Below are 144,179 nucleotides of genomic sequence, written 5' to 3'. Positions count from 1 at the left end.
TGGGATGCAAAAATGATAAGGAGTGATACATTTTTCACTATGAGGGCTTCTTTATTCACTTATTTATTCATTTGCTTACAACGTCTAGTAGTGACGAGACGTGCAGTATACGTCTTGGGAGGAAAAATAAGAGAAACAATAAGAAAATGCAAATGCGAGGCAAAGAAAATGTGCAAAACGTGCTTATTACGAGAGAGAGAGAGAGAGAGAGAGAGAAACGGGGTCCATACATCTCATAAACGGCACAACGTCAAAAAATAAATGCTTGTAAAACAGGAGCAACAACATTTACAACGATACAATGTCCATTTTGACTTCGAGGAAATTTTCGTCCCGTAGCGAGAAGCAGGAAGGACAAGAAGGGAAGGGAAGGGAAGGGAAGGGAAGGGAAGGGAAGGGAAGGGAAGGGAAGCGAAGCGAAAAGCAGAGAAGGGAAGGGAAGGGAAGAGAAGGGAAGGGAAGGGAAGGGAAGGGAAAGGAGAACAAAGTGACAAGAGAATAGTAGACAGGAGAAGGGAATGAAGAGGAAAAGAGGGGAATACGAAAAGGGGTGAAATGAGAAAACAGTGTGAGAGATGAAAATGAAGGAGTACGAAAAGGGATTATTAAAATGACAAGATAGAAAGATAAAGAAAAGTGTGAAGACGATGAGGAGGAGGAGGAGGAGGAGGAAGAGGAACGATATCTATAGTGAGAGGAGAAAGAAGAGAATTACATAACAAGAGAAAATATACACAGAATGAAAGGTCAGCAGAGAGAGTGGGGACGTTGGGATGACAGGGCGAGAAGGCGTGGATCCTGGTGATGAGGAAAGGAAATGGGGAGGGAGAGAGAGAAATGAAGTGGAGAGAGAGAGAGAGAGAGAGAGAGAGAGAGAGAGAGAGAGAGAGAGAGAGAGAAACGGTCTATTATCTCTCAGGTGAAGTGGGAAATGATGTCGATGGATCAGTAATAAACAAGTCAAGTGTGAAACAGTCATAAAAGGCGGATAAATATAAGTCTAGGGTTAGTGCACTCCACGTTATAGATTAATAAAATTGTACTGAGTTAGACAGACAGACAAACAGAGATATAGTTAAAAAGGCAGATTTTAGTCAAAGATTCCGACTCTCCCTATTTATTTCTTTATACCTGTCTGTCTGTCTGTATGTTTGTTATATGAGCTTCTGTGTCTGCCTCCCCTCGTCATACCCCGTAATCACCATCATTTCTCTCTGTCTCTCTCTCTTCAGATTCGTTCATCTGTGTCTTCTATCCCGGCCTTTCAAGTGATATCTCTTCGTTCCCTCCGTCTCCGTCTACCATTTTTTTCCTTGCTATTAACAGGCATCTTTTCTTCACTTAAAACTGATTTTCCGAAGTGAAGAGACCAGATGCAGTATTCAATCACCCCACCAGTGAAGGAAAGATTATTTAAGTTAATCACAAGCGTCTGGAGAAACAAAAACAAAAAATAAATAAATAAAAAAGGAGGCCATTTCAGTTCTCAACCTCAATCTCATTTTCTGTTCTTCAAGCCTCCGCCCCTTTTCTCCCGTTTTCTCTAACCCACCTTCAGTGATATTTAGGGGTAACTTTTATATTCGCCTCCCATTCCTATTCCTTACCAGAACGCTTTCATCCCCTATATTTATGCCTACGTTAATGTCCTTCCCGCAATCTCCATAACATTTTTATCATCATTTAGGTCTTCTTACCCTTTTTCCTCCGTTCTCTCCCCGTACCCGGTTATTTTTGCAAACTAACTTCGAATTCTCATATTTTCTTTGATATCTCCCATTTAGAGTATTAATTCTTTTTCTATTCTCTCTCTCTCTCTCTCTCTCATATTTCTTGATCATACTGTATCCCACTTAGAGTATTCACTGACTTATCATTCTTTCTCATCTGCATGTTTTTCGCTACCCCCCCCCCCTCTCTCTCTCTCTCTCTTGCACCACACAAACACCCCATTTCTCTCCATTTATCTCTACTTCCCGACCTCCTACCCATTAATTTCCTTTCTTCTCCCCTTCCATCCCTTTCTTCAGTGCTTTTCCTCGCCATCATCACTCCTCTGCTTTTTCCTCTCCTTTATTACCCGTCGCTTCGCTGATTCTCGTTCGTTTTATGTCCACGTACGGTACTGTGAGCAAGACAATAATTTTTCATGGTTTTGCTCTGCTCTGCTCTGCTCTGCTCTGCTCTCTCTCTCTCTCTCTCTCCTGCATTCTCAACCCTCTCTCTCTACATCCTTTTCTTTCTTTTTTTTTTTCCCCTTTCCTTTGCCTCCTTGTCATCCTGTCTCACTCTCTTCCTTTCCCTACATTTAATTTCTTTTCCCTTCCTCCTATTCTGCTACTCGTTACTTTCTTCCTTGCACTCTCTCTCTCTCTCTCTCTCTCTCGACCAAACTAATCCCCGTGTTTATAAGGGGCGATGGCTTCAGTGTCGGATGACGCTGCTGACCCGCCATATTTGAAGACCCACCTCCCGACTTTCATCTCACCCACACCATCACCTCTCTCTCTCTCTCTCTCTCTCTCTCTCTCTCTCTCTCTCTCTCTCTCATTCACGAAGTTATTTGTAGATATTTGCTTCTCTTGCCTACGCATCTCTTCTACTTTCTTATTCTCTCAACAGCTATATTATTCTTTCTCTCTCCCTTCTTCGGTTCTCCTTCGTTGTTCCCTCTCCATTATCTTCCTGCCATCTTATCAGCCATTCACTCTGCTATCTTTTTCCCTAATACCATTCCATTTTCTCTCCTACACTTCTAGTTCCTATTTTTCCTCTTTTTTTTTTTGTTTCTCTTCCTCCGTCTTTCTTTTCTCTCTCTCTATTTCTCCTCATCATTTTCATTTTCGTCTCCGATTTCCTTTCTTTTTTTTCTAGTTTTATTTAATCATTTTCTTTTCATCATTTCTCCCGTAATCCTTCCTCTTTGTTCCCTTTTCTAAACTTTCTTTTATTAAGACTTTTCTGGTACTTCTCTCTTTTTCTCCTTCTTTCCACCATAATTCCTTTCCCTTCGATTTCCGCTTTTCCTGTCTTTCCCTTGTCGACCAACGTACCCTCTTTTTCCTCCTTCCTGTCCCTCTTTCTCTCTCCTCATCACTCTTTTTCCGATCAGTATTCTCTCCATTACTCTTTTCCATTTCCGCCCTCTCTCTCCTCCTCCTCTTCCAATTCCACTTCTCCAAGCTTTATCTTTTCGAGTTGCACTTCTTTTCTGTCACATTTTTCCTTCACCATCCCCATCCTCAATCCTCATGTTATTAGGCTTCTTCCAGTGCCATTCTTCTTCCTGTTTCTATTCCCTCTTTCCCTCCTCTTCCATCTCCTGCCCCATGATGCGTGCCAATCTCCCTGCCTGCCCCTCACTGCCCCATCTTCACGTGTCACTTACATCTTCCTCCCTCACATCTGTTCCTTCCACCCTCTGCTTTCCTTCGTTCCTCTGTCCATCACCCAATCTCTCTCTCTCTCTCTCTCTCTCTCTCTCTCTCTCCATTACCATCTTGTCCATTACCGACTGACCGTACCCCTTCATCCATTAACAGACATATATCCTCTTTTTATCCCTTTGAGAGAGGCAGTCTGAGGGGGTACCATTCTGTTTAGACCATTAGGCAGGGGGAGGGTCATGGAGGGAAGTGGTGGAGAAGGAAGTCATGGAGAAGGGAGTGATGGGGGAAGTGGCGAGAAGAAGGGGTGATGGGGGGAGTGATGGAGAAGGGGGTGGTGGGGGAAGTGGAAAGAAGGGGGTGATTGGGGAAGTGGTGATGACAGGGGTGAAGGGGAGGAGGACGAGTAAGGAGAGGATGAATAATGAGGATGAAGGGGGAGGGAGTGAAGGGCGACAGGGCAAAGGGATGGGAGGAAGGGGAACGCCGTAATGGGAGGGGTTGATGGGGGAGAGAGTGTAGGGGGAGAGTGTGAAATGGAGGAGGAGAAGGATGGAGAGTGAAATAGGAGAGTGGTGAGCCAGGAAGAGGTGAAAGGGGAGAGAGTGAAGTGAGAGAAGGGTGAAGAGGTAGGAGGGTGAAATGGTGAGGGAGGAGGGTGAAGGGGAAGGGTGGTGAGGGAGAAGCATCAGGAATAATCTCTATCCATGGCACCTGGGTTATTGAGGCAGATTATAAATATTTCCTGAGACCCAATGTTCCTCTAAAAAACGACAGACAACAATCAAATTTCCATCAAGGTCCCTGACAGTACTGCCGGGTGAGCAGGGACGAGGGGGTGGGGGGAAACCTGAAGGAAAGAAGGGGAGGGTGGTGATGGGAAGGGTGGTGAAGGGAGTGCTGAAATGGGGGGAATGGGAAAGAAAAACAGCAATGATGAGGAAAGGAAAAGGGAGTGGAAAAAGAGAGAATAAAGGAATGAAGGAAATGGAGGAGTGAATATGAGACAGAAGGAAAAACAACGAAAAGAGGGAGAGAGAGAATTAGAAGGGGGAGGGAGAATGAAAATCGAGTGGTAGAAAGAGGAGAGAAAAAAAAGGGGAGAGAGAGAGAGAAGGAATTTAAAGAAAGAAGGAAAATGAAGAGGTAAATGAAATGGGGGACAGAAGTATTGCAAAATGATGGTGATAAGGAATACACATAAATAGGGAATCAGTAAACCGCCTATTAGAGAAGTGATGATGATGATGATGATGACGATGGAGATGATGATGATGATGATGATGATGATAGGGATGACGATGGCGATGGAGATGACGATGATGATGATGATGGTCCATGGATGTGACAATTCAGAGAAAAATGGGAGACCGTAACAGTCCTGGGAGTGGTGATAGTGATGTTAATGGTGCGGAGGAGGCTATTAAGGAGAGAGAGAGAGAGAGAGAGAGAGAGAGAGAGAGAGAGAGAGAGAGAGAGACTTAAAGCCAGACAGACAGACAGTAAAAACCAATGAATGAAAGACAAACAAAACATTCCCCTGTCTCTTTCACTTATCTCAAAGGAAGGAAACGGGAGAATTAATTTGAAAGTGGTAAAGACAGGCAGGGCGCAATAAATAACGGGCAGCAGGCTAAGCACGGTGAAACATTCCTTTGCCTCATTACCGGAGACAGAGGAGGAGGGAGATAAATGGGGGGAGGAGAGGGAGAGGGGGGAGGAAAAATGGAAGAATACGATGGGAGACAAGATGAGGAGGATCATGTGAAACGGTGGAGAGAACATAAGAAAAAGAGGAGAAGAAGAGATGATGCACGACTGAAGATAAAGAGACAAGAGATAAATGGATGGAGGATATAGAGAGGGAAGAGGAAAATGGAAGAATATGTTTGTGGGAACAGGATGAATGGGAGACGAAAAACAGAGACAGGAGAGGAAAAGAGGAAACTGCTAGGGTGATGAGGAAGGAAAAAAAAAAAAAGGATGAAAGAAGGATGGTAAAAAGGAACAGAATTAAAGGGAAATAAATATATGTATGATAATATGTAAAATGAAGAAGAAGAAAGGAGAACTATACAGGAAGGAATACAGGGATACTTGTTTGAATGACTGTATACATTTCCATCAATGCTTCATCCATCTACTTCCTTCCTCTGCCAGCTCTTATGTCTTATCCCCCAGACCTATCTTATTTACCCACTCACATTAATTATTCACCAACATAGCCTTCTGCGCCTCCTCGAGAGTCAATCTCACCCTCGTCAAGTGTTAAAGGAGGAAAAGACATACATAGAAACGGAGGAAATATGTAGGAGAGGGATTAAAAAAAAAATAAAGTGTGTACGGATGTAATCCAAATTGATATACATATAGACTAGGCAGATAAATAGGGATAATACAAATGAACAGATAGATAGACAGACAGATAACAGATAGATAACCATACACAAAAAGACAGATACGACAGGGATACGATAGATAAACATGACTGACAAATAAATAGACACACAAGTACACGGATACACTGATTATATCTATCTATCTGTCTATCTATCTATTTATCTATCTATATATATATTGTAACGAGAGAGAGAGAGAGAGAGAGAGAGAGAGAGAGAGAGAGAGAGAGAGAGAGCGTTCGAGAAAAGAATAGAATATAAAAGTGAAGAAGAAACGATAAAACAGCGAGAGAGAAAGGCCAAAAGATAATAATAATAAAGAGAATGGACAGAAATGCAATAATGAGAGCAAAGAGCGAAAACGATGGTGGGAAGAAGAGGTTGTAGTGGGAAAACGAGGGAGCGAAGGAAGGAAGGAAGGAGGAATGAATAAATGAAGGAAGGAAGGCAGGAAAGAAGGAAAGACGGGACAGCAAAACAGGAAGGGGAGGAGAGGAGAAACGAAAAGGGAAAGGAGGCAGAGAAGAAAAAGGGAAGAAAATGTTAAAAGTGGAGGGGGGAAAAAGAAGAGAAAGAAGAAAAAATAACAGGAAAAAGATAATGGGGAGAAATGAAGAAAAGGTAATTAAAGACAGGTGAAAGCAAGAAAAAGAGAAATGGAACGAAGAATGATGGAAAAGAGGCGAGGAATGAAGGAAGAAGCGGAATTATTAATAACGTGGAATAATGGAATGAAGGTACGTGATCAGATATAAGAAAGAAGGAACAAAAGGACAGAGAAATGGAAGGAGTGAAAGAGGTAAGGAAGAAAAGAAGGAAAAAAGAGAAATGAACTAAAGAAATGAAAGAAGATGGAGAGGAAGAAAGTAAGGAAAAAAGGAAAGAAGCAATGAAGGACAGAGGAAAGAAGGTAAGAAATGAATGAATGAAGGAAGAGTTAAAAGTAAAGGGAAAGAAGAAAAGGAAAAACATATGTATATTAAAGAAAGAAAGGAAGGAAGGAAAAGGGAAAAAGGAAATGAATGTGAGGAAGAATGTGTGAAAGAAATATGGTAAAGAGAAAGTGAATGAAAGAAAAGAAAGTTATGAATGATAAGAACAACTAAAAAAGAGGGAAAAGGATAATGAAGATATTAAAATGGAAAAAAAATGACTAAGAAAGAAAGAAGTGAAGGAAATGACATACTGCGATAAGGGTAAACAGAAATAACAAAATAAGCCGGGAAGAAAAGGAGAAGAAAATGAAAGAAAGAAAGAGAAAGAAATAACAGCAAAAGAAAACGAGAACACTTCAACCGAGATAAAATGACAGGATAAAAATGAAGCATAAACATTACGAGAGGGTATGAAAGAAAACAGATAAAAATGCGAGGGCAAAAACGATAAAGAATAAGAAGAAAGAACGAATGATAATGGAAGAACACCGCCAATGTGTAAAGGAGAGAAATATGAGCAGATAAAAAGTATAGAAAACTGAGAAAAAGTCAATACTGAGAGGGCGAGAAGGAGTGTAAAGAAAGAGGAACTTCAAATGATAACAGGGAGGGAGGGAGAGATTGATAGACATATATACCAGTGTGTACACCCACCCACCCACCCACACACACACACACACACACACACACAGAACTTTCTTGATCCGCCTACTCATCTCCCCACTAATCTTGCGTAAGTTCTACGCTTCCGGCAACTTGAAGTTCTACCAAATCACCCACTTACAACACACACACACACACACACACACACACACACACACACACACAAATAAAACAACAATCCCCCTACCTACCCTCCTGAGTAATGAGACAAATAAAGTACCAACATTAATAATCAATAACCACCTTCCACATAAATAATGACAGGTGAGTAACTGTTTTAATTCGACTAATCATCTCCACTAGTAATCCCGCACTAACTTCAACAAGAGCAGCAACTTAAGGTCCTACTACCGCCTCCAGCAACTCAGCAGGGTCGCACCAACAAACTTAACCCAACTTCCTCACTGGGATCACCTACACTTGCCAAGGACACACGTGGGGAGTTTAGCCTCTTCTGAGCAATTCCGTATTTTATTTTTTCTTACCACCGTCGCGCGATGTTATTCACCTTAGCGAGAGACTTTTCGAACTAGTGGGGTTAGATACGGCCTTCAATAACCCCTTCAGTACTGGATCTTTCCAATGCACATACGGGAAGTTTAACCTCTTCTGCGCAACGTCTTTTCTTGCTATATTACCCTCGCTGTTCCTTGTCGATTTTCGTCAACGTAAGAGGCTTATATCGTCGTGGAGATTACAAAACGAATCTCAATTTACCCTTTCAGTAACGGTATGTCTTATAAATCTCGTTCAAACTCCGGACAAAAATATTCATCAAAAAGCAATTATGTAGTGAGAGGACTAAAAATCTACGTAACTCTTACATCGATGGAAGAACTGATAATTTGTTCCAATTACTTGTGACACTTTTACTGAGCAAAGGAAAACCCGATAGAGTAAAAAAAAGAAAAAAGTTAAAAAACAGCAAACTCACAAACTCCCTCTCACACTCACTGGAACTCAAGGATCTTAATCTAATTACTTACTGACAATTTTATGCAGCAGCGAGAAAGCCTAGAAAGTCAAAGAGTACAAAAAACAAATCTAACACCTTTACAGGGATGAAAGAACTTAATCCCTTCGGCAAAAGTATATACACCTTTTAATTCACTCTTCCCACCAACACATGATACTGTTCAGCTTCCGAGACCTTATGTACGAAGCTGAATAGACGTCTCAAGACTCAAATGAAATAAAACATCATCGGAGTCTGCAGGCTGTGATACTGTTTTTTCATTTTTCTTTTTCACTAACACCAAATATTTATATATATATATATATATATATATATATATATATATATATATATATATATATATATATATATATACTCAGCAAAAAGAAGCGCCATGACGTCTAACTCTACTGGGATGGTCAAGGTTACGGATTCTGTTCTGATTATCTCCTGACGATTGTAGTTACCTGTGGAGAGAAACTGACTGCAGTGGAGTTAATGAGCGGTGGGACAGGTAACGATCCCACCTGTTATTGGAATTCATTTGCTCAGTGAAGCCAGGACAGTATGATTTTTTTACACCTTGATTTTAGAGTTGCGTATTTTCATAATCAAAAGGTAACGATAGGAGGAAGGGAAAGAAATGAAAAAAAAAATTAGGAAAGAAGGAAATTAAAAGAAAGTAAAGGAGGGAAGGAAAGATGAGGAGAGGATGGAGAAAGGATAAGACAGAGGAACAAAGGGATGGAGGGATGCTGAAAGACATAATCAACAGAGAGCTACGTAGATAGACAGATAACAGACAGAGATAGTTATACATACAGATGGACAGACAGGCAGACAGAGAGGAGGAGGGGAAGGGGGGAGGGGATAGGTAAACAGAAGCGTGAAACCGAAAGTTATGTGATTAAATTGTCTCGAGACAGAAGGGAGTAAAGAGGGAGAGGGATGGTGAGAAGAGACCAGCAAGGGAGAGACGGAGGAAAATGGGAGGAAATAGGCAAATAAGAGGAAAAAAAGTGGATGAAAGACGGATAAGAGTTAGTGGAAATAGATATTCTCTTAAAATACAAAGATGCAAAAAATGGATACATGAGAACAGAAAAGGAGAAATGAAGGAAATGGGAAAGTTTGGAAAGAGGGAAAGACTGCATATCGAGAGAAAGGGACAAAAGAATTGACAGTGAGAGAGCAAAGCATAAAAAAAGTCAACAAAAATGAGAGACATTAACGATGGAGGTCAGAGAGTATGGAAGTAAAATGACATAAGAACAAGAAGAGAAAGGAAGAAACGAAGGAAGTTGGGGAATGAGGAAGAGAAAATGAGTAGACTGGAACAGAGAGTAAGATAAAGGAAATACACGGAGGGTGACGAAGAAGGGAGAGAGAAGGCAAACATGAATGCAGGAAGGGAAAGACAGAGGGTGAGGAGAGAGAGAGAGAAAGCAGGAGCGTAATAGAGATAAAGGGAGCAATAGAGAGAGGGAATTGGAAGGAGAGACGTAAACAACAGTAGAACAAGGAAGAGAAGAGGGCAAGCGAAGGGAAGGGAGAGAAATGAGGAGAAGGGGAGGGAAGAGGAATGGGGGAAAATACTCACCGATGAAAAGGGGGGAGCTAATGAAAATGAACGAAACAAAGAGGAACGAAGGGAGTACGACATTGCATGAGAAAAGAACGAGGAAGTAAGGCAAGAATCTACCAAAGAAGCAATGGAAAGAAGGAGGAAAGGATATCACTGTGGAGTAAGGGAGAGACGAGAGGAGAGAGAAGAGAGAGAGAGAGGGGGGAAGAGGAAGAAGTATACAGTAAAGGATCAGGTGAGAAAAGAAAGGAGAGAGGAAAGCATACAACAATGAAGTAAAGGCAAGAGCATGGGGGGAGAGAGAGAGAGAGAGAGAGAGATTGTAGCAGTGGAACAAGTGAAACCTGAACAGGGAAAGCTGTTTCCTGCCAGACCCTCTGAGAAACACAACTAAATTGCATGAAATATGTTACATATCTCACTTAAGAGGCGGTGATGAGGGTGGGAGGAGAGAAGGAAGAAGAGAAGCAGTGCACATCCTCCCTCCTCAACCCCCACATCCCCAAGGAAAGTGGGAAACATCACCCACATCTTGCCCGACACAAGCAGCAAAAGACAACCAAGTGTGTAATCTAGTGGTATTCGTTTCCCTTCAATCAGTCGTCTTAAGTGACATGTATACAGCACAGACCTGATTTACTTTGCGCATTTCTGGAGGCTCTGGGTTGGCTGCTAAGAGTTAAAAAAAAAAAAAAATCACGAGAGACACCGACTCCCGCAATACAACAATGAATGCTAGATAGAATAATGCTGGCGGGCATGAACCAGCATGATATACCTCCACAGCTGATGACTCAGTAACTCAGCGACAAAGGCATTCATAGGCCAGCCCTGGGAAGGTCCGGCAAACGGAGATACGAGAAATAAAAATGATAAGGAATTGAAGGAGGAGGAAAGAGGGGAGAGAGAGCAGAGAGAGTAAGGGAAGCATACGGTAGCGAAGCATGAAGGAGGCTCAAGGAGTAAGCCGACTTAGACCCTTCCTGAAGCACTTATAGCAAGCCTCGTAAATCTTTAGTGAGGTGAGCACTGCACGAGGCCGGTAGTAAACAAGGAAGTAACAGAGCAAGTTGCACACGGAATATGGTGGCAGGAACTGTGGAAGGTAGAACAGAGAGGAAGGAATATATGAAGGAAAGGGATATAGGAAACAGGAGGGAGGAACAAGAGAGAAAGGGATAGAGGGAGGGAGACAATGAAGGCACACAAGAGAAACAAGACTGTGCATAAAGGAGTGACAAATTAACTTCTTGCAAACCTCATAAATATTTAGTGAGGTGAGCACCGCAGGATGTCTGCAGTAATCAAGCAAGTGGCAGGGCAAGTTGCACACGGTATATGAGGGCAAGATTGGCGTAATTTTAGGTGTGGAAGGAGAAAAGGCAGATGGGAATGTAACGAAGAAAATCGAAAATGAAAACGAAGCACAATGAAGCATATGAGTGAGGGAAAGGCGGAAAGTCGAGAAACACGAATGGTGAAAAGGAAGAGCACTGAAAATGGAAAACAGAAAATGTGGACGATGGGAGACGGAGAGGCAGAATGGGGAAGTATGGAAGGAATAAGGGAAAGATGAAAGGAAATAACGAGAGGAAAAGGTGAGCAGTAGGGAACCATGGATGGAATAAATGAGACAAAGTGTGAAAGGAGAATGACGGGAGATATAAAGCAAGGAAGCACAGGGGAAATGTTTAATGAGGTGAAAATTACAGGTCAGTAGATGGCAGTGATGGAGTAAAGGCAAGTGGCAAAGGGTGTATGGTGGCGGAAATGGCTGGATGTATGGAGACACGGAAAGTACAAAATTAAGGAGAGAAGCTGAAAAAAAGTATAAAATAAAAGGGAAACAGAAGGAAAGGCAGACGTCAGCGGAGTACAGGAGGAAGAAGTGGAAAGGGAAAGTTATAATTGGAAACAGGATAAATGAGGGAAGCAGAGAAGGAACAATAAAAGGAAGCTGAACGGGAAGTGAAAATAAAGCAGGAAATGAGAAACAGGAAAAAAAAAAAAAAGAGATGAGAGGATTGACAAAGTAGACAAGCATGGAAAATATAAAGAAAGGAAAAGGAGTGAGCAGAGTAATGGGAGGAGGAATGGCAGGCGAAAAACACACAAGAAACAAGAGGAGATAGTGATGGAAATAACATGGAGGTTGCTCATGGAATATGGATGGATAAAGAGTGAAAAGTTTGTGAAAAGTGAAAATGAATAGGAAAATGTATGCAGCAATAATATACTCTCGGGAACCTTAGAAAAAAAAAAAAAAATTAAATACAGAGAGTCAGGCATCTTGAGGGAAATTGTTGGGGGGAACTAAGAGAGAGAGAGAGAGAGAGAGAGAGAGAGAGAGAGAGAGAGAGACGGAAGGAATCTGGAAGAAGGAGTGACTGAAAGTGAGGCTGCATGGAAGAAAAAAAAAAAGAAAAATAACAACTGACTGGAGGAGGAAAGCCGAAAATTGCAAGGCACGTACAGAATATAGGACTGGATGTGAAAAAAGGTAATATCTGGAACTTCCGGGAAGGATAGACACTACGGGAGGGAAATGGGACAGAGTGATACGGAAGTTGTGGCCTGTGGGGGGAGGTCAGACGAGGTGGCAGGAACCTGTGGGGAGCAGGGAGAGAGAGAGAGAGAGAGAGAGAGAGAGACAGACAGACAGACAGACAGACAGACAGAGAGAGAGAGAGAGAGAGAGAGACAGACAGAGAGAGAGAGAGAACTTCGGGAATATAGGGAAGCACGAAGAGTGAGAAAAAGGAAAATGGGAAAATATAAATTAAAAAAAACCATGGGTGGAGAAGCATGAAGGAATGAAGAAAAGGAAAAGAGAAAAAAATTACAAGGAAACGGATGAAATAAAATATAGATGAACTAAAGAAAGCACAATCGAAAGAATATAAAACTCCGTCCTCGGATTGAAGCGGTTAACCCCTTCACTACGAGAGGCCTTCCCTTGATCCGGACACACCCGACTGGAAGTAAAAGAAAAACTGAGAAGATCCTCAGGGTGAAAGGGTTACGGTAAAGAAAAGGGGCAAAGAAAATGAAGGAAAGGAGAGCGAGAGAAGTTATGAAAGTACAACGCACGTAAACTCTTTAAGGGTACACTGGTTTTACGGTCCATTCGAGGTGGCAGGACCCCAAGTTCCAAGGTTTCATGGGTAAAAAATAATTTACCGCTGCAGACGTACAAGTAGAGGGGGAACGGAGCCGAGGAGAGAAAGAGAAAAAGAGAGAGGCCATTGAAAGAGGCTGATCGAAAGCAAGGTGAAAGAAACAAGACGAAGCAGAGGGGGACAGTAATGAAAAAAAGAAAAATATAGGAAAACGAAGCCGAGGAGAAAAAGAAAAAAACAAAGGCAACGAAAGCGGCTGATAGAAGGCAGAGTGAAAGGAAAGAAACAGGAGGAAAAAGAGGCGGCCAGTAGGGCAATGAAAAAAAAAAATGCACAGGGGGAATGATGGAAAACATGAAAAAAAGAAATAGAAAAATGGAAGCAGTAACGAAAACCGCCCTTGATTTGAGAGAGAGAGAGAGAGAGAGAGAGAGAGATAAAAAGGAGAATTAAAAAGAGGTGAGACAAAGACGCATGAGGGGAAAAAAACAAGCAATATCTTCCAAACATATCCTGGAGAACCGAATGGAAAAATAATGTAAAAAAAAAAAAAACAGAAAAACCAAAAGACAATAAAAAACCAATTATGAAAAAATAAAAAAAGTTGAATAAAATGAAATTAAAATAAAAGAACAAAACGACGGAATAAAAATGAAACACCAATAGAAGGAAATAACTCACACACACACACACACACACACACACACACACACACACACACACACACACACAAAGCAGCTGCCACACGAAGGAAATATATAAAACCAGAATGAGGCTTAAGAAAGAGGTGAGACAAAGGCAGAGGAGTTAAAGCCCCAGCAATATCTTACCACGTAGCCCTGGAGGGAGAGGAGGGTCACGGGAAAGGGAGGGAGGGAGGAAGGAAGGAAAGAAGGATGTAGGTTTTGGGAGGGACAGAGGGAAAAATGACAGGAAGGAAGGGAGGAGGACAGGAGGGAGGGACGGAAGGAAAGAGAATGGGAGAGTGAGAAGGAGGGACGGAAGGAAGGAAGGAAGAAGAAAGGGTCAGAAGGGAGGGAGTGATGGCACAGTAATCTACAACATTATATTTAACGTTATCTTCCCACTTCCCACACCCCATTGCCTCTCCCTGTCCAACCTATTCTCTCTTCCCGCTGACCCCTCCCCCCCCAAAAAAAAAAGAAGAAGCAAGAGATGGAGAGAGGACCACGAGAGGGTGAGGGAGGAATGGGGGAGGGATTCGAAAAGAGAGGAGGGGTTAAGAGGGAGGAGGAGGAGCGGGAGGAAGATACATGAATCAAGACGGAAGGAGGGAAGATGGGTGGGTCAAGAGAGAGGGAGGAAGGGTCAAGAGAGAGGGAGGGTGCGTAAGGAATACCAAGTGAGTAATGAGTAGTGAAGAGGGAAAAAAGTTGTAGCAGATCTTGTGGTACTTAGAGGGTTGTGTATTAAGAACTATAGTAAGTCAGATGATTGCATTACTCGGCCTTGAACACATTTACGAGTAGCTGGGGCTCAGGATGATAAGGGAACGTTTGTATTGTATCCCAGTCGACCACACTACGGGGCAATTTGTTCCTTATGTTTACACCTCTACTGCAGACTGGAAATGTTTGTAGCTAAGGTCACAGCAATTATCTCTCGTGTAGTCGGTTGATCTGTCGTGAAGCATTTAATATTTGCCATAATTAATAGTGTTATCTAAAAATTTTGTACATGTGGATTTGAGACAATGTCAGTACACATTTATCAGGAGTGAGGGAGAGAGGGAGGGGGGGCATAAAGGCCGATGTTACGAAAATGGGCACCTCTTGGCATCGTCCCCACCTTTACCGTTTACCTGTTCCTTCCAGTCGATTTTATTCTGCGTACGAGAACCTCCCCTCATAATTAAAGGCTTACTGATATCTATATCTAACCTCTTCAGTTCCAAAAGTTTCTTCCAAGCTGGCGGTAGCAACTCAAACGTTGAGTCTTCATAATGGCGAGGTTAATCCATTCAGTTTAGATCACGTTTTTTCTATTCTGTTCTATTCACGTCACCGCATGACGACTTAAACCTGAGTGAGAGGAGATTTCTTGTAGCGAACACATCAATGTGGAGAAAAGGAAAAAGGGAGTGGCAGTAGAGCTAACATGGAATGGGGAGGAAGGCATATGATAAATGATGTGGAAAGTCAATGAGAACCGGAAGAAAGCCAAACAGAAGAGAAGAGAAAAGAAGAGAAGGGGAGAGGAGAGAAGAGGAAACGAAACGTGACGAGACGAATGGACAGGTAAGGTGATGAGAGGAGAGGATAGGAGAGATTAGGAGGAAAGGAAATATGATACGAGACGAAAGAAAAGTATTGCTTGGGTGCAGTGGTCAGGGAGACACGGGTGAGAGGAGTGGAAATGAAGAGAGCGTAGGAGAGGTGAGGAGGCGAGCCGCAGGACGAAGAGAGGAGACGGGCGGCGAAGAATGAAGTGGCCAGCAAGACTATGAAAGAAAAAGAAATGGCCCCGAGTGAGGTCAAAGAGGGACAGTTATGTTATGGGGGAGACGTGAGCAAAGCAAAGATACGGCACCGAAGAGAAAGAGATGGCACAGATAGCTGAAAAAGAGAGCCAACCTGAGAGACGAAGATAACGATAAGCGTGGGACGTAACTGATAGGATGGGGGCAGATGTGAGAGAAGACTGAAAGGAAAAGGGAAAAGGAGTAAGCCCAAATATAACTAGAGGGGCACTCGGTGAAGCGCATCTCTCCGACAATGGCAACGTAATTTCCAAACCATTCTTCATAATGGGTTACATTTTCTCATCATTGATAAGGGTTTCACAAAAAGTGTTTCCCGGAACCAGAAACTGTAATACGATCCGGATCGGTCCCAAAAGTTCCCTGGGACATGGGCTATCTACCCACCAAATGTGGTCCAAATCAGTCTTAGTTTTTGAATAATCCTGGTAACAGAAAAACAAACAAATAGGGGTGAAAACTTACTCTCTTTGTGCGACAGAAAAAGAAGTACAAAGGGAGATCCGTCTATCGCACTCTCCATTCTTATATGTTGCGGGGACGGCTCCGTCTGCTATTGCGACGAGGAAAGACATTCCAGCTGCAATCATGACATTTCGTATCACCCATGCAATCAACGGACGTAAAGCACACACACACACACACACACACACACACACACACACACACACACAAACTACCATATATATAGATAGATATAGATACATAATTTAGCAATGGTGCATAGACATAAATATTAAAGGACAAGTCATCCCTCTGAGTCCCCCTTCTTCATCAGTACCGGTAACTGCAATAACCTCTCTTCCCTCCACCCAACACGTCCAATCCCTCACTTACACCTCACACTCTTATCACAACCCAATACACGCTAACGAAGCACCGCAGGTCGGACACGGAGCCAGAACAATATCACTAGTATTTAAGAACGTAAACTAACACCCTTGCACATGGCACTTACTTTCAGGATTTATAATAAGCTTACGGCCATATTTTTCAATCGTTTTAGTAAGGCGATGTAATGACACATAGTCGGATAAGAGATATAGGATCCGTGAGACTAGAATACTATTGTTCAGAGACTTACAGGCATCATTAGTACATCATTCGTTTCATTACACAGTAATTACACTTGATGTTACATTTCGCTTACAATGTGCTGCGTCCTAAACTTTACTACTGCAACGCCAGGAAAAAGAAGCGACCGTAATAACGAGTAATATTAACCCCGGCAATATGCAAGGAGTTTTAAGCTTAACAAAATCGTCTGGAGGTAACAGGAACAATTATAAGACGTCACCGTAGCGAAAGGAATTAAATGCTTACCTGTATTTATTTTAACCCATGCACCCCGAAGGCATACTTTTTTTTTCTGCTTCCAAAAGATTTTATTAACGTCAAGAAACACCCAAGTAGGAAGAAGATGAAAGACTGTTGCATTTCACTCTTCCAGTTCGAAAAGTCTCCCATAATCTGAATATAATCGTCTAAACATAGGAAGAAAATAATAAAAATATACATCATAGCATCGAAGGTATTCAGTCGTAATAAACCTGGCAAGCGAGGTTGATTCCTATTCTTAAGTGAATTTGTTCGAAGGTAAACCTCTCCTAGCACACCAGTGGATAGGAAAGAAAGTTACCAAACGTGAAGGTTCTCCCACGGGGTTAAGCAGAGGTGAGGCAGCAGGCAGGCAGGCACGACTATTCCCCACGTAGGTAAATAGGCAGATTGGCAGGTAGACTGATAAACAAAGTGGCTGAACAAGGTGTGAAAGTGGGACAGCTGTGTGTGTACGTGATCAAGTTGAGCGACTGGGGTGAAAAACTGGCATGGTTGACAGGAAAGCAAGATGTGTGATTTGGGCAGAAAGGAAGGTAAACAGGGAGGCAGAGCGAATACAACAGTAGATGCATAGGACAATAGACCTAAAGTGTGACTTGGGCGGGAAGGTAGACAGGAAAGGTAAGGAAAATGTATGATTAGGGTAGGAAGAGAGATGAGATGGTGAGAAGAATACAGCAGTAAGTGCGTAAGGTAAGCTTGGTGTTTGGTTTGTATAAGAAGGTGGACGGAAAGGTAAGAAGTGTACAGTAATAGGATGCACAGGTATGGGTAGGAAGAAGGGTAGATGAGGAGCGCAAGGAAAGTACAAAAGAAAAAAGCACAGATGTGAGTAGGAGGGCGGGAAGGTAAGGAAAGTATAACAGTGAAAGGCATAGATATGGGTAGGAAAGAAGGTAAGTAGGAAAGTGAATTGGGAGACTGGCAGGTTGACTGACAGGTTAAATTGATTGAACGAGGTGTGAATATGGGCTGGGTGTGTACGTGAGGAGCTTGGTGCATAATCTGACATGGAGAATAGGTTAGCTGTGTGACTGGATTGTAAGGACGGATTTTGGGAAAGGTAAGGAGAATGTAATGGTGGATCCAAAGGGTGGCTGGTTTAATGGGTGGCTTAAGTACAAAGGAAGGTAGACGGAAAGATAAGGACAGTTCATAATTACAGTACAGTACACCTGATACGGCAAGAGGTGGGGTGTCGGTAGGCAGACAGAAAATTCGGTATAAGTACAACAGAATAAAAATCTTATACATTCAACGGAGAGTGAATGTAAAAAATAATAAGTATCAACAGAACATCATTACCAAATTATTCTTGCTCTCACCAGTCGATTTCACTAAACTCAGAAGTGACTTTTCGAGCGGCATGGGTTAGATACATCCAACTTTTAACTCATTAACTACCATGCCGGTCTCGAAAACTGAAACCAATCATCTAACAGTAACAAGAGTAAACTGAAAAACACCCTAGTACTCTATCCCAGCCAAGGACAGAGGATTTTTTTCAGCTGAGAGTAGGCCACACGATCACGTCAACTTTTTATTTAGGCTTACACTAGAAGATTTTATTTTAATATGACGGTACAGGAGCCTGGGAATGTCAAAAGTGCCACCTTTAGCTTTCTGATGGTCGGGACAACTCTAGTACTGCACTCCAGCTGACGCCAGACGAATTTATTATTCAGTGTGAGACATAGAGGTCCTACAGTGTGAAACAGACTGACGATTTTCTTTACTTGAGTCATAGGAGCCTGATTAAGACTGACGATTTTGTTTACCTGAGTGAGTCAAAGGTGTCTCGGTGTTAAGACTGATGATTTTATGTACCTGTGTGAGTCATAGGAGCCTGATTAAGACTGACGATTTTATTTACCTGTGTGAGTCATGGGAGCCTGATTAAGACTGACGATTTTATTTACCTGAGTCACCGAAGCCTGATTAACACTGACGATTTTATGTACCTGAGTGAGTCATTGAAGCCTGATTGACGATTTTATGCACCTGAGTCAATGGATTCTGGCAGCGTTAAACAGAATGGAAGTTAACAGCCGCCACACCAGCACTGACTGTCAAGGGCGTCCTCCATACAGCTCAGTGAAGGGCCTGGGAAAAAGTGGCGTGTCAACGAAACGGAATTAAACCTTGATCGAGTCATGAATTTCTAAAATGCCAAATCGGAGAACAAAGCGACGGGGAGAAAAGTGCGAAGAAAGTGTGAATCGTGTCGTAGTTTTTCACATATATTTTTACCGGGACAGTAACACACACACACACACACACACACACACACACACACACACACACACACACACACACACACACGATAAAACTACATATCTGACTTCACTGAGAGAGAGAATTTTAGTCATTCAGTTCGAAGACGTTCTGTTCCCTTCCTTCTTCCTTACTCCATACGCTTTTCTTCAGCTTAGGAGGGACTTTCCGGACAGGAGGGGTTAGATGTAGCCTTCATTAACCCTTTCCGGTCGATGATATACTTTTACTGATTTCTTACTAAACTAATAACATTTCTTTACCTCAAGGGAGAATTATCGAATTGGAGGGGTTAAATACAGTCTTTATTGACCACATCCATACGGGTTCTTCTCGATACGGAATAAAATCATCTGACTGAAGGAGTTAGCCCATTCACTAGTAGGCGGCTATTAAATAATAATAATAATAATAATAATAATAATAATAATAATAATAATCGCGTGAGTATTGGAGGAATAGTGTACAAAATGAAAAACTCTACGGATGATTCCCAGAACATTTCAACCACCACAGAAAATGGACAGGCAAATGGGAAACCATAATGAACACACGGGCGGGTCATGGTACACACACACACACACACACACACACACACACACACACACACACACACACACACACACACACACACACACTCAGGACGGGTTTCTGCAGCGTGCGTTTCTCTGTCATCACCAGAATACAGTGCTGTGCTATTTCCTTTTTTCCCCTTCCAGTGGCTCGCCTGTGGAATGAACTGCTACCCTCCATTTAAAAAAGACTTCTGCATTTCAGTTTATTTTTTCCTTTCTTTAACAAATTCGTACCTTTTTTATTTTCTTTCCTTCTTTACTCCATTAAAAAAAACTCCTGTATTTCTAGTTAATTTTTTCTCTCTTTAAATATTTCCGTATTATTTCCTCTCCTTCTTTAATTCCATCAGAAAAGGCTTCAGCAATTCAATTAACTATTTTCTTTATTTCTTATACCTTTATTCCAGCACATAATTTTTTCCAACCAGACTGCTCATTAAACTCCTCAGCATTTTTTTTTTACCCTTTCCCCTAAGTCTATGTATATATATATTTTTTTATATATTCTTGCTACTTACAGATGATCGTATATATGAAAAACCTCACGCACTGAAAAAAAAATGATGCTGTAACCCTTTCACTACGAGGGCGTTGCTCTTTCTATTCCCTCTATTGCAGACGATTTTCCACAATTTAAAAAAAAACTCGAAAAAAGTTATATAAAAAAAAGTCTAGAGTAGGCAAGAATAAAAAAAAAAAATCATCGAGGGCTAGACGGGTTACTCTCTCTCTCTCTCTCTCTCTCTCTCTCTCTCTCTCTCTCTCTCTCTCTCTCTCTGTCTTTCGTTTCTAGTTTTTCTTGATGCCAATTTTTTTCTTACTGTTTTTCTCTCTCCTTTCCTCGTATTCAGTCAGTCCTTTCACAACAGCTCTCTGTCTGTCTGTCTGTCTGTCTGTCTCTCTCTCTCTCTCTCTCTCTCTCTCTCTCTCTCGCATTCAGTCAATCCTTTCGCAACGGCGTTTTCCCATTCTTTCTTCCTTTACTTCTTTTTCCTCTCTCATTTTTTCTCTCTCTTTCTTTCAATTTCTTTTTTTCCCCCCTGCCTTTTTCCTCCCATTCCTCTCACGTCCCCAGAACTGAAAACAAGCGAGTGAAAAGCCATTGGATCTCCGTTAAACCTTTCCAGCCCGAGGACGTGGTTTGACATTTGCTCCGGGTATCGTCAATCAATTTTATGTCGATCAGGAGGGAGGTAAATTAGCGAAGGGTTCACGGATGGTAATTTTTAACCAACCGTATTCGAAAAATCACACACACACACAAAAAAAAAAGTTTGGAGGGAGAAAACCAAACTGATGTCCCTGAGGTGAGGAGCTTTGAGTGCTTCCCTTCCCCCCTCCTCTCTCTCTCTCTCTCTCTCTCTCTCTCTCTCTCAAGTCCAATGATGAATAATACTCGTCTGGCAGTACCATGATTAGAATGCTGAGACGTCATCGAACTGAAGGGGTTATTGAAGATTAATTCTGACTCTCACTACTAGAGGGTCTGAATGAAGTCGTCTGGGGTACTGAGAAAGAAAGTGAATAATCAGAATTGGATTAAAGGATTGACTATTGCAACAGACAGACAGATAAAGTAAGTTAATCAATCAAGCAGTTGCTCGTTCACCCGCTTCCTCTCGCACTGTCTCGTCAAAAGGACCTACATGCATTAGTGTCCCTCCTCAGTAACGAAACCGCCTGCTAGGACACACCATCCTCCCTCATATACACGTACTCTCCCACCACCATCCACTCTATATCAATCTCCCTATATCTCTCTCATCCTTGTTCTCAGTCTTCTGCTTCTCCCGCCCAACCCTCTCTTACATCCCCTTAACCCCTTATCCATGATGACGTTTTTATTCTTGTTATCCTGAGGCGGATTCATTCAAGATTTATTCGATCGATAAAAGTTTGACAGAGCGTTCGTGAACCCCATCAGTACGAGGCCTTACCTAAGCTGAATAAAATCGTCTGGCAATTGAAAGACAAAAAATCGTCATCGGAGTCAAGGGGTTAATCAGTCTGCTGCTTTTTTTTTCCCCTCGTTATGACAAAATCACCTCAAACTGTTCTTCCTATTTTTCCCACCTGCTTCTCTGCCCCCTCCCCCTTTTTTATCGTTTCCTTCCTCTCACCTGAATCATCAATTATTTTCCCTCCTGTTATCTACACTTGCTATCTTTAATACCGCCAAATAATGCAACACGTCAGTTAAGCAATGTGGAAAACAAAAACAAACACTCCCCTGCTGAATGAATTGCCTGTAGCATTATCGGAATGTCTTTAAAGTTTCCGATTGGGATATTTTGCCATTCCCTGCGGCGCGAGGTTTCCTGAAAGCCAGGTGGATGTAGCACTCTGCTATTCTGGCACAGTTCCTCGATGTTTGTACACGCACACAGTTTTATCTCGTCTCAGCACTCTCTCTTTCTCTGTCTCTGTCTGTCTGTCTCTCTCTAACTAGACGATTTAATTAGCAGACAGAACCCCCATACAATCGAAATATTAAAAACAATATCCACAATGCTTCCCTGTAAAACCCACCCCGACATCCCCCCATCCGCTGACCTCTAACCCACGCTTCTGTCCGCAGCTGAACCCGACGCGACCCAAGGCCTTCGACTTCGCAGCGGACGCAGAACAAGTGGTCGGGGAACTGAACGCCAACTTCTCCTGCGACGGACGCGACTACGGCTACTACGCGGACCAGAACCACGACTGCCAGGTGTTCCACATCTGCATGCCCGTCAAGACCAGCACCGGCAGGACACTTGACACATTCCAGTTCAGGTTAGCTCAAAAAAAAGTGAAGAAAACTACACAATACCTGATCCTAGTATTTTTTCACAATACCTCATCTTATTATTTGTTCTTTTTCTTTGTACAGTCTAGAAAAATGCTCCTGAATTACGTAATGCCTCATCATATTTTTTTCAACATCCCAGTTTTGATCCGCTCCAAAAAAATGTTCATCATACTGTTTTCATTTATACATTCCCGTTCAGGTTAACTCAGTTCGTAAACTAAATAATATCTCACTTTAAGAGTATTGTAATCCTCTATTCGTACATTCCAGTATAATTATTACCCGTAAGCAACATAATGCCTAACCTTAATTATCAGATTATCTTTACTTATGGCTTATCTCAGTATATCCCGCTCAGACTCATAACTATTATTTTAATCTTGTCACAGTCTGAGGATTATATTCAGCTACCGGACAACCCCAGGCGTGAATAGGTTACAGTCTAAGACCCGCTGCAACTTGAAGCTTTCTGTAGCTACTGTCAAATTACTTTACTCTGCTGTATGAAGGGCACCAGGTCTTAACAATTCATAGCTAATTTTTCATACAACAACTCCTGACCATTCACTGACTTGTAAAAACGATAATTCAATGTATAACGTATTAGTAAGAGAGTGTAACATGTAAACTTTAATGCTGCTATATAACTTCAATGGGAATACAGTCCAACATTGTTACTGTACATGCTGGTTCACGGAGACTCCTGGCACATCAGACAGCCTGTGAGTTCAGTGTTTATCTATCGTCTACCAGTCTATCGATCTCACCGGCAACAACGGAAAAATCGTAGGTCTCCTGCGTTACTGTTGATGCTGGGGATCGGCGGGGTCTCTCTCTCTCTCTCTCTCTCTCTCTCTCTCTCTCTCTCACTCTCTCTCTCTCTCTCTGTATATCTAAATGATCGTGTATACCAATATCTACATCTATCTATCTATATACGTATAAAAATAAGAGTATATATCAATGTATCTATCTCTCTCTCCTACATAATCGTCGAGTCTGTGGGCGGGCAGGTCTGGTGGGGATCATAGAGCAGTGCGGGAGTTTACTGATAATGATGCCAGGCCGGGCCACTTCATCACTCCACTTATTAACCCTTCAAAATGCAGTTCAGGCATCATCACTCCTGACGGCCTCATTATCATTCATTGTCCGCCACTCTGAACCGCCGGGCTCACTGGAATTTTTCTGATAATGGGAAATTATTTGGAAGATAATATTCTAACTTATTATAAATACAGTGAATTCATCCATTCATATTTTAGACAATACTTTTAATATTTTTCACTGGTCGGGTAATTTTCAAAGTATTATGCGCACCACCAAAGCAAATTTTCCATTTTATTTATTTTTAATACTACAGCAATAATCAGGGCAGGTTATGTTATACACCACGTACACTTGTAGAGATTTCCGTGCAGAGGCCAAATATTTATTTGCGTTAGGGAATTATTTTCATTCATAAACTAACCGTATCTGTTCAGTTAATATACTCTTATGTTAATTTACCGTTTGACTAAAACGACACCTTTAATAATATATCCCTGCTTTCGCCTGATGTATATATTTAGCTTACAAATGACTTGACTCGCAGCGGCCGAATAAAATCGTCCCATGGTAACCTGAATAAAATTTAAAATACGTCATCACACTAAGAGTAATAACAAAGTTTCATTTCAAAATTATGTTTAACCTTCTCCTTTTTTCCCTTTTCTTCCAGTTTCTTCTGCCCCAACCAGACAAGCTTCAGCCAGGACTCCCGCACGTGCATAGACAAGGTGCGTGCCTACCCCTGCCACAAGGCCCACACCCTCTACGACCTCAACAAATACATTGGCAAAACTCCACCCAAGAGAAAGCGGCCCGTGGATCCCAATGCACCCGTCGTGGGCACCACCCACAGGTTCAGCGTGGCCAGGGACTCGAATTCCAGGACATCCGGGGAGTCGACTTCCACCCGTTCTTCTGAATTCTCCTCTTCGGCACGCCATCAGTCTTCAGAAGCAGCCACTTCTGTGACCGATGAGAACACGCCGGTGCACGTGGACTCGCCGCTCAACATAGGAAAGCCTGTAGTTTCAGGAACACAGGCGTCGTTTTCCTCAACCACACGTGTTGGAGGCACCAGCAGGAGTTCATCCACCCCTCACGCCTCATCATCCGGGCTTAGATCATCAGGAGTCAGCAACGGTGGGGCAGAGAACGCTGTGACAGGAAGTTCTGAGCCAATAATCCCACCCGGCTCACAGATTTTCTCCACCGTGTCCATAAACAAACAAAACTCCCTCAACAAACAAAATTCCCTCACTCGTGGGGTACAAACCGCCACTCATTCTACTTTAACGTCAGGCGTAACCTCTGGGGCCTCGGCTAATGATGGGTCAAGTCGAGTGTTTACCAACTCGGCAGCGTCGGCCACAAGCACCACAAGTAATGGTTCTCCAGGCATCAATCATCAGGCCAACACAGCGGCCCTCGGCAATCAGCAAACCTCTCACACCTCGTTCTCATCCCAGTCTGTCAACACCAACACCGCCGGAACTAATATACACACCAATTTAGGCTCGACCACGCCATTTACATCTCGGTCTCAGGCTCACAACTCCCTCACTTCACAGACCCTCGGTGCAGAGTCTGATTCTAGGATAGTGGGAGTGCAGTTGGGGTCTAATCAAAACCAAGGTTCTCTGTTTACCACTAACCACAGATTCAGTGATGATAATAATAGCAACACAGGTCAAGGGCCGAACGGTTTCAGCTCGTTTGGGAAGGACCATTCTACCTCGCTCAGCCAAAATGCCAATCAACTCTCACAAAGCACCAACACTCGTCGTGGATCAGCTGGAACACAAAATAGAGGATCAGCATCATTCAGCTCTGGTAACTCAGGTTCCACGGGTCAGTCTTTTACTTCTGCCCATCAAGGAGTTTTTCCAGTCAGCCAATCAGCCTTCACCAACCAGCGAACCACTTCCACCAGTCAACAAGGCCACTCTCAGCCACAAGTCTTCGCCACCACACAGTCTCCCTTGACCACCAGGCAACAAGTTTTCACTACCACTCAACAGCCTTTCAACACCAATTCTGCTACTGCTACTAGACAGTCATCGACAACAGTTCGTAAACAAGACATAAACACCAATCGAGTACAAACAGCAGATCAAAATGTCATAGCTATTGGTCAGTCAGTAGTACCATCACGTCAACAGAACACAAGAACACGTCAAACAACCCGTCAGCAAGTATTCCCTACCAGTCAACCAGCCTTCACACATAATCAGCAATCATTGTTTACAAGTCAGTCAACCATTACGACCAACCAACAAGCCTTTCCAACCAGCCGACCAGCCACAACCCGTCAGCAAGTCTTTCCAACTAGTCAGCCAACCACTATCCATCAGCAAACCCTAACCACACCCGCACCAGCTGTCACAACGCGTCAACAAGTGTCCCCAACTAGACAGCCTGCCAATCACTTCTCAAATACAGTTCGCAACACTGCCTCCTCTTCGTTTTCATCTTCATTCCAAATCCCCGGGTTCTCAGCTGGAGTGGTACGTGTAGGAGGACATGCTGAGGAGGGCCAAGCATCTCCCATCGTCAGCCACCTCTCCACCAGCGGGGTCGAAGTTCCAACCACGACTGAGTACTATGACGACTATGAGGAATACATCACCACTCAGGCTACCTTCGAGGTTGAAAAGGACTTCACGACCGTCTCTCCAAGCCTTGCGGGATCCCAGTTTACATCATCATCGTCCTTCACTGGGTCAGGGAACTCTTTGACCTCGAATGGTGGATCTCAGGGCCAAAGTTTCTCCTCAACCCAAAACCTCCGTGGATCATCCTTCAGTAGAGGCGGATCAACAAGTTCAACTCAAGGCATTACTGTGAACCACGAGTCGTCCTCGGGTGTATTACGAGGTTCCTCACTTACTTCAAATCAAGGTTCGATCACCTCATCAAGAAACCGCGGATCATCTAGCTTCCATGGATCAAATGCATCTGTGAATGGCCGTGGATCCTTGAGTTTCCAGGGCACGGGCATTTCCGGAAACTCTCTAGGATCCTCAGGTTCCCCGGGTTCAAGTGGATCAATAAACACCCAAGGATCTTCTAACTTCCAGGGATCACATACTTCCAAACAACAAGGATCTGCGAACTTCCAAGGTAGTCAAGGATCAGCTAACTTCCAGGCCAGTCAAGGATCAGCTAACTTCCAGGCCAGTCAAGGATCAGCTAACTTCCAGGCCAGTCAAGGATCAGCTAACCTCCAGGCCAGTCAAGGATCAGCTAACTTCCAGGGCAGTCAAGGATCAGCTAACTTCCAGAGTAGTCAAGGATCAGTTAATTTCCAGGGCAGTCAAGGATCGCGTAACTCTGTAAACGCTCATGGTTCAATTACACGTAGCTTCCAACAAGGATCACGCACTTCAGGAAGCCAAGGATCAGTCAATACCCAAGGATCAACTAATACCCAAGGATCTCGTACTTTCACACAGCAAGCATCAGCAAACTTCCAAGGATCACATGCTTCCACAAATGCCCACGGATCAGCCAACTTCCAGGGATCAAGAGCTTCCACAAATAACCAAGGATCAGCTAACATTCAAGGATCACGTAGCTCTATTAACCAAGGACCCGTTATTTCTTCCAATGAACTTGGATCCAACAACATTCACGGAACAGGGTCGGCAAATTCTCTGGGATCATCAAACTTCCAAGGATCACAAGCCTCTGCCAATATTCAAGGATCATCAGGCTTCCAGGGATCAGCCCAAACCGTCAACAGCCACGGGACATCCTCTTTCAGCCACAGCTCTGGATCCGCTGCTTCGATTAATGGCGGATCAATATCACGAGGATCAAGTACTTCTTCTAGGGTCCGTGGATCAGCACTCTCCGTCGGATCTAGTATCCCATCAGGTCATGGATCTGGAAACTTCAATTTCCGTGGATCACAGAATTCCCATGGCTCAAATACGGCCAGTCTGGGATCTGAATCACCCAAGGGACCGAGTGCGTCTCCCACAATCGGAGGATCTGCGTTCACAAACGGAGTCAGGGGACTAACAGGCCAAGGCAGCGGATCAACAGGAGGCAGCAGGTCTACAACATTCCGTCAGACATCAGGATCAGCAACAAGTGTGGTGGCAAACAATGCAGCAGCATCAACAGGTCAGTCACAAGATTCTTCAGTAATAGTAACTCGGGGTCCCTCTATTGCTGAACGCACCATCATCAGCACCACCCCACGGCCTGTCACCAGAAATCGAGGCAAAAAGAAGTTCCAACCAAGTCAGTATCTATTGCAATCTACACAATGGAGATCGAAGTTCACTGGCAATGGGGCTAATGAGTTTGTTCCCAGGGGCTCAGCCACATTCACAGGTTCACAGGGATCTTCCAGAGCAATTACAACGAGTACAGTTAATCGCGCCAGTGTCCAAGTAAACAGTGCAAATAACCATGCTGCCAACACTATTGGTGCTGTTTCCAACCACGCGACAAATACTGTCAGCACCCAGGGATCTATCAACTCCAGAACATCAGGTGTACAAGGTACTCCACGAGCTGTCAGTGTGTCGACATCTGCGCCATCTAAGAGATTCGGTGGGACCTCCAATGTTCAGTCTTCGCAAAGCAGTTCAACTTTCCAGGGATCGACAAATGCTCAAGTTTCCACTTCTATCCATGGACCAACAACATCTCCTCGAGTTCGTGGGCCAGCAGTATCACACACATTTAACAGAGGATCGTCCAATGCCCTAGCATTAGGTACTTCATCTCCCCAGCAATCATCAGATGCTCAAGGTTCCATCAATAACCAGGGTTCAAGGGTATCCGCTAGGAATCGAGGTTCGTCTGTGATTCAATCATCTAGAGGATCAACAAGAGATCGAGTATCAAGCAATGTTTCAGGCACCAGCGTTTCCTCTCAACAATCCAATGTTCTGTCCAGAACACAGCAGTCTTCAGGTTCTGTTAGTACTCGAGGATCCAGCTCTGGTGTCACCAGAGGATCGACAGCAATAGTACAAACTAATGTCAGAAACAACATATTCTCAGGTCTTGACATAACAGACAGCCCTGACTTCCTTACTACAACGGAATCTGAGGTCGACGTTACAACCAGGGCTAGTCCGTCTGATGAGTATGATGAATCTGAACTTCTTGCCACCACATACAAACCTGAGACTCAGAGTATTTCGCCAGTGCAGCAAAATATCAGTCCTAGAGCTTTTGGTGGGCGAGGTTCAAGCAGTTTCTCTTCAAGAAATTCCATCAGATCTCAAACTACTCAGTCCAATGTCCAAGGTCAGACAGCAACTGTGGCTCCTGTGAATGTTCAACGAGGTTCCTCACGTTCATCTACTTCTCAAGCATCTCAACCCATCCTCACCACGACAACACCACCGCCAACTCGTGTCAGCCAAATCAGGAGACTCACAAACCAAAGGCGTGTAACAACCTCAAGACAGTCTGCATCTCGCTCTCAGACAAATGTTCAGACCGGCTCTGATGCCTCCTCGTCTAGCAATGACGATAATCTTCTGAGCCAACAGAACACCCAAACAACGGGAGTGAGGAGGGTTATTAGGAAGAAGGTGACGGTGAGTAATAGATCAAGGTCACGTGGCAGCCAGAGATTTAATGCAACAGCAGCAGCAGGTGTCACTACACCAGCACCACCAGCTGTCACTGCACGGCCACGACCAGTTGTCACTACACGAACGCCGCCAACTGTCACACAAGCCTCACTAGCTATTACTACAATAGCACCACCAGCTGTCACGACAAGATCACCAGCATTCATCACTCCAAGAACACCACCAGTTGTCACTACACGAACACCACCAAGAGTTGACCAGCAATCTGTTGGCACAAAACAGGAGGACGAAGATGAAGCAAGAAGAAAGAAAGTGTTGGAGGCACTTGCAAGATTTAATCCTGGCCTGGCAAACTCAAGAATTCTGTCCATCCGTTTCATTCCAGCTGACAAAGCAAAGACATCAACCACCACTGCACCTAATGCTGAAGTTACTCGAATCCAGTCTTCTCAAACACGCGGGACATCGAGGGCACTAACAAGTCAGAGGTCAGGTGTCCAGAGAGTTAATGACGTAACAACTGCAGCAACCACGACCACACCAGCACCCACAACCACATCCAGCCCTCCTGCCACACTCCTTCCAACAGCACAAGCAAGGACACGTCCAAGGTTCAGGCCTCTGACTCTGCGGCCAAAAGAGACATCAACAGAAACGACAGAAACACCAACCCCATTCACTACTACCACACAACTGCCCACACGAGGCAGAATCAGTGCCAGTAGGAGGCTGGTTAGCAGAAGGGGCCGGGGGAGGGGTATAAACAACAGCCAACAGACAACTACAACAGAAGAATCAACGCCACTCACCACTACCACACAGTTGCCCACACAAGGCAGAATCAGTGCCAGCAGAAGACTGGTTAGCAGTAGGAGCAGGAGCAGGGGCAGAAACAACAGCCAACAGACAAGTACAACAGCAACTACAACAGATGCACCAACGCCACCCACCACTACCACACAGCTGCCCACACGAAGCAGAGTCAGTGCCAGCAGGAGAGCAGCTAACAGCAGGAGCAGCGGCAGGGACAGAAGTAACAGCCAACAGACAACTATAGCTACAACTACGCCTGTAACTTCTGCTGCATCTGATAATAAGATAAGTTCACCGTCAGGAAGACTTGGAAGCAGAACGAGGAGCAGCGTTCGTCGAAAGGTGCTGAAGAAAGTGACACGTCTTTCTGACAGTGGTAGTGATTCCATTGCAACTGATTCTTCTCGTGTATCTTCCTCAAGTTCACCTTCAACGTCTTCTTCAACCAACACAGTCCAAGAGTCTGATTCGTCATCTTCATCAAGTAAACTACGCGTTGTGGGGACAAGTATAGAGACTAGCGTGACGCAAATCAGCAACAGCAACAATCGTCTCCGCTCGTCCTCCTCTCGTCAATCCAGCACTTCAAGGTCAAGAGACAGGAGCTCTGGATCATCATCATCATCATCATCATCCAGAACCAGCACAGGATCTTCTAGGACTAACACCTTGACGGATGAGGAACTGGACTCCCTCTCAGCCCTAGCAAAGGTCAGCACTGGCGAGGGCGTCTCTCGCCGTCAGAACACCAACAATCCTCGCCTGCCAGTAACCACAACGCCTGAAACTGAGACTGAGACAGAGGCAACAACTGAGTCAAGCACAAGTTCAAGACGCTCAAGATTGTCGAGCTCTCGCGGCAAAATAAGATTCAACTCAAGAAGCTGAGGCCTGTGATCGTTAGACTTCATTAAGTAGCCATAAATAGAACTAATATGTATAAGAACTTTTTGGTTTAGACTCACACAGACGAAAGACTGCAACACATACAGTACCTTGCATTTACAGGTTTATGGTTAGTAGTCCCCGGGAAACACGAACACAAATGTTACGTGATGTACAGTTAATACGTATCACAGTAAACACACATCTTCCAGCCATCTTAACACAAAAACTTGTCGCCATAAGGCAAATAATCCCCTGGCGTCTTAATTACTAACAAACATACAGTATTAGCTATGCATAACAACCTAATTTAGCCTATACGCACACGAATAAACCCTGCCATACACTACATGAATAACGCAAGTTTCTATACATAGGGGTCCAAATAGGCGCATATAAGTAAAAATAAACCTATCCAACAGACACACATGCACACAACCTCACCGCCCATAAATACAAGAACAGATTTACCGCCATAAGAGGAAAATTTGCGTGCATTATCTAGATATGTAAGTGTCATTATTTTCTCCTCGCTCTCTCTCCGTCTCACCTTACTTCCTTCTTTGTTCCCCCTCCTCCTGCTTCCTCGCCTCCTTTTTCTTCTTGCATGTTCTCACGATTTAGCTTCTCCTTACACAACAAAGCATTTCCGTAATGATATTCCGTTCTTTTCTCTTCACCCAGATACATTTTTACTCGGCTCCAACTCTTGTTTACTTCATTACTCAGCTTCTCACTCGTTTTCTCAGTCCTCCACTTTCATCCTACCTACCTACCTACTTCCCTACCAACCTTACTACCTACCTACTTTCCTACCTATCTCATTTCCTCCCACGCCCGAGGATGGAGGTCAGACAGGTACTAGCCTACAGGGGCGCCTCGGGTGGGTGTGTATACATGTATCAATACTACTACAGCTTCCGTTAGGCCTCTACGTATCAACAACCTTTACTTTATTACCTCCTCTATCATTAGTCTTTACGGTCATTAATAAAGAAAGGATTATTTAGTGTTGTTTTCTTAGCCCAGTTTGTCTCACTTCAATAAAACAGTGGAAGAGGTTTTATGTTCGTTGTCTTACATTATTGGAGTTAATATGTGCTTTTTTTTTTTACAGTCAGGGTAATTTTTTCTTTTTTATGTAGCCAGAGATACAAAAAAAATTACTTGAAAAGCCATTGGTTAGTTGTGAAAACGTACTAACCTATTGGTACTGTACAAAAATATTTCAAGATTAACAATATCAAAACGATAAAGAAAGCCATAATTTGCCCACAGACCAAACCATATGAATACTTGCTAGGCCCTGCTGCACACACACACACACACACACACACACACACACACACACACACACACACACACACACACAAATATACTGTACAATCACGGTCTATAATTCCTTTACACGTCTGGGATTCCAAACTCATGAAAGAAGACTCCAACCCTCCTGATTAGTCCTGTTTAATTGGACACGATTTCATTACGGTACCTTTTTAACACAGGTTCGACAGGCTGTACAGAAACAACTAACCTTGCCTGTAATGTGTACAAAATATTCGTCATTTGATTGTGATTCCACGCTGCATCGACAGAACAATGACGGATATAATCAGCGTAAACCAAACTGCGTACGGAACTAAAGAGCAAGTAGGGCATAAGAAAAAATATACAGTATATATAAATATGAGGTTACGACGACAGGGAGGTATAAAACTAGAAAAATTTAAACATAAAAATACAAAAAGAAAACGGAGACCTCGCCGATAAAATGAAGAGAAAACGTAGTGTCGAATCTAAGAAGGACAAACGGAAGGGTACTGCTCTCATCCCCAGAGTGTTGGGGCTTGTACTGAATGGTAAGGAACCTAAATAAAAAAATATGTGTTTTTATACCTATTGTTAGGCACTATCCCCTCCCCCCCCTTCTCTCTCTCTCAGAACTGCAGTGAAGCGTCAATTGCATAATTTTTACCTAATTAACTCCTCGTGCAGCAGCTGGTGTCACCCGGCTCAGGTGTACATCCACCCTTTGTGTTTTTAGGCAAAATGAGTATCTTTGGTAACACTTAGGGAAGGTAACTGTGGTAACCTGGACGTGGACCTGTATCCCAGGATATTGGGTGAATAATCCCTCCACAGGCTCAAAGGCATATGTTACGGCGATAAGCACCACGGCTAATCGCCTCTTGGAGTCAGTCCCCCACCTTTAACTGCATTTCCTGCCTTACACTTTTATTAATTACGTGCAGCGATCATATACCTATAGTTGTCATATTCCGCAAAATTTTCAGTCTTAATTAATTTCCTGTTCAGTTTTCTCTGAGGTTGAAATTTAGTATTTTTAAACAATCTCTCTCTCTCTCTCTCTCTCTCTCTCTCTCTCTCTCTCTCTCTCTCGTTTATTGCATCTGCCTGAAAGCTAAAAAGTCTAATTGCATTTATACTGCCGTCACGTTCCCTCACTAATAAGACATGTTCCTCCTCCTCCTCTCTCATTCCCCTGATTCATCCTCCTCTTCTTCTTCTCCCTCAATTTTCTCTCATATAATTCCTCCTTCCTACAGCAGACCTCCTCCTCCTCTTGCCTGATCACTCCTCCCCTGATTCTTCTTTTTGCTTCCATCCCCTCTTCCTCTCCCCTCCCCCCGATTCCTCCTCCTCCTGAATCTTCCTCCCCTACTTCTCTCTCACCTGATTCCTCCTCCCTCAATTATTCCTCCATCAACTCCTCTTCCTCCCAAACATCAGAAGCATTCATGATTATACTTCTAGTTTTTATTCATTTTCATTCTGCATTAAATATATTTACAAATATCTTTTTTTCCCTGCATCCTATCTTCATGTACTGGCGGACGCTCGTAAAAAAAAAAAAAATTGTTCAGTTCTCGTTTGGCAATTTTTGGAAGGTACCCCAGTCAGGAGTCCAGATCTCATGAACGAAAAATAATGGCAAAGGCAAAATAAACCAATGTGGAAAATAATGGTAGCTGGACAAAGCAGAATGAAAAATGATAAATGGTGAAAATATATGCCAAGGAAAAATAATGATATGCTGATAAAACAGGAAGAATAAAAATAGGTGGATTAACTTTTCTTATCATACAAAGATGCAGATATTATTTTTTTCAAAACAGTAATACTAATTATAATCCTATAATAATAACAATAATAATAATAATAATAATAATAATAGCAACAATAACAATAAGAATAAGAATAAGAATAAGAATAAGAATCTCTGTATCATTTCCCCACAGCTCAAGTCGCCCACATATCTCGTTACACCCCCACACAATCCTTGATGGCCTCCTCTGACGTCCAAGATATTACCCTCCTTCGATACTGACGTCTTGAGATTAATCGCGGCCGGAAATATAAGGAAATTTATAAAAGGGAAATACGTTTATGCAGAGAGACAAACACACACAAAGGCACAGGTAAACGCAACTGGAAACACACAATAAACAGACAAGCTAACGAAACACAGGTATACACAGACGGAAACAAATACTCAATACACAGACAAGCACACAAAACAGAAATTAGCACAGCAGCAAAAACAAACACACATGGAGACAAGCTCACAAAACTCACACGTTTAACACGGAAAAAATTCAACTGAACAGAGATGCACATAAAACAAAAGGAAAAACAGAACAAACAAAAATACATATTGAGAAGCACACACACACACACACACACACACACACACACACACACACACCCACACCCACACACACACACACACACACATCCTTGCCATACCCTTGATTAATTTTAAACACTTTCCGGGGTATTCGTAAATCTGTGATTCACCTACACCAACAGCGACCCCTTTACCTCGATGTGATACCTATCTTTTTACACCCACATACACAGCCAACCCAAGAACATTCACCTGAAACATAGATACACTCCTTAACATCGGTAAAATATCTCTCTGTTTACACTTACACCCACACATACACCCACATCAATACTTTTACCTGCAAACCTGATATCATTGTCAACTCAATCCCTGAATCTAAACATCTCTGAACTAATTTTAATCTAGCTACATTGTGAATTATTTTTACGCTGGGATTTTTTTTAGGTGATATACAGTAAGTTTATCTGAGCTCCAGTGATTCAGAATTCCTGTGAAATCCAGGTAAAGCTCGGATTCTTTATGGAATACTCTGAGAGGGGATAATATTTTTCGTTGGGAATATAATGTCGCGCCAAATAACTGAATTAAACTAAAGGGAAGATGGTAACAATAAAAGTGAGTTTACTACTGAATATACCAGGAAATACAATACTGCTGCTACGGCTACAATCATTAATAATAGTAATAATAATAATAATTCTATCCACATAGCACGTTAATAACCTTTTGTATGTTATTTAGGCAAACGGTGTCGATATGAAAAAGGTATGAATGACCTACGAGGCTTTTTAGGTGTGATATACAAAATCTATCGCAATGCATGAGCGGTCAGTAATAGTTCTAAGCTCACAACATTATGATTCTATTCTCGTCGACATCCCCAGCAATTTCCTTTGTACACTACACCCCGGTACTCTTGTGTGTTGCATGTCTCTGTAATATCGACGTAAACGTGACACACCGCTATTTCAGTCCAGCAATCAGATTAAGGCCCCGATGAGCATTTCCCACACGCACTGCCGCACTTGTGCCCTCACACAGACTCAGTGCAGCATATACCAATTTCCTATAATATATTCCATTATACACTCAGCATCCTCCACAATCCCTGTCTGTCTACTATGTCATATGCTGTCTACAGAGCCATGAAGGCGGCACAGAACTTCTCTCCCTTCTCTAAACACTTCTACTAAACAAGAGAATCGGGTCTACACACTCTCTCCCCTAGCTAAAGCCCCCCCTGTTCCACTCCTACCACGCCACTGGTATTGGTAGCGCCTATGCCGCACATAAAAACAACCAACTTACCTTCATTTTACAGCTTAAAAATGTAACTAGATATAAGTACAAAAAGGACAAATAAAACGTGCATTACATACCTCAGCTTTTCGATCACATCTCTCTTCCTCTATTCTCCTCTTTCTTCACTGTGCACCTGATGGCTTTGTTTGCTTCATAATGATGCTAGGATATGCACGACTAACTGTAAACTAAAACACAAGTAGTTATAAAAAAAATAATACAGTTATAAGACTCATTGTGTAACGTAAAACTGATACTGAGTATGTTAAGTTCCAACTCACTGTCCATACTTCAACAATTTTCCTCCTGTTAACTGGATTCACTGTCACTGCTTTCTTATATTTATCTTGGATTATGTATCCAGGGATGTCTGATATCAGTGTCTAAAGGACTGGCCAGAATTACTTACAAGAACACTATACGAAAAAAAAAAACTGTTACCTTACACATGAGTGTCGGCTGTGATCAGCTGACTGGTCGTGATCAACAGACGTTGTTAAAGAAAATTAGTATTCTGTTCGCCTTCACTGTAGGCCTACCTGGGTTTTATAAGGCGGTCTTAGCCAATACAATACAACAGACAGACACGTAGCTGGCGCTGAGTTTTACAAAAGAAAACACTGATCACCCTAAAATACAAGAAACCGTAATGAAATTAGATATAATAAATTTAAGCTTACAAAAAACTTCAGTTTATGGAAGGTCTAATTTCTTGAAAAGGGGATATTTTGCCGTATGATGGGGTCTTTTCATTTAAACATGAGGCACTGGCTACAATTTTAGAAAAAAAATATGGCCACTAGTCCCGAAGAAGTCACCATTCCTAATCAGTTTGTAAGTACAGTAAGCCACCAGAGACGCCCGATTCAGGTGCCTACACCACATATGTCTATGTCCACCATTGCGTCTAAATAAAGTTTCAAAAAATATCAGTAAAACCAAAGATGGAAGAATATGAAGCTACAGAATGCCCAACCAATACTACGCAAAAACCATCACGCCACACACACACACACACACACACACACACACACACACACACACACACACACACACACACACACACTGCAAACAAGAGACGCACAACCTCTTCCCCCTGCTCACTAACAAGCCTTGTGTTTACCTTGCCGCTCCACCCCCTGGTATCACAAGCCGCCACTCTGACTCCTACGCCTTCTGTTACTCACCAAAGGATTACGCCTAAACCAATCAGTGGACGGTATGCGTTCTCTCTCTCTCTCTCTCTCTCTCTCTCTCTCTCTCTCTCTCTCTCTCTCTCTCTCTCTCTCTCTCTCTCTCTCTTTCCTCGGGTGTGGGAAATGGAAAGCTGCGCGTGTGTTTAATTTGCCAGCTCTGATTTGGAAGGCGTATATCGGTGGATCTAACGTGCACCAGTTGGTCGCGAGAAAACTAATACAAACTGGACGCCCACAAAGATCCCTTCTGTCCAGTACAATATCAGAGCGTTTTCAGACTTCAAAGACTGGTCAAACTATCGGCTTTTGATGCCTTTAAGATGAAAATAATGATCGTTGTTGGTCAATGCCCGGGAGAGTGACAATAACAAGCATCAAAAGGAGCTGAATCTCGGGTACACGAGAACGCTGGAGAGAGGGGGGAAGTGTGATCATTTGGATTTTTGTTTTTCTGGTTATCCTAAGATGCAGCCCATTCAGTGCAATGACTCCTTCTTGCAATAGAAAGATTTCTCACAGCGAAGGGGTTAGAAAAAATCTAAAGTACCATCTCCTCTTGTAGGATTTTTTGTTAAATATTTATTTTACTAGCGTAGGATTTTTCTGGATAAGGATATTCCCCTTCCCGGAGCTAATAATGGATAGATACGTGTGTGTGGGGAGGAGGGGGGGGGATGTTAAGATCTGCATGTGCTAAATGCGTACTAGTATTTTATTACTCTGGCCTGAGCACAGTACGTGACAGCGAGACTGTGTGCTATGTATAAGAATGCGTAGATTTTAATGCAATGGTGTGCTTGTTTCTTTATTAACGAGTTTTTTCAACCATTCAGTAGATCTGGTAAATTACCAATATGCTGGGAATCGAACCAGGGACTCTCAGATGAGAGCCAGGCAGCATACCACTACACCACGACCAGGTAAAAGTTAACTCACGTTGTCACAATCTTGTAACCAACGTCCCTCCGCCCCCACTGTGGGCATCAAGAGGATGAGTTAACCCCCTGGCACTCGGGCAAGTAGATGCTTTTAATCTATCCCAAGCACTTACGGCAGATGATTTTTCCTGTGTACAGTACAGGTTTCTCCCTTCATTCAGTAGATGTGATATAGCCTACTCATGACTTTTATCTGCGATACCACCAGGCGAGTTTATTCTCCGATGAAACTTCTAACAATAACAGGGCCAAGTGGCTGTGAGATCAAGAAATATTCCTCAGTGCGGAAAATATCCAGTAAATCCATTATCACGTTCTGCCTAGACTGAATCTGTAGTCATTCACTGCATGTCGAAGAGTGGTGTACCGTTCCCGCTGGACTGAATGCCTTGTAAAAAGAGAATTTCACTATTGAACATCATGCTGAAGAGTAATATCCTACAAAATTATTAAATGAATAGTGTGCACGATCATACAACTTCAATACACCAACTGTTACCGACAGATGTATTAAAAAAAACTGTGTGTGGTACAAAGTATGAAATGTAAACATCAACCACGTTCAAACTCTCAGATGTTGCTTGTTGTCGGTATTACTTTCTAAACTCCAACTGGCTTGACACAGCGGTACAAGCCGAACAAACACCAAACTGAACAGCGTGTGGGCGTGTGTGTGCTGGGGTTACGTTGACGCAAGGAAGTGATTTTTGTTTATGTGAAACTGGAACACCGTGAGGAATGATCCAGTACAGGCGAGGGCTGTGGTTGGGATTAACACGCTCACGTTCCTTGACTCACTCTCAGCAGAATAAGGTCGTCTGGCTTCCGATCATGAATGGGTCACTGGTATTAGTATTAATACTCTTAGGTTCCTAACACTCACTCACCTGATTAAAATCGCCTGGTGTTGATGGCATACTCGTGGAACACTAGAGTTGTCCGATTCACGAGTGGGTTAACATTCGCCGAGGTACAGGACCCTATTTTGACTGACTCTAGAGACTTCGCAACACCTTTTCCTCAATGATTCATTTTGCCTGTTACACCTTAACCTCTTCAGTTCTTCATTCTTGCTGTCTCCAGAGGGTTAAATAAAGAACGTCTTGAAGTGAAGGGGGTTTTGAATGCACTGTCAGTCCCCTCCAGGTCGAAAAGTGTCTTGAAAGCTGGATCGAATTAAGTGGTAACAATAATATACAACAGGTCCTCTTGACTCGCTTCTCAGTGTTGCATACCCCTTCCTTTGTGCTTAATTTTGTCTACTACTCTCCAACATCGTATTTTATGCTGAATGCGTGGAGCTGAGTGGTATGGGGTCGTGTGTTGTTTGGGTTATGTTTACACGGAAGCAGAGCAGACAGATAAATGGTTTTGTCTGCGCGAAAATGGAAGACCGTGGGAGGCGATCCTGTGTTTGCGTTGCTTGTGGCTGAGCTGAACATTTACTAACCCTTCCTGCCCAGTGACACAGTTTCCTTCAGTCGTCACATCTCCAGACGATCATCATTACCATCATCACGAACCTTTTTACCTTTTTTATTTTCATTTATTATCTATTTATTTATTTATTTTTGGGAGGCGTGAGGTAGGATTCAAAACCAGCCTCCAGAATGTACGAAGATGGCAGAACTATCATCAACATAGTCAATGAAATGTTAACTTTGGAAAAATCACTTGTACTGTATTGACTAGTATAGAAAGAGTCTCCATTAATATATTCACTGCCTGATTTCTGTCCCGGGTTAGAAGAAAATAGACTGAACATAGCAAGAGTTGACAAAAAAAAAAAAAAAAAGTCCCCCAATTTAAGGGTTTCATATTGCTTTTATGCGTCTGTGATTCGGAACCAGTGAAGTGTTATATCAAGGCATCCAACCCACTTCAGTATTACGATAGATACAACTGCGAGACAGATTAAAAGAAGCGCTGATTGTAACTGCATGCCATGATGTAATGCTCTGACAAATTTCACGCTTGTTACGTGTTGTGTAGAAAACGGACATAATTGGCTCTTACCTGCTGGACTTCAGTGGGAAATAAGAGGAGGAGGAGGAGGAGGAGGAGGAGAAGAAGGAGGAGGAGGACTGTATTCTCCAACTATTATATTTCTTCTTCACAAAGAATGTTTCTCTCTCTCCACTATTCTATTTCTCCTCACGCTCTGCACTGCTTCTCTTGTCATACTTTGTCACATCACTAAATAGGTCTCTCTCTCTCTCCCTCTCTCTCTCGTTTTGCCCGGTGACCCAATTATTCCCTGCAATCCGGAACCAATAACAACTGCCGGAAACCCGTGTCCCTTGTCCCCCCCCCCCTCATCATTATGGATCAGACTCAGGAACCCTATATTCGCCCCGCTCTCTCTCTCTCTCTCTCTCTCTCTCTCTCCCTCGTTTTTTCCCCGTCTCTCTTGGGCAGTATTCTCGTTAACTTGGGATGTTCCATAACTCCTCTTCCTAAGCGAATCATTCAGTTACAACAGCAGTGACGCTAATCCTAATGTTGTGATTCTTTATAATTATGCCTAAACATCGTCTTATCTGTGTACTCTTGATATTCATTTGGTTGTGAATCAGTGTCAAAAAAATAAATCAGATTATGAATACCAGCAATGATACGAAAAATGTTATGAAAATTATGTCACTAATTTGTAACAAGTGGCGCCTAATTCGTGTACTTATTTGTCGTACATAAGTGACTCTTCTACAGTTTATTTACTTCCGAAGGCAAGGTAAGTCCCTCCCACTAATGAACCCTTATCCAGTCACAAACAAGGTATACTTCACCTGAGAGTTCTTGGATGTATTTGAAACAACCTTGGCTATGCGTGTTGATAAACGTCCATTTTATCCAATGCATTTCCTTGGTACTATCATTATTTATATCCACTATTTATCTCCCTCCTGAGCCACTTCCTCCTCCCTTCTGCGTTTGCCCCAACTCCCTCCACTCTCGTTCATATTTCTCTTCCTCTCCCGTCCTTGCTCTCATTCCCCCTCTCCCCTCCCCCATCCCGTCTTTCCCCTACCCTGCTTTCTTTCCCCTCCGTTCTCCTCTTCCTCCAACCCTATTCCCGGTACATCTCGCTCCTCTCCCCAGTCCCATTCTCTTCCCATTCTACCTTTCACACCAATTATTCTCCACAGCAATACCCTCCCCGTCTCCTCTCCCTCCACTCCACTTCTTTCTTCACCCACTCTCTCCTTCTTCCCCATGCACTCTCGTCCCCTCTCCTCTCCCCTCCTTTCCACCCCTTCCCTACTCCCCTCCCTCGTTCTTCATCACCTTCCTCTGCGTTCCCCGCCGTCAAAAACACGTGTAAAAACTTTCAAACTTCGAACCGCGTTTTAACCTCGTATGCTACACCAATGCACTAAGACACAGAAGCATATTTACTCTTTCACTCTAACAACGTCTTATCATCACACTATTTTTTTTCGGCTTAGCATAGACTTATCGAACTGGAGCTCCATACAGCCTTCATCGACTCCTTCAAAATAAAAGGACCTTACGAAGAAAACAAAAAAATCATTCGTAAACTGCAAGAATGAAACGGGAAAAGGGATCATTGGACTGAAAGGGTTAAATATAAACTTAAACTCCTAAAAAAACATTAATGTCCACTCCCCAAAACCCAGATAAACGTCTTATGGATATTTCTAGGATAATTTCATCTTGTTTTTCGAATTTTTCAGTTTTCCAAAAATTACCAAACATTATACTTTTTACAGGATTTTTTTTTTTACTGAACGTTTAAGGAATACTGACTGCATAATCCTAAAACTTTCGAGGGTTTTCTTACAGCACTTTTCTGAACTATTTTGAATTTTTATTGCACTTTACTATCCCAAATGACCACCCCTCCTCCCCGTGGTCCTCGTGGTGTGTGTGTGTGTGTGTGTGTGTGTGTGTGTGTGTGTGTGTGTGTGTGTGTGTGTGTGTGTGTGTGTGTGTGTGTGTGTGTGTGTGTGAAAGAGAGAGAGAGAGAGGGGGGGGACCTAGAAGGAGGGGGGGCAGGGGTGTAATGCATGCGAGCCAAGGGGAAAATTGCAGGTTATATTTCATACAGCCCCCTCCCTAAGGTTAAAAGGCTGCCAGTAGTGTGTGTGTGTGTGTGTGTGTGTGTGTGTGTGTGTGTGTGTGTGTGTGTGTGTGTGTGTGTGTGTGTGTGTGTGTGTGTGTGTGTGTGTGTGTGTGTGTGTGTGTGTGTCACCTACTCCTTATCTCATTATTTTGCTTATTACACCTTACACCCAGACTGACTTGTTCTCTCTCTCTCTCTCTCTCTCTCTCATACTCGATCAAGGCTCTCCGTAACTCCCCCTCTCTGATGCCGAAGCCAAACACACTCGTCTTCTTATCTCTTGTTTTTCCTTCCAAGTTCAGTTAAGTCAACAGCAAGAACAAACACCCATACAACAGAGGCCTCCTGGATGAGTGCCCCCTCTCTTGATGCCTCGTTTTCTATCTACCTTGAGGGTTTAGGGAGTTACCGGTTATACTAACAGATAGATAGACAGATAGATAGATAGACAGATAGACAGATTGATAGATGGAAAAATAAAAATACACAGGTAAGCAGAATGACAGACTGACTGACATACATGCATACATACACTCATATAGAGAGACTGACAAGGACCCACACACACACACACACACACACAAACACACACACACACAGGAATGAAACGGCTGGAGTAGCAGGTGGTCGAGGGAAAAAAACAAAACACGCACGTATATTAAGATTTAAAAAAAAAACATCAGACACGTAAATGGGGATAATCACACACACTTAAACTTTAATCGTCATGTTTATTATTATCTGGGAAAAGTTAGGGGGCAGGACGGGAGGTGGGGAGTGAGGGGAAGAAGAGAGGGGAAGGAGGGGAAGAGAGTAACTGGAGAGTGAAGTGGATAGTTGGGAGAAAGGGGCGGGGGGGCGTGTACAACTTTTCGAGAGGAGTTCAGAGTACCAGAACAATTAATGGAGGGCGAGTCATGTGTATATACTTAAAATGAATGTCGGAGTGAATGAGTAAATTTTCCTTTCCCGACCTTTTCAGTACTTCACGTTTTTTTAAAGCTTGTTTTGTCTACTTTCAGGTGATTTTATTCTGCTTAGTAGCGTCTGTTATGCAATGATTTCAAACAGACTCGATTAATCCCATCACACAAGAGGTCCCTCCTACGCTGAATGAAATTGTTTGAAGACAGCACAGATTAAAAAAAAAAATGGTCATAATACTGGGAAGGCAATAAAACACAATTCTTTCTTTCCCTCCGGAGTGGCTCAAGTTTGTGGATTTTTCGACTCCCGCGAATTTCGGTGATTTTGCCTCGGGGGGGAAAAAATCCTCATCTAAACTTGGTCTCAATGGATCTGTTCTATTCTAAGATCTTAAAAAGTTTTCGGCTGTCGTCCGTCTGATCGAGGCCGAGGTTGCTGGAAGTCGAATGTGTCTTTGGTATGGTGGCAGCGATGGTGATAGTAACTGGTGGTGGTGGTGGTGGTGGTGGTGGTGGTAGTGTCTATGGTGATAAAAAATAGTGGTCAAGCTGGTAGTTATGGTGATGACAGTGATGGTAGTAGCTTGGGACTGAAGCTCGGGTAATGTTCGTAGTGAAAGCAATGGTGGTAATGTGATGATGGTAAAGTGATGGTAGTAATGCTGGTACTAGTTATGATGTTTATGGTGATAGCAAATGCTGATAATACTGTGGGTGGCGATTACGTTGGTGGTGATGGTGTTGGCAACGGCTGTGATGATGATAATGCTAACAGGGGTGATGGCAGGGGCTATGATGATGGCAGTAGGGGTGATGTTAATGGTAGCACCCAAGATAGCGATGGTTGTGATGCTGCCACATGCTAACAGGGGTGATAGTAGTAGCTATGATGATGATGAAAATAGTAGGGTTGTTAACGTTGGTTGTGATCGTTGTGGGAGTTGATGTGGTTGTTACAGTGATGGTGTTGGGTGTGGTGGTGATAGAACTATGATTGTAGTGATAAACGAACTCATGATTGTGCTCAATGTGTTAGCAGTTTGAGGGCTGTGGGAAGTGTTTATAAGGGTGATGGTGGTGACTGAGGTGTTTTGATAATGACAAGATAGCAGACGGTGTTGGCAGGTGGAAGTGTTGGCAGCGGGTATAGTACTACAAAGAGTACTGAGTGTGATTAGTATTCGTAATGCCAGCGAGACTATTAATGGATGTGATGAACGTGGTGATAAGTTGACAGTGTGATGTAAATAGTGGTGAAAACAAATATTGGGTACTATGGGGATAATTTCAACAGCTTTAGCGAGTTAATGATGGTTTATGTGGTTAATTAACTATGGCGAGTCAATGCGATAATGAGGTGATTACAGCGGTTATGGTGAGGGGAAATTGGTGCTTTAAATGCCACCGTGTTTTGATTGCGGTGTACCTGTACCCCCCCTTTTTCTCACACACACACACGCACACACACACACACACATCCGTATTGAAACTGTTCTGTAATTAACACACAAGAATACTGTGACGCTTCCAGTAAGGTGATGTCCATTAATTTCAATGTTGCCACTGGCAGGCTTTCTTGTTCAGCTCGTAAGACACCCACTTCAATAAAGTAAAGAAAAGGATGCTCACTGGCCAAGTAAGAGCTACGGCGAGTGTTTTATTATGCTGAAGAACTGATACAGAATTAGGAACATCGTGTTAATTGGATAACGATAATAACTTGTTCGAGGGAATTTCTCAACGTGTGTAACGACTAAACCAAAGTACCGTTGCATCAAATTTTCTTTACGTCCTTACCATGGTGGGGCTTAAAAACCTTGAATATCGACAAATTTACCTTTTGCAAAACTAAAGAACAGTATGATGAAGCCATGTTCTGCTTGGTCCGAGAAACATGGCATCCCGAGCAAACAAATCACTTCCTCTGTCATTTCACAAAACACGAAGTTATGGGATATTTGTGTTTATTTAATGAACAACCTTAGAAAAACATCTGTATACAACCACAGTTAACCTTATATCCAAATGGTTACACTTTACACACATACAGGCATACCCCAAATACAGCACCTCATTTATATATCGTACATATACATTTTCTCTATTTATCTTAACTTTAGTCTCCACCAATCATGTTTGCGTTAAGTCACAGAGTAAGTATAAAGAAGAACAGGTGCAATTTACAGGTAATTTACATTCTTCTTCTTAAGTGATTACCCGCACTCTCTCTCTCTCTCTTTCTCTCTCTCTCTCTCTCTCTCTCTCTCTCTCTCTCTCTCACACACACACACACACACACACACACACACGATATTTACACGGGACGTGCTGTTTACCGTTTTGTCCTAGTAATAAATGGGTCACAGACAGAAAGCACTCGTAAGGTAAACAGGGCTGAGCTAAATGGTACCTTTATTTTGTCTTTAATTAGCACACAAAACTCGTTCACCTCTTTGAGCTCAGTTGGTAAAGCATTGGTATAAAAAGTTATATTACCGGCACTCATATACGACATAAAACCCAGTCAGCCCGAGGACGTCCATTTTTCGTTTCATTCCTGCTACTGCCTGACGATTTTTTTTTATTTGCGTTATTTTTTCTTTTTACTTGAGGCGTTGTGTACAGCCTTAATGAACTCCTGTATTTTTAGTACTGAATAAAGTCTCTGTATAATTAGTTAAATATAATCGATATGATCACTGAATATTATCGCTGAATTAAAATTGTCTCGAGGTTGCATGAATAAAATGAAAAAGACATCATCGGGTTCAGGGGGTTACTGTGACACCGCTGGCTCGCCTACACTGTCAGGAGCGGCAGCAGCAGCAGCAGAGGGGTTTATGAACTAAGTACGTACAGGTTGAGAGAAGTCTTCATATTCAACAGTCACACGTACGGCTGCTGTCATTAGTTCCTGTTACACCGTCTCCGAGCCATGTCAATTTCCACCGTGACCTTCCAACACCGCTAAACAAACAGATTCCGTGCAGGCAGGTTGGAATCTCAGTTTATTAGTCAGACATTCTTCGGCCCATTCAATACGATGTCGTCTTTACAATTTATTCTTGCCATCTTCAGACGACTTTGTTTAGATTACTAGATATTTCTAGAAATGGAGGGGTTAGATACATACAACCTTCATTAACCTCTTCGCTACCGGGCGATTCTTCCAAGGTGAATAAAATCGATTGAAAGAAATAATAAGAAAATACAACACATCATCGGATTCAACGGACTTACCCAATCAGGCCAACCCAAATACTTCATATTTTATTCCTACGATCATAAAACGACTATTATTCAACTTAGGAAAGGCCTCTAACGGTGAAGGGAGTTAATGAATGCTGAATCTAATCCCCACAGCTCAACAAGTCAGTCCTGTGATGACTAAGATCGTATGGAGACAGCCACAGTAAAAAAGCAAATTGGCCATCGCAGTGAAAGACAAGTGTAAAATGAATTAATTACCGCTGCCGTACATCGTACCCCGGCGCGTACGGAACAATAAACACATGACACGGCCTTCCTTACGTACAATCCTTTAGCGTACATTTATATTTTCTCCTGCAGCATACACAGGAATACATACAAGACACTTTCTTACGTACACTAAGTTGAGGACAGCACGTACAGTCGCGGACAAATACTGATCCACTTCATGAGCAATGATTTTTGTGATGCAGTGTTGAGACCTTCTTGTCAAATACACTTTTTCAGAACATTATAAATCTCATTTTTTTTTTTTTTAAGAATCCTGCGTAAGAGTTTCGCAACTGTTCGACTAACATTCCCTGGAGCATTATCATTGTCCGCAACCGTACAACCACACCCAGGCTGCCTCGCTTCAGACCACCACCCCTGCCGCCACCAAATGCAGATTCTTACTACAGCGTGTTGGTTCTAACCTGACGAAGATTGCTAACCCTTCTCAGCCCAGGTGATCGCGAAGGCCACACTGGAAGGATGATTTCACTACAGCCCGTCTGTTCTAGCCTGACGAAGATTCCAAACTCCTGTCAGATCAGTTCATGGCCTGGTGTAAGCAGACTTGAGAGTCGATTTGACCAGCAACCAAGGAGACACATTCCCAACTCATAACTGAGGCTCTTCAGATTTCAAGCAACAGAAACTCAGCATTCAAGTTATGCGAGCGGCTCAGTTCTATCACAGAGAAATAGTCTTTAAATAGTGCCATACATGAGAGGATATCAAGACTGTTAACCCTTTCAGCACGATGACGTCCTTAGATTTTAGCCTCGCGCTCTTCATACGATTTTACTTTGGAGACTTTTCGAAATGGAGGAATTTTATGTGCTCTTCATTCATCCCTTCGGGAAGGGAGATCTGTCCTAGGCTGGGTAATACTTTCTGGAGGCAGCAAGAACGAACTTCGATAGACGTCATCGGGCTGAAAGGATTAAATGAACTTAAACATGAGTTACAGTTGTACAACCATGAAGGTCAAAGGTTCTCGCATCATTAGTCCTAAGCCCCACAGGTGTACAAGGATTATCGAACACAGCTGTAACTGGAATTGCCAAACATTATCAGGAACCCAGGTGAGCTTGGAAGGAACCACAACATTAGGAACCAGCAGAACCCAAGAAACCCAACACCTGGACTCAAAGGGTACCATTATTTGGACCCAAAAGAACCTAAGAAACCCAATATTAGGACCCAGCAGAACCTGTAAACTGAACCCTTTATCAAGAACCCAGAAAACTTACGAACCGTCACCAAACTCACAAGGAATCTTGAGATTTTCAACATTGAAAAACGAATGATTTTATTCAGCTAATGCATATTTTCAGCAGTAATAGAGTTAATCCCTTCAGACCGAGGGAGTACTTTGTATTTTTAGTCTGGCGTCAGCCAGACCGCATTAATCCAGTAGAGACCACCTCGGGAAGAAGTGGTTTGAAATAGTTGCAGCAACTTTCCAGCCGGGGTATGTACTTTGTATTTTTTCTACTATGGAGACTTCCCCGGGTTGAAGGAATCAACAAGTGCCTCACCAAGCCTTGATTATTGTACTGTAGACGCGCCTATCATTCCAACAAACGGCAGATGAATTCACTCAGCCCAGGAGTCAGAGGCTTGAGGGTAAGCAAGCAACGATAAGACCCGGCGTGTCCAGTAAGACGGACCTAACAGACCAACATCAAAAGAGTTCAGGGCTCAGATGGAACACAATCTCAGGGGTCGAGTCTAGTGAGCAGGCAACGACACCAGGGCGTGGGGTGGTGGTGTGGGGGTGGCCTAGCAGCGGACCCACAACACGAGGGAGAGGCTGATGAGGCTGATGATGGTGGTGACGGAGGGGGGCGCAATGCGGGTGGTGGAGGACGAGTTGGTGGAGTGCTGCATGGCGGCTGAGCTCTCCCCTGTGCCAGGCAAATAAGGCTGTGTTAGTAGGTGTTAGTACAAGGATACTACACTTAGATTTACAATACACTACTGCATTTATGGATAAGCAAGTGTTTTATCTAAAATACAATACTGCATACTGGGGTTAGTAGCAATTTGTTCTAAAATAGACAACCGCATATTGGGGTTAATATGGGTCTGGTACTGAACGTAATAATATAAAATTGTGTTTAAGTTTTAGCATTCGGGGATCAGATAAGGCCTTTTTACAAATTTGTCATCAATGTAAGGGGGCAGCAAACTCTATCAAGGTGACACTAAGTATATGCGTTAAAAAAAAAATAATAATAAATCTTTAGACTTCTCACTAACGGTAGTGAAATATATGTACTGATGTCAGTGACTTTCACGAGGTATGCCCTCATTTGTCACATCATGAATTTAATTACATGGAGCACTGCACTTTAATATACCAGTAACTAAAACACCCACACAGTATAAACATTAAATACTCGTGTACTCCAATGTTTGCAAGTGGTACCCGAGGCCACTGTCCTTAATATAATGTAGCTACAGTCGAGGGCACAGGTTCCTCTCATATTTCATCTAATTTATTCCCCTATTGGCTAACATTCCCAAGCTGAGAGAAGTTATGTTACCCTGCCCATAAAAGATACTCTCAGACACAATAAACTGGAGAGTAAAGTGATGGACAAGTCTTAGGTAACAAAGTTGATGCAGTGGAACGTTAGGTAAACTTTTGTACCTGACTGTACCTGGACCAATTAACCCCAACAGCAGTACTATCACTTATTATTACCAGAGGCGAGATGTTATGTCAATAATGCTTTACGTTTTAGTACTACTCACTCATGATTAGTGATAAAGAAATATATAAGCTAGTGGTTATTACTACGTCAGAAAATTGTTGTGTTGGTTGCTGCTGTTAATGTAGTTGTTGTTGTTGTTTTGGTTGCTGTTGTTGTAGCTTCAACTAAATGTGAACTTGGTGGACTGTTGTTGGGTGAAGTTTCCCCTTCCCTGCAGCTCACCATCCTCTAACCGAGTTATAACGAGGAACCTGATTGACGTTTGTATAACCAGGCAGCTCCAAAACTCTCTTACATAAGTGCCACCACATGAAGGCATCCCTCTCCAGTGCCACTCGGGTAACAACATGATCATATGCTACAAAGGGAAAGCTGGTATCTATAAGTTTTCATACATTGTGGAAATTGTGGTGAGTACTGACAATGAAAAAAAAAAAAGTTATTGATTAACAATACTCTTCTTATTATTAACTTCAAAGAGTGTAAAGGAAGACATTAGTACTATCCCGTGATTAGTAGGAATGAAACACAGAGGTTAGCAGTTTGTAATACTTAGATAATAACTTCGGAGATGGCAGCAATACGATTACCTATTCACTCAATCTTACCCCTACCACAAAGTCTACTTCTAATTAATCTACTTTCATTTACTGGTCTAATAATTACACACTATATCCCCACCAGCATCACGCCGCCAGCCAAAAAAAAAAAAAAAAAAAAAAAAAAAAATCTCCACCTGCCCCTTCTACAGCGGTATGCTACTGGAGGAGGATGAAAATTTGGACCAAGTAAAAGTGAGTGAACTATAGCACCGCAGGACCCACAACAGAACATCATACGGCAAAAGCAACAGCATCTTACGAAACCTGAATGACGCAATCAGCATTACTTCCCACGTACAACAGAGGGAAAATTATGATTACCCATATCTAACAACAGGTAACGATGGCTGACGGAAATTCTCAGTATTTGTCAACATGTCCGGCAATTCTGAAGCGTAAATAAAAATTCTGTTCAATGTCACGCTATTTTGCTTTACTGCGGTGCTTGCTGGTGCTGTCGTTTTTGCAGTAACTGTGATCCCAGGATAGTCTGAGCGCGAGCAGGGGGACTATGGACTAAAGCTGCCCTTCTCTTACAGTCCTCCATCCTCCTTTCGTGGACTGGAAGAGAGCTGCGGGACGTTTGTATAACCTATATTTTTCAGGTGCCACCACGTGAAGGCGTCCCTCTCCAGACCCAAGACAACAACAAAAAAATAATATGGTCTTGGTATACGATGTACAAAATTGGTTCGAAACTCCTCGTTCTGTTTCTCACTTATTAGACAAGAAAGAGTGATAATGTTCATCTGTACAATGGAAAACAGAATGAACAACGTACTGTACAATCGACCAGTAAGCTATAACTTAAAAATTTCCTAACTACATACCAATTAGCAACACAACAGGTCACATACTCGAGACAATAACAAGACGACCTGAATACAAAGACTCTTAAATCTCTGGAAGACAATGTTTGTGTTTCTCAAGAGCAACTCGGATTCAGACAAATGCTGGTAGAGAGAGAGAGAGAGAGAGAGAGAGAGAGAGAGAGAGAGAGAGAGAGAGAGAGAGAGAAATATGTTGAGGAAAAAGACGATGGGGGGGGGATGTGTGAAAGGAAGAAAGTGGAGTAAGAATACATGAAGAAGAAAAGAGAACGAAAGATGAGAGGAAGAAAAAGACGGGAGGGAAAAGAGGAAATGAGGCAAAAGGAAAGAAAGGAAGAAGAGGAAGGAAATGAAGAGGTAAAAACTAGAAAAAAAGAGGAAATACAGGAGGGAATACAAAGCAATAACTGTAGGGGAAAAGGACGGGGAAAAAGAGTATAATGTTGGGGAGGAAATAATTACAGGGGAAGTAAGGATGGCAATGAAGGGGAGTAAAATATAGAGGGAATAAAGGGAGTAAAATAAATAATATAATAAATTCGGCTTGATACAAGGAAACGAGGCGTGAAAAAAAGGGAAAGAATGAAAGAGCGAGCTAATATGAAAGAATATATATCAATAATTCCAAGGGACGAAAAGTTGGGAAATTAGGAAAAAGAAGGAAAGACCAAATTACCAGAGGGCAAAAACAGGGGAGAGGGATATGCAGAAGAGAGGCAATGACGGAAAAAGTCGGGAAAAATGGGGGAATTCTGGGGACAGGTAATGATTATAGGGAAAAATGGGGAGAATGGGTTAGAAATGGGGAAAACGAGGAATTCTGGGGAAAGATAATGGTTATAGAGAAAAAATGGGTAGGAAATGTAGAGGAGAAACAATAATTAAAGAGAAAGAAACAGGGAAAAGGAAGGATATATTCAAGAAAAATAAAAAATAAAAACGAGAGGCAGGAGAACGTCAATAATTAAGAGAGAAGAAGATTAAAGGGTGGAAATGAAGCGGAGGAAATTAAAACGAAGAAAATGTCCGTGGAAGTCAAAAATAATGTTATGGTGAGGAAAATGGTAAAAAAAAACACTAGTAGAAGGAAGAAATAATTATGAAGAAGAACCATGATGAAGAAAGGCTAATGTATGAGAAAAATGCAAAGTCTGAACAATTAGAGAAGGTGTGAAAGAAGAAAATCGAAAAGAGAGAAAGATTTTGAAGAAGGGAGAGAGGAGAGATTGGACTGAAGAAATGAAATGGGGCAGAATGAAAGAGGAAATTGTTTGTAAGATAGTGTCCCGTGAAGATAGGAGAAAATCAATAGAAAACGCGATAGCGGCCTGAGAGAGAGAGAGAGAGAGAGAGAGAGAGAGAGAGAGAGAGAGAGAGATTCAAGTTTAATGGGTCTTATCTATGGCTGTTTAAAGTTCTATTGCCCTGCCTATATTCCTCTCCCTGTTTCTCCCCATTCTCGTCTCTTTCACTTATTCTCATCTGTGACCCTAGCTATTCTCCGTCTCATGTTCTTTATTATTCTCTATCTCATATTCATTACAAATAATTCGTTCATTGTTTCCATCGTCCATTGTTTTTTTCCATGTCTGCTCCACTTCCTCCTTTCATGAAGTTCCTTGTTTTTTGTTTATAAGAAATCATAACAATTCATCACTATTTTTAGACTTCTCATTTCTACCTGTGTCACTATCAACACAAAACCTCTGAGTTCAGACATGAAAGCCTCCATCTGCTGACTGATGTAAGATGCAACTAAATATGCTTTGTAAAATGGGATACAGATTATCTTTGCTTTATGCTCCTGTGTTCTTGTCTGCCTACGCCTTAACGTTCCTAACTATAAGAAATGACCGCAAGGAAACGCCAAGTTATTGTGTTAAGATGACTTTTTTGTGGTCAGCGGAGATACATCCTAACAGTATTATTAAAACACAAAGGGTGACGGTTTATGCAGGCCATGAATTCCTGACAGTCATTTATTGAACAGCCGTGAGAATTGGATATCATCAGCCTGTGCCATGTTAAACTGCGCAATCAGCAACGAGGCTTCATACAAGACTGTCATCTTCGCTCTCTAAATTTTAATAAGGTGGGGGTCAGTGTTGAGGTGGTAAAGACAAGAGAGTGTACATACCGTCAAGGACCTGTATAAGGACGGTGGCTGTGTCTGCGTCAGGGGCGGAGCAGCTGTAGTTGCCGGAGTCTGAGGGCGCTGCAGACTTCACCCTTAGCCGCGACACCGGACCCTGCCGCCCTGCCGTAGTCTCCACGCTGCAACAAAAACAACAGGTTAATTAGCTCCTTCAGTCCAACGATGTATTTTTTCACTTTATTTTTACTACTGTTTGTCCAGAATTTTTCATTAAGGTTTAGAGTGTTTTTTTCTAGCTCGAGGGGTTAGATGCAGCCTCTCGAACTCTTCCAGCATGAGACCGCTTCCCTAAACAGAATATGATCGTCTGGTCGGCAGATTAATGAGGTTTTGTACATAGTAACTCATGCACAAAGACTAAAAGTTCACCCATTCCAATGCGTCTACACCACACACGGGTATGGCCTTAACTTTCCCCTTGACGCATTATACAAGTATTACCAGTCGGCAGAAATACACACCAAATCTTTCTCACCTTAAGAACATTAATCAGCACAGGAGAGTGAGAAGAACAGGAGGTATAATATTAGGCACTACGGCTTCCATCTGATTTGTTTCCGAGATAAATTCTGGCATTCACACATCTATTACAAAAAAACATCGTAATAAGGCGATTACCAACTATGACATGTGACGGAAATTTATGACAGACTTTTAAATCAGTCAAATACTCTGAATTACCATTTTAAAAACTGTACAGTATGATAAAGCACACAATAAAATAGCATCCAGTCTCGTGTTACTCCCATAAGAGTTACAGAGGACAAATGTAGCCTATTACAGTCCAGAAAATTCACGGGCAGATGACCAGCCACGTCCCTGGTGCCATTACAACAGATAAAACTCAAGCCGCCTTTTAGAAATTCTGAAGCATTTATCTGAAGTTTGGAATAAATAGGGAATATTTTCTTATTCACAAAAATCATTCAAGTCTGATATCTGCAGAGCATTAATGAGTCCAGTACGAGTACGAGTATTTAATATTTATAATCTGATCCATTCCATCTGTACATAACGCTCACATCCTCTACCTTGAAATTAACAGCCAAAGTTAGTGTACCATTAACGTCCCCTTCCATCCCTTGTATGTGCCGCCACTGCTGAAATACAAACCAATATATTCCCTAGTTGGACGAGTCACAGGGTCGTATTTTAAATAGTTTGGGCGGTTTCTTAACACCACTTCCACAGCTATTTATTCTGCACAATACACCTCGATATCGGCTAGTATGTTATTTAACAAAAATATGTTAATGTTACAAAGATATACAAATACAACGATAAGGATCACTATGCAAAATAATTAGGGAAGATGTGCTACGATGCCTCCTACACCACCTATAACCTAACCCCCCCCAAAAAAAAACACACACACACACACACACACACACACACACACACACACACACACGTACAACCACTGGCACTGGGTAACTGTATGTTAGAGTATAAAGGACAAGTGTTGTTACCCGTATTCAAGAGTTACACTGCCCACCACCCCACACAAGATAACCACTTCGCTGATCGGTCACACACACACATACACATATATTATCCACCGGAGGAGAAAGTAAAATATATTAGTGAAGTGTATCCACAGGTCTTGCCATCCTCCGTCATAAACAGCAGCCACATTACCCCTGGCTGTAATATAGGATCCACACTTCCCCACCTCCCACCTAATATTTCAACACAAATGATACTATTATTTTCCCTCCCTAATATACAATAACTTTCGCCGTTTCCCATCACTAAACTTTCATGAGGGTTCTACGTCTCTCTACGGTCCTACCACAATATAAGTAAGTCCAATATTTCGTCCTTGCTATATACATACAGCTTCATGCAAGAAATTGAAACCCTTCTCAAGTTAGATTCATAATTTACTCCTGTTATCCACAGTCGATCTGTTATTATAAATATTACCCGGCTGTAGATTATTTCGTCATTTATCGCATTCAAGTAATTAACAGACGATTTTTTTATATACTGTAAATAATGTTCTGTCTCATTTTATATCATCACACGTACGCTCACGAAGCAAGAGTGGGTGTTACGTTTTGATCGTGTGTGTGTGTGTGTGTGTGTGTGTGTGTGTGTGTGTGTGTGTGTGTGTGTGTGTGTGTGTGTGTGTGTGTGTGTGTGTGTGTGTGTGTGTGTGTGTGTTTTAACAATATAACTGGACAATCAGTATCCCATATTATTCACACTTGGTGGAAGAATTGAGGGTCAGCCAATGAGTAAAAGTTGTGTTTTTTAGAAGATAAAGCTCCAAGGGTTAAGTAACAGGGAAGTTTGAGTTTTTATCCGCGCTACACCAAACTCTGTGGAAAGGCTGAGGACATGGCAAAAATAAAAGAATTAGATTTTGAGAACAATCAAAGGTCAAGGTAACACGGAAAGATCAAAGACCAAGGCCTCAGAGCAAGGTGGATTAGGTTTTGATCTGATTTTAAAATTGGTGGAAGTATTAGGGGTAATGCAAGAGCGAATATATTTAATTTTGAGGATAGTTATGGGTCAAGGTCACACGGCAATGTGTCTGTGTGTGAACAAAACTATACAAAACAGTACTTGTCTAATTTTGATTAAACTTGGTGGATAAGTTGAAGATCACCCAAAGGGCTGACCTACTTCTTTTGAGAACAGGAGGTCAGAGGTTAAGGTCAAATTGCAAGATGTACTTCAACAGTTTTTATCCGATGCAGACTAAGCTTTGTGGAAGGGTTCAGGAGAAATGAAAACAGGGACAGTACTTCCGTATATTACATTTTCATACACGAGACTGAGGACGTGAAACCTATCCTCGACAACGGCACAGCACATCACATCACAGCACCGTTGCCTCCATCAAACGATAAGGTGAAGCCCGTCACAGAGCTGCTCCTCGTCCGCCCACATTCACTCAGTCCTCACTCGCTTCCGCCACTCTCCTGCACTAATTAGCTCTCAAGTTGCTGAATCTCTGCACAAGTTAACTGTACCCAAGTCTCAGGGGCAGCGTGGCCTAAGTTGTGACTGATGTTCGCGTCTCAGCAGGTCAGTATGAAGACAGATGACGTAAACCAACTCTAGCACCGAATATTGATGCAAAGAAAAGAAAAAAAGAGCAAAGGAAACATATCCAGGGTTTTATTTAGCTGCGTTAAACTTTGGCCATTAATTCCGGAGTGCGGATAAAAACGGGACATGTGAAGTTAGTGAGTGTGAAGGTACGCCTCACTGAACATATTGTGGTGTAAAATGCCGGAGTTTGCCCCACACTCGCCCGTTTTCTTCACTACTTACAACGAGGTTTTTATTTTCTATTTTAGTGCTTATATCAGGTGATTCATCAAACTATTAATGTTAAAATTTACATCTTTTTCTCTACCCCCTCATTACAACAGATATCTGTTTTCCATCGTTATTCCCGGGGAAAAAAAAAAAAATCCCGACTGATCAACATAACACAGCATCTGATTTTCATGCATTTACCACCTCAAACATTTTCCGTCAGGACGACAAATTCCTGCACATTTACATTCTCTTTCATTACCTTCAGCGATAAAAATACCACAACTCCGGTGAAACTGTTCATTTTAAAGTTCTAATATCTATCTACACAGCAATTAACAAAGCGAAACTGAACTCCATCTACAAGCGCGTTGACCCTAAGTAACATTTCCCCAACGCACTTTCTGATGGCCCACATTTCAATCATCTTTCATTCACTGTTGCATTAAACACACCACAGCTCCCCAGCAACCATGCCTGAGGACACTGTATCTCTAAATTTAATATAACCATCATCACAATTGTTCCAGCTTCATTTCACACTAAGAGGTGGGGAAAAAAGGCTTTATAATCCAACTCTCAATAAGCCTGGTATGGTAATTATAAACATTCCTGGATGTAAGTTGTGTGCAAGAATATTTGTTTACCGTATCATCTTCACTCATACAACTGCCAGACACTTATACAACCAAACCAGAGTGTATGCTAGAGTGTAAAATATGGCCGGACAAAAATGCTCCCTGAAAATGATGCACCTGTTCATTATTACGACGTGGGATTCAGTTTATTTAGGCTACACCAGACGATTTTCCTGCCCACGAAGAGCCTCATTTTGTGAAGGGGTTAGCGAAGGATATATAAGGGGTTAAGGGAGGATATAGAAGGGGTTAAGGGAGGATATAGAAGGGGTTAAGGGAGGATAAAGAAGGGGTTAATCGAGCCCATACATAATACTCTCAATTCAAAAACTCTCTCCTGGGCTACAAAAAATCATCTGGAAATATACATAAAATCATCAATTTAAACAAAAAAATACTTCGCTGTAGTGAAGGAGTGAAGTGTTAGTTCGTTAAAACTTCTACATCGAGTGCTTTGATCCAAGGAAACGTACTACGGGTTTGTACCTTTCATCGTAAACCTCTCAGTCGTGTTCCTTCACAATAATACAAACCGCCTCATAATTACATTGAAAGTAGCCACGATGACACTGCATCTCATAAGCTTAACATCTTCACCATCACGTTACTTCCCGATAAATAACAGTGAGGGAAAAGGTGAATGAAAGCTCTAAACTACTGACAAACGAAGAGAAGATCTTATCTCCCATTTATGAGTGCTCTGACCTGAAACAAATAAAGGATTCGTAGATTTTATATCCCGCGCTGGAGCGATCAAAACAAATTCCAGGAACACGCAAAGCACGATTAATTTTTCGGGATGTGTTTCTTCATTACGTAAAAATTAATATGAAAACACGGATGAATAGAGATGGCGAAAGTATCAGTTCAGTGGTAAACACGACTGGATCTGGGGGTGAATGAGGACTTGCAGGGAGTGTGGAGGCCGGGATGATGACAATGACAGTGATGATGCTGATGATGCTTCATTACTGATTTTATTACCCCTGGGGGCCGTGGCTGGTTCAATAATGCAATGGAAGGTACAGAGGACCATTCGAGTTATGATATGCTGTATATAATAACTTTCTCCTTCCATCAGATCGGTCAGTTAGAAGATCTCCCCCTCCCCTTTTCTCTCTCTCTCTCTCTCTCTCTCTCTCTCTCTCTCTCACTCTCTTTCTCTCTCTCTCTCTCAACCGCACACAGAAATACAGATTGAGAGCATTTCTCAAAAGCGATAGGAATCTCCGGTATTTTTTCAGTCATTCTGCTACACAAACATGCCAGGTTAATGCACTGTACTGTTCATATTCTAACGATTCTTAGGAACAGCCAGGGACAAAATTTTGCTTAATGTTTCACCTATTCTACCCCCCACTCTTCTCGGCTGGATAATATTCCTATAATGAAAGAGGCTTGATGTATTTCTCGGCCCACAGGTGATTCCCGCTGATACGGTATGTCTGCGAAGAAAATGACGGACATGCCCCAAGTGTGAATATACTGCAGTATAAAATGTACTAGGTTTGTCATACTGAATATAATAAAAACAAACGCCCTGCACACATTACGTCCCTGACCAATAGCAATCTTCAGATCATGTACGATGTGGATCTACCATATTATATTTTATGAGTAAATTTCCTACCTTCGAAAGGGAAAAAATATTGAATATACTATTTTTCCACCTTGTTATATAAAGTACCCTTTAAAAATAAGTCCCAAGAAATCAGAGTTTGGTGTTCCCACTGATATCGCCGTCTACGGGTACGGGAAACATGACAAAAGACCAATACTGTGCGGCATCTCTGGCATTCACGACAACCATCCCTCTGTTCCCCTCTCTCTCTATGGACCCTCAACACGTAATATATATATTTTACGGGAGCAGCCAGTCACGTCCCACAACACAAGACTCGGGAAACACACACACGGAAACTATAATCAGGTTTCTCTCGTTCTTCCTTCTTCATCGCTCGCTCTGGGTGTAGGATGTGCCTCTTCGGTTTATCTTCCAAATCTTACATCTTTCGCCCCTTTTTCTACTAAACTTTCTGTACTAATCTGATTTCTTTCTTTCACTCGTTTTAGTTTACTGGTATTTTTATTTGTTTGCTCGGGGGGTCGGCTTCTCGTCTTCGGTTTATATCTCGTCTCTCGCACCTTTTCTTAGTACTTAATTTTTTGTACAAGCTTGACATCTTTTCTAATACTGAGTTTATTTTACTTACTTGCTGTCTTTACATCTGCTCGTTTTAATAGGAAGACAGTAGACAGTTTCAGGCCGCTGCTGATGATGATGATGATTACACGGCGGTCAAAACAATGAGGAGAAGTATACGGCTGATGTAGGGACAGAGAGGGAGAGAAGGTAGTTGGAATGGGAGAGAGAGAAATGGGAAGAGACTAAAAGTTGTAGTGGGGGAAAGGAGAAGGTAGAAGAAGAAAGCAGTGGAAAGAGAAGGGGATGACCGTGGGAGGGAAAAACGGAAGAAAGCGAAATAAAAACAGGTCGTTGCAGAATTTAATGTTCCAATAAGCGAGGCATTTCACCTTGTATCAGGAATTGTTTTTGTTTATTTTCACCGTGCCACAATACCGATTCGATACATGTTAGCTGCAACTTTGGCAAACTACCTCTATTTTTTACTTATTGAACTGGAACTGTCTGAACTGTCTGCCCTGAGTACACTGCATCTAGTTCTTCATCTCTCTACATTGTGTACTTCCCATGTAGTCCCATTCTCCATCCTCTCCCATCCCAATCCATTCCTCTTCCTCCCCACCATCCCATTCCTCCTCTCCCTATCCCACTCCCTCTCCTCGCTCCCATTTCCTCTCCCCATTCGCATCCCATTCCCTCCTTCCCCACCCACACCTATTCTTAGTCCCATTACATGCCCCCTCCTTCCCCATCCCCTATCCCACTCTCCCTCAGTCATCCCATTCCCCCTCGTCTCCCATCCCTCTTCCCATTCCCCCTCCTCTCCCATCCCTCATCCCCCCACTTCCCCTCTACCCACCCCCTCATCACCGAAGCCTGTCCCCCACCACGTATGGGCTGTCACTGGTACATCTGATGAAGCCCAATTCAATTTATTCCACAGCCCCAGCACCGCATGGTAACACCCCACACCAAACCCGACCCTGCGTATTTATTTTCCAGCTGATCGTGGAATTTGCATTTTCTACGGCCTGTAACTTGGTTCGGAAAGGATTAAATATTTCTCTCTCTCTCTCTCTCTCTCTCTCTCTCTCTCTCTCTCTCTCTCTCTCTCTCTCTCGTATTTACCACGTTGCTCTCGGAAAAACACAGTCAGACAACCGTAACCCAGCCGAGCTCCCACAATTCTTCCTTTATTTTCTATTCCTCCCATTGGCCATCTATTAATACACTTTCTACTCTTTATATTCATTTTTTTTTTCATTTATCGCGCTGTCTGGTTTTTGTGTTTAACATCTTTTGTCTAACAGTCTTATTACCGGCAGACGACCTTATTCTTTTCATTTACCAACTTCAACTATAATCTCATCTTTATTTCTTTACTGTTCCCTGGCTAAATAAACACACTACGTTTACCCTTTCCTTACCCCGATGCTTACTCTTGTCATCCAGCTTTGTTTTGCATGCTACACGAGTCTAGTATTACACTCTCCGTCAACAGCGGTCATCACACACACACACACACACACTCCACCCGTCTATATTTACACAGAGTAGACAATCCCACACAGAAGCGAGGTAATGGCATGAGGGGAATATTTTACAGACATGCTGGCCACGCGGTACAGCCAAACCAATTACCGTAAATCAGATTCCCACGCTGTTCCTCACCGCCTGACGACTCCATTACCGGCAACTAAAACCACTGACACATTCCCTAACGCATTTTATTATTCCCTGATGCTAATGACAAACAATTTTACTAAGCTTATCAGAGATACGTCGTAATGATGAGGCGGGTTACTAGGACACTCCAATAAACTTTACTCCTATTTTTTTTCCCTTTAATTCTCTTTTATTCTTGCTACTATCGGTCAATTTTCAAGAAGTAGGTAGGCTCAATGCACACACTTTGATTCAGGGAGACATCTACCGGGATTTAACTATGGTAGGTGTGAATGAACGCAAATATTCAGTACGTGTAACTAGACAGGTAGGTGAGTAATAATCATGGGCGAATAAGAAGTATGAGTGAATGTTAATTATAGGTAAGAAGGCAGGTAGGTGCCGTACGTAAATATCAACAAAGGCAGAACAGTGATGTAAGTGGAAATCAACATAAATGCGCAGGTAGATAGACAGGCAAGTAGATTAGTAACAAGAGGAGGGAGGATTATAAGTAAGCATAAGTAAAGAAATAAGCAGGAATGAACATGCCCAGGAAAAGTAGGCAGTTAAGTAGGTACGCAGGAAGGTAGGCATGAAAGAAAGCAAGCAGGCAGGAAAGCAGGTAGGCATGATGATAAGGCTAGGCAGGCATGCAGGTAGGCAAGAACGCAGGCAAACAGGTAAGGCCAAAGCTACCGTCTTGATTCAGCGAGCGACATACCCGGATAAACTTCATTAGACAAGGAAAAGTTCCCTGCCTACCCCTGAGCAAGGCAGGCTCTTGGTGTCATCTGGTGCCGGGGGGGCATATTGGAGCGAGGGAGGAGAGAGGCATATTGGAGCGAGGGAGGAGAGGGGCATATTGGAGAGAGGGAGGAGAGGAGCATACTGGAGAGAGGGAGGAGAAGGGAATATTGGAGCGTTGGAGGGGGAGGATGGAAGTACATACTGTGGTGAGGGGAGATACGGGGAGCTGGTATATTGGGGCTGGGGTATGGGGAGAAGAGGGGAACATACTGCAGGAAGGGAGGAGAGAGATTTTACTGGGGCGTGAGAGGAGAGGGGGGGGGGGCATATTGGAGTGAGGGAGGAGGAGAAGCTTACTGAAGCGTGTGAAGGAGAAGGGAACACATTGCAGCATGTCAAAAGGTGGGAGGTGGGGGTATCTGGGGGTATGGGAGGCAGGTAGACGAACAAACTGGAGAGAGAGAGAGAGAGAGAGAGAGAAAGAGAGACAGAGAGAGACGGGGGGGGGGGAGCAGCATTTGGGGGTGTGGGGAAGGAGAGGGGAATTTAGACTGAAGCACAGCATGGGGTAAGGGGTATGGAGTGAGGTGCATACTGGAGTGGAAAGAGGTGGGGGAGCTGGTAGGACAAGGAGGAGGTGAGTCGTGGGGGAGGGGAGGCTATTAGAGTGGAGGAGAAAGAGGGGGGAATTGGAGAGTAGGGGGAGAGGGAAAAAAGTAAAGCCTGGGAGAGGGGCGAGGGAGGAAGGGAGCAGGGGAGGAAAGGAAGGAAGGAATAAATCTTGTAATGGGAGGGAGAGAGGGAGGAAGGGAATATGAGACGGGTGAAGATGTCAAGCTTAGAATGAGATGGAGGAAAGGAAAACGTGTGGAAGGGAAGAAATAAAGCTTAGAAGGAGAGGGAGGGAAGGGAAGCAGTTACCCCAAAATAAGAACACGGATGTGGGTGGGACTGCTAGTAAAATGGAACGACAGATAAATGTAACGTGGGAGATGGGGGGGGAAAGACAGTAGAAGAGAAAATAATCCGGCAAGAGGAGAGAGGGAAGCAGTGAAGTGCAGGAATGGAAGCGATGGATGGAGTGAGAGGGAGTGAGTACAGTGAAGGAGGAAGAGGTAACAGACTGCGGGAGGGTTAGAAGGAAGGAAGGGAGGGGAGGGATGGAATGGACAGTAGGACGTTTGAGCTAGTGGAGGCGCCAGAAATAGTCGACTGCTTCCAATACTAAGGCGACAGAAAACAGATCAAACTTTATTCCCATGTTAAAGAGGAGAGGCGCAAAAGCAAATGGTGTGGGAAGAATGGTGTGGAGATGAAAGAGAGAGAGAGAGAGAGAGAGAGAGAGAGAATGAAAAGTGTGGGGGGATGTAGGGTTAACACTCGGACAGAGGTGTAGATACGTAAGATGGGCGAAAAGACGCTGAAAGAAAACTTGAGAAGAGGAGGAGGAGGAGGAGAGAAGGAGAAAGGGTAGTGGTGCAAGGGAGAAGAGGGAGAGAAGTGAAGAAAAGACAATGGAAGGAGGAGGAGGAGGAAAAAAGACAAAGGAGGAGGAGGAGGAGAAGGAAAGATACAGACAAACATTCTTGAGAACTCACACTGACGGCCCATCACAGTCATGACGATAAGCACCAATACAACGATACCAGCCCACGACATAACCCGCAGTTGACGTCATGGGTAATTGAACCTGGAGGTGGGGCTCATAAAGGCCCGTGTTCATCTCAACGCTGTAAGAAATAGCGCCGAGGAGCCACTGAGAACGTGCGGAAGGCGGGGCGAGGGAAAGGGAGGTTAAACAGATACGAGGCTGGGGAGGAACTAATAAAAGCCAACGGTGCGAGAGGGTGCAACACCTCTTATCCTTGGCCCTCGCCTCACACCAAACAAGCGCCTGAGGGCCAGGTTGTAAATACCAGTTGTAGACACACACAATTTCACGCACCAGCAAGTACACACAACTAAACACACACACACACACACACACACACACACACACACACACACACACACACACACACACACACACACACACACACACACACACACACACACACACACACACACACACACACACACGGGCATATAACAGAGTATGAACACTGCCGTTCCCTCATAAAAGGATTTAGACGCAGACACACATATTGGCACAGACACACTATCCATTCCGTGTGCCGCTCTTTTTCTTTCTCGTAGCCCACCTGAGAGATTAGCCACTTCAGTTCTGGCCTGAGAGGTATGAGGGCAGGAGAGAGTTTTGCCTCTTACCCCGCTGCCTCTGCTTTGACTCGCGACACGGACAGCTTTACGGCCAAGCTATCAGTTCACCGTTTGCTTGGAGAAAGAAATTATTTATGCTGCCAGCCCCCTCTGCCTTTCTATTCATTCTTCTCTCCCATCTCCACCCTCCCCGTCCCCTCTACTCTCTAGTCTCCTCTCCTCCCCTCCTATCGTCATCCCTCTTCTCCTACCCTCCTCTCCTCTCCTCAAAACTTTTTAATCTCTCCACTGACCAAAAGTTCGTTATATGAGAAATAAAAAAGTTCAGCCTTCAGTTAAATCGAAGCCCGTAAAGACAACGTTATTTGCCCGTGTAACCTAAAAACGCACAGGGCCTTTGCAATAACTCAACCCTCACATTACCACAACCAGAAATTTCATTAAAACTTACAAAACGGGGGTCAACTCGTAACTCCTTTATTACGACGGTTCCTCTTAAGATTAATAAAACTGTCCAGCCGCAGAAAAAAATAGAGCGTCGTCATAGTAAAGGAGAAAATGACACTGTATCTGACTTTCACTACGTTAGGTCTCCCCCACGCTGAATAAAATGCTAGGCAGTAATATGAATGAAAATGATAAACGTCACTGTACACACACACACACACACACACACGTTTCAGCTTTAGACGTATCACTACATGCCGTGAAGAAGGGCCATTCCAATCATGTGGGGAAACTCTACGGACAAATTTCTTTCATTTTCAATACCTTAACTTCTGACTCAAAGGTACTGTGTCACCTGTCTGGCAAACACAGGATAATTTCATTCAGCTTAGGAGGGCGTTCTCGTACTGAAGGGGTTGATCTCCACTTTGTAACCATTCCCACCCACCCGAAACCAAAAGAGCTGCTATAAAACAGGTCAGTAGCCATCACGTTGGTTCGCATAACAATTTTCCAGCCCTTCCTGATTTCCAATTCTTGCCTTCAGCGGACAGAGTGGTTTTATTCCTTACAGCCTTCTCTATACAAACAGTCATAAAAGGAACAACGGATCTATTACTGTTTGCATTCCTTTGTACTCCTCTCCCTCAAACTATCAGAGTCCGGCCAATTCCGTTCCTCTCTCACTTACTACACACCCACCTTCCCCCTTAATCTTTCTTTTTCTTTCGCGTTTCTTAGCTCACGGTCGATTTGAGGTTCATGTCCCGTTCCGACTGTGGTGGTAATGATCGCCTTGGGGAAAAAAAAAAGAAAGATGGTTCAGCTGGTGCTCCCATTGTGCCAGGAAGGAGGGAAGAGGGAGGGAGGGGTTAAGGAGGAAGGGAAGAAGGAAAAGTGGGTCAGGATGGATGTGGGGGAGGACAGGTGGGGAAGGTGCAGAGAGGAGGAAAGAAGGGGACGGTAGGACGAGAGGAAGGGCAAAAGAGAAGGGGACAAGGACGACAGAGACGAGAGGAATGGGAGAGGAAGAGGAAAGGAAGGCAAAGGAAGATGAATAAGGGAAGGTGAATGAGGAGGAGAGAGGTGATAAAGAAGGGGAGAAAAACGAGAGGGAGAGAGAGAGAGGTGAAAACAGAAAACGTCCATATACGAGTACACACACAAAAAGGTACAAACGTTAAAACACAGGAAAAACAAAAAAAACACAGTACATACGTTTATACACAAAAATCGAAGCCCAGACAAGTGACAGAGGACACGTGGACAGATGACAAAGATAAAGGGACGAGGGACACAAGATATGGCAGTTCTGGCCCAAAATGAACGGACCGCCACCCAGAGACATTCACAGGAAACACCAGGAGCTCTGCAGTGGCTCTACTTCTCCTTGCTCTTGCACTGAATCGTCCTTTTTCCTACTCCTATACTCCACCAAATCCATCTCTTAAACACGTACAACCCCTTCCTGCTGCTTGACGTAATCTCTCTCTCTCTCTCTCTCTCTCTCTCTCTCTCTCCTTTATCTTCAACCTATCAACCCTTTCACTGTTTTCTCTGAAACTCATTATTTCCACAGATTTAGCTCATTTTTCCTCCTATTCCTCTTCTTTCCATCTGGCTTCATCTTTCTTCTGTCCCGAACTCAATATTCATCCGCAACCTTCCTTCCAGCATCGTCCTCTCTATTCATAAACCTTTTCTTTTTTTCACACATCAAATTGTACTTCATAATTAATCCTGTCATATCATATTCACTTTCAATTTCTCCTTTCGCTTCTCAAACAGTTAATTATCTTTCCGCTTCTTTTTAAAACGTTTTTTCTACGTTCCTATTCAATTATAAACCCCTTCCTCATCAATCCCTCATCCTTCCCCTTTCCTTCAACTTTCCCCTCCTTCAACACTTTTCCTCCTCCCTCCACAGTCTCTTTCCTCTCCCTCCTCAACACCTTCCTTCGCCTCTCCTCGATCCCTCCTCCATTTCTTTGTCTTCCTTCCTGCATCCCTTTCCCCTACATCCTCTGCAGCCCCATTGTCCCTGTTCACGCGGCAGTAAAAATGGGAGCCTGGATGCAAAGCTGACTGGTGTGTGTGTGTGTGTGTGTGTGTGTGTGTGTGTGTGTGTGTGTGTGTGTGTGTGTGTGTGTGTGTGTGTGTGTGTGTGTGTGTGTGTGTGTGTGTGTGTGTGTGTGTGTGTGTGTGTGTGTGTGTGTGTGTGTGTGTGTGTGTGTGTGTGTGTGTGTGTGTGTGTGTGTGTGTGTGTGTGTGTGTGTGTGTGTGTGTGTGTGTGTGTGTGTGTGTGTAAGACTGAGATTACCACAAACTGCCTTACAAACCCTCCTGCGGTACAAAGGTATTTATCAAATCCACCTTTCTCTCTCCGCATTCCCTCTCCTCTCCCTCAACACCCCTCACCCACACCTAACCACACTGGGGAGTCTAAGGCGGTATTATGGATGGCATTGAAGACACTGTAGCACGTCTTCCTTTGCGATAATTTTAGTGTCACGCCTAAATGCTCTCTAGAAGGTTATCTCTATCGTTTGAAATTCTACATGTTTTGTATCAACACCGTACAAGGAGATACTGATGAGCAAGGTGCAGAATAAATCGCTTAAGAAGAGGCATTACGAAAACCCCAAAGCCACCCAGTATACGATCCTAAGTAAACCCAAGTAAACCTCATATCTTCAAAATCAAATCCCATCCAATCCCCGCCAAGGTGTATTCATAATCCCAATAATCCTCCTCGATATTATCCCTTAAAAATATCACCATAAAATTCCATCCCCCACCCATATACCGCAGAGAAAACTGCTTTGTTTTTTTACCTTTTGGCTCACCAGGAGAGGACAGAGCTTCTATTAGCATGCATATTAATTGAGATTATGGTAATTTATTTTTTACTAGGAATCCACCATGATCCCCCCTCCCCCCCCCCCCCAAAAAAAAAAAAAAAAAAAAAAAAATGGGCAGCAGTCAGTGGCGTCGTTCAGCTGTGGAAAACTTTATTATTATGAGTTTTAGAGAGTTTCCCCATAGGTTACCGTTGGTTACGGCTCGAATAAAAAAATCGTTTTCCGTTTGTGTGTGTGTGTGTGTGTGTGTGTGTGTGTGTGTGTGTGTGTGTGTGTGTGTGTGTGTGTGTGTGTGTGTGTGTGTGTGTGTGTGTGTGTGTGTGTGTGTGTGTGTGTGTGTGTGTGTGTGTGTGTGTGTGTGTGTGTGTGTGTGTGTGACTGGCTGTTGGGCTACTTGGCTGATTGATTGATTGATTGACTGACTGACTGACTGACGGAGTGGGGGTGTGCTTAGGGGGATGGAGGGACCAATGATTGTCAACCAAACGAAAGAAAATGGATGCTGTGTGTCTTAATGAGAACGCGTACGACGTGTAACCAAAGAAGACAGGTGCCACAGGGGTCACTAACCTAATGCCGGTGTCGGGTGCGTGGTAGACAGGCGCGCCACCCCTGGACCACACCACGGCGTCCCTGTTGACGTGGTAGGCTTGGCACCTCAAGTCAATGCTGGACCCAACCTCGTAGTACTTTTCCGTGATCAGCTCGCCCCGACCGTCGTAGATCTCAAGCCGGGGCACTGAAAATGAGAAGAGGTGCAGGTGTTACGAGAAACTCAGGTAATTATACTGTATTACACCTACTACCCAGCCCCCCTAAGTCAAAGCTCAAGCCAACCTCGTAGTATTTCGTGAGTACCGACCTCCCACTATCATACTGTTAACCCAAGGTATAATACTAATACTAATACTAATGCTAATAATAATAATAATAATAATAATAATAATGCAAACAATGGTAAATGGGAAGAAAATACGCTGGACGTGAAAAAAGGAGGGGTACTACGAGACTGGTAGGTGAATGTAGATAATATAGTAAGTAGGACTTTAAAAAATAACAGCTATTAATAGGACGATGACTTGTGAAGGAGACGTGCATGAGAAAAAAAAAAGCGGACGTGGTCGGAAGAAAACAGACTGGAGACGAGGTAAGATGGGGGGAAAGGGGAGGGGGGAAGCAAAGACATACAAGATGATAAAATCATGTGGACGTTATAATAAAATAGAGAATACAGCAGGTTAATACGATAAGCTGAAAGGCAAGAATGTGATAAAACTAAGTGCGAGAAATGTACAGGATAATGTGGAGGAGAGTGATAATCAAAACAGTGAAAAATTTACAACATTTCTCCGCAGTTATTCTCCATGCCTCCCTATCTTTCTACCTCTTTATCTATCTGCCTCCTGTCTTTTCTCTGTGCTCATATTCCATTTCTCGTTCTTTTACATATCTTTCCTCTCAACCGCTTCTTTACCCCTCCCCCTCCTCCTCCTCAGTCTCCCTCCTCCCATTACTAGCTTCTCCCTCCCTCTCCTCCCAACATTTTTCATCCTCTTTTTCCCCGACTTGTTTTCACTTTCCTCACCTCTCCCCGACCCTCCCACTCTCACAAATCATCAGCAGATTAACACTCTTCCCAAACTCCTCCTCCTTCTCCCCTCCTCTCCCTCTCCCTTCCTTGCCCTCCCTACTTCTCCCCCCACCCCTGCTCCGTCCCCCTCTCCTTCTCCCACTGGTCCTCTCCCTTCTCCTTCCCTACTCCCTATCCCTTTTCCTCGCTCCCCCTCTCCCCACTTCCTCCTCTCCCTGTCTCAGTTTGAGTGCCGTAATTTCCTGGGCACGGTAGGCTACCCAGCACCTAGTCGTTATATATCTCTTTATGATGCTAATATTTTCATGTAACTTACCTACACAACACTGATATTAAGTGAAATACTAAATACATGACAGAATAATAACGAAAAAAAGACAGTAACCTTCCATAGCCGACGAAATTGCCTCTCTCTCTCTTTTTCTCTCTCTCACACACATGCACACACAATTCAAAACTCCAAGCTCTCCCCCCCTTCCCTCCTTCCCTCTCATAACTTTCGCTTCCTGCTCCACCATTTTCTCCCTACACTCCTCTAACTTTGCTCCCAAAATCTTGCCCTGTCCACGTTAACCCATTTCTCACCCACCTCCACAGTAACTTAGTGGCTCTTTGCAGTATTTTCCTGAATCTACTCAGCCATTTAATCTTAACTTTCCACCTTAACACAGTCCAGCTTTTACACTTTGACCTAAAAAGGGGGAATGAGGGCAAAGGGAAAATAAACAGGGAGGGAGAAGAAAAGCATGAGAGAGGAAGAGTTCACGGGGGTGGAAATCTTGTTGCTGATATTTCGGCCAAGTAAAGACGTGACCTGACGGCTGAGGAGGGAGAGGTCATTGAAAGGGGGGGGGGGACCAAGAGGTCAAGACTGGGGGACCTTGGGTGTGGGGAAGGGGGGCGACTCTTAATTGCTTTCGTTTTTGTGCTTTAATCCCTTGACTCCAGTGATATTCTTTTTATTCTTGTTACAATTTTTTTAATCAGCTTGGCAGAATCTTTTCGAACTGGTGAAGACAGATTACTGCCTTCATTTCCTCCCTCTCACACCCATAAATGTCATCTATGAATACAATCGTGTGAAGGACGTAAGAGTACACCAATAAAGTCATCGGATTCAAAGGGATAATATTTCTACCACCACACAAACAGCGGGGGTTAAACATAATATTCACCAACTCTCTCACTACAAAACATCTTTTCCAAGCTCAATATAACAGTCTCATGGCAGCAAGGATAATATATAAGTTACGTAGCCTGGCGGACGGGGTTAACTAGATGAGATAAAATGTGACAAGAATCAAGAGCGAAAAAAGGAAAATAAAGACAGGAAGGATGCAGGGTAAGGTAACAAGGTATCAGAATTTGCCTCACCATAATGAGACGACTCCCCTAAACTGAATAAAATCGTCTGGAGGAAGAAAATTACAATATTTAAAAACAAAATTATAGTACTGAAGAAGCTTACTAAGAGGAGATGAGAGAAAAACTAAGAGAAAACAGGGATACGGAAGGAAACAATCAATATTCCTACCATATGGAAAACTCATAGCAAAAAATACTCCTTCCACAACAATACATTAAATTCCTTGAGTACGATGACCTCTTATTCTGGTTTATTCTTGTTTGGTATCTAAAGACGATTACTGCATGGAAAATATCTCGGAATGAAGGATGGAATGAAAGCTAAATCTGATTCATCCAATCAGAAAAGTCTCTCCTAAACAGAACAAACAAGTTGTCTAGTGACAGCCCAACTAAAATGCAACAGACATCACCACACGGAAGGAGCAGAAACTTATTACTGCATTCATCACCTTAGCTGTACCTTGAACTTGGTATACAAAACTGCCATGTACCCCACCTATCTTTACCATCCTACCATTAAAGAATATAAGCTTTCCACAACAATGCCATAAATCACCACAAAGAGAATACCTTAACCTACCACACACCACTGCAGGCATCCGTCACAAAACACAGCGTTAGGAAAGTTTGTGTAAATATTTAACTTCACCTGCTTATGGAGAGTTTTCAAGGTATTACACAGATAAATCCCCCGCCTACCTCCAGCAACACCTCAATCCAGTGCACATGAAAACAGGAACTCAGTAAAATTTAATGTGTAAATGATTCTCTTCCTCGCTCCACACCTTGACCCACATACTCCACTATCCCATCCCCAACGACCTCCCCTTCTTTTACCTCCTACTTTCCGTACCCACCTCAACTGCCATGCCTCCCCCTTCTCCTCCCCCTCCTCTAGTCTTCCCACCCTTTGCCAACAACCCCCTTCCTCTCCCCTCCCCCCGTACACCCTCCCTTCAGTTTCTCTCTCCTCCTCTTCTCGACACACTCCGACCACAGTCCACTTTATTCCCCGACTCTCTTCCCTCCACCCAACTGCAACACATCCCCTTCCCTCTCTCCCCACCCCCGCCCAACTGAGTGACCAACCCCCAGACGCATACTTCTTCCTTCCCTTATCTCTCTCCTCTCCTCCTCCTCCTCCTCCCCTTGGCCCTCCTTTCATCACCGATCCTTTCCCCTACCCCCTGCCACATCCCCTCCTTCCCCTCCTCCCCAGCACACTTTCTTCAAAAACACTGGATCTGATTTATGGCTACTGAGACGGGACTGAAAAATACTCCCAGAAATGTGTTGTCGCAATTACGCTCTCACAATATGAATGTATTAACAGTTTCTGCTGGTATATGACCATTATCCTAAATAATTAAAGGCCGAATACACTCTATTAAGTAATAACAGTCTACGAGGGGATGGCCTCGATCAAAAGGACCTCAAGACCTCAAGTTATTTCCTGTCCCTACTTGTCTGGCTATTGCAAAAGTATACAATAATATAAAAGTATATAATGATACAGAGGTCGCCATGAACTGAAAGGGTTGGATACAAAGCATTAATGTGGTTCCGAGAATGCTCGCTGCAGAGAGATACAGATCAACGAGTAATAGCTAGATTCACCAGGAAAAATAATGAATACTTGATGCCAGGAGATAAAAGGAGCACAGGTCTGTGTGTGTGTGTGTGTGTGTGTGTGTGTGTGTGTGTGTGTGTGTGTGTGTGTGTGTGTGTGTGTGTGTGTGTGTGTGTGTGTGTGTGTGTGTGTGTGTGTGTGTGTGTGTGTGTGTGTGTGTGTGTGTGTGTGTGTGTGTGTGTGTGTGTGTGTGTGTGTGTGTGTGTGTGTGTGTGTGTGTGTGTGTGTGTGTGTGTGTGTGTGTGTGTGTGTGTGTGTGTGTGTGTGTGTGTGTGTGTGTGTGTGTGTGTGTGTGTGTGTGTGTGTGTGTGTGTGTGTGTGTGTGTGTGTGTGTGTGTGTGTGTGTGTGTGTGTGTGTGTGTGTGTGTGTGTGTGTGTGTGTGTGTGTGTGTGTGTGTGTGTGTGTGTGTGTGTGTGTGTGTGTGTGTGTGTGTGTGTGTGTGTGTGTGTGTGTGTGTGTGTGTGTGTGTGTGTGTGTGTACTGATTTACACAGGCTCTATACAGTTCAGCTCGGGAGAAACTTTGTGTGTGTGTGTGTGTGTGTGTGTGTGTGTACTGATTTACACAGGCTCTATACAGTTCAGCTCGGGAGAAACTTTTCGAACTAAGAGGTTAGATACGGCTTTCATTAACCACTTCCGCGCGACGTTCTTTGGGAGAAGAATACAATCACGGGGTGGTGGTGGTGGTGGTGGTGGTGGTGGTGGTGGTGAGATTAAAACGATAAGTATGTCACCGCAGAATAATCAGTGAATCTGATCTTCAAATCCCATGGAGAGACAACAGGACTTTTGTTGCTGACCGTACGGTTGACAACAAAAGTTCTGAATCGCCTCTTCTGTTTCCGCCAATGGACTCTGACACTGAGCCCACAGCGGTGACTTTATATAATCTTTTTTTAAGGCTATAGATCAGTACTGCCTGCTGAGGAATTGCCAGGCGAATTTCCAGAGTCCAGGGATAGGCATGTTGAAGAGGCGACATTAATTTGCTGCTGGTAATACTTTTCATATATACAGCGCAGTGAAAAGACCAGAGAAAGCCAGAGACTGCGACTCCCCTTTCCCCAGCCCACGCCCGGCCCACTCCAGATTAAGCGGCTTTCAAATATATCAGAGACGTAAAAGTATATTGGATCTCGATAAACGACTCCACAGCCACTCACACATAATGAACTGGAGATGTGCACTGGCCTTTTATCAGATAATTACCTCTGACAGCTTCGTACTGAGAATAATTAACGACTCTAAAACATACTTTGATACGGGATAAAAATGTAAACACTGTAGATGCACGCTAAAAACAAACCGATAAAGTTTGCAACACAGACCAAGGGACAGCTGGTGGTGTGATGGTCACCACATCCAACTCACAACTGGTAAAACTTGAGTTCGGTTTCCTGCCCGTCTGACTCTTGAACAATTTTTTCTTTTCTTGTCTCTACCTTATTCCCTCTTTGTCCCTGTTTACCCACCTGTACATTTGGAGGCCTGGATGTAAATTCAATTGTTGCACATGGTATTCTCGGCAGTCGATAGGTATTGATCCCAAACAGCCTCCTTATTATTCAAAGTTATAAAGATACTCCATAAACACAATGAGGTACACTTTCGGTCAATATTTCATCTGCACCCCCTGTCAACCGTGTAACATTTCTAACTCATAAGCAACAATTAAAAAGGATGGACATTCATTTCATTAGTTCAGTATCTCCAAAGTGTAAAAGAATTATTGGCTTGGACTGTACCCTATTTTACGACAGATTTTAACAGCCTGGTCTGAGCGAACCTAGCACATTACATGAGGATTAGGAGGGTAATTAAGGCAAGGTGTAAGAGAGAAACAACTAAGGTACATTCTCCCTTTGACAAATTAACCAAATCCCAAATGACGCTAACTATCCGACTACACGGGTCAGCAAGACAACAGGTGTCATAGCGTAAATAATTAACCTTTTGACCACGACTGATTACTCTCAGGCGATAAAATAATCTTGAGTCTGTTCACACAAAATCTCTGAGTTCGACAATAACGGAAAAAAGATTACTCACAATACTTTCCACGTTACATCGTTTGGCGCAAGTCAGAATAAACTACAGGTGTTGGACGAAGGCGGAAGGAGGGTTAAGGCGGCTGGCGGGATTGGCACACCTTTCTACCTTGTCCCGCGTCGGATGCATGAACGCCTTCAACCCGAGGCCATAATTTAGCATTCTATCACTACGTCTCACACAACTTTAGGGGCTGGAGAGACTTATCGAACGGAAGGAGTAAAATATATCCTTCAAGAACTACTAAAGATCCCTCCTAGAGCTATAAAAAAAAAATAACTTTGATTAAAATGAAAAATCTGTCATCGCGTTGGAGGTGTCAAAAAAAAATAATAATTCAGATAAAAACATGCGGACTTTTCTACCCTAAATATACACCGACCCTGACCGACGATTTGTGTAACGTGTCTGCCTATTACACCGATTTACTGGGTCCATGTCGGCGAAATTGGAAAGCTGGTGATTAATTCAGGCTTAATGGCACCAACAGCGTCGTATTAATGCCCCAGCTTAATATGAGGCCTGGCTAATTATACCAAAGCCGCCTGCACTTTGATGACTGGTGTGGCTTGAGGCATTTAACTCCTTCAATAAGACGAGGTAGTATGTATCTTATTATCAGACACTTTTCTTCAGTTTAGGAATGGCCCCTCGTACTACAGGGGTTAGTGACGGCTATTATTTCAACCCTCTAAATAAAAAAAAAAAACTCAAGCTGAATACACTAAACAAATCAAGACAATCATAACAATACGCCATAGTGAAGGGGTTAATGGGAAGTTTGGGATATTCGTCTCGTCAGTACATTAACCATATTATCCAACTTCAACAGATAAATTTAAACTATAAATTATTAAAACCAGAATATCCGCCACAGACACTATAAAAAAAACTGAGCCGTAGAAACACACACACACACACACACACACACACACACACACACACACACACACACACACGATTACTGAATAAGAAATGGAAATTATGAGGAAGGGGGGGGAAGGAAAGTGAATATTGAAGTAAGAAGCTAGAAAGAAGAAGAAAGAGGGAGGGAAGAGGAAAGAGGAAGAGAGAGGTAGACAGGTAGGGAGGCACTGAGGCGGAGGAGGAGGAAGTGGAAGAAGGGAGATCAGGTGAGAAGCATTAAGGTGAGAAAAAATGAGAGGGCGAGAGAGGAAGTTCTTTTGTGTGTGTGTGTGTGTGTGTGTGTGTGTGTGTGTGTGTGTGTGTGTGTGTGTGTGTGTGTGTGTGTGTGTGTGTGTGTGTGTGTGTGTGTGTGTGTGTGTGTGTGTGTGTGTGTGTGTGTGTGTGTGTGTGTGTGTGTGTGTGTGTGTGTGTGTGTGTGTGGTGGAGAACGGGGAGAGATAAAGAGGGTGAAAGATGGAGGATGCGAGGTGAAGGAGGCGAGAGGGAGAGGTAAGATGTTGAGAGAGAAATACGAGAAGAGGAGAGGATAAGGAAAGGGGTGAGAATGGATGAGGTGCCCGAAGAGAGGAAGAGGCGAGGGAGTTAAAGGTGAGAGAGCATCGGGGGGGAGAGGGGGAGGTATATAGGTAAGAGTGAAAGCAAGATCATGAGGGTAAGGGTGAGAGGGAGGAACATGATGAGGAGTGGGAGATGACGAGGAGGGGGGTGGTAGAGGTAATAGCTGGATGAGTGAAGTGAAGAGGAAGAAATAAGAGGGTAAGTGGTGGAGGAAGGTGGAGGGAAGATAAAGGGAGTGGGTGGAGGAGTTGGAGGAAGGGGAAGAGGGAGAAGGGGTAGGTGAAGAGTGGTGAGAGAGACAGAGAGGCGGAGGTGCGAAGGAGGGAGAGAGGTGAGGGATATTAGGGATAGAGAATGGCCCTCCAGCATGCAGATGTGGCTGATGCGTTGGCCTAATGCCGCCCCGGGATTACCTTCGTCTGACTTACCTCACTCTCCTTCAGCCCTCCACTGCATTTTCTCTCAAGCCTTTTCTCTCTTTCATGGCTTCACTCTCAACCCCATTTCCAACTCCCTGCCCCTCCCCCTCTCTCTCTTTCATTCTATCTATGTGCCTGTCTGACTATTTATCAATCTTCAGCCTAGTTCAACATGGGTAAATTACAATACCTTCACTCACAGCGAGTCTAAAGACGACATCCTCTGGCCATTGACCTGAGCTTAGATCATGCTTAACACTTTCAGTAAAATGACTTTTTTTTTTCTTATTTTTGTTACATCCAGATTATTTTCATTAGCTGAGAGGAGACATTTTATAGTGAATATTGTGAACTCGCAAAGTTTAGTCCTTAACGGAACTAAATCCACAAATGGTAAAAATCATCATCCTTTATGAATGCTCTACCAAACTCCTCTAGTTCTGTCTCTCCTAAACAGAATGAAATCGTCGAATGACAGCAAGAATAACTGGGATTAAATGCTGAGACAACGATATACATGTGTGTGTGTGTGTGTGTGTGTGTGTGTGTGTGTGTGTGTGTGTGTGTGTGTGTGTGTGTGTGTGTGTGTGTGTGTGTGACATACCCCTTACCCCCCTATCAAACTACCACATCACTCCCAATAAATATCGCAGTAAATTCTAACTTACCCCTCGACAGTGACTCCCAGCTCAATACCCTGCCTTCCTACCCTCTCATTAACCACCAAGACACCCAATAACCAACACACAACAATACCATCATCGTACTACACCACAGGATTAGAGATTGCGAAAGAACATCAAATTTATACAGACCTTGCATTACCACAGCCAATATACGCACAGATCACGATGTTACCTCATTCATTAATCACATGGACAGGAAGGCATATCGGTCTTATAATGGCCTTGTATTTACTTTGGCCAATATTTGTGAAGATTATGTATGTGGTCTGGTCTATCTATCTATCTATTTATCTATCCATCCATCCATCCATCAAATCGTTATAAGGCCTCACAAGGACAACTGTATTTAAGGTAAAGTTCACAGTATTGATGGACAGTATTCATTTTGTGTGAGCCAGTGTATAAAATGTTAAATTGAATAAACAGTCAGGTTTCCAATACTGACCATTATGTATGCTGTGTGACCCAAAGAAAGAAAATCCTGTTGAGGCAGCTTAGAGATTGATAAATGTAAATCATGTAGCACAATATTTCAATTACATAAAATACTATAAGCTGAAAACAATATTACCTTTAACTATTACAAAATACAAATTCCCGCACAGCGCACATGAAAGCATTAAATATTACAGAATACGAAATCTGACTTACAAAAACAATACGAAGCCTTGAGAGAGTATTGCATGATTTATCTTACACAATTTAAATACACTTTCCTTCTCTGTTACAATATTTATCTATAGCATCGTGTCTAATCAGCTGTGAATCTACTGGGGTGAGGGATATTGTCTGTGTAAATACGTCCTCAGGGCCAACTCTCACCATTTTGGATCAGTTTAGCTTAAATACGTCAGGAAGCTAACAAAACTCCTCCACTGGACTACACCTGTATGCAACCTATGGCAGTTGACAGAAAAAGGTCATGGTCTCATCTCGCTGTTCACCTGGCAATATTGACACACGTTCTTCAACTAGACTCACACATTGCAGCACCAACGCAAAAAATTAGACAAAACATCAAAAGAAAAACTGAGTATTCTGATTCATACACCAATTCTTTTTTCATGCCGAATTTATCGTTGTCATTCAACAAGAAAATCCGCATTCAAGTTTTTCATTTTAAAAAATAATTTGACAATGGGATGCACATTTAAAAACTAAGTATTTTTTTTTCTGTTCATGCAACGTTTATTTTATATTAGAACTTTTTTTTCAGCATTGAGAAATGAATAATTTTATCTCATTTTATCTTCCTTTCCTGTGTGTGTGTGTGTGTGTGTGTGTGTGTGTGTGTGTGTGTGTGTGTGTGTGTGTGTGTGTGTGTGTGTGTGTGTGTGTGTGTGTGTGTTAAAATAACAACAGTTTTGATCCGACTAAAACCAAACTTGGTAGGGCAGGGGTTCTTCTTATGGACCAACCTATCGTTTTTCAGAACAAATGATCAAAGGCAAAGGTCACATTGGAAGGTCAACTCAAACGGATTTAATCCGATTCCAAATAAACTTGGTGGAAGGACTAAAGTAAGGAAGTATGAAGTGATGCGATTTTGAGAACAATCAGTCAAAGGCCAAGGTCATGCGTTAAAGTGCAATGTTTGACCCTAAACCTGAAATAACTCTGATTCGATCTTTAACAAATTTGGTGGAAGGGCTGAAGGACAGGCAAGAATAACGATTTCATTTTTGTAACTGCAGGTCAAAGGTCAAGGTCACGGTAAAGTCAGTCCATAGGGATCAACAGAGCAATCGGTCGAACGTCACGGTCACTAGATAGGGTCAAATGATGCTCTTTTAAACTGCTGGGCGCTGGTGTTGTACTCTGAATGCTCCCTCTTGTTATTAAAATGATTAATTATTTCTACCCCCCTCTGAGCCCCATCACATGACCAAAGCATTGCCGACGTTTGCAAATTAAAATCATTCCCAGTACACAAACACTCCAATACAGATAACCCCAATACCTCTCCCCTCCAAAACCCCCACACCCCAACCCCCCAGAAACCTCACACCCTCTCCGAACCTCCTGATCCACATTTAAAAAGTTAATAAATAAATACAAAACGAATGGCGATTTCCTTTGACGACGGTATCAGCTTTAATTTTTCATATAATTTTAATCAATAACCTTTGCTGCGCATTTTTGGGCAACATGGTTAATGCCGACTAATTTTTCCTCGACCAGACGGCCTGTTTGGTGTCTGGCGGCTTTTAATAATTTTTTTTTCTTTTTATGTAATTTTTGGGCAATGCATTTTATGACACCCAAATGGTGGCTGGGAGAGTTTTTGTATATGTAATTGAATTCTCCCCTGATACTTTTTCCCCATAACAGATGAAGGTTTATTATAACTACATCTGAGTAACTGGGGAAAATATGTTTTAAGGACTATAGTGTATAATACCTTGTCTCTGCCACATTTAATTATTTCTCTTTGGTTCGAGTGGCAGGATGTTTCGAGCAGCCTGCTTAATCATAACCCAACAAAATTTTTTCCCCACAAGAGAAGTCTAATATCTGCATTCAAACACTTGAGGAAAATTCTTTTGAGGGTGCTACTTCAACCTTCGTTTTCCTCCTTCACTTTTCCCAATTCTCTCTCTCTCTCTCTCTGCATTTTATATATATATACACACACAAACACACCTCTATATCACACGGGGATATCGGTCCTTTAGGATTCATGGAACTATATATTTTCGATACTGTAACTGTTAGGATATACTATTTCATGGGGCCAATGAAGAAACCGTATACAAATACACTTTTCTAATGAAATGCTGCAATAGGAGACCGAAGAGTTTAAAAGATTTTGCTAGGAGGGGTGTGGGCAATCACCTCTGAGTACCAGAATTATGATATTGGAGACTATCCTGCATGCGCTTGAAAATGTCAGCAATCTTTAATCCCTTTTTTGAGTTTTCATCCACTCAATGCTTACTTTTGCTCACTGTACTCTTTCACGCTACCCTCTCGCTCCCTTTCCCTTTCTCCCTCTCCTGCTTCCTCACTTCCTTTCTCTCTTCTTGTCTCTCACACATACTTAAACCCCTCCCACCTGCTTCTAAAGAGCCATTTCCATGCCCCCGCCTTCTCCCAGCTGCAGGACTGGAAACAGGGTACTAAGGACTCATTTGCATACCTCCACAGCTACGAAACGTTCGCTCTTTCTTTTCAAGCAGAGTACTGGTGCCTACATAAAGATGCACAAAGGGAGGAAGAGGTGGAGGAGAAGAGGGGAGAGAGAGAGAGAGAGAGAGAGAGAGAGAGAGTTACTTCAAACAGGGATAGTGTGGTTTTTAAAGAGTCTCCAGGGCGAAAAGCAACTAACAGATGAGGGCTACGTATCAAAAACATAGTTCCTTCTGCAATGCACATTAAAACCAACAGCTAAAGCAATTCAAACAAAAGAGCAAAAAAAAAAAAAAATAGTGGCCTACCTACCAAGAAGCCAATGGAAACAAAAATTCTATCACCAACAAGGATTAAAAAAAAAAATAATAATAAAATGACCCGACCCTCAAAAACTAGGCTGTCCCTGCAACACAACCCTTCTCCTCGAGCATGTCAATCAAACATAAACTTCCCACGTAAAAAAAAAAAAATAAATAATAATAATAATATTCGTAAGTGTGCCTCCCTAAAAGCGACTTAGACTCGTCCTGCACGAAAAAAAAAAAAAAAAAAAAAAAAAAAAAAATCCATGCAAGATAAAACTAACTCAAACAGATCCCCTCCTCAAAAAAAAAAAAAAAAAAAAAAAAAAAAAAATCTCCTCCAGCAAGTCAATGGAAAAGAGAAAAAATAAATAAATAAATAAAACTACCACAGAACCCCCGACTAAAACAAACTGACAACTATACCTACGAGCGATGCATTCGTAATTCTTTAGCTTTCACACACACACACACACACACACACACACACACACACACACACACACACATTTTAAAAAGGTGCTTCCCACTAGCAATGCCTCACTACCATCAAGTTAATTAGAAAAAAAAGGGGGGGGTTGCCTCTCTACAGACAAAGCCTCTCAACAAGGCCAATTTTTTTTTTTATTACCTGCCTGGACTGCTTATAGGGGTGGGTGGAAAAGGCAGGGATAATGCCTCACCTCCCTATCCTGGCTTACTATCCCTCCTATCCAGCCTGGCGTTCGTACCTATTCTTAACCAATGACGGTGTGGCGCTAACCTGGCTCGCTATTTTGGGCAGGTAATAAAAGCTGTACTAGTGTGTGTGTGTGTGTGTGTGTGTGTGTGTGTGTGTGTGTGTGTGTGTGTGTGTGTGTGTGTGTGTGTGTGTGTGTGTGTAAATGGGGTTCGGGTGGGGGTGATCATTCCCTTTGCTGGTAGTAGTCTGAATGGTTCGTAGCCTGAAGTTTTCCCTCAGTTGTAGGTTTAGGGTGTAGCAATGCCCACTGTTGGCTGGGGAAGGTGATGGTCCAGTGGTTAGAGAAGCGATATACTGTAATACCATCGCATCAGTCGTGCATGAAACAGATCCAGCATGTGTTCAATATGGACGCTCAGTACTTGCTTAAAAACAGTAACGAGTGAAGGTGTGCGGTACGTGGGAGGACTGCTGGACCTTGGGAAACACTCTATTGTGTCTTATGCCCAGAGTCAGTCTATATTTCCATTATTCAATCTTTTACTGCATCATCAGGAACGTACAACCCGTGGCTAGGCTATTCAGTATTGATATTTAAGGCCAGAGTCATCACTTGCTTTCACCTGAGCGATATTAAGTGAGCAGTTTAACCCGTCCGTTGAATGTAATACCCTTACTGGCCACATGGGGTTGTAGTGCCATAAATGACGTCCGGCTGGGGCACCATGGCCACCTACACCACCAGGCGGACATACAAGGAAGAAAATCTGGAGGGAAGGTAATGCCGAATGTCAAGGGTGGTATGGGTGAAGGGCAATGCCTCTGTCGGCTGGCGCTGTAAATAGTTTTACTTGTGTGTGAGAATGCCAACTGGTGCCTTTGAGTCCATTTTAATTATTACTGCCATGACATTTGCAACACATACGATATGCGCAATTGATGCAGTATACATTCCAACACATTACTCTATCAAAATAACTAATACCGTGGGAATATTAATTAATTACTGAACTTTAACATCTCTACCCTTACGAGGTAATTTCTACTTTATTCTGGCTATCAAATATCGATGCCTCAGGTTAAAATTTTCGAAAAGAGGGGTTGAATGCGGTTTCAATAACGCCTTCCGAACTAGGGAGTTCTATTAAGCTTATTAAAATCGTTGTGAGATACCAATAACATTATTTAATAATACGGCATCAGACTGAGGGGTTCCAGAATAATTATTAATAAGAGAAATTCTATAGAGATATTATCAGTACAAAACAACACTTTAAAGAAAAATATTTATACAAGACGGTACTTTAAAGAGAATACTTTATATCGGCCCGCACTTTTAAAAGATATTTTGCCACACAAAAATATCCAAAGAACTTTCATTGCAGCAAGAAGCACTCAAACAATTTATGTGTATGCTTTTGTCGTCTGCAATGCTAAAAACCTATTTACATTTCTGGTAGTCTGAAATATTTAGTGCAGAAGTGGTGGTTAGAGAGTAGTTGAAAAATTATGGAAAGCGTGGAGGAGTTTTGTTGTCTATCTGTTAAGTGCAGGAGGAGGCGCAGAGGGTAGCTCCAGTGCCTGAACGAGAAGTGGATGGAGACAATTTAGGGAACTGTTCTCTTCTGGCTATACACGGAACTCTCCTTTCGTGGGATGTGAGAAGTGTTCCGCTCTATTGCAGTGAGATTCCATAGGTATAGATGAATATGCAGACTCTAATGCACAGAAATGAGAATGCTGAGAAGATTAAGGTGGGTCTCACGAGTGGCGGAACTGAGATTTGAGTGCTGGGAGAGAGACCTGGCATAAGAAATCTCAGGATCCCTAGGTTGGATTGGGTTAGTAGTCTGTATTCTAAGTGATTTTGGAGATTTCGTTGCGCCTTTTCCTAAGCGATTTACTCTGCACACTTTACCTCAACATCCTCCTGAATGTTAGTGATGCAAACTTGGCCGATATTACAAGGACACGAATTCCATACCACAGAATACTGAATCGTAAAAATGAAAATAAACACCAAAGAAAAGGAGCTACGAATTTCCTGTACCACTGAAAATACGTCGCAGTGTTCAATAAGGCATGTACGATCATTTTGAGAAGTGAATACTCAATGCGCTGCACTGACATGGCCTACAGTAGTGAAGTATAATATTCCCGGTGCACTGACCATAGACTGAGAGGTAGACGGTGCGTATGGTGGGTGGGTGTGATGAGACCTGACACTCGTAGTCCCCCTGGTCACTCTCCTCAGCACCCTCTATCACCAGCTGCCAGTTGTTGGGCTCCACGAACTCCAGCTTGTATCTGCGGACATACGCTCGGCTTAGACACGTGTACAGACGGAGACAGGTGAAGATTTGATCATGAGGGGAAGCGGGGGAAGGTTAGAGACATATGAGGGGTGCGGGAGGTTTAGTGACGCGGAGAGGGGGGAGGAGGTTAAGAGAATGGGGAGAAGGGTTAAGGAGTGGAAAGATTTATGAGTCTGGAAGAGCGTAGAATTTATTGTGACGGTATTGGAGAAGGGTGGGGGATATTAGAGAGGGTGCAGGGGGTGAGTGAGGGATAGTGGGAGTGTTGGATGGGGTGAAAGTGTTCTGGATGAGTGAGGTATTATGAGACATGTCGGGGTGCTAGAAAAGGGAAAGGGGTGGAAGATCCTGAAGACCGAGAAAGGTGTTAAAAGGAATTGGGAGGATAGGAGGAATAGGGAGATACAAGGGAGGTGGAGGTCAGAGGGAGTGGGAGGTACGAGGGAGGAAGAGGAGAGAAGAGGTGCAAGACGGAAACATTACAGGGTTACGTGAAGGGAAATTAGGATTAGGAGTGAAAACAGGAGTTGCAGGTTAAAAAAGTAAAAGGCAGGAACGGGACTAACTGCACTGGTGTGAGAAAGGGTGTAAGTGGAGAATATGGGAGTAATAATGGGGTATTTCAAGAATACAGTGTTCAAAAAAAAGAGGCAGAATTGAAAACTAACTCCTCGAGGATAAATTACATAAAAACTGGCAACATATTTTGCTATGAACGACCATACTAGATCACAACAACTTAACACTTGATCATTATGAGTAGCCCAGCTGATGTTCCCCTTATCTTTTTTTTCTATTTTTAGCAACTACCTGGCGATACTATTCGGCTAAGGGTAGACGCATTAAACTTTTTTTTTTTAACATATGCTGCTATCAACAACGACGTTAGGTAATTACCAGTACTAATCAGAACACGAGTACACCGCCTATCTCATGCCTCCGAGCGTAAAGATCAACAGCTTAGGTAGTATTGCTCCATACCTTAATTCTATACCATATACAGGACATATAAAAGCGACTATGGCCGCAATAAACATACCCCCACAACACAACACACGGCACGACCCACAAATTAGAGTTTAGGAGTTGGGAGTGAAACCATTCAATCGCGTCTGGTAAAGTACATCACCGAATTACACCTTCACTGAGTACCAAGCCTTTTTATCTGTTATCCTTGATGTGGTATGGCTGTAGAGAGTGGAAGAGTATGCTGGTAATAAAGAAGAAAGAGGAAGTGTCCGAAATAGTGAGACATATGTGGGGACCCCGTAGCCTGAAGGAGGTTCTGTCATGGACATTCTCTTTCGGATGGTTCCCAGGAAGACCAAGGCGTCGGAGATGATGATGATGATGATGATAAAAATACCAGACGATACTATTCACTTTACGGGAGACTTTTCGTAGTAAATTTTTACAGGAGGTAGTTCTTAATATTTGCCGGAGGAAATGTAGTCTTGGAGCGGACTTAAACGCCTGGCATTAGACAAAAGATTTCACAGTGAAGGAATTTACTTTAGCACGTGGCCCACATTTCACAGCCTCTAACTGACTGACTGACTGTGTGTGTGTGTGTGTGTGTGTGTGTGGAAGTGGGTTGAGAGAGAGAGAGAGAGATGGGGGGTGGGTACGAGAAAGAAAGACCCTTACTTTTCATTGTTGTGATAGGTGTTGGAGCCGACCGTAATAAGCTGGATGGACGACCCTTCACGCTTTACCCACGACACCTGTAAAGAGATGAGACGGGGTTAGTTATGAGTGAAATTTAGGTTTTACTATACATATTCTAGTTATCTCCAGACGATTTTCTTCAGTTAGGTCGGGCTTTACGAACTGGAGGGGTCAGAAACAGCCTTCACTCACAAACTGACTCATTTCACCCCAACTTGGTTCAGATTTTCGTCCTTTTGCAGCTGATTTCACATAGATCAGTGGCAAAATAGACAGTACTATGGTTCTATATACTTTTCCTAGCACTTCTTTGTGGCTAGCACCTAATTCTAGTGTTAATCTATTATTACGACTAGGCAGTCAAGCTGGAGAGATGGCATTTTAAGGGCAGAGTAAAATGGGTGAAATAGGGTGCTCTTTCTTAGCCTCTTCAAAGTCCCCCTCCCCTCCCCCTAAAAAAAAAAAAAAAAAAAGTCTGGGGATAGCAAGAGCAAAGGATAGAGTAAGGGCAAGGGCAAAGTACACACTCACACACAAATATTTATTGAACATTAGGCATCAGTCAGTACCAGCAGCTTTATAGTGCCTCTGGGTTTACTTGCCAGTGCACTTCCTTGGCTACAAGATTTACAACAACGTCAGTGCACTTCTAGTTTTTGCTGTCTGTCAATCTGTCTACGGCTAGATGCCTTAATTCCGGAAGGGGTGGCCAAAAACAAATCGCCTCCATGTCAGCCTGTGTTCTGTCATCTGGCTGTAATATATTATCTGCATCATGCTTCACATATAAGGGTAAATAGGCTCATTAGACTCGCCAGGTGACTTGACACCAATCATCAGTCTTCATTATTTTTCAAAATTTTGTGATAAGCGACTGAAGGTCATTGAAAGCACATAACACAAAGACTTACTCAACACTCTCCAACTTGATGCTTGAGGAAAAAAAGAATGGGCATCAACTTGCGTAACAACAAGACGACTCGGCAGTTATTCAAATAGTTATATAAGTCTGATGAAAGGTGAGCCAGACCTAATTAAGCACCAGATCCATTCACTTCCAACAACAACAACACCAACTGGGGTCACATCAATGGGTATGTGAAGGAGGAACAATGGTCACGCCTCCCACTTCATCGCTCATTAACATCTTCCAGGGTAAACCTCTCTCTCTCTCTCTCTCTCTCTCTCTCTCTCTCTCTCCCCAAGCCACTTTGCGAGACGGCGTTTTTTATTCTGTTGTCGTTGTCACCTAATATTAGTGTAATTCTTTATCTCGTTCATCCAGTACCATAACAGCAATATTCCTACCATTCGAATCATACCCTAAACCAATTTTATCTCAAAACAGAATACCTACTGAAGAGGGACTTGGGCTAGTGTTTTTTTTTCCCTAGAACCATGCGTAACTACTCACTGTGACATTCACGTAATACAACTGCATGCATCTTTTATACCACAGCTTTAAGTCTCTTGTTGGCACGAGGAAGTGTTAATATTTCAGTCCGGAGTGTTTCTATCAAAATAAGCCGACCAATGCCAAAAGACACGAGTTCACCCACATGTTTACGTCTTTCTGATGTGGGCGCGGATCTCGAAATTGATGACATATGCTGTTAACAATGCACAGTACTTACATCACTATCAGACACTAATTAAGTATGTTACGAATACTATATGTTTGATATATAAATTTCAGTAGTTCAAGAGGTGTATTCAACATCTTAGTCCTACTTTTCCCAAAGAATATGATTCCCAATAGCCGATGTTACACCCGGGTCCCAATTCAATGAACATGGACAAGGGGGAAACCAACTTTGTCCAAGAGATTAATCAGCACGATAATCGAACTCGGGCTCTTCCGGTTGCGAGCTAGATGTGCTAACTAATGGACCATCAGCTCCCCCAATCGACAGCAATACATTTCCCCTACCTCCCCTCCAAACCCTCTCTCCCCTCCCACATACCGCGCCCTGACTATTAGATCTACACCCTCGTTCCCTTCCCCCCCTCCCATACCCTCCTCGGGGGTGGGTAGGGAAATTTTAGAGGGGAAGGGCTGTATGTCGCACACTTTTTTTTTTCCTAGAGATTCCCTGTACAAAGCCTGCTGACGTATTTAATCCTGAACAACGTACACTAATGGCTAGTTTCTTCTCATTTCCTCTGACCAACCTACAGCCAGTGAAATAAGCCGTATTACTATATACTGAATATTTAGGTCCAAGCCATCGAAACTCTACGCAGTTGAGAGAGAGCTTATGTTCAGAGGGAAAAACGCAGGGGAGGGAAGACGGTGATATATACCAAAATGAGGGATCGAAAGGAAAGAGGAAATTGGTATGAGTTAAAACTGGCAAGGACATTGAGTAAAGAAAAAAAAAACACTAAATAAGAAAGATTAAACGGGAAGTCAGAGAGAGAGAGAGAGAGAGAAAGAGGGGGGGGGGGCACTAAGAGAGTCACAGAAATCCCCAAACCAAACTCTCAGCGAAAAAGATAAAAACTAAGAAAGCGACGGAGAAACTAGAGCTCTGAACTTGGCCAAAGAAACATCGTCCCATCTCAAACTTGAAGCATAAAGAAAGAAAACGAGTTAATTGGACCAGGAACCACTCTCTGTGTTCATGGGGGTTCAATACTCCTTTCACAGAGTTGGGTTTATGCACTGGTTAGCACGTCCAGCCCACTATTAGTTGAACCTGAGTTTGATTATCGAGTCCGTCTTACTTTTCAACGACGTCTGTTTCCCTCCCTTGTCCTTGTTCACCCATCAGTACATCTAGGGACCTGGATGGAACACTGATGGTACAAGCAGTCCAGGTATTCTTGGATATGATTAGTGCTTGTAAAACTGTCTGTCACAACCCCTCAGTCTGATGAATGAAAAACTCTTATTCTTTCTACTTCTTTCAACGTACGACGGACCGCTAGTCATGACGGGGTCAATCAAGGCTGTATTTAACTCCACCATTTCGAGAAGCTGAATAAAACTGACTGAAGGTAGAACAATGTCATTTTTAGGGGCCACAAGAGCATCCAAATGATAACCAAAGACAGTAATCTGAACTCACCCATTTTCAGTTCAAGAAAGTTAAATCAGTGAGAGGAAAGGAGATTAGGATGTTCCATGAGCACTGCATCAACGTGGAAGGAACGACTACTGTACAGATGCCATGCTTAATATGCCCCGGTAAGATATACAGGTAAACAAATACGTCACTGTTCAAGCCGAGGCCATTCTTCAGTGTCCTATGGTGTTTTGTTGGTGCCCCCCCTCCTCTCTCTCTCTCTCTCTCTCTCTCTCTCTCTCTCAAGTTTTTTATTGGCAATTTTTATATTCGCTTTTACTGCCGTTACTGACCGCAAAAGTCGGGAATGGGGGGTCACTGTGATTGCTTTGATTACTTAGTTGTGAGACAGAGAGATAGAGACAGACAGACAGAGAAAGAGACAGAGAGAGAGAGAGAGAGACAGAAAGACAGAGAAGGGGGGACTTATTCATCAGCAATCACTCTCGACCCGAAGCTACTGGCCCGGTGACATAATTATGAGGGTGTGAAAGAGGGAAGTGTGTGTACAGTAGGCGAGAGGGAGGGGAGACGGGAGTGCGTGTGGGAGGGAAGGAGGGAAGGAAATGTGTGTAGGTAGGAGTGAAGGAAGGAATGAGACAGTTTACGATTACCCTGACCAACTTCTAACTCACTCTTCAACCTCAGTCCATTATTCCAAGACCGCTTATTGCCCCTCTTACCTCTTATCTCTCCTCTTTTCTTCCCACCCATTCTCTCTCTCTCTCTCTCTCTCTCTCTCTCTAGCCGCCCCAGCTTCTTGATTCACCTGGTACCGTCTTAAACCCTCTCCCTTTTCCCTCTTATCTGCCCTTTTTTATTCTCTCACCCACACTCCCTCCGTCATCACTCTTACTCCCACTAGCGTTCATACCTTCCTTCATTAGTCACTGTTCCTTCACTATCTCATTTTCGCTCATTATTCCTTTCCACACCGATCAATTTGGGGTTCATTCATCAGTTCGGGGGTTCAACGGCCTCTCGGTTATTAGGGTTTTCTATTCAGTGCTCATTTTCCACCTCCTTCACCTTCATCACCTTCCTTCCCTCATTTTCCATCTCCTTCACCCTCATCACCTTTCTTTCCTCTTCTTTCTCTTTTCCCCGCACTCATTTCCTTTCATTTTGTCTTTTGGTCTGTCTAGTACGAAAAGGCCTATTATACTATACCAACCCAAGACGATTTAATTTTGCTTAAGAAAAGCTTCGTGCTAAAGGGACAGAAATAATCTTCATTAACCCTTTCAGTGGGTTCATCTCTTACTCCAACATCGATACTTCCAAAAAAATTTCTTTCTCATACTGAGGAGATGAAGGTCTATTTAAATTCAGCCTTCCCCGTCCCTCTCTCTCTCTCTCTCTCTCTCTCTCTCTTTTCTAGTTTTCGTCTCCAATCAAAATAGTAGATTTTTCTTTCCCTCAACCTTTCTTCACATTCCCTTCTCTCCGTTCTTATCATTTCCTTTTTACCCACACTCATATCCTTTCCTCTGCCATTTAAGCTTTTTATTCTCCCTATCTTCAGGCGATTTTATCAAGCCCAGAAAAGTCTCTCTCAAACTGGATGAAATCGCCTGGTTGTAAATAGAATAAATTAAAACGCAAACCAACACACTAGGGGAGAAAAGGGAATAGAATCGCAAGTAGTGACAAAAATACGAGTAATGGTCCTGAAGGGGTCAATCTCTTCGTTTTTCTCTCTTCACAAACCAATTCTGTTTCGGATCCTTTAAAACTCTAGCTTCAGTTGGGTCTTTCCTTCAATCTTCCTCTTCTTTTGCTTTTCACTCAAACTTTTTCTCTCTTCCTTCAATTTTTTTCCCTCTCCATGATCGCAATTTCTTGTTAATCTCCTCCTTTTCTTGCCCATTAAGCCAGCCTCTCTCTCTCTCTCTCTCTCTCTCTCTCTCTCTCTCTCTCTCATCAAAGAATTATTTTACACCCAGAGAGACGCAAGCAAGACCCAGGTGGAATGAGGAAGCCTCTGGGAGATGGCGGGGAGTCCTTTATGAGAGAGAGAGAGAGAGAGAGAGAGAGAGAGAGAGAGAGAGAGAGAGAGAGAGAGAGAGAGAGAGAGAATCAACTGGAGAAAGCAGAAGGGCGAAAATGAACGAGAGGAGGTGAGAGCTGGTTTTACAAAAGACTATGATCCTGAAACCCCTTTCTTAACTGGGTGGAGAGACGCACATGCAACACCTATCAGGGAACCAAACTCCCAAACTTCCCCGCGCTGCGCTGTGACGAGGCGCTGTCTGCTACGTGGGAATATCGCTTCACTGCATGGGACGCGATTACTTGTCCACGATAAATGGATTTGCTCGACCAGACAGAGCGGGGTTGATCAAAACGCAACTGGGTACACGTGTGGTCTATGTTTTCATTTCCCTAACCTTTAACCATTTACTGACCTGGGAGGCACGTGGGTCAATGATTATTTCAAAGTTTTCTTTCTCTGCTTCGTTTTGCTCTTTCATCTAATACACTTCTCTTCCAATTGGCGTAACGTTCTCTCTCCTCCTGTCCTCTCCTCGCCCTTATTTCTACCATTTTCCATACGATTTCTCCTCTTACTTTTGTCCTTTCTCACCTTCCACCCTCCCCGCTCCCGCCCTCCACCCACTTCTCGTTCGCCAACAGTTTTAGCCCACTGTGCATTTTTTCGCTTCTTATTACCTGGCCCTTCACCAATCTCACGTTTCCCTCTTCTTTTTCCCTTCTTCTGTCCACATCTTATTCTCCACCTTCTTTCCAGTTCTCATCTGTCCCGTTCTTCTTTCATCTTACACCCCTCCACTCCTTTCCTATTTCCCTTAGTTCTCTAACCTCTTTTCTTCCTTCTCACACTCCTCCGTCATTCCTCCCGTTCGCTTCCTTCAATTCTCATCCCACTTCCTTCCTTCCCTTGCCTACTCTGCTCCATCCTTCCTCTCCCCTTTCCCTCCTATCGCTTTCTTCCTGCCTTCTTTTCTCGTATCACACATCTTCACCTTGTTCACCCCCCTCCGTCTGCTCTGTCTCTTAGTTTTCTTTCCACTTTCCTTGTTTTCTAATCTCAAACTCTGCAATCATCCCTCTCCTTGTTCCTTCCGTCTTCCTACTAGATTTTTACTTCTCTCATCTTACACTCCTGTCTGTCCCCATCCTCTTCTCTGTTCCTTCATTTCTTTCTTCCCTCTCCTCCACCTTCAACTCCTCTTCCATTCTTTTCTACTCCCTTCCTCACATTCTCTCCTCTCTCCTACCCCCCCCACCCTTCTATCGCTGCCTTCCCCCCCACCCCCCCATCCCTGCCAGCCACACTCAACACAACAATGTCATTTAACTTCACCTCCTACCACCGCAAAAAAAAAAAAGAAAAAAAAAACGCAAACTTTTCAGTCCACACTTCTGATTCCGCAACCAACTTGCCACTTTCTCACCGCAATCCAGTCCTCCTACCCCTCCCACCTACATCCACACGCACACAAAAGCGCGCACACGCACACACACACACACCATCCTCCTCGCTTCTCTACCCTGCAGGTCCCCCTTACTGGTATCTTCACTTCCGATTACTTAACCCTTTCTGACCACAGACGTAATTTTTATTGCATTCTTGCAGTTACCAGGGGAATTTATTCTGGAGTTGTTTATGAAGACAACAAAAAAACAAATTCCAGTTCGCAATGTCTCTCAAAAAAACAAATTCCAGTTCGCAATGTCCCTCCTGAGTTAAATCATCATGAGAGCAAGAATCAAAAAATGAGGCGCCATTGTTGAGTCAGGGTCAATACGAGATTCACCTCCCACGACCGTAAATCCGTCTTCCACTAAATCCCCCTTCCACACCTCTGCATCCTTCCTTCCTTCATTTCTTAATTCCTTGTCGTATCTCTTAAGTACCTTTTCATCTCTGTATCTCCTTTCTCATCTTACCACTAATTTCCTAACGTTATGCCCTGGATCCTTTCTGTCTTCCCATAAACAACCTCTCTCTCTCTCTCTCTCTCTCTCTCTCTCTCTCTCTACGCAGCAATTCCCAGCAGCTGCACATACCCCAACACTGCACTGACGCGGTGGCTGTATTTTTAAAAACAGCCTTGAGCTTCTCCTGGAAACCAAACTCTAAGGACAAATGCATTTCCGGCCACGTATAATGGCGATGGGTGCATAATGCTCTCTCTCTCTCTCTCTCTCTCTCTCTCTCTCTCTCTCTCTCTCTCTCTCTCTCTCCCCTATCTTAACTGCAATCGGAGGTTCGTGCCGGACCACTGACGTTGCATTATTGACCTTTGCCGTGACCTCTGTGCACCAGGATCATTAGGACGGCTTTTAACCCTCTCCCCCCCCCCCCTCTCTCTCTCTCTCAAGTCTCCAACAACCCGCTTCCTTCCACCTTTCACCTTTTTCATTTTTTTTCCCTCCTCCAGTTCTCTTTCTGTTTGCCCTTTTCACCGCGTACGTCACTTTTTTTTTTTTCTGTCTCTTGCTTTATTCATGTCTCTCTCTCACTCGGTTTGCTTCTTGTTTTTCTATGTTTTATCCGTCTTATAAAATTATGTACCTGGTTCTGGAAATCTTACCTCATCATCCCAAACACTGAACCATTCATAATGCGACATGATATCGACATTCATGAAGGACATAATGATATTTGCGGGGATGTTTCAATGACCTCTGTGTGTATTTGCAGCTTTAATGACGTCTGTGGGAATTTGGAAAGAGAAAATGACTGTCTCAGGAAAATTAACTTCCTCAATCCAGTCCCTGCCTGAGTCTAGGATGGAAGTTGCAATCTTGTGATCAATAGTCCATTTCTCTATCACTTCAACCAATGCCAGATCCCTCCCTATCTTCCTCTTCCTTACATCTATATTTCTGCGCCTCATCTATTTCCACTTCCTCTCTTTTCCAGTCATTTTTGTGTTACTTCCTCCATTTATATTTTCTCATCTCTCCCTGATACACTGATCTCTTTTTACTTGACATCTATTCCTGTGTTAGTTTTTTCCATACTTTTCTCTCTCTTTCACTTCCTCGAAACAATCAATTCCATCATTCTCATTATTCTTTCTTTTCTTTTTTGTCGTTCACTATATCACAATTTTCATTTTGAGACCTTTCGTCTTCCACAGAATATCTTTTTCCCCCTCTTCTTCACCTATATTACAGTTTATCCTTCTCTTTATCAAACTGTCTTCTTTCTTCAAGTACCTCTTATGATTCTTTCCTTGCTCACTTTTCCTTTTAATATTTTCTGCATAAACCTACTACCTCCTCTTTTGTATATCAATATAAAAATGAATGAATGAATTAATAAAAAGTATCATATACATAACTCTGCTACATGCCTCTTTTATGTTTTCTTACCCTTTTCTACCTCTTATTCATTTCCATCCACAGTCCCTTCTATTCCGCATTCACAACTGCAACGTTCTTTTATTATAATCCTTTCTGTATATACAGTAACTCTCTCTCTCTCTCTCCACCCACCCACGCCCACAAAAATGAATCGTACTGGCAAAATTTTATGCAACATCCATGCTTTAGCAGGTGAAATTCTTCGGACGAATATTAATGTTCCTCAACTTAACGGCCTGCCACCTGCAGCCTTACTAAGGTGAATAAAGGCGCCAAGCAGTACCCAGAATAAAATATAAGAGCCTTTCTAGGAGCGAATGGGTTGATCATTGAGTACCCCATCACTGTCAGGTACCATAACGTCTTGACCTTCTTACTCGTATTCTTACTACCTGTACTTCCAGACGAAAAACCTTGCGTTGCAGAAAGAGTCAAAAAGCCCCCAAAATCACCTCTAGTTGGAAAAAGTCCCTCTCAAGCTGACTAAATCAAAAATAAATAAATAAATAAATTACAAATGCGACGTGCTGGGGCTGAAGGGAGTCTACCAGTTAACTCCTTTTGTACGACTGCATCTTGTTCCATTTCCTACCTGCTCTATACAACGTTTTATTATACTTTAGGAAAACGTCTCCTGTCCCAGGGATTAATGATGGATAAATTTAACCCCCTTCCAGTTGGAAAAATTTCTCGTAAGCCGAGCAGAATCGTCTGTGGCCAAGAAGAATAAAACAGAATATATCATGAAACTGACTGAGCTGCCTGGCTTGTCACAACTCTGGCCAGCATCAACAAAGCCCCGTGAACCAGAGTGAAGGCCTCTTAGCTAATTACAAATGTGCAGCCTGACATCTCTGTTGACTCGTTCAGGCAAGAGGCACACATTTAGCAGGCAATTAACACAGCTTTGTCTTGTTCTGAGGATGTACGAACTGCAGAACAAGGACTTCGGAAATGCATGTATACAAAATCATTGACAGTAGCTGTATTTCAAATGTAAGAACACCGGGATAATTTGGGTTGGGATCGGTCCACTCGCGTTCACCCATGCTGAGTTGAATTGAAATCGCTTGGGTACAGGTAGGGTATTGTTCAACAGGGTAGGGCTGGCTTGTGTTGTGCTGGGCAGGGCTGGGTTTGGCTTTAAGTGGTTAAGTCAGGCTGGGACTGAGCTGGGTGAAGTACGAGAACAAAACAATAAGCAATAAAAAAGTGAAATAACTGAACTTAGATCTGTCCCTATTACAAGCAGCAGAAATGGCAGGGAAGAATATAATCGCCCCCCGCCCTTTTATTTCCCAGGGTCTGTATTTCCGGACTATCTCTGGGAAATATTAAGCCATTTATATGAGCCGGATTTTCTACCTTGCTTTTCTTTCCCGGGAATTTGGTGGAGTAATTAAACAGGTGTGCTAATGAGATGAGGTTTGTTAACGAGCGGAGGTAACAAGGTCATTATCATCACCTAATATAGTTTTGTAATTACACGGGGTGTACAAAGGGGAAGGATTAGATTAGGTTCCTAAACGTACATTAATTTACACGTGTGCATTGATATGTGTATGCTCTTTTACACACTCCCATATATATATACCTATCAACATACATACACATATATACATACCTGGCATACAAAGGTCCATCCATCCAGCTACATTCATAAACCTCCATAGAATCCCAAATTCGCCTCCCCCCCCTCTCTCTCTCTCTCTCTCTCTCTCTCTCTCTCTCACCTGGTTCACTGCAAGGCTCATCAAATATGAGTGTTCGATTACTGGCGGAAAGAACATTTTATGAGAATACTGAAAAGGATGGGAAGAGGGCATTTAGAGGGGGCGGGCGAAGGTGGAGAGGGAAGGAAGGTGAAGGAAGGGAATGGTAGTAAGAGAAGGTGAAGGGGAAGATGTGGGAAGGGGAAAGGATAGCGGGAATGGAAGGGAAGGAAAAGTGAGGAGGACAAGGGAAAGGAAGGAGTAGTCTGAGAAAGAAAAGACAAGGTGGTTCGACGGAGGAACACGAGGACAGAAAGAGAGGGCGAAGGGGAGGAAGGAAAGCTGAGAAAAGAAAGGGAAGGAGGGGTGGAAGAAAACAGGAGAGAATGATAAGAAGGTGGGGGGGGGGAGACAGAAGGAATGATCTGGAATGGTGTGTAATTAAACGGAAAAGGAAGGAAGGAATGAGAAGCAACGGTGGATAAAGGAAAGGACACGACCGTGGAATTAACATAAGAACGAGGAGAACACAAAACAAACCAATACTAATCTGATGACGCTGCTGATTGAGAAGTCAGGGGATGGAAAACAAAGCAGAGAAAGAGAATAAAGATAATGAGAGAGGGGGATTTAAAGCTTTTAATATTCACTCACAATCAGGGAGAGACGTGCACCTGTATAAGTATGGTATGTCAGGGTTATTAGACGGGCAGGTAAAGATCCCAAACATTTGTAAAGATCACGGAAAATATTTATAACCTTTCTTAGGCATAAACTGCCACTGGAATAAAATCCTAAACCTATTTAGCAGGAAGAAATACTGAATTCAGTTCAAGAGATACTCTAGCGGTGAAAGGGTGCAAGTAAATTTCTTTAAAATTCGGGCCATCGACGTAAAGGCCCCTAGAATTTCCATAACAAAAATGCTTCATCAAACCTGTGGTAACGCCTTGTACACAACCACACAATTACACACCGCACAAGACAAAATAGCACCAACAGCAATCACCATCACCAACATCACCATCGTCACCATCATCATTCTCATCATCATTCTGCCTCCCACAACCCGGAATCACGCGATAACTTAGGGCTATCAATAATTTCCACTTCATTAGCATCACTGAATTATTCCCGAGCAATGAACATGCACCCCGTTTTCATTAATAACAACCAATCCTGGACTCACAAAAATATAATATAAGTCGAGGTCAGAAATTAATGCCACCAGGAATACCGATTTTCATATTTATCAATCGGGCGTCCAAAGGATATAACTGTTCCATTATTTATTCAGGAGTGATTATTGTTGGCTGTTTTCTGGGTGGGGTGGTGATCTGCTAGAAGTTTGTTTTTCTCTTTTTTTTTGTTATCCCTTTAGTACGAGACTTCTTTTTTTAACCTAATTTCACTACATGTCTGATGTTTTATTCTTCACACCTGCAGACGATATTAGACAAGTTCAGGAAGAATACCTGAGGTCCAGGGGCTTCATACAGCATTCATACCCCTTTCAAGACGACAGGACTATTTTAAGATGAAGTGATTCCCATGGATGTTTGAGACAATAAAAAAAATAAAACCTCCACGGTCTGAAGGTGTTAAATCTTTTGCCTATATTTAAGAGGTGATAACTGTCACAATCTTATCAATCTTAATCATCACTAAGTGCACATCCGTCTATGATTTACCTCATACCTTGAGTCATGAACATTATGAATATCACTCTCATCTTCGTCATCATATTATCATCAATACAGCACTATTTACGGTTATCAGATAAGATAATCAATAATAAATGAAATTATTATTATCAACAGCAGCTGCAGTGGCGGCAGCAGCAATACAATTAATTTCCTATCCAGTTTACTATTTCATTAAAAATTTTTACAAAGTTTCCAAATTGTTTCTCTACTTTCATTTCTGTTCAGCAGTGCATAGCCGTCCTCATCTCCTCGTGGTCCTTTATTTCCAGCCGCATTTCAATTATTTTCGGGCAATTATCTGCCTACTATCCACCCAATTCCATTCGTTTACCCTCAGACGCTGAAGAGCAGCGATATGCAATCACATCTGTATCTGGGACTACCTTATTTACCAAAGAGACTCGAATTCGGCTGATCAGAACAAGTTTTTTTTTTTAATATTCATTTCGCTGTTACGTATAATTCATCGATGTACGTGACTGTATCATTCGCATCGTTTATAAAAGCTCCACCATGCTTCCAAGCGTCGGTCTTGGCCACAGTTGCGGCTCAACCTTAGGCCCGGATGATAGAACGAAGTGTGAGCCTAAATCTGACTTAAAAACCTTTGGCCGTATTACAGGTGGCATATGACCCTTCGCAGCAATTTTTGTAAGCGACTGATTATGCGTATTGCACCGCAATATTCTCTTTAATGCTATTAACGAATAATGTTCAAATATCGACACAGTTTTCTTCTGTAGCTAACTAGAAGATAAAGTGATGTAGGCTTATGGTTAAATAAATTGTTGAGGACAAGGTTTTACGAATCATTCAAGGCAAATAGAAGTATGACTCTTGGAAGGTGCCAAGCCCACGCCCACGGCATACAGGAGTCGAGGTCAGCCCTCACGACTTGGTCCTATGCAGCATCTGGCAGAAATCTGATTTAGTCAGCAGATGTTCTGATCTTATACAATCAGCTAATTGCAGCGCCTAAATGTGTTCATCAAATTCGGTGCCAAATTATCCAGGTTCTCAATTGTTATATGAGTGATACCGCGTAGTTGTTCTCTCCGACGAGAGTATGTTTTCACCTCTGTCTGTTCGTTTGTTAGTTTGTTTGTCTGTTAGCAGGATTACTAAAAAACTAAAAGAGAGATCTGGACTAAATTTGGTGGGTAGATAGCCCATGTCACAGGGAACAATCGATTAACTTTTGGACCGATCCGGATCGTATTACAGATTCTGCATATGGAAAACACTTTTTGCGAAATCCTAATCAATGATGAGAAACCCTAACCCATTATGAAGAGTGGTTTGGATATTACGTTGCCCTTGTCGAAGCGATGCGCTCCACCGAGTGACCCTCCAGCTTAAGTTAAAACGATTACTTTTGGACAATTCGAGAATAATGCAGACACGAAATACGAGTGGCATCCTGCTTTATATTATACTTAATAACACGGACATGGCACAAAGCAGCAATTTCACTATCAAATCACACACACACACATATAATTGATAGTTATTTCAGAAGTTATTATTACGGCAAGTGATTCCATTATTCACTTAATCTGTTCACTACAAAAGTAGATTAAACAGACTGTCCTCTCAACAGAGCTTCACATTCTTTATATAAATATTAATACAACGAACCAGGCTTGACATTGTGCTTTCAGTATCTGTTCAAAGTGCATAAACGCAGAAAAGGGTGTAACGTAATAAGGCTTAGTTTCACGCCAAGTGGTTACAATTACACAAGACTCAACAGAATTACTAAAACGAAGAAGCCTCGCACATTGCATATATCTGACTGAAAAAAGGAAAGTCGTACACTCCAAATGTCCAGCTTCTAACAGATAAAGAGAAAGGGAACAAAGAAAGCAAGAGAAACAGGACTGAGGTAAAGAACAGGTTAACAGGAAGAGAAGATGAGTAAACAGATGACAGATATGAAAAAAAAAAAAAAACAGGGAAGGGAGAAAAGAATTAAAAACGAAAAGACGAAGCAGAAAGGGAGAAGGAAGTCTGAAGAAGGAATGGGTCAGACCTTGCGTAAAATTATCATCATCATTATCATCATCATCATCATCATCATTACCATCATCATCATCATCACTTTCAGCTAATTCACTACTTCCTTTTACTACGAACAACAACCTTTCACTTCGCAGGCAAAGAGAGTGAGTCTACGTTTTTCTGTTTTTCCATGATTTTCTGAGAGATTTTTCCTATGCTGAAGCTGTTTGTTTTTTTCATGGGAACTTTCACAACAACAACATCAACAAAAACAACAACAATAATAATAATAATAATAATAATAATAATAAATAACAACCATATTTATCAATGTAATTTCATAAGTATACCATCACGACCACTACAGTCATCCTCATCATTCACCATCATTGTACTTATACCAATTAACACTTTTATTCCGCATCACAACTCTTGCCAACACTATCATCATCTTCATCATCACCATCATCATCAATTAACGTCAGTCAGTCACACCAACACTACATCATTATCATACAGCCACCACAGTTTTCAAGATTAATCATTTATATTCGCTTTTATCAACATTATCATCACCATCAACTATAAAATCTTACCATCATCACTATCATCATCACCATCAACTATAAAATCTTACCATCATCACTATCATCACAATCACCACCACCATCATCATCATTAAAATCTCATCAAGCCGACCCTCCCTTTGCCGGTACCGTAATATTCCAAGGGATCGGATGGAAATGAAGGTGTCATATTCTCTCTCTCTCTCTCTCTCTCTCTCTCTCTCTCTCTCTCTCTCTCTCTCTCTCTCTCTCACACACACACACACACACACACACACAATTTGGTTGACATTAACAGCTTAACATATCGAGATATTACGAAACAACGGACGATACTGACTGAACTCTCCAAACACACACAATGCTCAGAATCGTTTAATGACAGGTTAATGACTCCTCGTGTGTGTGTGTGTGTGTGTGTGTGTGTGTGTGTGTGTGTGTGTGTGTGTGTGTGTGTGTGTGTGTGTGTGTGTGTAAATATACCGATACATAAAAAGCATTTCCTTCGTTCAATACATATGAAAAATTTCCTGATAAATTCCTAGAGATATGACATTCCTTTAACAAATCTCATTACATTTCCTTACCAAACTTCCCTGTTATTGCTCTGGTATTTTCCCTGACAACTTCCTGGTGATCACCTTAAAAACTCCCTACAATTTCCTTTAATATATTGAGGTCATCTTAAAAAATTTCGGTGATCAGAAAGTTTTATAATTTCGTTAAGAGAAAGACGAGGCGAATGGACAGAGGTGGGGACTGGAAGGGGAGAAGGAGGGTGGTAAGGAGGGGAGTGTGTGAGTGGGGTTAGGAGTGAAGATGGGGGTGGGGTTGGGAGTGTGGGTAAATGAGTGGGGATAGATATGTGCGGGTGTATGGGCAGGAATGAGTGTTTTGAGTGTGAGTTGGTGTATGGGTGAGAGGCGCAAGTCGAGATGGGGATAGAGGTATAGACTAGGGATGGGGGATGAAGGTGTGTGTGTGTGTGTGTGTGTGTGTGTGTGTGTGTGTGTGTGTGTGTGTGTGTGTGTGTGTGTGTGTGTGTGTGTGTGTGTGTGTGTGTGTGTGTGTGTGTGTGTGTGTGTGTGTGTGTGTGTGTGTGTGTGTGTGTGTGTGTGTGTGTGTGTGTGTGTGTGTGTGTGTGTGTGTAAACTGAACGATCTTTCAAAATTCTCGGAAGAATAAGAACAAACAATATGAAAAAAGACAATCCTTAACCCCTTATACCGAAAGAAGTTTATATTTAATTCTCACAATATCCAGACCATTTTTAATTAGAAAATGCACACACACACACACACACACACACAGTACAGGAAGAAGACAATGATATGACAGGAAAAGAACAAACCGGAGAATGGAAAAAGACAAAGGCAGGAAATGCAGACAAAGACAGAAGGAAGTGGAATACGGTGGGAATGGAGGAAGCGGAGACGAAGGAAGAAGGGCAGGTAAAAGAGCGATGGGAGGAGTGACAAGGAAGAGGTGTGTGATCCCATAATACAGTCCCACAAAGCCAAGAAGTCACCACACCAATCCCACAACCCTATATAACCATCACAACCAACGCAGGAGATGGAGGAGGTGGTCGTAGGCAGGGGGAGAAAGGACAGAGGGGGAGAGATGGAAAGGAGAGGAAGGAAGGTGAGGGGAGTACAAGGGTGTTCAACTGAGAGGAAACAGGATCAGGCCTATTATTCCTTCTGAGTTTGCATGTCACCGGATGGGTTAAAACTAAAGCACTTCTACATTGTTAACATAAGGGTGCAGGATGATGATCTGCACTGTGTTCACCGTGCCTTGCCTTGTAAAATACTAGTTATAAAATGCATTATTCGGGACTGAGCATCGTGAGTGAGAAGAGGTCTAACGCTAAGCCTTAAGTCTTTCTACAGTATCAGTTTATCACAATGGAATGCAGTTTAATCCATTTCTTTAAAGTTCCACAGAAGCTATTCTAAACTTGGTATGACTGGAGATCTTTGCCAATAATTATCGCCAATAAATGAAATTTAATTCGACCGATCTACTGTTTTAGGTGTTTTTCCTCAGTCACATCATGTTCTTTAAAGTTTCGGCGCACTTGAATTAAATCCCTTCGTAGTCTGCCCTTAGTTTAAAGTGCAGGTCTTTTAACAATCATCGTAGGGTTCATTTCTATCTAGCCTCACTGTTTTCCCAAGTTAGAGAAGTAAAGAGAAAGACCTGGAAACAGAAAAGAAAATGTGGATATAGACGCGAAGGAGGAAAATGATAAGTGGCAGCCAAGATAACAAGAGAAAATAGATATGAGAGAGAGAGAGAGAGAGAGAGAGAGAGAGAGAGAGAGAGAGAGAGAGGTGGGGAGAGGAGGAGGATCAAGTTAGGCTGTTTTCTGTCTCGTTCACTCTCCACCTGATCCATCTTCATCCTCCCTCACATTTTCTCCTCTCTCACTCTCTTCTCTCATCATTTTTTTTTCTCTCTCTCTCCTCCGTCAACAGTTTTCTCTTCCCTCCAGTTCCCTCTCCTCTTTTTATTTTCCCTCTTGATTCTTTCTTTAATATACCATTTCTTCAATACAGCGACTTTTTATATTTTAGTCTTGCTACGGCCAAAAAATTTATTCAAAACAGAAGTTAGATTTAAAGTTTCCGCTTCATCCTTTCCCTTTCCTTTCATTTCTGTTCTCTCAAATAATTTCACCTTTCTCGTTTTCCCCTCTCGCCTTCCTCTGCCATCAGTTACAGAACCGTTCCCATTTTTTCCCTCCTGTCTTCTTCTTTCCTCTATTTACTCAAGTCCTTAACTGTGCCTCTCCTTCTCTTCTCCCTCTGAGCTCCATGCGTTTATCCATCTATCTCACATCCCTCTCCATCCTTCTCTGTTATTCTCTTATAATTACCATGTCCTTAGCTCTTTCTTCTCCCCTACTTATTTTTTAAATCCATCTTTTGTCGCCCTATTCATCATAATCTTCACCGTCTCCCCTTCTCTCGTTACTCTAAATCCATCTCACCCTTTCCCACATTTATTCCCTCGTCGATTCTTTCTCTGTTCTGAATCCACCCAATTCTTCTCCTTAATCTGTCTTTTCCTTCCCCTTATCATTTTCTTTAGTCCTATAAATATTTCCCTCCCAATTCTTCTCCTGCTATCCTATCATCTTATCAAGCCCACTCTCCGACAAAACTCCTTTCATCCTTTTTCTCGCTTTCCACATATTTTCTTCTCTATTCTTCCTCTAAAATTATCTATTCTTCCATTATTCTCCCACCTCTCTCTCTCTCTCTCTCTCTCTCTCTCTCTCTCTCTCTCTCCCCTTACTCTCCCACTTCCTATTTCAACACGTCCACCAAATCGTCTTCCTTTATCCCATCCCAGACCCAAATTCTCTCGTCCCCAAACTTATTCTTTCCTCTATTCTCTCTCTCTCCCCTCCCCATTATCTCTTTTCCAATATTCAGTGCTTATTCTTCCCATTTTCTCGTGTCTCCCTATTTATCACATTTTACACTGCCTCTCCTTTCATTCCGCTTACCTCCCCATTCCTTCAAAATTACTTCTCTTTCCTCTTTTTTCTTTTCTCCCATTCCATAATCATCTCTCTCTCTCTCTCTCTCTCTCTCTCTCTCTCTCTCTCTCCTCCTAATCTCGTGGTCATCACATCTTCCACTGGATGTCTTTATTTATGTCTAACTAAATCACCTTTTCCATTCTTCAATTACTCCTTTCTTTCTTTCTTTTCTCCCGCCTACGTTCACATAAATTCACTCATAAATTCTTTTCTTATTTCCCTACCTCCCTGTTCACCTTCCTTCCCCACATCTACTTCTCTTTTTTCCAATTCCTTTTCTTCCGTGTCCCTTCACATCAATATTCCCTTCCCTATTCTTCTCCCCTCTTCCTCCTCATCAGGTCTTCCACTGCCATTCCCTTTATCCTCTCCCTCCGAACCCAACCCACCTTCACCTAAATCAGTCTCTTTATTATTCTCCCCTCCCGTTACTTTAGTTCCTCCTCCCGTACCAGATTCTCTCTCTCTCTCTCTCTCTCTCTCTCTCTCTCTCTCTCTCTCTCTCTCTCTCTCTCTCTCTCTCTCTATGTATCTATCTATCAACCAACCTATATTTAACTACCTCAGTCATTCATTCTTTATAAAACCAAGATCCATTTTCTTTACATGTCTCTTATTTTCATTCACCTTCTCTCTTCTACTCCCTCCCGTCCTCTTTTCATGTGTCTGCTGTCTGTCTGTCTGTCTGTCTTTCTCCCTCAAAACGAGAGGGAGGGAGGGAGGGAAGGAGGAAAGGAGGGAGGGAGAGGAGTAAAACTGTAACGGGTTGATAAGACTGTGCTGGAATGATAGGGGCGATGGGAGAGGAGGGAACTGCGGGAGAGGGGTGAAAGAGGGGAAGGAGTAGAGTGGGGAAGGGGGAGATTGAGTACAGAGTCATCCATCATTGTCAAGACGGCGTTTCCAAGCTTGACTGTATCTTAAAATTCTCTCTCTCTCTCTCTCTGTTTCACCCTAGACATTCTCACACACACACAGGCCTGGCAAAATCCTCAAAAATTTTTACCTGAGAGAGAGAGAGGTGTGTGTGTGTGTGTGTGTGTGTGTGTGTGTGTGTGTGTGTGTGTGTGTGTGTGTGTGTGTGTGTGTGTGTGTGTGTGTGTGTGTGTGTGTGTGTGTGTGTGTGTCAGTCAGTCATAAAATTAATCGTGTACGCGAGGGGTCATGCACGCCTGTCAGTCACGCCGTATCAGCCCCGCGTTATCAGTCATGCAGTTAAATTTCCAATCTGTTATAAATACACAGTAAAGTAGTTTTAATCCCAGCGGTACAGTGGCTTCTTTTTTATGCCAGTTAGTGCAGACCTCTCCCCTCCACACACACACACACACACACACGGTGATTCAGTTTAACGCAACGACAATTATAGTTTCACACAAATTCAGTTTCACACAAAAATAATCACTTAGTTTCACATATGCACTTGATACACACACACACACACATGCACGCACACACACATAAACACACACACACACACACACACTCAGCACGTACAAACATTCAAAGTTATATCTATATATCTATTTGTGTAGATATAAATGTAGATAAAAATTTTCTCTTGACAACACACACACACACACACACACACACACACAATTTTTCCCCAAGCGCACCAATGCTTTTTTATTACACAGCATCCCAAAAACCTTGACCCCAGACCTTCAAGACTCCAATAAGACTGTGCAATATTCGAAGGTGGGAATCGAACCTCACGCCACTCTTTATTCACCATTTCTTCCAGCGTCTCAACACCAATTTCTCACTTTTTTTTTATTTTTTCATTTATTCGATCGGCCTTTCACTCAGTATTCACTCTCTCTCTCTCTCTCTCTCTCTCTCTCTCTCTCTCACACACACACACACACACACACACACACACACACTTGGACTGACGTTAACGAGATGTATTGTGTTCACCGTCTTGAGAGAGAGAGAGAGAGAGAGAGAGAGAGAGAAAGAATATTGCTCCCTGTTTCTTCCTTCACCTTTACATAAAAAAATAAAAAAAAAAAGTCTGTTCTCTCTTCCCATTCCCCCATCGTTTCTGTCACGCTTATTACTTTTCTTTCCACTTCCGGTGACTACAACTGTAACCCGGGAAACCATTAACAACCCTGAGTAGTAACAATACAACCAAATAATGATATGATATGAAGCCTACTACGGTGCCCATGCTAACTGTGTGGAGCGACGTAAATGCGGCGTCCATCCAGGAACCAAACTTTATACTCCTCCCCGCGCCTCGCTGTGGTAAGGGTCTGTCTACCGCAAGGAAACCTGGATATACTGGACGGGCGGTTGCTTTCCTGCGGTTCATGGGTCTAGTCAGCCAGGAAGAACGAGGTTACTCAATAACGACAACACCAGACGATTTTGCTCGTCACTGGGAACCTTCTGAGGCCTGAGGAGAGAAGTACAGATTTTGCTGGCCTAAAATAAACCCTCTTGTTCCGTGACAGACGAGAAAACCGAATTCCACTTTCCCAGCCCAGTGCTCTACCCAATCCCCACCACCACCCACCCACTCTCCCATCCGCCTCGTGTAAGCATTATTTCCAGGGTATGTATTTACTTGTGTTTGAGTTATAAGCCTCTGTGTTTATATTCGTGGCTGTGTCGGTGCATCTTTGTGTGTAGGTGCGCAGTCGTGTGTATTCGCGTGTACGTGCTTGCGTGTTTACATGCTTGCGTGTGTGTTATTCTAGCCGGCTGGGATTTCCCTCGTACATCACACAACAAATTTAATATTCCTTCTCTCTCCCTCTTACTTCCCTCTTATCTTCCTCTTTCCCATCTCTCCTCTTTTTCCACATTCTCCTTCCATTCCCTTTTAATGTCTCTCCCTCTCTTCTCTCTTTGTTTCCCTTTCCTCTCTTCTTCCCTCCCCCCTTCTCTTTCCTTCATCTTCCTTGTTCTCCTTCTGCGTCTTCTCGTTACTCCTCTTTCTGTTCTACTTTGTTCTCTTTTTTCCTTTCTTGTCCTTTCTTTCTCTTTTTCTTTTCTCCTCTTCCTTGTTCCCTTTCCTTTCCCTCCCTTCTTTTCCTCCGTTTTCCATTTTTCTGTTTTCTTATTTCCTTCTCGTCCTTCCTGCTTATCTTTCTCTTTTCCTCTTCCTCATTCTCTTTTCCTTCCCTCCCTGTCTCCCTCTTCTCTTACTCGCACTCTTTTCTTTCATTCTCTTGTACCCAAATTTCCTCTTCTTTCATACCGCATCTTCCTCTCTCTCTCTCTCTCTCTCTTTCTCTCTCTGTTGTCGTTCTTCATTTCCTTAACTATAAACCCCAGCACCTGCAAAACATATGTACATAATAAACAGTAATAGAAGGTGCTCCGTATCTAAACTGCTCATTTTAATTATTGTGCAACTGCTAACACAACGGACTAGGCGGTGTGTGTGTGTGTGTGTGTGTGTGTGTGTGTGTGTGTGTGTGTGTGTGTGTGTGTGTGTGTGTGTGTGTGTGTGTGTGTGTGTGTGTGTGTGTGTGTGTGTGTGTGTGTGTGTGTGTGTGTGTGTGTGTGTGTGTGTGTGTGTGTGTGTGTGTGTGTGTGTGTGTGTGTGTGTGTGTGTGTGTGTGTGTGTGTGTGTGTGTGTGTAAGAACATGTGTTTCCCAGTTCTCCGGGTCTGTGCTTCGAGGAGTAAAAATCTCGGTAATTGCCAGTATATCTGCTCACTCACTGCCTGCCTGCCTCTGTCTGAGTTCAGAAGCACCTGGTTTACTTAGTATTTATGTATATATTTACCCGTGTTTGCATGTAGCTCCTCTAGTTTGGGAAATAGGAAATTACCACAGCATCTTCACACCTGAGGCAGTTTTGTTTATCAGCGCTCAGGTACCTATGACTCACCTTGATAGATAAAATTGTCTGGCGTTTGCATGAATAAAATATCGCAACTGTCTCAGCCATGAATTAATTAATGATGACAGTATTACCCCACAACTCAGTATCAGTTGAATAATATAATCTTTCTTTTGCTGGGACAGATTATTGTAGTTATCCCGACCGTGAGAGGTGAGATTAAGTTGTTCAAGCTTGGCTACGCGTGTTACACCTGCCAAAAGTACACGTACCAGCATCTAAGCTAAACGTGAAAGCCACCAACTTTGGTCCTACACTTGCCATCCTTGTCCACTGATTTCAGAAGAGAAGTGGGCTGCAGTAAGTGGCTTCCAAGGTTAGGTTAGGTCTTGCTAGGTCTGGTTTGAGTACTAACGAAAAATAACGTGCTCAAGTCAATAATTAACCCCTTTGTCTGTTCGTTATTGGTTGATTTCCAAAGTCTTTCGGGATCAGGGGTAGGACTGACAACCAACCAGAAGGGTAGACTGAACGGCATTTAACACAGAACTTGATACACAGAATATTTTTAACGTGACACGACAATGATAGACAAACAAATACACAAAGTCTGTGTTTTCCTTGGCAACTCTCAAACTAACTCCTTGGCCTTTCCTTCAGCACCGCCTCTAATGCCCTCCTTCTCACCATTTACTCTAACTTTTACTTCTCACTTCATTCTCAAACTTTTTCTTCTCCTCCATCCCCATCTTCCTCTGGCTCTCATTGCACAGACTTTCTCTTTTGTCTCTGGTTCATTTTCTTTTCGTGCTGTCGGAGTCATCAACACTAATATTTACATTCTCTCTCTCTCTCTCCCTCTCCCTCTCTCTCTCTCTCTCTCATTTCAGCATGTCGGTATCTTTCCTCCTAATCTTCTTTCTACCTTTTATCCCCCCTGCCATTCCCCACGGACCCCCTTCCGCCCTACGTTTCTCATTCCACGGTGTACACGGGGAGTGGGACAATGCATATGCTTTTTCCAGGGGGAGGAGGAGGACTGAGGTGGTTTCAAGAGTAAGTGCTGCACAGAAACGGGGAGCGTCCCTTTACAGAAAACCGGAATAGGGCTAAGATTATAACTGGTACGGACATCATTTCAAGGGGATCTATAGTATTCTGGAGCTTGCTGGGCGCCTCAAAGTTTCATAAATTCGGCTGCTGTGGAGTCTGTGCTTGTTATTCATTTTCCACTTCCTTCTCCATCCTTTCCTTCCTTTCCCTTTCTGTACCCTTTTCTTCCCCATGTAATCGCTCTCTTCCCTCCTCCATGATCTCTCCCCCTTCTGATCCTCAAAACCATGCCTCCCCTTTTCTTCCTACCCTATCCGTCCCTTGCCCTTCCCTTCATCCCTCATCCTCCCTTATCTCACTCCCATTCCCCTCGTTCAATCCCTCCCCTTCCCTCTCCTTCCCTTCCCTCTCTTCATACCCTTCACTTACCTCTCCCCTTCCTTTCCCTTTCCTCCCCTTTCCCTTCCCTTATAGTCCTCTTTTTCTCTCCTATCTCTTAGTTCTTACCCTTCTCCCTCCATCCCCTCTCCTCGCCCCTCCTCTTACTCTTATTTCTACCTGGATCAAAAGCCAACGCTCGCACCTCTTCAACATATTTCCCTACTGACTCTCTCTCTCTCTCTCTCTCTCTCTCTCTCTCTCTCTCTCTCTCTCATGATTATGGAGGCGATGTTAAGGGTAATTATTTCTTCTTCCAGGAAAGCTTAGTGACTCCGTTCTATCGTTCACACACACACACACACACACACACACACACACACACACACACACTCCCACACCAATTATTAAAAACTCCAATTACTCACTGCCTCATGAAGTACAGCGGATATGCACAGACAGCGGAATATACGTATTTATGGAGATTAGTGTAATAAAAATGGATTTGGTGAACAGACTTTACGTTTTACCAAAATTCTGACGGAAGGTAAAAATATATGAAACGTTACATATTTTTCCGCAGACTATTCCAGGGAGGTGTGACCTTGTGGATGAGTGGTGGAGTGCTGAGCGTTCGGTGACAAAATTTACGTTACATTCTACTGGATGTACACCATAGTCTCAGGAACAGGAATTCTTGAAAACTGTTTTAAAAGCTTTTCAGTAAGGCCCACCGAGACATCACCCCAATCCTCCTGCTAAAGCCATGACATTTATATTGATGACTATTCAAGAGTATGTGAGTATAGACGGTCCATATCAGAGACCTAATGGTGCCATGCCACAGTGTGCTCTAAGACGGACTACAGGACTCTGACACGAGTTTCCTAGTCTATACCAGGAGCTGGATGGGCAAAAATAAGTGTGCAAGAGCCATTCTCACATACCTGGCATTATGGAAACGGTTCTAACTTATAAGGGATGGCATAAATTTCATCCCTTCAAAGAGGCTATCTTGTTTTTTTTAGCTTGTAGCTGCTGCCACCAAATTATTCTGTTCACATCGGAACTCCCTAGTATTAAAGAGATTAATAAAGGTTACATTAACGTCTCGAGCCTTGAAAAATCCATCCCAAGCTCCTGGAAGCTGTCTGGATAAAGCAAGGAAAAATAATAACTGTCTTTGCTCGGGTGCAGGAGTTTACTGATAAGTCCCAGGGCATTTCCAAGACGCTGGCAACCCCACAAGTACACCCGCGTCCGCAACCATCAATTGCAATGGACATGGCGGGAATGGACCCTCCCTCAACATGACAAATACAGTTACCACAGAAAACGGACCTGCCAGCACACACAGGGCAGACTTATGAGCTGAGTAAGCGGCTCAAGTAGCAGCGTATGGTTTGGAGTCTGGATCAATATTTACACAGGATCTGGGCCAATTCTTAAGTCTCCCTGGCGGTGAAGTACAGCAGTAAGAAATAATATTGTTCTGTGGATTTTGCACGTTATTTAACATGCAGTCTTGTCTGGCTGTGGTTGTAATGTGATTCATAGCTGAACTAAAGATAAATACATGAACAAGCGCAACAATTTTTCTCCGCTGGATTATTTTCTTTTATTGTTTGTTGTTGTTGCCACACGATTTCTTCAGGACTGGGAAGCTTACTATGGCAAAAGGGTTATGAAAGGCTGCATGTGATCCTTCCAATTTAAAAAGTTTCTCCTGATCTTAAGAAAACCATTCGAGGGGAGAAGGTTTATAAAATCCGTAATTGTAGGGAAGTAAAAACGTGGACTATGTAAACCCTTCAGTTCGAAAAGTGTCCAAGAAGCTGAATAAAATCGTCTGGAGGAAGAAAAAATAAAGTAGATGTAACTGTAGTAAAGGAATCAAAGAAAATTTATGAATAAGGCCACTGGTCCAATTTCCACACATCGCCGAAAGAGAAGAGGATAAAGGGGGAGACTGAGCAGTATTTATAGACTCTCTCAGGTTGTTTAAGATTCTTTGTATACAGGTTTGCCTTCACTCTATCAGCTGCCAAACTGCTGACAATGAAACCAGGGGAAATATTAAAGAAAAATAAGGGAAAATAAAGTGTTCTGTGATAATGCCTAACTTATGAAGACTCGTTTCTCGTAAAAATTGGTTTGGATCTTTGAGTTAATCATCTAGACAGTGATAAAACGTCCACAGTTCGGTACTGGCTGACCTCCACATCTGTTCTCCTTTACTATTGGCTCCATTCGTCTCTCTCTCTCTCTCTCTCTCTCTCTCTCTCTCTCTCTCTCGCATTTAATTTCCGTTTACATTGCATCATGTTATTTACTTCTTCCTTCCATCTTTCCTGCTTTCCAATTTCCTCATACATATACCTATAACCTGAGACAATAACCTGAAGAAAATCACACCTGTAGTACCTCTAAATTAACAGGTAACGATGGAGGTGGGAGAAAAAAGAAAAAATAACAGGCGCGATTACCCTACCACGGCACACTTCCTCTTCCTGCCGATATTTCCTCTTCGTCGCATTTCCATTTCCTTGTCATTATTACGCTTCTTTCACATCTTCCTTTCATTTATCGGTTCGTTAAACTGTGTGTGTGTGTGTGTGTGTGTGTGTGTGTGTGTGTGTGTGTGTGTGTGTGTGTGTGTGTGTGTGTGTGTGTGAGAGAGAGAGAGAGAGAGAGAGAGAGAGAGAGAGAGAGAGAGAGAGAGAGAGAATGTCCTGTGTTTGACCTGCATAGCGACTGGAAGCGTGATAACACATAGCGACACGCGAGCTATGAAGTTCAATATTAATCACAAATCTCCCTTTGGTTCTGACATCACACAGTATGCAGTATTTTTCATGCACAGGATTATTAGCTGGGATAAAACCTGTGATGAATTTTTTGGAAAGAGGGAATTACATTTGTGTCTAAATCATTATATGTGGAAAAAGGGAATCAAGGTTAAGAATCCGTGAAAGCTGATCTTCTATACCCTACCCTACGATTACAGTCTTTTCATTCCTTTTTCTTTTACTACAAGACAGTATATCATGCTGAGGTAGGGTCCCCAGCGATGTTGTTGTTGATAAAAGCTAAGTTTAACACTCCGGTTGAAGCCTCGCCAAAGCTAAGTGGTATCGTCTGAAGATAGAAGGAATTTAAGAAAGAGGTGTCACTGTACTGTACTGGTAGAATTAAACAAAGGAAGGCCTAAACTCAGGTCAGGTGTTTACGAGAGGCCAGGATGCACTACTTCTGAAAGACGAGAGGCCACAGGTAGGGGGGAGAGACGAAAAATGACCTCAGAGCTGACCTGTTTTAGTCTAAGACGAACTGTTAATGCCAATTTAGTTATTACACTTGCCGGACAGAGGGTACTCAGAGAGAGAGAGAGAGAGAGAGAAACCTGGTGCAGTTGTTTATTCGATTTGCTAATACCTCACCCCTCTCAAAAAAAAAAAGGGGGGGGGGATACCGCACTTACCACCCAATCCCCACACCACATAACACACTCCCATCCCTTACGGAAAAAAAAAAAAAAAAAAAAAAAAAAACTAAGCAAACTCACCATCACGACTCCACAAACACCATTCCCGCTGCACAAAATATCAAACAAGAACTAAAACAAAATAAAAACAAGGCCATTGAAATTACCTTCCTGTCGCAACACCTCCACTGAACACCTGCCCACACGTCACAAAAACAAATAACAGCAATAGATAAATAAACAGGGTCATTCCACTCATTAGTCGGTCCCCAAACATTCATCAAAACAACTTCACACAAACACCTGTCCCCATATCTCCACAAAACACCTCTGCTAAACCAATAAATATATAACTAAAACTCAGTGTATCAATCGCCCTGTTTACACCTTCACAAAAACAACTCTCTAAAGGCCATGTACCCACACACACACACACACACACACACACACACACAAATCACCCTCCATCACAAAACCAGGCCCGTCTTACTCACCATCCTGTCCCTGAGCCTGAAGACCTGACAGTCGAGGGTGGCTGTCTTGCCCCTGATGATGGTGACGTTGTTGAAGTTGATGTTGTGCAGGAAGTAGGGCAGGGTGGCGGGGTCCGGGGTGGTAGGGGGCGGCTCAGTGGTCGTGGCAGGGATGTCGATACTGGGGGCGAACCCTCCCGCCGGACAGCCTGCATGGAAGTGAGGAAATAATTAACCACATGGACTAACACAGAAACATGGGCTAATGGTTGGTGAGTACTTAAGAAATGCACAAACACTGGTTACAGGTCATGTTATAAAGCCGTGGTAAATTCTATCAGCAATAAAAATATAACCTGAAATGGCCAGAAAACAAAAAAAACTTACGATATACAAGTCTAACACAGTATTTCGTTTTAAAATATACGGTACACGCAATAAACTGCTCGGCATCAGTGTTCACGGGCAGAATTTCGTCGAGACTATGGAGATTTGGAGACATTAATGTTTACGCTCCACGCCCCATCCACCACCACTATAAATTTCACTCATCATCACTTCAAGCAACACTCAACACCACCCCACACTCATCACCGCTATAAACTATACTCATCACCACTATCACCCCCTCTCATCACCACTCCAAGCCTCATCCATCACCATTCCGAGCACCACTCATCCCCACTCCAAGCAAGACTCATCATCAGTGTAAGCCATCACCATTCCAAGCCACACTCATCACCACGCCAAAATACAAGAGTTTCTGCCCGACTTGGATTCTCTTTAAGCTGAGAGGAAGCTCCTGTGCCTCCCCAGTACAAAACTTTTTCTAAATCAGGCAAAATTCTCTCCTTTGAACAAGTCAAGGGAGTGTAAGAACATGAAACACTACACAAGGCCACAACTAGGTATACCGATGTTAGCCTTTTCACTATGATTACGTAAACTGAATTTACTTCTCGCCATATCCTGCTGATTTTACTAATGTTTCAGGGGTTACATACATCCATTATCAACCCTCTCACTGCCAGAGGTGTCCCCTTAATGGCGTACAATCGCAGGTTCAGTAGCCGGAGAAGAAAAGCGACGTCACCAGAGCGAAAGGTGTTATGAGGCAAAGGTATCGGAGAATCCCTATCCGCATCAGACCCGCCTTCAGTTATCCGGTGCGCGGCGCCCCCATATAAATAAGCACCATTACTCTGCTATTAACCCATAAACCGGCCCCCTGACACTGCCATAACCCTAACTCGGCCCCCAAGGTTACCCACTCACCCTAACTGCCTCCTTAATCACCCTGAACCTTCACCTTAATTACTCCCTTGCCTAATACACCGGTAAGTGACCCAGCCTGCGTGATGACTGAGACAAGGTAGAGTTGGGTTAATGAATGTGGGAAGGTGATAAATACACTGTAAATATTAGCTCTTTGCCCCAAAAGTTTAGATAAAAAAAAAAAAAATGTCCTGAGGAAAAGGAAACGTCGACGTAAGCCTGATAAAGCTGTTTTAAAAGTAGACGTATCAATTAAACTTACAAAATAGAACTTAATTAAGAGAAAAAGGCTTTACTGAGGGATAGAGGCAATGGAGATTGGAGGAAGAGGGAGAGATGGAGAGTAAAAAGGAAGGAATAGGGAGGGAGGGAGGGAGAGAAAGCAGGGAGGAAGGGAGAGGAGAAAGGAACAAGGAGAGAGAAAGGATGTGAGGGAGAGAGGAGAGAGAAATAGGGAGGGAGAAGGGAGAGAAGGCAGTAGGTAGGAAAGAAGAGAGAAGAGGAAGCAACAGGAAGTATAGGAAAGGATAAAGATTAGGAGGAGGAGGGACTAGGGAGGGAGGAAAAGAGAGGAGGGATTTGCATGGAAGGAAGAAGCCCAAGGAGAGAGGGAAAGAAGGAAGCAATGAAAGTAATGGAACAACAAGAGAGAGAGAGAGAGAGAGAGAGAGAGAGAGAGAGAGAGAGAGAGAGAGAGAGAGAGAGAGAGAGAGCTACGTATCCTTTTCCCCCCAGTTTAATCTCCAGCAACTATACGGTAATTTCCTTGTAGCGTCCTGCCAGCGATACACGATAATGGAATGAGGGTATAAATGGATGTCCTGGCCTTGTGTAGATGGGGGCAGAGAGAGAGAGGGAGGGATGGAGACACGGAGGGAGGCTGGAGCGAAAATGAGGGCCGGAGAGAAGGAGAATGGAAATGGGGGGAGGGCGGTTGTTGGCAGGAGGTTGGACGAATAGAGTAGGGAGAGAGAGAGAGACAGAGAGAGAGAGAGAGGAGTGTGAGAGAAAGAGGAGGGACAGACGTGGAGTGGTAGGGGAGCGGGAGAAAAGAGAAGAAACGGTGTAAAAAGAAGATGTGAAAAAGTGAAAAACTGAAGAATGACAGGTGATGAGGGGAAGGTCAGAATAATCAGAGAGGGAAGGTAAAGGGGAAAATGTGGGAGGCTCGGCGAGGACATTGCAAAGAAGTGGAAGGTGAGACGAATGAGGTAAAAGCGGGAAAGAGGGTGAGAAAAACAGAGGAAAAAGTGAGAGGAGTGAGAGAAAAGAGGAGTGAGAATGAAAAAGAAAGGACTGAGAATGTGAAAGAGGGGGCAGTGAAAGAGAGGAGTGATGATGAAGAGAGGGATCGGTAAGAGGAATGCATAAGGAGAGTGTAGGTAACATGAGCACGGAGATGAAGGGAAAACCGCTGAGTGTTGTTATTCATTTACTACTGTAGAGGTACGAGATGGCCGATGGAAGCACTGGGAAAAAAAAAAAATTACAAACACACAGACAAACAGCAATATCGGTCTCCCTTCGGTGGCTGAGACAATTACTACAAACCCTCACCATCAGAATCACCAACACACCCTGAACTGACACCAACACCACCTTAACTGTCACCACTAGCATTCACCATCACCATCACCACTCAAACTCTCCCATTCTGGCAGAACCATCACCACCATCACGCAATGCATCCACCAACGACATTAGCATCACCATCCTCATCTCAAATATCATCATCGCCTGAACTGCCCTCAAGTAGCCTAATCATCATCACCACCACTACCTAAACAGTCATCACCAGCATCACAATCACTGTCAACACCATATAAACTGTTCTCTTCCAGGAGGATCACCGCCAACACCGTCACCACTGCCACTACCTAAACTGTCCCCACCATCACTACCACCACCACCACCACCGATAACAGCATCATCACCACCAGCATTCCCACCAACGAAAATGTCCCCACTTGAAGCACCACCACCACCACCACCACCACCACCAATAAGGATGCGTCTGGGATAACGTCAACTTTCCATCTATGGCTTGGAGGCTTATGGCTGTTGTGCTCTCTCTCTCTCTCTCTCTCTCTCTCTCTCTCTCTCTCTCTCTCATAAACATTCTGGCTTAAACTGAGGAAATTGTAAGGAAACAGCAAGAATAAAAAACATGAAGTCCTCGGGCTGGTGGGGCTAATCCTTCAACATTCTTTTCCTCCTCTACATTTTCCTCCATCCTCTCCTTTCCCGTACCATCCTCGTACCTACGATTCATTTTCCTCCCCATTTTGTCCTCTCCCTCTCCCTTCCCGTCATCCTATCCGTCTGACATACTACCAACATCATGACTCCTACACTTCCTGCTTCATGTACCCACACCAACCAGTTCTCTCTCTCTCTCTCTCTCTCTCTCTCTCTCTCTCTCTCTCTCTCTCTCTCTCTCTCAGCAAAATAGCCTACTGTACCAACCAGCACCTCAAACCCTATGTACGACGTCTTTATCATTTCATTATTGCCATGCCACTTATATACACGTGATAATGAAGATGATAATGATGATGATGACGATGATGATTACAACCACAACGATGATAGAGCCAGGTCAGAGGTGTAGACGCAGAACTGGCACACAGCAACGCAATTATCTCCAGAAATTTCCTAAAACATCGGTTAAAAAACAAAAAAAATCGGTGGTTAGAAAGCCTTTTGATATTCCAGCATGCCAGGGAGTCGAGGGGAGATGAGCAAGATGAAAGGAAGAGGCAGGAAGAAAGGCGAATGGATAAAAATGGAAGGAAAGAGGAGGAGGAAGAGACCAAGATGCCAAGGAAGAAAATGATGTCAAGGAATAAGGAGACGTCAGGCATTAAAGGCAAGACATCAGAGAATAAAGGGAAAACGTTTAAGAGAAATGTCAAGGAAAAATAAGACATCAAGGAATAAAGAGAAAACGTTCAGGAAGAATGAGATGTCAGAGAGAAGGATGTCACTGAAGATTGGAAAGGGTGAGGAGGTAACTTGGTAATTGACAGGGTGAGGGAAACGGAGAAGGAGAGACAAGTAAGGTGAAGGAATGGGAGAAGGAGAGAGGTGACAAGAGTTAGGGAATGGGAGAGGTGTGATAGGGTCTGAGAAAGAGAGGAAGAAAGAGTAAAGAAGAGCAAAGAGAGAGACAGAGAGAGATGATGATGAGAAGGGAGAATGAAGAAGAAAGGGTGAGGGAAAGGGAGGAGGAGAGAGGAACAGAGAAAGAGAGGGCGAGGAGGGGGGAGGTGGTAAGGGGGGTGGAGTAGTGTAAACGAGGTCAGCCTATATTGTCACTGGTATGGTATGGTATGGTATGGTATGGGGCCGAGGGGAATATATGGCAGGGGAAACAATACACGCTCACACACCATTAAACACACACACACACACACACACACACACACACACACACTCTCTCTCTCTCTCTCTCACTCTTTCTCAGAACTTACATCAATTCTGCGTATTTTCATATGCAACACTTTTACCACTCATGCCAAAAATGTCCACGCACGTAAGTCTGAGCCTTCCAATGTTCCAGTTCCTGAATCACGTAAAGAAAAAACTGCCAGGAGAACGAATGAAAAAATACAGAAAAGAAATGGCTAACGTCAAAATCATGCCATCCTGAACTGGCCAGGCAATAGGAGCGATTTTATGCGGGCACTTTGGGGGGATTTCCGACCTTGTTGCGCGCCACTCGTAAATTTCGCCAAAATTGTCAGTGATTTTTATTTTTGTACTTTTTATATAAATAGGTAAAACTCGGGCTCACTGCTCTTCATTTATGCTTTATTGTTTGTCTGTCTACGCTTTTTTTTTTTTTTTTTGGGGGGGGGGGGTGGGGGGAGGATGTGTATGTTTGTTTACTTTTCCTGTGTTTTTTTCTTTCCATATAAAATTTTCAGTGTCCATGTAAAGATTTTTTTTTGTACACTTTATTCGCAGGGTCAGTTTTAATATTTACCTCTTCACTACGGGACGTCTTCCATAAACTGAATGAAATCGTCTGGTAGCAGTAAGATCGACGTAAATTAGACGTCACTGGGAAATGGGTTACTGAAGATTACTGTACCTTCTTCACGGAGAGAGAGAGAGAGAGAGAGAGAGATTCTTCGTAAGCAGGGTCTAAGCTCTTACCTAATCAATGGGAGCAGGTACAACACCCGAAAATTATCGATCCACTTTCTTAAAATTAACTCCGAAAAGGTGAACACTGACTTTCAACACCCAAATCATCAAATCTCCGCAGCCAAACTTACCAACTCAATACATCAGTTTCGTATTTCTTCGTCTAAATAGTGGACTGATATTACTGTTCGCGATTCTATAACCTACAGATCATTACCTCTGTGAAGGGGCTAAAAAAAAAGATGATATATTCTTTTTAATTACCGTAAATGAAAGTGTTTCATTCCGTGACGCTTCCTTGCACGAAACCAAATGTCCTTAATAATAAAAAAAAAGGGAGGGGGGTATCTGAATAACAATTTCTTTTATTATGCTGAGAGGCAAGGTTCATCTGCAGCCAACGAGGATGTATTTGCAACTCTCCCTCCTCCCCCCCCCCCTCTCTCTCCCCACCACCACAGCGTCACTCAGGCCGGAGACAAGGTTAAGACACTCCCTAACACACTCAGTTAAAATGACAACCTGCAGGAAACTCGCTAAAGTGAAGGACTGAGCAGGGGCGGGAGGAGTGGTAAGATGGGATTGGAGGAGGAGGAGGAGGAGGAGGAGAGCGGACTGGATTAGGGACTACAGGAAGAGGGGGAGCTTGCACGAATACAAAGGAGTACAGAAGAATGCAAACAGCAACACACCTATTTTTGTTACAGGGTTGGTTATAACAGACGTAACTTTTCTGTGATTAAAAGACAAGGGTAGGAAAGCAGGGAGGGGGAAAGGTGGAATGAAGAGGGCACACTGAGAGGTAATCAAAATGTGGAGCAAGGAGAAGAAATGGAGAAGAGAATTACGCGTGTGAAAGGACTAGAAGAGGGAAGAGGGAATGGAACAGGAGGAAAGAAGAGAGGAATGAACAGAGGAAGAAGACCATAAGAGGGAAAGCAAAATACAGAGAGATCCATGCAAGATGATAAATTGAGTCACACTTTCCAAGCCAACGCAATGCAAATACTGGAGATACAGACTAAAACCAATAGCCCATTCAGTAAGCTCGTCTTTCAACCTATAATCTATTCTGGCCCGCGCCACAACACCTTACCACCTTAAAAAAGACATAATGGAGGCTGTTGTACTCCCTTCCCTCTGTGCTGCTTCGCATAATCTTCTTGTTATACCACACCAATGACAAGCTTCTAAACACCTCATCATATTGAAAGGATTCACAATTAACATTAGCGAATGAAAGATAATAATAATGATGAAGATGATGATAATAATAAAAATAATAATAATAATAATAATGATAATAATAATAATCTTCGGATAATTTCAATCACTGCAGCCAGTGGCCTGAAAATACACAATTTCTGAATTTAGTATTCAAACCTCAAGGAGTCAACAGGCCGTATGAATATGTACGTGAGTATGTATGGATGTACGTATGTATGTATATATCCATCAGTATTCCTCTGCATTTAGTTTAATCAATCACAAAGACCATCCACTTTATCTTCCCTCCACTGACCCCTCCACCTTCCCTGTCCTCCACATCACCTTTCTCATCTCTTCATTTTACCTGACACCTCCATTTTTCTCAATCCCTCCACTTCACCTCCCTGTCCCCTTCACTTCACCTTACTGACTCCTCCACTTCACCTTAATGACCCCTCCACTTCACCTACCTGACCTCTCAACTCTCTCTCTCTCTCTCTCTCTCTCTCACACACACACACACACACACACACACACAATGAAGACACCTCCTACTCCCTCCAATAGATATACAATATCAGTACTACTCCCTCCAACAAATAAACGGTATTCGCACTACTGCCTTCAACAGATATATGATACTGGTGGAAAGTAAAGGATGAAAATTTGAAAACCAGACTGAACACAATTCTGCACTGCACATTCCAACACTGACCGCAGGGCAGGTGTGTGGGGGGAACGGTGTTATGCAAAAGATAGGTGTACAGCTCTCCTCCACTTTCTGCGAGCATGCACCGCGCTTTTAGGAATGCACCCCTCACTAACAGGATCCATTCACTTCGAGATGCATGGACACATTGCGTTTAAAAGACTGGAGGTCATAGGCAGATGGAAAGACAGAGTAAGGGAGACAGTTTCAACGCTAACAAATTGTATACATGAACGACTATGAGCACCGGTTAACTCGCATTTGTGTTGGACAGAAATGGGCCAAGTTAAAGGAAGCATGGCAAAATGAGGACGACTGGACGGATAAACAGTAGCCAACACTCACTCAAATCTAGTCGAGTACTTCCACTCTATATAAAATCTACAGTATGTATCTGGGATCTGTCCGCACATACACACACCATTGCACTCAGTCTAATTGAATAGTTACACATCTGAACTCCAACTCTCAGGTGCATTCCGTTTTTCCACACCTTCACACGTACAAGGAAACAAAGGTACTGAGACGAGAGAGACCGCAGAGACGCCAGGTGGGGGGGTACATCCCGTCTGGGTAGTGCTGGAGGCGAGTGATTGGTGTAGACACAACCAGCCCACCAATCACAACCACCACCCAGCCACCCTCCTATTCTCCCCCCTCTGTACCTGCCACGTGAGAGCACTTTGCGAGTTGCTAAGTAATGGCTGGACATTTAATGAGTTCAATACTGTACTTTCGCGTCTACTTTGCCGTACTGACGCTTATGATGCCCACTATCACTAATTTCGAGTTGTTGATGACGCACATTGTTTCCTACCAATAATGTACATCCAACTCTCGATCGCTTACAGCAAAAATAATTCATATGGTTAATCGTCTAAGGCAACATGACTATTATGCTGTGCACGGCGGATTTTAATGCTCTTTGCCTGTGACGACGAGGTGGTAACTTTTAGCTTGTTTGGTGTGTTGCGAGGACGGCCGGGCAAGAGTTGCAGCGTGGTAAACTTGTGGTGGTGGTGGTGGTGGAGCAGGGCCGTCTCAGTATTGTCACACCACCACCACTTGGCAAGGTATGGTCGAGTGTCGCGCTGCACACACACACACACACACATTTCTCACGTCAGCTTCAAACAGATGAAAAAAAAAAAAAAAAGTCATCGCATGCTAACTCCTTCAATTCGATGACGTGCCTAATTTACTGTTAATGTCTCTGGACGATTTTGTTCACTTTAGACGGGGTATGATAAGCCTTTACCAACCCCTTCCCTGCTTCGGGTCTTTTTTACGTAGAATAAAATAGTTTGGCGGTACATGAAGAAAATAAAAAATGCTTCGCCAGATTGACAGTTTTCATCTCACTTCATAATCTACTAACATCAGCGCTATCCACCCCACTGATGCATTAACATTTTTCCACCTCCTCCATTCGTCCTAAGGGCCGTATTACGTGGAACAGGAGACTCCGCAACACCCGATCTTCAGCGATTAATTCTCTATATTACATCCTGATATTCTCTTTTTCGGCACCGCTTTAATACCGATGTGGGTTGCATCACAAATATACACGAGGATAATGTCAAGGCGTATGACGCAGGAAAAAACAAAACAGAACGAGGTTTTAGAAAATCTACAAGCCACTTGTAATACAACCATTATATCCGACACGAAATTCAGACTTTGATCTAGAACGTTCTTCCACCTTCTCAATACCGTGTGCAAGCAGCCGTTACCTTGCATACATACATATATACATACATACATGTGCAACAATCTTTTTCGAGGTGCCGGAAGAAGCAACAGTCGTTTCCCTGGCTCCAGCAAACTTAAGGTTGGTCTTGTATTTTTTTATTTTCCCGTGGCCACACAACTTACTCCAACACAACATTTATTCGGCCGTAATAAGCTCACTTGATGGGCGCGTCAGGTCGTCACTGTCACTGCTTTACGGGTCTATCAGCCTCATCCCCACGGCCAGTGACCCCCTAGAGCACTGTGGGCTGTGGACTGACCAGTGGGGGCGCCGTGGTGATGTGGTGGCCGGGGCTGACACCACTATGCACGCCTGGCTGCAACACCGACCGTCAGAAGAGAGGAAGGGAGGCGGAACTCACTCTCCCCCCCACCCCCACAAACACACAAAAAATAAATAAATAAATAAAATATAAAGAAGAAACGCAGTGGAACAAGAGAAAAAAATTAGGGGAAAAGAGGAAGGGAAGAGGAAGAAGATTCAACATACAGTAAGTAGGAAGTGAAGACGGGAAGTGGAACACAAGGGACAAAAACGCAAAGAATAATTATAAGGTAGTTTAAGAAGGATGTGAATTAATCTACTATAAGGTGGTTGTAGTCGCTTTAAAATATAGTGTACTAGTTATTCACACCAATACAAATTATACACCCAGGAAAGTTTTTTTTTTTTAATGGTATAAACCCCTTCAGGTGACTTAATCATTTTAGTCTTGTCACTACTATACGATTTTATTCAGTTTATGATACATTTTCGAACAGGAAAGGCCAGAGTGCCTTCTTTTACCTCTTCGCTAAGTCGGACAGAATCTATGAACGGCAGCAAGAATAAAATAAACAAAGAGACGACCTCGTAGTGACACATAAGCCCTTCAACCCAGTGTGTTTTTGTTTTTAATTATTATTATTCGATCTTTCAGACGATTATATTCAGTCTGGGAAAGGTCTGTGGTACTGAAAGATTTAACGAAAGTTGTACCTAACCCATCCAGTTCGAAAAGCCAATCCCATCGTAAATAAAAGAGTCTGGAGAGAGTAATACCTTAATTAAGAATACGTCACTAGACTGAAGGAGTTAAGCCACACACCGGAGGGATAAACAATCACGACGGTAATGGGAAGAGATGATAAGGATGAAGGGAGATGTGGAGGATGTCAGGAAAAAAAAAAAGACAGACGGAGAGAGAGTAAGTTAATGAGAACTGCAAGGGAGATAAATACAAAAAAATGTTGAGGCGATCAGAATAAATAAGAAGGTGGGGGAAGAAAGCACTTAGGATAAGATGAGAGGTAAGAAGGAGAGACGGAGAGAGGTAAATGAGAATAAGTATTAAATAAAACAGAAGAATGAGATTGGAATGGATGGAAAACAGGGAACGACGAGAATATGACTGTTCTACCTATCTATCTTTCTGTCTGTATCTATCACCTAATACTTGGCTGCCCCATCCAGAGAGTAAGGGACCGGGGCTTGGCTGCTTAGTCTAGACATTTACGGCGAATGACCAGTCGTTCATCCTTGAGTGGTATTATCAATAAATCCTAACCATTTCTCTAATGTTAACCCTTATGATGACTGGGGCGCCTTAACACACTAAACCACAAGGTGCCTCAATAATACATACGTGTAAAATAGTACATACTCTACCTTCATTTTTGGGGTTACTTATCAAGACATTCAGTTAATTTCCAGTGCGGATTCTGAGTTTAATATTAACCCCTTCAACATCACGACGTCGTTTTTACTAAATTCTTCATACCTTCAGAAGATTTTTTTTTTTTTTCCACCTCAGGGTAGATTTCTCAAGCTGGTGGTTGGACATAGCCTTCACTAACCCCTCCGCTGATAAGGCACTCTCCCAACCAGAATATAAACGTCTGATGGCGGAAGACACGGAAACGAAAGAGAGATCTCAGTCACCTGCAAACACTCCCATTCGCACAGACTCCACACTTCACTCACTTCTTTGCACATAAATCCACTCGCGAGGCCAAAGTCACATTCTCTCGTATTTAGTAACATACAATCCCTCTTTATAATACAGCCACTCTTAGCTCCTTAACTCACACATCCTCCCTCTCACATACAATCGCTCGCATTCAGATCTTCTCGTTCGCAAGTTTCATGCCATTTCCGTCATTCTCACTCACGTAATCAAACTCACACAACATGCTCGTCAACAACTCACATCCATTCCTTCTTTTTCTTCTATTTTTTGTACTTATTATTGACTTTCCTTTCCTTTCTTCCACCTTTTCTCTCACTTCCTCATTCTCCATAACTCTTTCTCTATTCTCTTTATTCTCTATTCCCCTCCCCTTCTTGTTGCTGTCTTTATGCACCCCGTCTTTACCTTTTCTCACATGCACTTCTCTCTCTCTCTCTCTACATGCATTCACCTCTACCTACACTCGCTCAGTCATGTACTTCCTCTCCAGCGTATATGTTGTTGCTCAAAATCCATGGTAAACTGCTGATCTGTGAGTTTTCGGCCAAATGTGCAGAGTGAAAGACAAACAGTAGACATAATAAAAGATTCGATATTATACCAGTACACCACAAAACATCAGCATTATCAGAGAAAAAAATCCACACTGCTCTACACACACACACACACACACACACACACACACACACACACACACACACACACGAGATCAATGACTCACACATCTCTCAATGCCACTCTCGCCCTCTCATTCCTACTCATCTGCTGATATCCATTTTCACTGCTATTGAATCATATCAGTTTCTTACAACCTTCATCGGGCCACTGTACTCTCTCTCTCTCTCTCTCTCTCTCTCTCTTAAACTCTGACTTTCCTAAGTCAACACTATCTGGACTGGAAACGCTGGAATATCGATATTCAGTAAGAAAACGGGGCGAGGAGGAGGAGGAGGAGGAGGGAGGAGGAGGAGGAGGGAGGAGGAGGAGGAGGAGGAGGAGGAGGAAAGGAAAGGAAAGAGAAAGGGAAACAGAGAGAGAACAGGAATGGAAATGGGAGGAGGAGGTGAATGGAGAGACGAAACAGAGAAAGAGGAAAAGGGAAAGAGAAAAGGGAAGCACAGAAAAATAATAAGAGGAAAGAGAAGGGAAAAAAGATAGAAAGAAAAAAGAATGGCTACGTAAGCAGGCGGAAGAGAAAGCAAACGCGGTAGGCAGGGAAAAGGGAGAAAGGGAAATGTGAGAGAGAGAGAGAAGTGCATGCGAGAAAAGGTGAAGATGGGGCGCAGAAAGACATAACAACGGGAAGAGGAGGGGAATAGAGAATAAAGAGAATGAGAAAGAACTATGGAGAACGAGGAAGTGAGAGAAAAGGTGGAAGAAAGGAAAGTCAACAATAAGTACAAAGACATGGAAGAAAAAGAAGGAATGAGAGAAAGGAGCGAGAAAGGTGACGGTGACGGAGATGAAAAGTAAATGTGAGGAATAAAAAGTGCGAGTGAGAAGAGGTGAAGCGGGAAGAAAAGACATAATACGAAGGGGGAGGGGGGAGGTAAAGAAGCAAAAGAAGGAATAAGGAAGAGCTAGACAGAATTAGGAAATGATTGGGGAGAAAGGAGAGTGGCGGAAAACCAGGAAGTAAAAAGAAGAGAGGACGGCCAAGCTGTTTTTTCTTGGGAGGTTCTTGGCTTTAAAAGGAGTGAAAAGGGCCTATGACGACACTAAAGATGTCGTTTTATGAGTCTGACTTCGTTAACGTGAGAATTATTGTTGTAGTTATGAAAATTCTCTACACAAAAATTTTGGTGAATATGGCTCAGATCCCTGTGAAACCTCATTCAGCATCCAGTTAGACACAGGCAGACTCAGAGACATACGTTACTGGGCCAGAGCCTGCCCTTAACAGGCTCCGGCAAAAATATAAAATACGAACAATGGCGGAGTGAAATAATAAGAGGGAGGGAGGAGGTAGCGAAAGAAAACTACGAAGAACGAAAAGGTAGAAGGGAGTCAATAATGACTATATAACACGAACAAAAAGACTAAATGGAGGAGGATAAGCCATGGAAAAGAGAAGAAGCAGAGGTAAAAGAAGAGACAGATAAAATCAAAAGACGAAGCCGAGCATTGCAGTGGGGAGAAGGATACTTATTGAATTCGGCGGCGACAAATCCGGCTGTGACAAAATCCGGCGGTAACAAATCCGGCTGTGAAAAACCCGGCGGCGACAAATCCGGCTGTGAAAAGCCCGGCGGTAACAAATCCGGAAAACTCGGGTCGGCGGCCAAAGATCTGGTAGTAAAACTCCAGCGGCAAATAATCTTGCAATTTTCAATTTGATCACTTTGGTTTCGCGGATTTTCTTGCAAAATAATAAAAATAATAATTACAATGATAACAGAAATTACTGTTTACAGCTTTATTGTGGCAAAAAATCGATCCTGTAGCAAGAACCAACCAAAATTTCGAAGTCAACGGATTTCAATTATTCATGCCTATAAACCTTCCCCGTGACGGCAGGGAAAAAAAAATTCAGCTTGATATCCAGTGGTTTCCGAGATGTGCGCATTCGTATTTTAAGATCTATAAATACATAAATACACACACACACACACACACACACACACACACACACACACGACAGTGTCTTAGTCATCCTCTCTCTCTCTCTCTCTCTCTCTCTCTCTCTCTCTCTCTCAAAGGCAAGAAGTGAAGCAACTGGAGTGAACCACAAATTACCGTGGCCTGGTGGTGGATGGTTATTGATTTGTTTATAACGAGTGTGGGTGAATGAAGTTGTTTTGACTTCAGGAGCTACCCTGCTTGAGGGGATAGAAGCTTGCTTGTATATCACACACACACACACACACACACACACACACACACACACACACACACACACACACACACACTCAAAACAAGAGAATGACAGCTTAAATAACACGGTAAGTAAGTTATTGAACCAGTTTAACACATCTGGCAGGAATAGATCATCGTACATTTTGATGGGTACTACTTTGGTGCAATTATGACTACCGTACTAGTAAATGAGTATAAATAATTAAATAAATGCATAAAAAGATACATAGGCTGTGTGTGTGTGTGTGTGTGTGTGTGTGTGTGTGTGTGTGTGTGTGTGTGTGTGTGTGTGTGTGTGTGTGTGTGTGTGTGTGTGTGTGTTGAGGAAGAGTAAGAAAGGGCTGTGTATGTTTATTCGTGTAAGTATGGAACAACGCGTATGTATGTGTACGGCAGTGGTGACACGCGTAAGTTATTAAATGCAGTGACCCAGAATTACCTGGATAAAATTAACACGTAGCCTGGTAATTAACTCGTCGCCTCGTCTAATTTTACATCAGGAAGCTGGTAAATAATTAAGGACTCGAAAATGATGAAGTTTTTCTCTGTTTCTTATTAGCTCAGGCTAGGGGTGGGTCTCTCTCTCTCTCTCTCTCTCTCTCTCTCTCTCTCTCTCGCCACCCCGCTGACCTAATTACAAGGATGCTGACGAAAGGGGGAGGAGGGAGGCTGTAGCAAAATGAACTTGCTGCTCACATTTTTATTTCAGTTTTCAACCTGTTTACTGCTATTACATTTTACTTTTATCTGATCTCTGTCACTACCACACGACAACTCCAGGATTGTCTGACTGTGGTGGCTGGAGCAATCAGTATTAACCCCTTTGGTACCACTGAGTCTGTGATTCTTTAACACCGCCTGATAAGTTTATGCAGCTTAAAGGGGGCCTCTTGTAGTGACGGCGTTAATACAAAATCCATATTTCCTTTTCAGTGCATGGCATTTTTAGGAACCCAGAGGTTGCTCATTTGATCAAGCCCGTTTCTGCGTATGTGTGGCTATGTGTAGATCTGGGAATATCAACAACATCCTTAACCCGTGCCGTTAATTAGCTACCTGAATGCGGCAATAATCACAGACACCTTATTATGGCATCACTATCCACTCGGCCGCTCTGCACACTGAAGGCTTCTTCCTATTCACTGCACATTGATCTCCCCAGGCACACGCTCTGACCAAGAATATGACAGTTTGTGTTATATGTACAGCACTGTCTGATCATTCGCATCTGAATACGGATACAATGCCAGCAGCTATTCTTCTGGTTGGTATATACAGCAATGGAGTAACTCTATTCTGTACGATTCCGGGGTCTCCTGAACTCCTCATCTCTGACCTTAAAATCTCGTCTAAAAATGTACATCCTGCCCTGTTTGGTTTCAATATTGATGAGGCCTTTCTGTTAGTCGGGATAATAAAAATAAACCAAAGCGGGGAATAATAAAGATTACCTGGAGAATGAAGAATACTTGAGGAGGAGGAGGAGGAGGAGGAGGAGGAGGAGGAGGAGGAGGAAGAGGAGGAGGAGGAGGAGGAGGAGGAAGAGGAGGAGGAGGAAGAGGAGGAGGAGGAGGAGGATTAATTATGAAAGAAGGGAAAAATGGGAAACAGTGGATGAAAATGAATATAGAACGAGTGTATCTGGGAAAAAGTACCTATGAAAAAAAAAAAAAAAAACGGCAAGAAAAGTGTGACGAAAAAGCAATATATATACCCAGACGAGAGAGAGAGAGAGAGAGATTGATACCTGCTTGGGTGGACGGTAAATATGGGACGAGTGAGGGAGGGAAAGTACACATGGTGGGAAATGATGAATGAGAGGTAAAAGAGAGCATGAAAAAGTCGCAAAAAGTCAAAGAAAAACGATGAAAAGGAGAAAGTGGAAGTACCAGCTGTTGAAAATTAAAGCAATGTCAGAAAGTTGGCTTTAAAAATCCAAGATTATGTAAAAAAAAAAAAATATTATGATAGATACACGTGTGAAACCATGGGTGAAAAACAGAAAAACCAGTAAAAAATAAAAAAAAATAAGAAAAAAATTATTTAAATGTATAATAATGTGACAAAGTTGGTATAAAAGGGGGAGTTGTACGTGGGTGGAAGACTGATGAGTGTGTGTATACGTGTGGGTAGAGTGAGTGGGCAGCACGGAGAGGAATAGAGGGAGCCAGGGAGAGTGAACGAATGGCAAACGTAATGGATTACCATATCAGAGAGAGAGAGAGAAGCCAGTAGATCACACACAAAAATCTAAACATTATATTATAACAACTACGAGCCAATCAAGGGTACATAAAGAACCATCAGCTCGGCATTCACCAACCTCTCTACTGTATACAGATTCCACGTGAAACCCTAGTGGCGTGTTCCGTTTATAGCCAACTCCCACACACGGATTGGCGGCGGAACTGCCTGTGATGATTCAAGTTATTGGTGGGCACTTCTGTGATGCGAGCCGACTGTGTATGAAGGTATGTGAGTGATAGTGATGAAATAGCGCTCAGATGCTGTGCGTTGGATATTTTTTCAACACCAATAACTTTTTTTTTTTTATTCTTGGCACTACCGAGACAAATTTATTCAGCCCAGAACTCCAAAGTAATAGTGCGATTAATGAATAACATATCTCGCCTAGGATGGATGAAATCGTCGGGTGATACAAGAATATAATTCCACAGAAGTCATCATCGTACACAAGGGCTTAACTGGCCAAAATGAACCCACAAGTGACAGAAATGGACTTGAATTACGCCGACTCTTCAGACATGGATAATATTAACTGCCTAAAAGCATGACTGTGCCGGAGTGTGAACTGACTGAAGGGGAGGTGAATGATCTGATGGGACTGGAATGGAGGTAAATGCCAAGAATGGATCCACAGAAACCTCAACTGACCACTGAACTAATTTATTCCTAATTAGACCACACAGGAAAGTCACTGGCCATTTCGACCGCTGTTCTGGCAGTTTGGTTGGCTCGCAGTTTCGTCGGCTGACATCTATGCCGACAGGACGCAAGTATGTGGTCAGTGATCGAGCTTCTAGATAAATATAAGCAATAATTATATCATTTCATCGCTCAATAGTTTCCTCACTAAATCCACAATACCAAATCTCTCACCTCCGGATCCGACACCATTCATCTTCTCACCAAACATTTCGATACCTGTCACCTTCTCAGTCACTAATTCTCCCAGGTGACCAACCATTCCCACAACCAGCAATCAATCATTCCACCACGTCTCCCACACTCAACAGAATCGCATTTGCTCTCTGGGAAGGATGAATTCATAGCATTATAATTCAGAATATGCAGTTGTGGTATATACTGTAGGTAAATAGTATCGGTACTGTATAAAAATTTGATAATATGGTAAAAAAATACCAGTTTTTTTTTTTTTTTTTTCAAAGGCACAACAGCATAACAAGGTACCTTATGTGTTTCTCTGTTATCATGAATAAAACAAATTCAAAATGAACTCTCTCTCTCTCTCTCTCTCTCTCTCTCCAAGATTTTCTCCAACACCCATTTCTAGGCAAACCTATCTTCAACATTCTCTTTCAAATATTTCTCACTTCTCTCACATTTTCTCACATTTCCCACATCCACCCCTCACGTTTATCAATTCCACACGTGACAAACAATCTTGTCCACTATGCCCATTTCTCTCCTCGATTTTAGGCTATTTCACACTCGCTCACTTTCTCACTCCTGCGGGCACTAACACTCAATTGCACCCGCCCATCTCTCTCTCTCTCTCTCTCTCTCTCTCTCTCTCTCTCTCTCTCTCTCTCTCTCTGCTGGCCGCGAGGTAATGAAGTTAACCCACATGTCTTTCTCGCGTCGGGTGAGAGAGAGAGAGAGAGAGAGAGAGAGAGAGAGAGAGAGAATGCTTGACCCTCCTCCCTCCCTCCGCAATCTTTCTTCCAAATTACATCCTTCTCATTAACACATTTCTCCTCTAATCCGCCTGCCTTCCCCAAGCACGCTCGTTTGCCTGATTGCCTTTCCCGCTTCACCTGACACTTAAAACGCCCTGCCTATCCTCTCCGCCTACATATCCTTCCTGCCCCATCCATTGTCTGTCTCCTCTGCAATTTAAATTTTCCTCGGTGTGCCAAGTGCTTCGCCACCACTGCCCCATCACCATGCCTCACCCCCCTCTGCCTGCCCCCATCACCTTGCCTCACATCCCCCCCTCTGCCTACCTCATTTTACATTCTCACAAACTTTACGAACCAACCCTGTATTACGTAAACTTGCCTGTCCCTCCACCCACCTCTCCATCCTTACAACTCCGTCCCTTTCTGTCTACCTGCCAGCATTCTACCTCGTTGGCCCTAGCAACCTATCTACCAACACCCTATCTCACCAACCCTACACCACCTCCGTCACCTGCCAGTCTCAACATTCAGCAATCCTACCTACCACCTCAACACTTAACCTCACCGCTCCTATCGACAAATCTTAACACCCCACCTCACCACTCTTATTTACCATCTGAACCTACCTCACCACTCCTTCCTACCATCTCAACAACCTGCCTCATCACCTGTACCTACCTGTCTCATCACTACCGCACGTCCCCTACCTTTCAGTCTTAGCTACCTCACTATCCCTACCTGCCACTTCAACACCCTGGCTCACCACCTCTTTCTACCGCCTCACCAACCTACCTCACCACCTCTACCTACCACCTCACCACAGTACCTCACGACGTTTACAGTATCTCCTTTCACAGCATATTTGTCAGCGTACTACCTCAACACCTCTGTCTGCGGATCTGCGAATAACCTACTTTACCTCCCCTAAAGGCCCATTTCCCCACACCCAACCTTACCACCCCTACAGGCCTTCTTCTATCCCCCTCCCAGCACTTTGGCAAAACCCTATCATACCACAACTGCAACCTCACCAACCTCCCCGCCCTCTTTCCTCCCCCTTACAACCACCACCTCCCCTGGCTCCCCCTCACTAATAAAACAGGGGGCGAAGGAAGCGTCTGGCACATTTTCAACAAGTTCGATGCATCACGACAACACGGCTCACTGCGACATTAATGGCTAAAGCAAGATTAACGACACCTAATTATTTCCGCATCAGATTTATACCCTGGGGATTTAAAACTTTCAAGCGGGGGGGGGAAGGGCAGAGGGGGTAGGGGGGATTTAATGAATACGTTGCAGCTCGTATACGCAAATCTTAAGAGCTCAGAGTGATACATGGGATTTGTGTGCAGTTTATATGGATGAAGACAGGTGGTGTGTGTGTGTGTGTGTGTGTGTGTGTGTGTGTGTGTGTGTGTGTGTGTGTGTGTGTGTGTGTGTGTGTGTGTGTGTGTGTGTGTGTGTGTGTTGACAATTGTTCTACCGTATGACTGTAAGGGAAGGGACTCAAGCAAATGTGCCCGACTTTTTTTTCATTCTTCTCATGTGCATCTTTATATATAATTCATCTACTCGTTTCAATCTTTCGTATATTTTTTAAAACTTGGAAAAAAAAAGGTGAAAAAAATAAAAAACTGACAAGATAAAAAAACGCAAATAAAAATCAAAAAACAAAAAAACGAAGGCAAGAGCAAACCTAGAAACTTGCCGCAACCCGAAACCACAAAACGAGAAAAACGAGAAGAATCCTCCCCCAATAAAAATGCTACAAAAGAAACAAACCAAAACAAAATCTATCAATAAATCAATCCATAACCAGCCAATCTCCGCCGCGACTCAGTTATTGCAATTCATAACACAACCTACTGGCTAACACTAGTAACCCTCGATGGCAAAAGATATGAGAAACAGAAAAACACTAAACCGAAGAACACGAAAAAAGAACAACTTAAATATTTAGAAATCTCAGACACAAAAACAGAATAACCAAAATGAAATCCCTCACACCCTCAAAACCTACCGATATAAAACGTACTCTACACCAGCCATCCAGTTATCACATTTCGTAAAAAATAATGGGCTTGTTGGCATCGATTCCCCGTAGATTAAATTGTTGCCTTGCTTTATGGATGTTTGTTTCACCACCCCTATTTGGTGCACAGTTATTTCATAGTCGATGCTGTAAATTAACCAGATATATAAAATGTATCACGTTTTGCAGCCCACTAGTACTGTCCGCGATTTTTGGTGCCGGTGCAATGGATAGTTTCTGGTGTCGATGGAACTGTTGATTTTTTGGTGCCGATACAACCAGACTTTTGGTGCCGATACGATCAAATTTTTGGTGCTGATACAACAAATGATTTCTGGTGCCGATGCAGTACGTGATTACTGGTGCCGATACAGGAGATGATATTTGGTGCCACTGTAACATAATTTCCGGTGTCGCTACAAAAGATGATATCTGGTGTATATAACTTCTGGTGCCGGTACAACGGAATGCAGTTACATGCCTGGCGACATTACAGACAACAACAATCATGATGTGTTGTGTAACAAAGCACATTTTAATACTGTCCTCTGCTGCTATTTATCTACTGTTAGACAATATATAAAAAGATGCAACACAGGATTTTGAAGCGCAACAACCAATGACATGCCAATACCGCCCACACTTGTTCCCATTTTCCTGGCAATACACTAAAGCAATTACGCCTGATGTGATCCTGTCAGCTTTAAACAGTTCTACCTGAATTACATGTCATTAACTCAACACTATTAGCTTTTTATGTGATGGTCTCCAAAAATATAAACTGAACAACAATGGCTGAACACTATATAACGGTACAATGATCAGCAGCAACATCGGACAATTTTCAATTGAAAGGAATTCTCCACAACAGAACCATTATCATACTAACACAACAGCCCCCTAAACCCATACACTCGTATTTCAGCGGCCCACATAAAAAATATTATGGACAATCCTGTCTATGGCCGGCAATCCATCCGCATCATGTCAGCCATAGATCTTAAAATTAATTAATTAAATATTGGCGGGGGGATGTCTGGCGGGTACATAAAACAACCAAACAAAATACAATGGTGAGAAAAACCTGTCACCAGCCAGCATCAACAATCCTGATTATATATATATATATATATATATATATATATATATATATATATATATATATATATATATATATATATATATATATCCTCACTTACCTGGAACAAAAATTAAATGGAGTACACTACGTGGGACTGTTTACAACTCTGCCAATTAACAGCACTACAATCAAAACAATCATGGGGCAGTATTTGATCATTAGCAACGTTTCTGTCACTTTCACCGAATATTAATTGACCCGATATCGACAACACATGAGTTACTGCCAAAGTTGTTACGGATAGACGAGAATGGACAGCCGATATTTTCAGCGCAGGATTCTTTGCATATTGTGTCCTCGTTGAAGGTAGCTTTTGTCCTGGCATTCTCCGATCCTATTAATCCAATGGAAACTGCTAAAACTAAGTGCCACTGCTATCTACTAGGCTGATTTGCCAATTCCCGTCCATCCCCATACTCTGTCACATTTGACATAACGTGAGAGAGAGAGAGAGAGAGAGAGAGAGAGGAGGAGGAGGTGGAGAGGGCAATTAAGGAAATGGAGAGAGAAGCAGATTATGAATGAAAAATTAGAGAACAGACAAGGAAGTAAAAATACAGAAAGGAGGGAGAAAGAGGTTTAGTGTTAAGAGGAAGATATTTAGAGAGAGAAAAAGAAAGAAAGAAAAGAAAAAGCGAAGGCCAGACAGGATACGTGAGGAGGAAAAAGAAATGTAGGTGAACAGTAAAAGAAAAACAGAAAAAGAACGGATGATACGAAACACAAAAGAACTGGGAAAAAGAAACATTTTTTTTTATTTTCTCTCGTGTGTCTAGGAATTAACTTTTGAGTGAGTGATCGGAGAAGAAGAGGAAAGAGGGAGGGAAAACAGAAAATGTGAGGAAAGGGGGAGGAAAAAGAGAAAAGGAGAGGAAAGAGAGAGGGAAAACAGAAGAAGGGAGGAAAGAGGGAGGGAAAACAGAAAAGGAGAGGAAAGAGAGAGGAAAAGCCGAAAAAGGAGAGAAATAAGGGATGGAAGTAAAGAAACGAGAGAGAGAGAGGTGATGGGGAGGAGCAATAGAAATGATGAACGTGTGTGTGTGTGTGTGTGTGTGTGTGTGTGTGTGTGTGTGTGTGTGTGTGTGTGTGTGTGTGTGTGTGTGTGTGTGTGTGTGTGTGTGTGTGTGTGTGTGTGTGTGTGTGTGTGTGTGTGTGTGTGTGTGTGTGTGTGTGTGTGTGTGTGTGTGTGTGTGTGTGTGTGTGTGTGTGTGTGTGTGTGTGTGTGTGTGTGTGTGTGTGTGTGTGTGTGTGTGTGTGTGTGTGTGTGTGTGTGTGTGTGTGTGTGTGAGAGAGAGAGCGCCACCCAACAGAGACCAGGTAAATAGGAAGTAATTTTTCTGGCTCCCGGTAAAGGAATCAATTGCCTGATTCCGCACTAAAGTTGCAGGAGGAGTGCTTGCCGCCCCAACTCTCTCTCTCTCTCTCTTTCTCTTATTGTGATCTATATGGAACCTCATTTCCCTCTCTCTTTCAAATTCATCCTTTACTTTCCTCCTTCGGTCTCCCTATTCTCTTCTTCTCTCCTATTATTTCATCACCTCTCGTTTTATCCTGTCCTCTCCTTCCTTTTTCTCCTGACACTCTTGTCCCCTCTCTCTCCTCTCGAATGTCACTCTCTTACACTCTCTCCACCTGACTCTCTCGCACCTAAACACAACTTTTATTACTGTCCCAAAGCTCTCCACTATCTCACACCCTCTTCACCTGACTCTCCCTTTATCACACCCTCTCCATCCGATTTTCTTACTTTTAACACGTTCATTTTCACTCTTCTCATTTTTCACACATTTTTCCACCCGACTTTCACGTTTTCACAATCTTTGCATCTGACTCTCTTTCACACATTTTATCATTTCTCTTCCCCCACACTCTTTCCACCAGGCTCCATCCCTCTCTCACATATGCTTTCCGCTCGACTCTTTCTCATACTCTCTCCTTCCAGCTCTCTCACATATTCAATGCCATTCTTTCTCACCCTCGCCACTCGACTTTCTCTCTCTCTCTCTCTCTCTCTCTCTCTCTCTCTCTCTCTCTCTCTCTCGCAACTAAAACAACGTTCCATCAATCAGTCCAAAGCTTCAAACTCTAATCACCCAGTCCTCCGCCAACACCATTAATCTACACAGCCATCAGTCAGAGTACTACCGTATCCACAATTACATAAAAAAAAAAAGTTACACTGTCAAACTGGTCATCAATAGTTCACCTTTGGGTTAAAATTATTTCTGATCGGTTTAGACTATGTGAAGTACGTGGGTTTAAGACGTAATGTTAGCAATCCTTTCAGTACGAGAGATTATTCCCAAGCTGATTTAACAGTATCTCCAGCACCTCCTGCTTAACAGTTAATTTGGCAAGGTATGCTTAAGTATTTCTTGATATTATGTCACTTATTTCGTTTTAATGTCAACATATATTGCATAAATATCACAGACGAGAGTATTGACGCTCAAAGACGGAAATAACCTGGTAAGGACGAAGTGCTATGGAGCCTTATACAGCCACCAAAATACGCCTCTATGTCACTGACACTACTCCATTATATTTCCTGAGAAGATACATTTTCCACTTACCTTTTCCTTTCTTACGCCTCCATTCACTTCCTCCCCATCTCCCCAGGTCTTTCTATCACCACAAAATCTAACAAATGCCCAGAGGACAAAACAAACATTATGCCTCAGGATTATGTAGATGGGGACACGAGCCACTGAGATGCCTTGTCAAAGTTGTGTATCTGTGAAAATGGACGAAGGGAACAGGGGACACAGAAGACATCGGAAGGACATTGCTGCGTGTGAATAAAGGCCGAGTAGTGAACAGCCGTGAAGGAGCACTGGAATAAGAGTACCAAGGAGGGCATACATCGACACACTTAATGCTGCTTTCGAGACTGTTGACAGAAATGAGCACTGCCATGGAAGGTGTTCTGTGCTGAAGATAACAACAGTAAAGCAAGAAGGCTCCCCACAGCCTCCAATCCCTCCAGCCGAAGCCGGCAAGAAATAGTACAGAAAAACCACAATGCAGCACCGAAGAAGTGCTGCTTTGTTTCGTGACGGTGTGGCGAAGGAGTGTGAAGGGACAGTTAATGGGGAGCGAAGGAGTTAGGGAAAAGAGACGTGGAAGAGTACTGAAAAAGGGTGAACGGTACAGCACGTAGTAGGAGAAATGGTTTTGCGGTAAAGTAGTGAAGAAGTCAGAGGGTGGAAACAGGGAAGTGATACCAAGAGTAGAGTACAAGAGGTCAGACCAACACTCACCAAGCCAGCACAGCAGCAGGCAGGCGCTCACCAGGCTAAGCATCTCACACGGGGCTGATCTGGCAACAACAAAGACACATTACCAAAATACACAGAACATTAACAAAAACAAACTATTAAATGTCTGGGTCTAGATTGCACACATTTTTTGAGCTCATGATTCAGTAAACAATACCTCTATTCGATTCACCACTTAACTAAGATGACTTTTTTTCTTTCTTTTATCTTCCAACCACCTGATGATACACGCAACAAATATCCAGAGCATCGCTAAATAAAACACCATTCTACATTCCGCAAACCTTTAGGAGTCCCGTCACTGCACGCATTATGCCTATTATTTTTTTTAAATAACGGAATAGAGGAGGGAAAAACAAATGAATAAAAAAAAATAATCCATACATCAGATTACATGTGTCCTTCATTCATAAAAAAAATCTAACAGATGTACTTGAACAGCTGTGGGTTGAAGTTTAGGGGGAAACAACTCCAGTATATATCATCTGGAAGCATGCATTCTGTCCTTGAAATACTCACTAGGTTACTTGAAAGGATATATAAAGGACAAAGAAATTTTTAACAGTTTTGGCCGAAGAGAATGGAGAAAAGCAACTAGAAAACAAAATGCAATGAAAGAGGCAAAATAAACAAAACAAAAACGCAATAACAGAGGTGTGACGTGGTAAATAAATGAACTTTAGTAAAAATTAAATGAAGTTGTGAGTAAAGCCAAAGAATCCATGAAAACAAGCAACGAAAATGGGGATTAGTTGCAAAACGGAATGATGAAAAATTAAAAGGTAAACATGCCATAGAAAATAAAAAATAGCATTAAAATCAAATTAACCTACTTCTGACCGCCACCAAACTTCTCAAGGAGGGAAGAAGACTGACGGGTCGGAAAACACAACAAGCATTAATGAGGAGGGGGGAAGAAGAGGAGAGGGGTGAGAAAGAAAACGGATGGTGATATCTCTGCCACTCTGCTACCCGTACGGGAGGGGGGCTATTGTTCTTTCCCTCTTATTTTCGTTAGTCTAGACGTGATCTGCCTTACTAATGAACTCTCGCCTAGTGTATGACCATGTGCCGGGGTACGGAGAAGCTTAATGAGCAGTATGATGATGATAATGATGATGATATTAATAAAAATAAAAATAATAATAATAATAATAATAATATTGATAATAATAATAATGATAATAATAATAAAGACAATTATAAAAAGGTATATCCGGCTCGACTGATTCTTACACTGATTAGGCTTACAGGTGCACCATAGCCTACAAAATCCAGCCATAACCAACACTATTTCCTTATCAAAATGTGTTGGTTCTGATCCCCTACACCACAAAGGACCATACACCACACCACACCATCACCACACCGCCACGGAACACCATCTAAATACCACACGGCAATGGTATCGGTATTACATCACCACTCCGCTCCTCTACAATATCCAACCACCTCGTCACATCACCATAGATTAAAACAACTGAAGTGCCCACCACAAAACCGCAGCACATACCACCTCTCCACCACATTATCACTCTATCACAGCATCACACTAATACAACACCACATTCCACTCCATCACAATACCACACTAATACAACACCACACCACCGCATTACCACACTACTAAACCACAACAATGCCACACCATTACACCACCTAAGTACCACACCGCTTGCCCATCATACCAGCACACCTCACTACCACGCCAACACACCACCACACCAGCACACCAATGAAGCGGCCGTATTGATGACCCTCTGGATATGTCGGATTTTTATCGCTCCTTTAATGAAACGAGGCAGTGCTATGTCGGAGAGTATCGTGGGCTGTATTGTGTCTGGTCTGTTTTGTCGTGCTGTTTCGTGTGCATATCGCTGTCACATCATACCCTGTCGTGTCGTGTCGTGTCGTCCTCTCTCGTATCATGTGTCCAGGTGTGTCTGACTTACTGCATCGTGTTTATTTAGTGTCGTGCTGAGTCGTGTTTTTCTTATATCGTTGCACATTGTCCTCTCGTGTTGTGCCTGTTGTCGTGTCGTATCGTGTCATGTATGGTCGCATAAAATCGTGCCGCGTCCGCCGTGTCATGGTTGTATTTTTGTCGTATACAGGTTGATGTTCTGTCGTTTACCTGCTAGATACTGTGTCGTTTACCAAGTGCTGATTCATGATGTCCAGCTCCACATGTTCACTGTTCACTGTCCCCATATTTCCTATCACTGTACTACTGTGACGTGAGGGCTGTATTCCAATTCGATTACGAGGTTTCCCAGCAAATCCTCTTTACCAGTTTATTCCTCTGTCTGGCATTTCAACATTTTCTCGTATGTTATTGACGCAATTCTTGTCGATACAAAAGAACGAGATTTCTTTCAAACCAATAAATCGTCTGATGGTATCTTAAATGCACAGGTGTATTAATAACAGGTAGGACCACTCCAGGTAGGTACTGAGTCATTCATATACCTCGCGTCTCACGGTGTAGTAAAATAATATGGTGAGATCTACAATAAAGAAAAACACGACGTCCTCTTAATGAAAGCAAAGCAATACCTTGGACGAGTGGAAGGTCGATGTTTAGGCTTTGTGATTCCGATTTCACCTTTAAAGTGGTAGAGAGAGAGAAAGAGAGAGAGAGAGAGAGAGAGAGAGAGAGAGAGAGAGATACTGTTATGTTATTCATCCCAACTTATGTGCTTTGTTCCCGCAGTTTATTTCTGTCTTTACTTTTAGGTCCATACCCCACCACCCCCTCCCCACCACACTCCAATGTCAGCCATCCCTCACCACACCCTCCCTCTCACATACTGTACACCCAGCCTCACTTCTGCGTGCTACATCCCCACCATTTCCAGTATCAATACCCTCCCTCCCAGCCTCCACCCTCCCAAACATTACACCCCAACCAATCACCATCCCCTTCCTCACAACACACCCCTTCTTACTATGCCACTTACTCTACCCCTTCACACACCTCTATCGCCACCTCCACATTATCTCCCTACCTGCCATCAATCTCAATCCCCACCACACAACCCAACAGTCATTCCCCTCCCCACAACACACCTCCTACCAAACACCAGCCCTTTCCCTACCACAACCTCAAATTAGCATATACTCCTCCCCATCACATCTTCCCATCTACCATCGACCCACCCCTACCACACATTCTACCAAGCACCCATTCTCCCTCTCTCCACACACACCACTACAACCCATTTCGTATCAGCTTTTTCCCATTTCCCCCTTCCCAACACACACACACACACACACACACACACACACGCACACACACACCAGTTACAAGTACAGACTACACCACACCTCCCCCTCATACCATCAACCCTCCCCTCCACCTCTCACAACCCTGCAACCTCCTCCAAATTTTCTCCATACCACGCACCCCTACAATTTTATCCCAATTCCCCCCATCCCCCACATTCACCTATAATTCCTCCCCAGTTCTCCCCACCCTCCACACTCTTACAACTCCAAATTCTCTCCATCCAACGCACTCCTACAGTCTCCTCTCAATTCCTCCCACTCCGCACCCCTACAACTCCCTCTTAATTCCCCGAACCCCTAACCTTTAACCCTCCATCACAACCCCTACCAGACATTCCGCCCCTCCCCCCACCAACCTGCTACCTCTCCCCCGACCCCTCCTCCCCCAGCCTCGGAGCAGACGTGGACAACATGAGGGCAGGTTCGTAAACAAGGTCCAAAGTATTCATGGACCATATAACCCGGAATTTACTGTCGGGGGTGGCGGTAAAAAACGCTAATATCGTGTTTATTGTTTAACGCTACGGCTTTAACGCTGTCAGAGTCGGTCGCTGTGTCATACCCACGCATGTGCAGGGAGAGATGTGCTTGTAAGACAGGGCGGGATTCCGGGGACCTGAATGGTGAATGAGTGTGCGGCCTATTTCGTTAGGCATGCTATTAATTAGTTCTCCCATTACCATGTTCTTTTTCATTTACCCTACTTTCACCTCATCAGTGGGTGGAGAAAAAAAAAAAAAAAAAGGCGAGTTGATGACGCAGATAAACATGAACGTAAATTTTAAATAAATAAATGGGGTAAAACTAGAAAAAAACTATTTCAAAATAAGTGAGTGAAAATGATAAAGACGAAAAAAGAGATGACAAAGAATTATACTGAACTTAAGAAGAGTATAAAGGCCACTAAAAAATTAAATGAGCAGATGTATTTAAAGAGCAGAGAGGGCGAAAGAGGTGACAAGCCTGGAAAACTAAAATATTACGAAATCTGAAAATGAAACGAGAGATGACATATTAGAGTCAGACAAAAGACAGCCAGAAAATGAAAAATGGTTAAAAAAAAAAAAAAAAAAACGCAGAGAATTTGATAATGAAGGGAGTGGATATATTCGGGATGAAAAAATATTAAAAAGACATAAATCCTGAAAGAGTGCAACAAAATCAATCGAAAATAAAGACTGGATATATTAACACTTAGGTTGCTATAACTCACTCTTTTCTGAAAATATGCGTATGACGTCAACTGGAATGTATTACGCGAGTTCCCCCATCCATAAGATGCTTGATGTTACCACTGTTAAATCAAATCAGGCTCCTAAGACTCATTCTCTCTTGAAGAAAACCGTCTGATGCAAGAGGGAAAATGTCAAATAAACAAATACATAAAGAACAACACAAAATTGAAAAAAAAAAAAAAGTCACCCGACGCAGCCCTGAAAAATTTGGCGCTGGGGTAAACTGAAGAGAAAACGGAAAATGAAAAGGGATACTAACCTGGAAAGTGAAAAAAGGAAAAAGTATTGAAAACATTAAATGACTGGATATAATGATGCGAAAAACTGAAACTGAAAAAATGGACACAAACCTGGAAAGAGTGAAATATTACACTTTGAATATGAAATGGCACAGAATACGGGACATGAGAGAAAATGGGAAGGGGTGTGAATATCAAGAGGGAGACTAAAAGTGTGAGGGGAGAGGTAACTGGATGGGGAATAAATGAAACAGCAAATAGAGAGAGAGAGAGAGAGAGAGAGAGAGAGAGGGGGGGGGGACATTCTGAAAGATGAATAATGATCTAGAAAAATATGTAAAAAGATAATAATACAACATTAAAACAGAAGTAAATGTGAATAAAGTTATATGAACAGTGACACGCTCTCCACAGCAGTTCAGTCACTTTTTTTTTACTTTACTTCCACACTCTGATAGTAGTATGTAAAATAGCGCAAAGGATATGACAGACAGATAGAACACTAATTGGGCAAAAAAAAAAAAAAGTCAAGTACAGTCACGATGAGGCCCATTGACAAAAAAAAAAAATGTTAACGCCAAAAATGAATCTAGTAACGGAGAGAGAGAGAGAGAGAGAGAGAGAGAGAAAGAGACCAATACCGAAAAGAGGCCCATCCATCCATCTCTTCGTTTACTGCCTCATCAGAAGCGTAGGGGCACGGGGTTAGGTCCCTCGGTCCAGATTGGACAGCTGCTTTCTCCTACGCGGCATTATATGTGCAGTAAATTTCAGACACCCTTAGGCCTATACAAGTCACGTCTGCTCACAGCGTCTTAACCCACTAGACCGCCAGGCATCCATTTGTTGGTGATTCTGTTTTCTGAGTTATAAGAAACCCTTTGGCTTTTCATCCAGTGTAGTCACCTGAAGGTAGCACTGCAATGAGTGAGTGAATGGTGGGCGTCCCTATCGACACAAATAGACCCGGTAGGAAAAGACAAAAATCCTGTTTTAAAAAATGTGACAGACACTGAACACTAAAAATGGTCCTAATAACCCAAATAAAGAGGCCATCATTGAGACTGAAAAGTAGTGTGTGCCAATTACACTGGGGATCTGGCTCACTTTTATACCAGCCTGATTTGAGGCCGTGTGGGCGGCCAAGCCAGTGCCGACAATGGCATTACTAGCATTTTCAGAGCCAGCACAATCTTTTTTTTAGTTCCTGCAACAGACAGATGTTCTCTTAGCTTTGGTGAGTGCTGTCGTTGCTGAGAGGATTGCATTTAGATTCGTATTCTAAATGGCTTGGGATACTTCGTACTATCTCTTCTTTAAAAGATTTATTTTGCATAGTACACCGTAACATTCTCCTGTGTGCTACTGCTATCGTTTTAATTTCGACACAGTTTGCATCTGTAACATACAAGAGAATCCTGAGGTCTTGTTACAGTACAGATTTAATCGCGAGGCAAAAGGTGTTACAAAATCTTCAAAGTCACTTGGAATACTAACTTCAGTCTCTTATTATTTTCAAGTTCTGCTACTATCAGATGACTTAATTCGGTTTCAAGGAGAACACTGCCGTGAATGGGCTAACCCTTTCAGTGCAATGCCATCCTATATCATTCTTGCTACACAGACCATTTTTTCCCCCCAACTCCTAGTACAAACAGGGTTAATGTAAGGTGCTACTAACCTCTCCATTTCGAAAATCTTTCTTACCCCTTGAATCCAGCGGCGTATATCTTGGCTTAATCTTATACTGGACATAGGTTTTTAACACCTGAGTACGAGGGATGCCTTCCAAAACCCATTATAATATACATATGGCAACAAAAACAAAATACAGTAATGATGCCAGCGTAATATAGCTTTAACATACAAGCTCAACTCTCACTTATTTCCTTAACCTTTTTACTACTCCAATTACCACTTTACTTTCGTGCTCTCTATTCGTCCCCCAGCAAACTGCTCCAAAACTCAGGCGACAAAACACTGAGGACACGAACAGGGATTTGTCAGGTAGTCGAGGGAAATTAAGGAGGAGATAAAAAAAGACAACATGAAAAATCCCTGCCCCCAACGGGATTCGAACACGGACCAGTCAAGCCCTCACAAAGTACGTCAGATTATTAGCTACATCACAACCCCTCCCTCCTCGTATGCCCCCATTTATGCTACACCATACTTAGCCTCTTCAAAAGTTCAGTCAGGCTTGTATGTTCACTATTATAGAAGAAGCAACATTCAAACGCCGCGTAAGATTTTTTATAGGAACATGGAAAGAAATCACACACACACACACACACACACACACACACACAACGAATATCTGGCGAATTACGGTGAAAAAAATATAAATAAAAACAGAAATAGAGGGAGAAGCTTCAGTATATTATGAGTAAAAGCTAAATCAGTTTCCGCACCGCCTAAGAAACAGGAAAATCAAGGTACGTATTTTTATTCTGAGCATATAAACCCGTGGGAAATTTTTGCCGACCGTGGGAATCAGGAGTAGAGCGTGGGAAAATTTTTAGCAGGGGAACGAGAGAGAGAGAGAGAATGAAAAATGGATGTAATTAGATGCACCAACCTCGATCTGTCTCTCCAATGCATTTACTCCCACCCGGATAGAAAGACAAAAGGCAAGCAGAGAATAGAAGAGAAAGACAGGCTAACAAATACTTCCAGTAAATAAAATAGGTGAGTATGATCTGTAATTTACCTTAACTCACACAGTCAAGAGTCCACATCTGAAACACACACACACACACACACACACATCCTAACCATCACTCATTCACCTAAAACACAAGCCGTCAAACAAACAACACAAACACAGCCACTCACACGCCCACGCCCACCTTCTCACAAGAACTAGCCTACATATAAGTGCTCTAAACCCGAGGCCCTCCTCCCCTCCCCGTCGACAGGGACAAATGCTCCCCGTCATTTTCCTGCTTTTTCCTGACTACTGCCACAGCCGTCATGCACACCTGCACTCATATTTTCACCTGCTGCTTTTTCTCTTCGTTCTGAGTACTTGCTCCCCTAACGGACAGTGAAGTACTAGCCACACACGCTGTATTACTATTATTAAAAATCACTGGAGGTCAAATACGGTATTAAAGAGGAACTTTTATGAGTTATATCCTCAACGGCTGGAAAAATTTCATAACACCCCTTCCTCAGGGATTTATCTGAGGATTTTTGTATAAATTTCGAATTCTGGAGGAAATGTTTTCCTCACAGACACCAAAGTATTAACTACAGAAGAACTGGTGGTTTAATGGGTAATTAAGCACTCCAATCGGATTGAGCCTGTATAGGTTTATATCCAAGGGGTGGTTGGGGTTTACTGCTCATGTAATGCCACTCAGGGATGAGTGAGGCTGGTCATTCTCATCTTAGATGTCAGGACCAACTTGCCTAGCCCCGGGTTCCTACGCTCCTCTGTGGGGCAACAAAGGATTGGATGATGGATGGATAACTACTGAGGACCATATTCTTAATGGGGAAATTTCGTGACACATCTTCCTCAGCCATTTCACCTTCATATCGTCTTGTAGATTACTGATGCGGAAAAATCAACAGGCACGAAAATATTAAGGACAGTGCGCAAATTAATTGCAAGAGAAAGTATACTAATTTCTCGTGCCACCGATAACACGGCTCTAAATAAGGGTACCAATCAGTCCTAAATTAACCCCTTCGCGGTGCCGGGCCCAAGGCTAGGATATAGTAACCTTGAACACCTGACGGCAGATGACCTGTCTATGCTCCTGGAGGCAGTACTGGTCACAAAATCTCTACCCAACTCTGTGAGTGAGAAGTGGGTTGATTGGGCACTGTAAGTATTATTGTTTCAGAATGTTTGTATTAAGCAGTACTGATTTGTAACTTGATTGTATTATGAAATGCAGTAACAGTCTATCAATGAGTTGTTGTGATGTATGAGCGTGTATTTATCTGTAGTGTATTTGAATGTATGTGTGGGGATATGTTC

At 42.9% G+C, this 144,179-nt stretch overlaps 1 protein-coding gene across 1 annotated transcript; it reads right to left on the bottom strand.

The window, feature by feature from the left end:
- Positions 1 to 48,189: 48,189 nt before the first annotated feature.
- Positions 48,190 to 137,637, bottom strand: LOC145412061 (uncharacterized). Its single transcript, XM_080281979.1, has 9 exons — positions 137,561 to 137,637; positions 135,409 to 135,467; positions 132,372 to 132,482; positions 111,208 to 111,395; positions 84,027 to 84,103; positions 82,235 to 82,371; positions 67,288 to 67,456; positions 52,697 to 52,833; positions 48,190 to 48,314 (listed from the first exon to the last, which is right to left on the bottom strand). Exons 1-9 carry the CDS (start codon positions 137,635 to 137,637, stop codon positions 48,190 to 48,192), a joined length of 1,080 nt encoding a protein of 359 aa, XP_080138105.1.
- Positions 137,638 to 144,179: the final 6,542 nt, after the last annotated feature.

This window comes from Coenobita brevimanus, chromosome 92 (genome assembly GCF_032717465.1).
Source record: "Coenobita brevimanus isolate Jiangsu-jjx chromosome 92, ASM3271746v2, whole genome shotgun sequence".
Taxonomy (NCBI): Eukaryota; Metazoa; Arthropoda; class Malacostraca; order Decapoda; family Coenobitidae; genus Coenobita; species Coenobita brevimanus.
This window is presented reverse-complemented; position numbering and strand designations above follow the sequence as displayed.

What these genes read in the sequence shown, in the direction of transcription:
- LOC145412061 (XM_080281979.1), bottom strand. Translation starts at nt 137,637, where the DNA reads ATGGGGACAGTGAACAGTGAACATGTGGAGCTGGACATCATGAATCAG. An exon ending in CCTGCTGCTGTGCTGGCTTG is followed by an intron (nt 132,483 to 135,408) that starts GTGAGTGTTGGT and finishes TTGGATTAATAG; the next exon opens with GATCGGAGAATGCCAGGACA. An exon ending in CCTTATACAGGTCCTTGACG is followed by an intron (nt 48,315 to 52,696) that starts GTATGTACACTC and finishes TGCCTGGCACAG; the next exon opens with GGGAGAGCTCAGCCGCCATG.